The sequence below is a fragment of the Cimex lectularius genome, unplaced genomic scaffold (assembly GCF_000648675.2).
Source record: "Cimex lectularius strain Harlan isolate CLEC.00 unplaced genomic scaffold, Clec_2.1 scaffold102, whole genome shotgun sequence".
Lineage (NCBI taxonomy): Eukaryota > Metazoa > Arthropoda > Insecta > Hemiptera > Cimicidae > Cimex > Cimex lectularius.
In genome coordinates, this window is record NW_019394228.1 from 1,733,079 (window position 1) to 1,877,257 (window position 144,179).

Genomic DNA, 144,179 nt, shown 5'->3' on the forward strand with positions numbered 1-144,179 from the left:
CTTTTTTGAAAAACTTAAGTTTGCCTATTTTAGAAATATTTATGATTATTTTGCCCTAATGTTTACTTTAAAATAAGGCGAAAGCTTGGCAGTAACTATTGAATTTGTTTTTTCATCAAGACCGTGATCCAGAGTAGAAAAGTGGTCGATACATCTAACACTTGAAATTATAAGATAAGGAAAAATATTTTAAAAAACAAAAAGAACGATTCTTTTCAATTAAATTTGAAGGAAGACGGTGTAGAAACAGTTGATTATGATTTTTTACGAGCCCACTACAGTAAAATGGTATGTAGACCGGCTCTGATCACCCTGGTCCGTCGATTATCGCTAGTTTTTCCTTTAAAACACGTTTCTTGAGTTCATACCCTTACATTTTACAAGATTAATAAAAATGACACGATTTACTAAATAACGCACAGATTTACTAAAACTGCTAAAATGCGACTGATTCAAAACCAAAGACAGTTGGGAGATTTAGGCGATAGCAGAGGATTAAGTATATATAAGTAAATAGTATAGCTAATGACCTCATCAATTCATAATAATAATTCTACTTAATTTTTTTATATATGCATAGTAATTTCAATCAAAATTTTTAAAACCCTGTTTATTTATTTTGACCTGTCTATCATCGCTGGGTTTTTTCGGTATTTCGCCATCTCAGAGGTTGATTTTTGTTTTAAAAATTATACTAGCCTGCTTTTGATAGCCTGAACAATGCTTCTAAAACATTTTACCTTAATTATATATACACAATTCCGACCTCCTGGTCCGTCAATCCTCTCCTGTTGCCTATCAGACTAGTTTCGGCGGATTTTCGTAGTTAAAAATTATACAAGCTTTCATAAGGAAGCCACGCTTAACCATCTCTTTCCCAATGTTGCCTCAGAGCAACACCAAATTTAAAAAATTTGCTTAAGCTTAGCTAATCCCATGAGGAGACCGCAGAAATTATTTTACGTTTTTGTACTGTGTCTGTAGGTGTGTCTGTGTACAAATCTTTATAGGTGCAGATTCTTGCAGCTATGAGAGGAAAAGCAGCAAGCAAGTTCCAACACTAAGACAAGTCTATGGAGGTTGATTAACAACCTACAGCTGGCCAGTGAGTTATAAAAAAAGAAAAATAGAGAAGCATAGTAGATCTACTCAGTTCGAGTACAAAAGGACTTGTTACCACCTATTTTATCCCTATCCCCCGTTCTATCTATAGCACACCGGTTAGTCCTAGTGTGGTTACGTTGTACATCCCAAAACACTTCTTAAGCGGGCAAATGTAGCACCACAGTTTGTTAGTGTGTGTTTTATATTTATATAATTTGCCCGAATAGTGTTGGTTTATACCAATCTTCTTCAGATGCCTATTCAGTCTGCACTGTCTTCTTAAGAATCCTGTCAGGATTCGTAAACAAGATTAGGTTCAAATAAAATATACCCAGCCGTAAAAATAACTTAATGAAAGATTTGCGACATTTAGCATTATTTATAGTTAGATCAGTCTTTTGCCATTGATCCGAGAGGGATGTGTAATCACCAGAGGGCAATGCTTCGTTTACCGAGTTTTATATGACCGGTTATGAATTCAACGGACTTCCAGACGTAATAAAATTCCTAATTTGAGGTTACGGAGAAGGGGAACAAGGTCTTTCTCGGTTGCAAGAATGAGCCATTCCAAAGAAGAAGTTAAAGAGGTTCATTTCACAAGGTAATTGGTTTCAAATCAGTACTGTGTTCCTTCTTCGGCTCTTCTTCCCATTATAACATTTTTATAACAGCTCTGGGAACATTTTCAAAACCAATTTTGAACGCCGATCGGAAGGACTAACGGTTGGTAAATGGCCAGTTCAAATTTGATACCCACGGACAATTGTAATTGGGTTTTAGTTGGAATAGAATGACAGGCTAGGTCTCGTTTTAACAAATAGTGATCAAATATGATTGCAAGTTCGTGAAAGTGCATACACCGGATACAATCGAGTTGATTTATTAAAGTGCTTAACTATAAGCTAGTGTCAATTACGTTTGCAAAAGCAAGAATCGTTGCTTTATTTAATGACTTCATGTGACTTTCAATGTTGGGTCCATGTATAAATTAAATAATGGTATAGAAATATAAAAAAACGATAGTTTTTTTTTTATTGATTTACCACTTATTTGAATGATAAGAATATTGCAGTTTCACCTCCAATTTTAATCCACAAACAAACAAAATCAAGTAACAATATTATAATTATATTAACCCTTGTGTAATAGATATGTGTTGATAGTTCTCTCGCTCACACGCACCCGTACACACACATAGAACAATTTGAAAAATATTCTCATTATTTTTTACTTAATTAATTTTTTTAATAAGATATTTGATTTTTATAAAAAATTGGTTGGTTGAGTAATAAACATTTATATCGTAAAAATATTATGCTTTTTCTTGGGCCGGGAAACTATTATCAATAAAGCCTTCTTGTTCAGCGTCAAATTTTCTAAAAAATGACACCGCAGATTAGCGACTTAAAAGGCTGAGTAAATATGCATTTCCAAATTTCGCCATTTTTTCGTGCAAAAAACAAATGGCCGGTTTTTTAAATATTTTTTTCATTTAATTTTTTTTGGGAGTGTAATCCATATGCTGACAAACAAAACGAAAAATAAAATAAAATAGATGTTCCACTATACAGCATGGGGTCCGCCGAGCTTTGTCTATTTATTATTTATCCCATCTTAATTTTTCAGTAATAAATAAATAACAAGTAACAATTTCTACATAGTTTTCTGATTCTAGTATGCACATCCACTGGGCTTTTTTGCCATTTTCAGTAGTTAGTCTGTGCGTTATTTGGTCCCTCTGTCCTTATGGATATTTATTTTTTTTAATACATTACAGAACAAAGAGGATTAATCAGGATAATCGGAATCGACAAAACTGCAGGTTCATCACCCTGCAGACCTCAAGGAGAAAACTTATAATATATTTTAATAATAATAATATTAATCTTAGTATATATGAATTAAATTTCATGAAATTCGAATTAAAAAAAGTTTCTATTGTAGATTAACATTGGTAATATTTCCAGTATGCTTCAAATACTTTGTAGTAACAGTATTAATAAACTATTGCACGGTTCGTTGATATATGTTAGTTCGTACTTGTTTTAATTACTAGTTAAAACCTTTCAATTAATTAAGGTTTTTTAGTTGAGATAAAAAAGTCAGTGTCACGAGCGGAATTTGAACACACCCCTTCGGCTAGATACATCGCTGCTCTACCACTTGAGCTATCGTGACTTCGATCCACACGGACACAGCAGCGGCGTATCTAGCCGAAGGTCGTGGGTTAGAATCCCGCTCGTGACACTGACTTTTTTATCACAACTAAAAAACCTTAATTAATTGAAAGATATTAATTGGTCAAGCGGACCACGAAAACTAGTGAATTTAACTAGTTAAAACATTTGATGAAAGGAAGATAAACTTAAACCAAGAGCTTATTTTAATTAGATGTTTCAGTAATGGTTTCCCGGACTTGTGGTGCAGATTGTAATGACAATGCCCTATTGGGACACTGGTATCCCATGTCAATTACTGAGACAGAAGATCTGTTGATCTTGCAGGTTTAACAATAACGTCAGAGTATCTGATGCCAACATTTTCAGGGAATATTGATAATCCCAGTTTGATCCGGCTGATATAACTCGTAGGTGAAAAATGAGAGGCGGCCACTTCTTTGTGAAGTGTAAAAGTAAACAAGTGTTTTTTTTTCATTAAGGTAAAAGAGCTCATTAGCTGAGACAAATGGTTAGCGAGTGGTAGTTGTGTACCTGGAGAATCGTCTATCGGAGATGTGCGGGAAAGGAAGACGGATGGTCGCCGGGGTGGTCCACAGTGAAATACATCACAGGAATTCGGACATTAAACATATTCGGGGATCGTCTATTTATGTACAACCCTTTCTTGTTCCACGTCCCACATTTCCTCTCATTAATTCCAATCCTAATTTATGGATTTCATCGGCGAATATTTAAACCCGGGCTGAGAGGCCGTCCGTCCAGTCGGGCACAGATTCCATGATTTAATGAAACTGTAAACATATAATATAATCTTTTAAAATTTCTTAATTTTAATCCTGTATGTCGAGGATGAGAGTTGAGGTTTATCGTTGTATTCAGTTGTTACATAGTTGAGCCGTACAGAAAGAATCAACTATAGAAAAAAATCCATCTACAACGTTGACTTTGGATTAAGAGGAGTCGTCGATACTTAATGGTATTAATAAAATCTAACAACAGGGAGCATCGTGGAGGCTGGGAGGAGGCTGGACTGTTAGCCCAAACCGATATTTACTGTTTCGTCGCGCTGTTTATTATTCGCCTCTGAAATATGGTCGGTCCGTCGGCCGGATCTCCAACATCAAAAGGCCACTTTAACTTTACACGGGGGATATCGTAAAAAGGCGAGTTATCACCCTTTTAAAGAGTTTATCCGTTCGAGAAACGGCGCACGCCCATGCACTGACGTTTTAACTGGTTTAACAAATGTTTGTTCTTCACTGTGATGTATTGTTTTACAAATGGGCTCTTTAGATGTCCACATGTAATTTTTCCTGACATTTTCCCCGCAATTGTACATAAATTGGGAAAGTGTTAGTCCCAATAGTCTTCCAAAAGATAGAAAACTGCAAAAACATCCTATCTCTATCTCTTTTAGGGTTTAGTCAACCGACTCCGCTAGTTTCAATGAAAAAACACAAGTAATTGGAAACGAAAAAACCCTGTAATTTGATCGTTTTACCCTGACCAACTTATCTTAGATTGCTTGTAATGTATTTCTTTAAAAAAATACTATTGTATTCTGCATAAGAATTATATATCTCACAAATTGTTCTAACTGTACAAAATTCCGGGCAATACAATAACACCCGCAGGACAAGAGGTGTCAGGGCCATCTTCGTTTGTGGCGACGTCGAGGGTTATTGGGATGGGTAGAAGTGGATACATCGGATGGCTTGAGCAGTAGGGTTAGGATTGGATTGTAACTTGGGGAAGCGGGAACGGATCAATTCTTTGACGTTAAATATTAATGTTAAGGTCATTGTGGATAGTGAGGTTGGAGACATAGTAAGGAGTTAGGAGAATTCTTCTGAGCACTTTTGTTTTGAAAGTTTGGATTCGATGGATACACCACAGTTCGGCTCCATATGTCCAAATAAGTCAAAGTAATGTTTTCATTTTAATGTGTCGGTCCTGTATGTTGTCCGAAATGTCTATTTAGTTCTTGTCGATCGTGTGAGGATTGTATGTCAGTCTACTGTCAAAGTATAGCCCTTAGTATTTTACTTGTGTAAATGTCGGTGGTTGTTTATTATTAACATATAGACATGGGCATGGTTGTTTGTTTAGCGTGAACCTATTTTCGGTACGTTTGTTCTAGTTCAGTTTCATTTTCCACGTTTTGCACTCTTCTTCAATGAGCTCAAGATGCTCCTGGATATTGGAGGTAGCTTGGGTAGGATTGGAGTTGGGAGGTAAACTCGGAATCTCGTCCGCGTATCGGAGTTATGAGTTATCGGTAGATCAGCAGTATAAATTGCATAGAGGATGGGACCAAGGGTGCTCCCTTGTAAGACACCGGCCTGGATCGTTCTGAGTTCTGAAAACTGGTGCCCCGTGTCACTTTGAAGAAACGGTCGGTAATAATAAGGAGTGGGTAGGAACTCCTGTAATGTATTAATAAAATTAAAAAAAAGTAATATTCATATTGAGCGTATAAATGGTACATAATTGACAAAATAACGCACAGTTCCACCAATGAAAAAGCAAAAAAATACAAAAAACAGCGAGTATAGGCAAACCAGAATGATCGAAACGACATCGAATTTTTTTTTGTTTATTTTTGCTTATTGGTTGTAATTTTGTTTTCCTTAAAAATAGAGAAGTGATACAAATTAACTAAAGAACGGAAAAATGCGCCATAACACAGAAATAACTAACACTAAATATAATATTTACTAATCGCTTTATACATTTGTATTCTTTGTACACTTTTTTATTGAGCAGTAATGACTGCCCACCTTGAAACAATTTACATAGAAAAAAGGTAATTTGTTTATATTAGTTTAATTAAAGTTATCTTCCCTGGTCCGCCTTCCTTCGCTGGAGGTATGGAATGAGACAGGTTTCGAGCACGACGTCCTCTTCGGTAAAAAGTAAAAAAGAAGTGAGGTGTTAGAATAGAATATTTGTATACTTCGTTGTAAATCTTTTCGTTTCTGAATTTCCCGATGGTTTTTGTCTTGTGGCATTTTTTTTTAAATTTAATATATTTATTACAATCTGTAACCTTATTTACATGTCACAGTTAGTGCTTTTGTTTTCTTTAAGCCTTAAGCTTATACCCCAGTTTGTTCCTTTGGGATATTTTGTGCCAAGAGCTTCGGCGAAGCAATTATGTGATCGGGATCCGCTACAGCCGTTTCATCGGCATGGTTTAGGATGAAGTTGAGTTGAAGTGATATCTGCTATGTACAGGAGTTAAAGGATCGGTCCTAGTTCGCAGCCCAGAGTTTCGCCCGCTCTCAGAGAAAAAGAGACGAAGTAAGCCGATCTTAAGAAGAATCGTTCGGTTCGGTACTCACAAAAATACAGAGACTTGCGTGCATCGGTATAACGGGAGCAATGAGAACATGTCACACAGTTGGTTTGGAAAAAAATACTGGGATTAATCCCCCTACACCTCATGATAATGAGGACATCACAGAAAACTATTATTAGTATACTTAAAGTGAAACCTCCAACCGAATAGACTGAATAAAACTAAAATGGAGAGACATCAACAAAGTAATAAAGGATCATCCAATACTCAAGGTTCAATAGACGACATGAACAGGATGTTTGAATTTAATCAAAACTTCCAAATAAACCTAAGTACCAAAAAAGAATGGGAACGAGAGGAAAACATCTCCTTTAAGAATGGCAGAACATAGGCGTAGGAGTATTGGGTCCTCGAGCCAAATAGTCAGAACTCATGGGAAAACACACCAATATCTTCCAAGCTGAAGTCTACGCAATCGAGAGATGTACTTAATTCAACTTGACTAAAGGGTACAAAAACAAGAACATAGCTATCTTGTCTGATAGCCTAGCAGCCATCAAAGCACTAAGCTGAAATATCATTAATTGAAAGATGGTGTTGAACTGCAAAACCAAATTAAACTTATTAGGTTTGCAGAACAAAGTCAGCCTCTGCTGGGTCTTAGGACATATGGGAGTAGAAGGCAATGAGAAAGCGGACACCTTTGCAAGGAAAGAAGCTGCTCTACCGCTGATAGGACCCGAACCCTTCTGTGGCATAGGAACTCACACTATGAAAACCTCAGACAGAACGACAAAAAAAATGGAACAATGGAATTCACTCATTGGACACAAACAATCCAAGAACCTCCTAACAAATTTCGGAAGGAAAGAATTGATAGAATGTATCAAAGGAAGCAGGAAAAAACTGCGAATCCTAACGGGATTCTTAACAGGACACTGCAAGCTAAATGGACATTTAAAAAAGATTGGACTAATCCAAGACGGCACATGCAGATTCTGCAAAGAGGCAGAGGAGACACCAGCACCTATTAACAAACTGTGGTGTTACACTTGCCCGCAGGAGGAAGTGCTTTGGGATGTACAATGTAACTGTAAAAGAGATTCAATTCAACCTCTGAAACCGGGCCTAATAATCAAGTTCCTTGATGAAATATGACTCACTGTGTGCTTTAGGCACAGAACGGGGGATAAAACCTCTTTAAGGGCGCAGTATATTACACCCGACCAATACATCTACATCTACATCTAGGTAGGAGCGGAGGATTAGATAGAGGGTTTAGAAGGATGCTTTATTTTTACAGGTGTCCATCATGCCTCACGCGGATCAACGCTTGTGACACGTCAAAAAAGGCCCGTACCTAGTATTATATGCGCTCGAGGGACGAGGATATGAGGTCCACAACGCGAAACACTTGTTGGGTCGCATATGCCATAATACAAGACAACGTACAGCACAATAGGCAGACAAGAAACAAGACAACAGTAGTAGTTGGCCGGTGTTATTTTATCAGTCGGTCTTTTTTTAACTTTTCCAGCGGATCACGGAAAGCGTCCGGTGAGATGATCTGAACGTTCAAGCTATAGGTTCATTACCATGCAGTATTCAAGAAGAAATCTTATGAAATTCATTGTAGAGATGATCTGAACAGATTTATTTGTTTTTTTTATCATCTTCACCAGCTAAAAGAAAACGTTCTTAATTAAGTTGTTGATAGTTTCAATTAAATATTAATTATCAGGTTGTTAATAGGAGTCGTTTTGGCTCAACACCTCAAGGTGTTAAAAGTTTATATCGTTATCTCTGCGTCCCATCTTTTCACTTTTCAGGTATTTTCACGTTTTGAAATCGGTCAATGAAACTCACAAAGCGAAACGAGCTTCGGGAAAGGCTGGGGATAGGCCATGCGGTAATAGCCGAGATAGCCGGCCGAAGAGAGGACTCCATTACAGTTTGTGTCTGTCGGGTCCGCTCTAATTATTGCCAAAGGCCTAATAGACCGAAGGGCCCATTGTTTCCCACAACTGATTTATAGTTGCTACGTCCCTACGTTTTGATATGGGTCTCGACAACTACCTTTTAGACCGCACAAGACATTTTCTTCTTTCTTCTCCTTTTTTTTTTTCTTTAAATCGTTTTTTTACCCGGCTCTCCTCTCTTTCCCGGTTGGCATAGGCCGATTTGGTCCTCGATGCTATAGAAGGTAAATGCTTACAACACCTTCAATACCTTTATTTATTTCAAAGTCAAGTGTTATCAGTCAGTAGTATAACTCGGAACTATATTTTGCCAAGAAGAATTAAGTGAGGTCAACTTAAGATAGGAAAAATGGTAATTATTTCACTCCTATAACGTGTTATTAATTCCACAATAGAGCTTTTAAGTTGTTATGGAACAAAAACAGACTTTGGTCACCAGGACTCCAGAAAAACCCGCATTATTAATTATTGCAATAATAATAAAGTTTTCATTGAAGATTATTAACATATGAATAAATTATCAACAGAATAATTTAAACACAACTTACAAGATTATGTTAATAACATTGTACGTAACAAGAACATTTACCCCTCATAAATACTAAAATAAACCAATTTCTTTCCAAGCTTATCGTCTATGTAATTGTTTATTTTAGCATTTATGAGGGGTAAATGTTCTTGTTATGTACAATGTTATTAACATAATCTTTTAAGTTGTGTTTAAATTATTTTAATGATTATTTATTTGTTAAAAGATTTATTGATTATTTATCCATATGTTAATTATTTAGCTAATAATAAGCTGCTTATTTTTGTATTTAAATGTATCTATCAATTTATTTAATTATTAAATTTATAGTTATTCAGATATCGTGAGATGCGGTCGGGTGTGATGTAGGTTTCGGAATTAAATTATTAAATTTATATCATCTCATTATATCAGCTCGAAATTTAGACATGAACAACAACAAGCGAATGTAATTTTGAAAAAGAAAAATTGACTTGTATTGTCATGAGCGGAGAAGTCACTTAGTAGTGACAATCCGAAGTAGATAAACCAAAGGTAAAAAGTTGTCATTCGCTATCACTCGAGTTAAGATCACGAGGCCATCGCGTTTCATTCGGCGGTATGGAATATCGGAATGTGTAGTAGAGGAAAGTTGGGTTACTAAGGGGACCTGTGTGTCAGGAGAAGAATTTGTTGTAACTTGATTTCATGGTGTAGGAAATATAAGGGATGTTTAGGTCATCGTGAAGGGTATTGGACGTACAGACAAGAGCATTTGTAATACAACGAAGGGTTTTGAACTGGAAGGATGGATTCGATAGGAGTTGGTTACTTTGCCTGAGCCCCATATTTCCAGTAAGTCCATGTCGGTTTAATTCATGTGATGTCGATTAGCCTTTTACTTTTAAGGGATGATTTCGATCGTTTAAAAGTCGAGAAAGAAGTTTGTATTGTCTATCGATACTTGTCGATTAAATCTAGTATGTGGATGCAAACTCCTACAAGCTAAACATTATAAGATAGTTAAAAGAACGAAGCCATTTAAACTAGAGTAGTTAATAATTTTTTGAATAGTGATATGTAAATATTACTGTACCAGTGGGTTTCATTTTCAAGAATATACAGTTTTTTTGTAATTTTGATTTCAAGCGTCTGTGGCAATAGTTGAAAACAGAAACTTACGCGAAAATAAATAATACATAAATGAAATTCTGTTTAAACTTGTCAGGAAACTATTGTTTAGATGTATGATGGTAATTAAGTATATTTAGTTATATATTTATTAAAAAATCAATTAGATCAGTGAAATCTTAAATTACCTTCAATTCACCATGTTCAAACCAAAATCCTCGCCCTTCATTGAAAATTTGATACTGAAAATGTTGTTTATGCAATTAATTATGCTGATCTATTATTTTTCGGCTGAAATTGAGTAAGGATAGACTTAAGCATATACGTATATGCATTCTAGTGGTACTCAGTGGGATCAATACCACTTTGACAGTTGATTATTCAAAACTTTTGGTAAGACATAAAAGTGCAAGCTTACGATAGTAGGAAATCCGGTTAATAAGGAATAATACTGATCAACAGAGTGTATGGACCTTAGATGACCATTTTGTAACGTTGTAGCTCCGTGACAATAACTTTTTCATGTCAACCAAGACCTTACATAAAAAGAATAATTAATTGAAATAAGTCATTTGGACCACTAAACATAAATGGATTGCTGTAAACGTTACCTCACTGACCGGTACTTCGGAGTCATTGAAGGGTCGTCGTCTTCCCCAAACCACTTTCTACTTGCTGGTGTACCGCAGGGCAGTGTTCGGGCGCCCGTACTGTACCAAGGGTACACAGCAGACCTCCCGTCCTTAAACCACCACCCTAACCTTTGCAGACGATACAGCGATACTTTCAAGCAATTCTGATCCATTCATTTCCACTCGAAACCTTCAAGAACACCTCACACTATTGGAATCATGGTGTAAAAAAAAAAAGATTAAAATTCAACCCAGAAAATTCCACTCACATAACCTTCACTCTCCGAAAAAAGATCCCTCCTCCAGTCTACCACTCTACTCTATCAAATACACCTCCCAACTGCGGGCAAGTTGCGGTACCTAGGACTATATATTGAGAAACGTCTGACGTCGAATCCTCACACACGACTGAAATGACAAGAAGTTATGAAACGTTACAGAGCACTTTCACTCTTCTTGACAAACGTTCCTACCTATCTTAAACAAAAGACTACTTTGTAACACCCTAGTGAAGCCGATATGGACTTATGGACTGGAAGTGTGAGATTCAGCCAAACAATCCAAATATCGTACGCACCCAAAGAGCCCAATCCATAATCTTCAGAAAAATCCTTATGCTCCCTTTTATTTGTCCTACGATACGACCCATATAGCCCTAAATATTCCTTTTGTCCAAGATGCAATGTGGACCGTTGCCGAAAATTTTACACAAACCTCCCAACCACTATAAATCCTCAAATTCAAATCCTCTCATACCGACGAATTCCTTCCAACCCTCCGACTAAAAAGACGATGGCCACGGGATCTTCTGTCCAGTGACAACAATTAAATACATAATACTTAGTAGTGCTACCAGAGGGTAGTTTCTCCACTCTTGTTTATTTATTTACTTATTCATATACTGTTACTAGATACCAAAATGAAGGTAGTTGTAATATACAATAAAAAAAGGGTTTTAAACGTTTTTTATTTATTAATGTTTATGTACTGATGAATGATTTCTGTAGCTACTAGATGTGTTATCTGAAAATTGGTATCGACAAGAGGCTAGGGGGTGGTTGTCACAAGTATTTATGAGCAAGGTTCTTTAATAGACCACGTCTGTCTAAAATCCATTACTTGTCCGTCATAGAAACAATCAACGAGACCATTTCCCTGAAGGCCAAGCAAACGAGATGGGGAAAAATTGAATATTTTATTGTTGTAAGTGGAAGGGGGCTGATAGGAAGAAGAAGAAGATGAAGAAGAAGAGTAGGGAGGAAGGCCTTCGTGGGAGGCAGTGTGTTTGTTTTAGAGGCTGGCTGTGGGTGGTCTTCTTACCTCGGCCCAATGATAACCCCAAGGCAACCGAATTGGAAATACGTCTCACTCTCCTCGGCTCTCTCTCTTTATCTTTCAGGTCTGATATTCCCATCTTCTATTCCAGCACTGCCACCCACACACGGGCACTCACTCTCCTTAAGTCACGTTACTCTCTGCCAGTCACACCCCCCGCGAGAGAGAGCTTATCTCCCTCCTCGACACTCCCTTCCCACATCCCTCGTGGTTCTCTCTCTATTTCTTTCCATATCTTTTAGACTTTTCTTCCTTTTGGCCCTTGCGAGACGAGCCGGCGACCTCTCCTATAATCAGCTCCTCGTTAGCCTCCACATCTTCGACGTTCGCTCCCACAGTTCTCCCCTACCTACCTCGTCATGCTTCCCACAGTCTCTAACACTGCGTTCAATCGTTAACTTAGATACATCGTGATAAAAAAAAGAAAACTCAATAGTTTTTTTTAGGTTTTATTTGAAAACTTAATTATTAAATATGCAGTCATGGGTTTATCGATTATCGACTGGAAATTTTACCATCATTCCTCTGCAAATTATCTGCATGTTAACCCATTTTTGACGACAAACTGAATAGTTTCTATAAAAATCTTACATAAATCGCTATTGTACCTATTAATTCAAAAACAATACAGGTTCAATACAAATTTTGCATATAATAAAACAATTTGAAAACGGTGAGAAGAGTTTTAATTATGCATTAACCTTGTTCGTCATAAATTTAAATAAGAACTAAAATAATAGGGTGATTCTTAAAAAACCGACCGATTTCATTTTCTTGGAAATTATAATCCCCTATAGGCTTTATTTTGTTTTCAAACCAATTAGATTAGATACCTCATTAATCCGTATACTATAGGAAATAAATATGTACAGTAATGAATTTTTCTTGCATTTAGTTTTGTTTTAGAGTTTGGTTGAACAAGTTGATGTTAAAATTTGACATTTTGGTAATATTACGCTATTATTAAAAACGTCCGTTTTCCGCCGACGAAACAACACCTCTGGTGAGGCAAAGAGAGGATGCTCTGTCCGAACGGGCGGTGTGCAGATGGTTCAAGAAATTTAAATCCGGTGACATCAGGCTAGAGAAGAAAGAGGGTACTGGACGAAAATCATCATTCAATAAGGAAGCTCTCTGCGAGTCTTTGTTGAGGAAGACCCAACGAAAAGTCTTGAGGATTGGCAATAGAGCTTGAAGCTTCCCAATCTACCATAAATCGTGGATTGCATAACTTGGGGGAAATGAATCGCTCATTAAGAACGGTACCTCATGAGTTGACCATTGAGCAGCCACGACGCCGAGTTTTATCAACATCTTTCGAAAAACTCAAATACCCTTCGGTTCATTAAAAGAATATTTGTGATGAAAAGTGTATACACGGTAACTGGCGCTAAGTGTCAAAATTTCAGGTGTTTCTACTCACAATATGCAACAAAAAACTTCCTATAAACCCCTATCCAAATCTCAACGGTAAAGAAGTAATTTCAAGATTTTTTTTTTCGATGTTGATTGGGATTCGGGTTGTGTTTTTCAAACATACAATGTTTTTATATCAACGCCCAAGCTTTCGACTAGTTTTATTGCCTTCTTCAGGGGATAGATACAAAGTCATAACTGAAACACATTACACATTTCACGATATGTATATATATATATATATAAACTATATACATATATAATAAATAAAAACCTCTTCTTAATAGCCTCTTACATATATATGCATTTTTTAAAACCAGTAACAATTACTTAACAATTAGTATTCTTTAGGTACATAAATATCACAGGCGTTTGACTAGAATTTTTTTTAAAATTTTTCGACTTTGGTCCTCTTGCTAATATCTTCAGAATTACTGACTGTAAAAAAAATCTGGTTGGTACCACCTGAATGAACGTTAAATTTGCTGTTAACAAACCTATTTACATTGCAGAATGGATGAAAAAATTCTGACGAAAAATTCAGAAAAAACATAATGTTGAAATTTGGATTTTTTTTCAACAAATTGCAAATCTTTGGGCCTTCCAGAAGCGCAATACAAAAAAGGTAACTATACCGCTGGAAGCTAACTGAAATAAGAACTTTTGAGGGGATTTGCAACGCTCCAGGAGTTTGTAGTTATTAACAGTTACCAATTCAACATTTTAAAAAAATTCCAAATTTCAACATTTTTGTTTTTTCTGGATTGTTCGTGCAGAATTTTTTCATCAATTCTGCAATGTAAATAGATTTCATTACAGAAAATTTAACTTCTCTGATTTCGTGGTCCGCTTGACCAATTAATACATTACAATTAATTAAGGTTTTTAGTTAAGATGAAAAAAAGTCAATGGCACGAGCGGGATTCGAACCCACGATCTTAGGCTAGATACGCCGCTGCTCTACCACTTGAGCTATCGTGATGTCCGAGTGGATCGAGGTCACGATAGCTCAAGTGGTAGAGCAGCGGCGTATCTAGCCGAAGATTGTGGGTACGAATCCCGCTCGTGCCTTTGACTTTTTTCTATCTCAACTAAAAACCTTAATTAATTAGAAAATTTAACGTTCATTCTGAAGTTTATAAGCAATTTAGTGGGCCTAAGTCGAAAAATTAAAAAAAAACAAAAAAAAAACAAACCTGAAATTACTTCTTTACCATTGAGATTTGGACAGGGGTTTATAGGAAGATTTTTGTTGCATTGGTGAGTAGAAACATCTCAAATTTTCGACATTTATCGCAGTCACCCTGTATATTGGAGAAACCCACCAAGAAACTAGCTAGATTGCAATCAGCTTGTTCTACCAGTCGCTAAACAAAAGAAATTCGAAAAAAGGCTCTGTATTTTGAAATTGCGAGGACATAATTCATTATGAGTTTATTCTAGCAGGTCGTACCATGATTCAAAACGCTACTGTGAGCAGTTACAAAAAATGTATAATGTTTTTGACCCAGCGTAACCCAGGATTAGTAAATAAAAATCGAGTTTTCCTTCAACAAGATAACACCCGAACCACGCACTTCTCTTTAAACGAAACAAAAAATTACGGAATCGGATGGAATCGAGCTTTCTCCTGCTTATAGTCCAGACTTAGCACCTTCCGACTACTATCTGTTCTGGTCCATGGCTCATTATCTTCGAGGGAAAGTTTTTAATTTTTTGGATAAGGTTCAAAATGGAGCAGATTCTTCCTTTCAAAACACAAAGAGTGCTATTGTGAGGGAATTCTGGCCTCGAGATGGCAACTAACCATAGAACACAATATTATAAAATGTGAATAATTAAAAAAATTGTTTCAAAATAAAATTATCTAGATTATTAAAATTATTAAAACAATTTTAAATTAGCAAGAAAAACGATCATTTTTAATGGCTCAACCTATTAATATCGGAGATGAGCAGGCAAGAATGCCTGGAGTTCTGGACAGTGCTTTCGGTAAAAAAATCTGCGTGGGGCACTGTTGAAGATTATGCGGCCTAGATCTTCGAGATAACGACAAATAAGGCAAATTGTCAGAGATTGCCTTCATGCCCTAAAATGCCCACAAAACTCTTGCCAAGCGTGCTTTTTTTTTTTTTTTTTCACGGACACTCAACTTTCAAGGTGGAATAAGCCTGCTCGGTTATTTAATAATATTTGCGCGCTTCGAAAGTTAATTGGTTATTATTTTTGGAATCGGAGCGAAATCTGATAATAGGATCTAGGGAGTTCGATTTATGCTGCTAAATCATCACGTACAGTTATGTTTAACCGCATATATGTATTTTTTTTTATAGAAAATTTTCAGAAAGATTTTATTATAACATTTATATGCAATTATAAGGTGATTTGATGTTAACAACTCAGTTTAAAAAAAATAAATAAATAAATAAACCCGCAAGAGTTTGAAATAATGAAACAGGTGGTTGAATCATGATTTAAATAGTTACCAATTGTTGTACTGTATCTTGTCATATAAGAGAAAGTGCATATACAGGGTGTTCGGCTACTCGTGTTTCAAACTTTGCCAGTAGATTCAACATTCAAAATGGAACCAAAAACTCATAACTAACTACGTTCCGAATCTCAACATTTTCAGATTTATTTCATTTTTTTTTAAGATTTCACGACCTTGCTTCAAATAAACAATGATAACTCCAAAACTAAAAGGTATTGGACAAATTCGTTGATACCGTTGAAAACCACGTTAAATTTCCTATAAGATGTGATCAATTCTAACGTTTGTGAAATAAGCGTTTTAGAAGGAAGACTTAAAAAAATTTTTTTGTCAAAATTGAAAAACAGTATGATAATTTTAAACTACTATTTCCAAACCTAGAGACCAAATTTCAATAAACGTACACCATTTAATATCCTTTTTAGTGGTGTTTTTTAAATTACTTTTCCGAAGATGAAGAAATTGATGAAGGAAAGAAAAAACCGTAGTTTGATGGATTGGCAAGGTGAAAATATTTTTAAAAAAATGTCGACCTTACCAATCCGTCAGCACGGATTTTTCCTTTCCTCCATCAATTTATTCATCTTTGAAAAAAGAAATTACACCACTAAAAACGATATTAAATGGAGTACGTTTTCTGAAATTTGCTCGTCTCTAGGTTTGGAAATAGTAGTTTAGAATCACCATAGAATGTTTTTCCACTTTGAATTTTTTTTCAAAATTCTGGCCATTAAAACGCTTATTTCACCAACGGAAAAGTTTATTATTTATCAAATCTTGTTGGAAATTTAACGTAGTTTTTAGTGGTATCAACCTGCTCAAAACCTTTTAGTTTTAGTGTTATCATTGTTTATTTGAAGCAAAGCCGTGAAATCTTAAAAAATTATAAACAGTGGAATAACTTGCTGAGATTCGAACATAGTTAATTACAGACTTTTTGGTTCCATTTTGAATGTAGAATCTATTGGCAAAGTTTGTAACACGAGTAGCCGAACACCCTGCGTAAAGCCTTATCAGTTCTGAGCAAAACTATTTCTCCATGCGCCCTATAATCTAAAAGGTTAATATTATTAAAAATTCTTTTCAATTAATTAATCTTTAATTAAGGTTTTGGTGGGGTTGAGATGGGAAGTTGGTGTCCGAGTGGATCGAAGTCTCGATAGATACAGTGTGTGACACTGACTTTTTTATCTGAACCAAAACCTTAATTAAAGATTAATTAATTGAAAAGAATTTATTGGATCAATCGGACCACGAAATCTAATAGGTTTTTAAGAAAAATGTATGCATTATTTGAGATACTATTTCACTAATGTAACTTAAAAAACATTAAAAAAACTTTAATAAAAATAATTATTCAAAAAATGTTATAGAAAGAATTATAAGACAACAAAGAAAAAAAACTTTTTAATACTAAAGAAGATAAAGAAAAAACAAAAGATTGAACAAGATGAAGTAACTCAATATGCAGGGCGACTTTATGTAGGTCTCGCTGAAAATAATAATAAAAATTTGCAAAAAAGAAGAAATGTTAAAATGTTTTACTATTTATTTAAATCAGTGATGTATACAATAATAATGTATACAATTTATTACATCGCATAAAAGACCCTACAGGAACAATAAAAAATAGCAAAATAGTTTATACGTTAAAATGCACCTGTAAAAAACAAAAATATAGGGAAAACAATTCAATTTTTATACAAAAGGCTAAACAATCCATTTTGAATGTAGAATCTACTGGCAAAGTTTATAACACGAGTAGCCGAACACCCTGTATAACAAAAATAAATTTATAATTTTTTTTTGTAGTTCACCGTTATGTGACATGCGTGCTTGGGGGAGAGAATGCCTGCTAGAGCTTTTATTGCTGGAGGCTGGGAAAAGGTGGAGGAAAATGGCGGTTTGGTGGGGCTGAAATCGGTCCACCTCCCTCCAATGGGGCCTAAGCATCTTCGGTATTGAATGGTATTTCACTTGACAAAAGCGGCGAATAAATTCCTTCCTTCTTCGACCTCTCTTTTATCATTGGACAAGGCGATGCAGACGTCCTGGGGACCTCAAAGAAGCTCGGCTTTATTGAACAAAAATAAACCAACCCGCAATTATTTGGCAGAGGAAATGGACGAAGCTTCTAAATATGGAGACCACAGACATAGATGTAAATGAAAATAAGTTCAGCTTTGACTAAACAAGGTAGTACAAAAGCAGAAAATTGCTCCGTTGAGAAGTTTTGCATAAATTATTTTGAAATTTCTATCCGTTCATATGAAGGAGAAAGATTATGTGAATTTGGAAAAATAATGATCGGTTGTAGGGTGCCAATCCAACAAATAATTATTTATTGTTTGATACCTATCACCCTTGGTCTGCCAATACTCTCTGATTTTTATTGGAAGATGGGAAACAAGCCAACAAATATCAAAGATGATAGGCAGACCAAGAGATACTCAACTATCAAACAATAGATTTATTTAGTTTTCGTTATTAGAAGTATCGCCCACCTTTTTACATAAGAACACTCTGGATCAATGTCTTGCAGAAGAATGCAAAGTTAGTTACTACTAATAGCTTTAGACCTATTTCAAGGTCATCATCAGGGCAAAACAACCTTAAAAGTGTTTACAGATTAATCTCATGTTTTCTTGAAGATTCATTCCCAACACTGCTAAGGATTCTAACTATAGGTCTTAGACTTAGGACTATAGTAGGTTTTAGCAAAATATTTTCTTTATCGTGCCAACGTTTCGATCTTTATTGAAATCATCTTCAGGGCTCAATGTGTTTTTTTACCGTGTAGATGTATCATTCTTGTCTGTCGTGTTGAGAGTGCCCAATTTCTGTATCGTGCCAACGTTTCGATCTTTATTGAAATCATCTTCAGGATCTTCTTCTTCTTTCAAAAAATCGTCAAGTAACAGCCACTAAACACCACACACTTCTTTATATCCTTTAGGTCGTTCATACATTTTAGGGGAAATCAAGTTGTGGATTTTTAATCTTAAGCTTTCACTCTTGTCAGCCAGTTTCTACAAGTTTGTCGACCAAGTTTTTCTTTTCTAAACCTAGTGTGGGGATCGTTTTTAATTTCCTTATAAATCTTGTCAATCTTTTTGGGTTAGCATTTTTTCATTGTACTCTCTTTATGCATTAGGCATTTCTGTTTCCCTTGTCTGCTTCCACTTATCAGGTTTCACGATGTTCATTTAAAAATTGTTTGATTTTCCCAATCAAGCCAATTATTTTCATGTCTTGACTATTTTTCAAAAAGGAAATACCGTTTCTGATTATGTTAGTAACTTCAGCTCTAATCACATCTTGCAATCTACTATTATCGACCCCATTGATCACCTCCAAATCAGTAATAGTTCAAATACAGTAAGGTTATGTTCATTTTATGGTAAATTGAAGTATCTCAAAAACGTCTTTATCAATTACAACATTAGTTTTATTCACTAAATTGACCTCTTTGTAACTATGGGCGAAAGATTTCTTTTTAACCGATATAAGACAAGCGAATTTCCGTTCTAACTTTATATTATTCTTACAGAACGCTTTCTCAGAATTGTTGCTGATGTTTTATAACTTTTTTAACAATTGCATACGACAAACTACTTTCACTTTAGCTATTACGTATTCAGTTTTACGAACAAAATTTTCAAGTTTCCCAGTGCACTTTTTTTAAAATTTCCTTTCCTGTTGGAACAGATCTTGGTCGAATCACTAGGTAACCCGTTGAAGGGAAAAATTGTTTTCAGTATTAGAAGTAATTTTTTCACATACGAACTCACTGGATGTACGATGCTATTTCTTCCTCCTCATTGCATAACCTACAAATGGGGTCGTCATTGAATATACCCATGTTTTGTAGTTGTTTTCGCAGATGGCAGTGGCCAGTATGTAGTCTTTTCTGAGTTTAGCCCTCTCTAATTGTAGCAGTGAGTTTGCCAATCTTGGTGAGGGTTGTTTTAGCATAAGTTTACTGGGTGTAGCACCTCTAGAATTTATCCACTTCTCCTGCTATCTTTTTCGGATCCATTCTGTGATATAGGAGTCTTTGCTTATTTTTGTTATCCCATGAATTCGTTCAGGTTCCATATATGGTCTTGCGGATTCCTCTGGCCAGTAAATCTGCCAAAAATTTCCTCGTACCCAAGATACTATCAGGTTTCCCCAGGTTTTGAAGATATTCTATGCAGTCACTGGTTTCGATGTGGTTTTTTTGCATGCTAATGCTTTAATAGTTGCTTGGCTACCCGATCTTATGAGGATTATTTGTCAATGAAACATCATTTAATATTATCGAACGCTTAAACGTTGATGGCAAGTATTTCAGCTTGAAAGCTCGTTGTGTACTTCCCTAATGAGTTTAATTGCTTTTGGGCTCGTACAGAAAACGCCTGATCAAGTTCCTTAATTTGTTTTGGAGTCATCTGCATGCCATATCATAGTATCTGAATTCCTCTTCTCTTTTGAAGTCTGTTGAGATCATAGCATGTTGTATACAATATTGTTGAGATACAATTAATTGCTGTGTGCCAGAAGTGTTTATTTCCCATCCAATTTGATTATTTTTGGAGCCTAAATGTGCTTTTCCTAGCTTCTCCTTGTATATATATTTCCAATAGAGTTTGGTTTAGCAGTGTTATAGTACAATTGACGGAGTTGTCCATTGCCCCTGTGATCCAAAGGCTGTGCTGTTGTTGCAATTTGACCTGGGACGTATAATCGCTGACAGAAAAACCATTTCTACGAACAAAATACATACTTAAATCTTCCATTAAATGAAAAAAAAATTTAAATAATTAATATTTAAATTTTAATGCTTTAGCCAATGTAAGTTTACGTAAGATAACCTGTGGATATTTGTTAGCATGGAGTTAATAGTGTCATTTCCAGATGTATAAAATATTTCCTTTTGACATAAGTCGTTTTGGTTCATTCAATTGTATGATTCGGACAGTAAGCTGATCAATCCCAGACGTCGTACTCAGCCGTATTATTCCATCTTGCATTCCTGGAAACCTCTTCTACTCCAATTTACAAAACAAAATCAAGTGCGTAAAGAAGTTATCCGTGATGCTAGTTCATCTTTTTAATTCGTAATTGTCTCTTTGAAAAAATGTATAGTAAGAAAAAACTATATGGATGTAAAATTACTATGTATGTCAATATTTTTGTTACTTTTCTACCCGCATACCCAGAAAGTACTGTAGTAATAAACAATTCATATCGTATTATGAATTCATGAATGTTTATTTATCATATTATGTTTAGTAAAACGTTAATTTTTGAGCTATTGTGGAATATTTCATGAATCAGTCTTCTGTACACCCACAAATTTCTTTCGGCCTAAATGTTATGTTTAACTTTTAAAAGTTAATGTGATGCACTGTAAGTGATATATTATTAACAATAGAATAAATAAAAGTTTTCAATAAAGTATAAGACTAGTATGGTACATATACCATCTAAGGTGAAATTAAGTAAAATGATACAATCTTAAAAATATTAATCATTTTATGTAAGGTTTGGATTGAAATGAAAAAATTAGTGTCACGAGCGGGATTCGAACCCACGACCTCTCAATACGCCGTTGCTCTGACCACTTGAGTGACTTCGATCCACTCGGACACCAAGTGGTTAGAGCAGCGGCGTATTGAGGTCGAATCCCGCTCGTAACACAAACTTTTTCATTTCGACCAAAACCTTACACAAAAAGATCTCCCTCTCTGCAGCTACATATCTACGTATCCATCTATCTATCTACATCATTAATCTATCAATCACTCTCCCCCTATCTATTTATCTACGATCTATTCCTATCTATCTATGTATTGATCTCTCTCACCCACCCACTTCCTCACTCACGCCCTCACTCTCTCTCTCTCCCTCCCTCTCTGTCTCTCTCTCTCTCTCTCTCTCTCTCTCTCTCTCTCTCTCTCTCACTTTACACTAATGGTAAATAGAGTTTTGTTATGGAATAATAGAGTTAGGTTATTAGATTCTAATGGTATAAAATAATAGTAATCATAATTCAACAGGGACAAACAAAATTACCATAATCGTTAACTAACTTGTACAGGTTATGTACATATACTTTATATGTCAATGTTATAAGTTATACTTTAAACAAGACTGCAGCTTAGATGAAATAGACGAATTACTTTCATTATAGGGCGAAGAGCTGCACACCTTTCCTGACCTTAGCGTTACATAGCACAAGTCTTAGACCTTCCACCAGAGGGTGTATAATTTAGTTTATGTATCTTCCTACCTGACACTCTCTTTTTTTCCCTCTCTTTCTCTTCTCTCCCTCTCCCTCTATATATCTACGTATCCTCTATCTATCTACATCATCAATCTATTAACCTCTCACCCCCTGTCTATTTATCTTCCATCTATCCCTATCTATCTATGTATTGATCTCTCTCACTAACTCGCGCTCTCTCTCTCTCTCTCTCTCTCTCTCTCTCTCTCNCTCTCCCTCTCCCTCTCTCTCTCATAATCCACGTTCAAGCCTCAGACCAAAAATTACAAAGCAAAAAGAACCTAAATTAATTATACGGGGGATTTGACCCAAAATTAAATGTCCGTGTGTCAACAGCATATGACTTATTAGTCTTCTACGATTCAGATCCCCTGATGGCCGCTGCCGATGAATTTTTTTAAAATTTAACATTTGTTTACCGAGGATCATGATAGTAACATTTTTTGATTGACATTAAATTGTACATATTGCAAGTGCAGTACTATAAGATTACCTACAACCTTTGGTGGCTTTTCAATGAATGATCTTTAATCTTGCAAAATTTCCTCTCTTCTTCCTGAAGATTTTATTATATTTTTTTATTTTGTAATAACATAATATTTCAGCAGGAATTTTTTCAAAGTAATCGTAACGAGCGGCTGAAAAGCGGTTTTATAAAAAAGAAGAGGTTTGAAAATAATGGCGAGCTGATCGGCGAGATTGGTTAATTCCCCCGAGAACATTGTGCATGAGTCTTTAAAGGGTTGCGTGGTGATTGAAGAAGATGTCGGCTTTGATAACGATCAGTGAGGCCTAAAGATCCTATCTCCAAAGAACAGTAGACAATTACTTTTTCAACGTCACAACCCCCGAGTAAATCTTCCCTGGTTGACCCTAGGGGATCTCGTACCTGGAGGAAAAAACAAAAAAAAAACCGTTTACTTATTATTTCAAAGGCCGAGTTGAACTCGTAACTTTCCGATCGTTTATTCTAATGACGTATTATTGCTTGTAATCGGACTCGCTCTTGTCATACAAAGCGCTTAATTAACATACCTCGCGTATCGTACATCTCATCTTCGTGCTCGACAGGAAACTGACAATGTGCCCGGCCTTTTTACTGTGCCGTTCAAGCTTTTATCTGATTCGGCTCATAATCGATCCATTATTTTCCATTTAGTTACTCTTTTTCATATCGGAAAATTTAAGGACGACATAAATCCTAGAATTGTTTATCATGAAGGCTGTCTTTTCACAAACGACCACATTTTCAGCAATGTTGGTCCGCTAACAGATGATCTTATTTTGACTTGATCACTGTTTCGTTCTTTTCTCTATGGTTTTTACGTTCTAGGATTAAAAGACAGTACATCACTGAAGATAGAATGAATATGAAACGTAAAAACAAGCAGTGTCAACAAAGTTACGAATATTTCTTAGGTCAATCGTACAATGGAGTCAGAAGATCAATTTTAAAATTTTAAAGACAAAAAATCAATATTTCAGCAGTTCCGAAAATGGAATTGATAAAATCGTACCAAACTGTAGAGGAACTGATGGATGCCAGTAGACAACATAACTATAAATATGTCCTTATTATTTAGCTGGTTCAACGTTTTAAACAATCCATTATATTTAATGGTCTATTTACCAAATTACTTCTTTCAATTAATTAATCTTTTTGTGTAAGGTTTTGGTCGAAATGAAAAAGTTTGTGTTACGAGCGGGATTCGAACCTCAATACGCCGCTGCTCTAACCACCTGAGCTATCGTGGCTTAGATTTAAACGATGGAGGTTAATTGATTCTTTAGCAAGATGATCGATTTAGAATAATAATTAATCGTTTGCGGCAACAAAAAATAGAAATATTTTTAGGAAAACTTATGTGAGGAAATGATTTTTTAAATATTTTAAAATTAATTAATTTTTAGTTTTAGGACAGTAAACTACATTGGTCATCGCCACCTTCTCTTTCTTCGCTTTACTTTTCTTTTCTTATCTTTCTCGCGTTTTAAACCGACTAATTTCTTTTACTGATTCTCCAGCGAAGTTATGTTTTATGATATAACGGCAACCAATTTTTTCTTCTCTTTGTACTTTTGATAGCCGCTCTGAATCTCAGGGCTTTATCATTTGTGTATAAAATAACGCAAATACACAGAAACATGATAGTCTAATTAGCAAACCAGAGTACTATATCCCTCGGGGTATTGGGGGATAGGCCCCTCCATTCGCGCTAATAAATTATAGTCACACTTAGACTTCAATCGTACTACCGTAAAATACTCGATATCCCGCGGGGTAATTTCGGGCTAAGACCTACCATTCACGCTAATAAATTACATTCACCCTACCCCAGAGCAATCGATATTCCTTGGTGTAATTGGGGATAAGCTTTCCCATTCACGCTAATATATTACATTCATCCACCAAAATTCTTTCACACAAACCCATATTAGGATAATCCTCGTGATAGACGGGAGATAAGCCTCCCCATAATGATTGTTAAAAAAAGGTAATTTATCAAATTGGTGTTCACCAAATTTCCATATTTTACAAACCATCTAGCAGTTTTACAAAAGATGTTATTTCTTGATGTACAATCACCCAAGATTTATCTATCTATCTATTTAAATATCTATTAATCTCTTTCTCTATCTGTTTATTTATTTATTATTATTTAATAAATAAATAAACCGTTTAACCTTCTATTGCAGAGAGAGGGAGAACGAAAGATAGATAGACAGATAGAGATAGATAGATAGAGATAGATAGATAGATAGAGAGATAGATAGATAGATAGTAGATAGATAGATATATAGATAGATAGATATATAGATAGATAGATAGATAGATAGATAGATAGATAGATNACATATAGATAAAATATAGATTGGTAGACGGATAGATGGATAGTTATATAGATAAAATATAGATTGGTAGAGGGATAGATAGGTACACATAGAGAGCGAGAGAGAGAGAGAGAGAAAGAGAAAGACGGATATAGATTGATTATTGATAGATCTGAAATATTGGTAGGAAGATCAGCAACGCCATCCATGTAGGTGATTTTCACGCCTTCATGAAAAGTCCATAATCTGTGCTATAAAAAGCCATACAATACATCAGAATGGAATTTCAGTTTGCTTGGTTTGCTAAAACTAAGTGATCATTTTGATAAAATTCGATTAAATATAATGGATGTGTCAAGACTAAAAAAATTGGTGGTGCTGTGTCTACTAAGGGATGTACGATTTTGATCAGTTTATTCCGGGTCCGCGTTTTCTCCCGGTTTGTGGTTTGAACTGTTCCTCATTGAAGACGACGTGAAGATATTCAGTAACATCTAAACTTCATTTTGTGTTTCTTGAATTTGTAAAAATTTAGTTATAAAAAGCTAATGAGAAAATTTTTCAAAGGGTTTGGAACTGAATTTGATATAATTTTAGACAATTAGTCCCAGCAATAAATATCTTAAGTAATACATACACAGTTCTGTAGAGAGTTATCCTGAAAATTTTTAATTTATTTTTGTGTGTCTAGTTTAGATTTTTTCAAGCAAAAAATACATTTTTAGCAAATAAGAAGGAAGTTTTCTTGTGATCATTATTAGAATAAGATGCTGCTTAGAGCCTACTTCATTATAATAGTTATAGAAAATAAGGAATCTTTTTTTTTTTAAGCTTTGCTTATTGACGAGATTGTTTAAACAGCAAGTTTTCTTGTCAATTACTATTATATATTTATTTCCCTTAAGGTGAGAATTTTTGTTTATTGCGGGGGGTCTTGTTTTTTTTGTTTCTATTTTAAAACTAGCAATTGTCAAAAGGATTGGAGGCTGAATATGGAGGACGACAGGTGTGGTTGTTCCCGTCTGACTCAGCATATCTACCACTTGTGCTCCTTCTGTCCAAAATCCTCTTTAGCGTGAAGACATGTCAAAATAAGAATGCCTATCTTTTAACTTTTCGTGGAATTATGTTTCAAAACGGTAGAACTAGCCAGAAGCTAATTGGGTCGATCCTGCGATCATTCTCAGAAAACTATCTTTAATAATCGATCTTGGTTGATAAAGTGAGATTATTCCTTTATTCAGACTCTTTGTTTCTAACATTTGTTAGAAAAAATAAATTATATGCATGACGGTAAAACAAAGCGGTGTGAAGATTTGTGGCCGCTGTTTACAACTTTTTACAACTAGTAAACCAACATGCTTTCCTATAGAAGTTTCTGCTTAGAGGCCAGTAAATAAATATTAACCTCTTAAGAGGGAAGGGAACGGAAAAAAACTGTTTGGCTAGAAGAGCTTCCAGCATACACCATGCACCTGGATTGGGTGCAACTGCCGTTCCAAGTGAAAAAGTTATCGCCTTCATCTCTTCAACAAAAGCACCCTGGAGACGTCCAGTTTCTGCCATTGTAAAACTAAACACTGTAAAACTGAAATTGTTTTTGATATAATTTGCCAAAGACCTTTTTCTGATTTCATCGTTTGCTAATCTATCTAAAATTTCTCAATCTCAAAATATTCAATTTGAAAAAGGTTTAAAACAATATAATCTACAGTAAAAAGAAATAAGTTTTTTCATGAATGTTCAAGGCGTGCGCAAATTCAAAGGGTGGTCAAATCATAATTACAACACTCTAAAAAGGCCAAAGATAATTAGTTACTGTTAATATCCCAACAAAAACTACAGCTACTACTAAAACCACTACCACCACTACTACTACTTTTTCCTATTTATTTAAACAAAAATATAACTTATTTCCGTCTCTGCCGGTGTTCGTATCCTGTAGTGCGGGCAAGACTACTACAACCTACTTCGTCAGCAGATCAGGTCCATTCGTACAATCCCATCGGTTTTCCATGGTCCGTGGAGTTTGGTGACTGGATGGGAGGCTAAAAAAGCTGCGCTACCGATCCATATGGCTGTAGGCAATGGACAGGGACGACCTCAAGTCAGTAAGGGTGTGAGGAACAATCTCGACATGTTCTTAATACCGAGGTCCCTGAGCGACTTTTCAATTATCCTCTAATTGACCTAACGAATATTGCTACTTCTACTTCCGCCATCACTACGGCTACTATTTTCCTTATTAAGTACTGCAACCACCACCACTAAATCAGGTCCATTTGTACAATCCCATCGGTTTTCCAGGGTCCGTTAAGTTAGGTGACTGAATGGGTGGCTAAAATAGCTGCGCTACTCATCCATATTGGCTGCAGGTAATGGACAGGGATGACCTCAAGTCTGTAAGGGAGTGAGGAGCAACCTCGGCAAGTCCCTGAGCGACTTTTTCAAACATCCTCTAATAGGCCTATCGAATATTGCTCTTCTTCTATCACTACCGCTACTATTTATACTATTATGTACTTTGAATATAGATATAATATAATAATACCTTTGAAATAGACCAGACATGATTAGTTATTACTAATACTGCTGCAAATTCTATTATTTCTACAACCACCACCACTATCCCTACTACTACCATTGTTAGTACTTCAACCTATAAATAAATTCCAGGCCCTGAAGATGATCTCAATAAAGGTCGAAACGTTGGCTACTTGTTACCACTACTACTTCCAGTGTTCATTTATTAATTAGACTCTTTGTCAGAATGTTATTTATAATCACTGTTAAATAATCCACTTTTCAGTGTTCAAATCCAACAAAAAAAGAAACCTGAAATACATATTTCAAAAATTTTGTTTGAATGTTTTCAGATCTAAATAAGATTTATGTCCCTAGGTGTTCAATTTGGTTGTTTTGGTTATTAAGGAAATTTGTACCTTGTACATAAGACAATTTAATCGTTCAATTAATGAATTTTTCAAGGCAAAGGTCTGGGTTTCAATGATTTAGAGTAAGAAGGAGCTCAAGTTATCTGGCTCAATTAATAAAAATAATGTCGCTGATAATAACGGGTTGGAACATGTCAAGAATGACTGACCGGATTTAGTTGAAGCGCTTACCGCTCTTTTAAAATTAATGTTCCTCGACGAAATTACAGGTTTGAGATATGCGGTGGAATAAAAGGGAAGTCAGGGCAGTAATTAATTAGTGCAATTGAAAGTTTTACCTGCTATAAATCCATAAATTAGAAATAGGAAAATACATAGTCCTAATCGCCCTGTACGTCTTCCAACAACTGAACGTTGAACATTTTCCATTTTTCTAATACTGTTAAATAACCCATGATTAATTAACTTTAATTTATTATTGAACTGAAGAAATGAATATTGTTATCAAATATTTTGTATTAATAGGAAGCCGGAATGTTTTTGATTTAAAATATAAAATTGAGAGAAATTGTTTCAAAACAGTACTCTTTATTGTTTAAACATAATTTTTCTAATTTAATTTTTATAAACACGTTTCTTAAAGTCTTTATTAAAATAATAAGCCAGTTAAAAAATAAAATTATTTTAGTTTGTGTTTTTTAACATGTTTAAATTAAAACTCATAATCTGGTTTGGTATAAAGTTCAGATTCGTCACTCCTACTATTTGATAACATCAGAGTATAAAACATTAAAAAAATATGATTGTTTATTTATATTTTGACAGAAGTTTTATCAATACTGATCCCGGCCGGTTTATCACTACTTGGATACCATTATCGCCGGTTCTTCATTACCAGAGATGATCAGTATTGATCAAACAAGTGTCAATAATTTGTTTTTCATTTATATCTGATTTTTACTTTTAAAAAAAGTTCATTTTGAAGTTTGTCGGAATTGATGTATGATTGTACAGTTTTTATTATGAATTTTTTATACGTATTGGTACACGTCATGATAGACAATATTATTTTTTAAATTGAAATAAAATTTGTAAATTCTGTTTGTTTTTTAAATATTAAGTATATTAGTTTTGCAAGATCTCTTAAGATTCTTTCAATGTTCAATGTGGAACACAACTTATGAAAAACATGCATTTTTATGGACAATTTATTATTGGGAAGACATCGTTTTGTTGCGGTATGGCCAGTTTCTCGACTACAAAAATATTGTTCTTGTCAAAAACGGTACCCTGTAATTTTCATTTGCTAATTTTTGTTTTAAACTATAAAAGCTAAATTTTTGAATGACTATTGAATAAAACAAGAAAGTACAACGAGTAAAATTATATAAATGTTTATTTTTAACATGTGCCGGTTTTGGGTTTTCATAAACATCTTTAAAAATATACTAGCTCATAGGTAAATATAGCCTCTTATCAGCAAGTAAAATAACAATAAATGTTTCTATCCAAATAAATAATTTGAAAATAATATATATATATTTTAATAAAAATGGAGTTTTTTTCGATACTTAAAGACATTTCAAGACTAAATTATACATACTTTACACTACTATATTTTACAACGTTTAAACAATGTTCGTTTTGCTTAAATAATAAATATATTTAACAAAATTTTTGTATTAACATATTTACACTTTTTATCACTCTGGTAAATTAGACAAACAGATATTTTAAAACATTTACTTATGTATTTCTAAGAAAAACAATTATAAAGAAAAGCCCGTATTCCACAAGACTTTTCGGTTAAAAAATAAATATGGTAAAAAGGTCTAACAATTAAATTCAAATTAACAGATCGTTTAAAAATTTAAAAACAAGCACAATATTAACAACTTTTTTTTAAAGCGAAAATGCTGTATATGTTAGGATGTGTTCAAAATCGGAATACAGATCTATTTAAAGTCAACTGGATTGAATTATACAATTATTGTATGCTTAATGCTTATTTTAATTGAAACTCGATCTTCCCTTTTAATTACGTAAAGCTATGACTTTAATACTACTCGTTCTATGGAAAAGAACAAAATCCTAATATCGAGCGCAACTAAAACACCATCCGACTCTAGACGATATATCACTTCCAATCGATGACTGTACAATGGAATAAATACAAAACAAATGCCCTAAAAATCACGTTTGCAACATTACCTCCAACGTATTCTAGGTACTAGATTAATACTATGACTGTTTGGGTAACGTTACCCAGAATGAATTATCATTTCCATAAGCGTTCGTCACGACGTCATTGTAACTATCTACACTATACACTATTTACAAAAATATACAGCTTTACAATATCACAAGGTTTTGGAGTAGAGTTCATCTGCACCCGCAGCCGACGACGGCCATGTCTTGGTAATTTTTCAGTACCACTTTTTCTTCGTCCAGATAGAGCATGGAAATGGACGAGAGCTGAGTCGGAACGCAGCAGGCTTTTGGCACCCTTGCGGGGCTGACACTATTAACTAAAGTCTGTACAATGGCGTGGTTGGTGGAGTTGAGGTGGTCCGCGAGGGGGAACGGGCAGTCGCCGTGGCAGTAGTACGCTTCGTAGCCGGGCGGTGCCACGATCCAGTCGTCCCATCCGACGTCTTTGAAATTGACGTAAAGTGAATGCCGACGGCATATGTCCCTCCCGTCCTTTCTCCTGTGCTTCTTCCCTGGAGGGGCCCTCTTCTTCCTCGACAGCATCTCTTCCAGCGATTTGACTTTGTTCTTCCCGTCGTCCAGATAGAGGAGGAGGGAGTGCTCTTTCAAGGACCGTTTCGTCCTTGCGACCAGTTTGGGCGAAGAGAGCTGGACGATGAGGCCGTGATTGTGACCGGTCTCTTCGGCCCATCGCTCTGCAGCAGGAAGCACGTCCAGGACGACAGCTCCGTCCTCGGTCACCTCCTTCGAGTCAACCAGCCTCAAAAGTGGCTTGCTCTTCCCTTTCACCCCGGGTCGTATAATGTCGTGGACCGCGACTCTCCCTGCCGAACCGTCCACCCAGACTTTGAGCTCGGCCGCCGTCACCCTCTCTTCTGCCGGCACGTCGCTTACGTTGAAATGAAGACGGAACCTATCGTTCCTCTTACTCGTCTCTTGACCTGGAAACAAAACAGATATACCAAATCTGAGTTAATGAATATAAACGTTATTTTATATAAGCTGCAACCGGTGAAAGCATTCGGTCCTTAACGACCTATGACCGGACGTGGGCGATTTGCAAAAACAATTCCAACACGGTAAAGCCCAGATCGTGTAAGCAATCTCCAGAATGGGAAGGACAGGTGTGCCAGTGTAATAAAGATGTCCTTGTGTAATTCACGCATATCGCATGATTTAGCACATTTTCCACCCAATGTTATTCAGTAAATAAATCTAAAAGAATCTGTGAAAATTCTACTCAAAAATGGATGGTATATTTTATCTGTTTAATATTATAATATGTTAATTTATTTTTTAAATTGTATTCAGCTCTTTATAGCCAGTTTTTGGTTCTAATTAAATGCCAATGTTAAAATGGCGTAAATAAAAGTAACAGGTACTGTATTGTACGTGCTATTTTCAAAAACGCAAAAGTAATGATGTTGTTATTCATTAGAGTAAATGTATTGATATCGGTTTCAGTCAAGAATAGATTAATTATAAAATCGTAATCTTCCTATTATCAAAGGCGCAAAACCTATTTATATATCAATCCAGTTATTTGCGGTTCTTCTCCTTGAGCAGATTATTTAATCTTTTTGCAGAAGATTCAGTATAAAACAGTCATAATTCTCACTAGTCGTAGTTTATATAATTTTGATGTATGTTTGAAAGTGAATTAATGAAACTTCGGCTTTACTGTTGGAAAATATACAATTATGGAGTAATTTGATAGTTTTTACCTGTATGAACGAAACTACGGACGGTATTCGCCGATCGGGTCATTCGGCCGGGTAAAGGAAGATTAGATGTATCTATGTCGAGTCCGGTCTGCTCTCTGTACATCTGCAGCATGGCTTCTGGTATGACCGGAGGTTTGTCTCTGTTGATCCTGGGCTTGTGGTTCAATCCCAGCAACCTGAGCAGGTTGGATTCAAGAGCCGTTTTGTCGAGGTTCGCCTGAGTAGATTGAAACACTCCCAACAGGCCCAACACCATCACCAAACCCACCATGTTCGATCACGCTCCTGAAACAGCAAAAAATACGATTAGCGAGAACTTTCGCAGCAGGAAGGGCGGCTGAGGTCGAGAAGGGTCATCCTCGGGTTTCGTACTAAGTGGAAACACGAGACTTGGAATAAAGTGAACACCTAAGAATGCGGGCGTCGAATTCTGAAGAAGCCACATCCGTGGAGGGAGCGGCGAAGGAAAAAAGAGTAACACTTAGCGTTATCAGGGGCTATAACTCTGCTGGGAGAAAGCCCCGACGAGCGTTCACCTCAGTTGGTCAAACAGCCACTAATGAACCCAAAGGTCCTCTCTCATAAATAACCCTAGGATACTCCCACAATAACCTCCTGTCATACAGTATTAATTCTTCTTCTTAAGACTTTTCTAAAGGGGCTTCAAACTTTTATTTCTATGCAAATTGGGGAATCGTAGTGTTCAGCTCTATTATAGAAGGGCGACGGATACACGACCGAGTTCAAATTCGTGCCTGAATGAGAAACAAGAAAAAAAGACATTGATCGACCCCTTAAAAACCGGAACGCTTTAATCGATAAACCTAATTACGCTCCGACTCATTGAACAGCACAACGCTGTGTTGGTACGATATGACCAGTATGACCAAATCAACTATGCTCCTTTGTCAAAACTTAATCATAATTGCAAAATTGATTACTGATGCCTTTTAGCCCAAAAACAACTTAAATTCTCCGGCTAAATTGATTCAGAAATGAAATTTTAGGCCAAAAGGAAAAATGAAAGCAGTAGAAAATATAGCTTGTAGAAATGTGTGATGTTTAGTGACCTACGTCACACCAGACCACACCTCACGATCTCCAAATAATCATATGGCTTGTAGTTTCATCACTGAAGATAACGAGAAGCTGACACGCGACCAAGCAGCGCGGAAAGGCTCACCAAAATATCGAAAACTGCCAAACTAAATGTTCGTCACCCCGCAGGCCGTAAGAAAACATCTCTCAATTTATTTAAAAAAATACATTTTTTTTTTGCAATAGTTACAATTAATGAAAATCAAGTCTATTATGCCTTGCCCTGTGGTCTATATCTACTAAAAAAAACCCCTCTTTGAAATCTGTAATGTATAAACTTCCTCAATTAATGGTCAGTATGATTTTTTTTTTTAAATCGTAAAATGGCAATATTATCCATGTTGACTCCCCCCCCCCTTGGAAAGTTTAAATGGAAAGGCACTATTGACGTACAACAGTTGACCCGGTCGGCGGATGAAAGTTTTTGCCAACGGGTACGTTTATTAATTATTAAGCACCAGTCCTGTTATCCAGTGTACCACCTTTCAATACCCTGAACTCGATTAGGCCCACGGACAAAGTCGACCCTCTCGACCTGCATCCTAAATCTAATTAAAGGAAGGAAAATAAACAAGCCAGGCTTCTAAATATGAGGCCGTTATCCCTATAATTAATTAATTAGGTGATATTAATAAGAAATCCTTTGCATACTGTGCAAAGAGAAAATTGTGTAAGGAATTACAATTATTAAACATGATTGTTCAATTAATCTCTGGAAACTATCAGTAATTAAATAAATTAATAAAAATAATAATCATATCACAATAAAAATAACGCAAACCGATCATATTTAACTAGTATTTATAATTAAAATAAACCAAATTAAAAAACATTTACGCGATTATTATTAAGTTGATCAACCCCTTGATGACTGTTGATGTTTTTAAACGATAAAACTATTTAAAATAGCAACTGAATTTTCAGAATGTAAACATTCCATTTAATTCATTAATTTTAATCCTAAAACGGATCAGAGTATGTTTACATTTATGATTTTTTTTTCATAGCGTTCAATGTCCCTATATGTGTGGAGCATATAACCTTCAGGCTAATTGATGCGCACAAACATCATTATGTGGATGATTCTGCGAGGTGCAGTGTCTTTCTTTTATAAACGGGTCGTTCAATATATTAAACAAAGCCAAGAGAGAAAAAAAATTCCCCTGTTGATCCGGTTTTGAGGATCATTTAAAGACTTCTGCCTTGACACAAAATCAAAGCGCAATTACAAGACTGCAAAGAGGAATCAAACACAGTGACGTCTGTATGTCTGAACTTTTTAAGCAGTAATGCTTCTTATGAAAGCAAATCCCTTAATAAACACAAGATTGTGAGGCTTGTGGCTTCTCACAAGTCTGCGAGATGATGAACTTGCAATTTGGTCGTTTCTGTGAAATAGACGATATAATAACTCTCAAACAGAGACACAGTGAAGATGAGGAGCTGAAACGCACCTTACAGAATATATCAGCTAGGATATGTTGATTAAAAATGATCGGAAACGGCAAACTGAAGAATCTTTATAAGAAAATTGCAATTATTACCTTTAAAATTAAAATTTGTATTTATAAAATACACACTTCAAACTTATTTTTATAATTAACTTGTTACACTTAGCAGTAGAAGCAGCCTTTGAACTTTAGTTTACTTTATATGTATATAAATAATTAAATGTATTATATAAAAATGTTTAAATAAACTTAAACTATTTTTCCTGATAAGTTAAAATGTCTTCATAGAAATGGTTTGGCTTCAAGACTTTGATTGACATTGATAATGCTAATCAAATTTTCAAAAATTTAAAAATGTATGGTTTTTTGTTTTGTTGTATAAATATAATTAAAATTGATAAAAATAGGAGTTTTTAATTGAGATAAAATTTGAAAAATTTTCTATTATATCTGCCAATTTCAGTCAGACTCACCGATATGTGATGCAAGTAGGTGGGAAATATTGGGATATCCACTAGACACAACCCGTTCTTCGAGCGTACAGGATTCGCGTCTTTAAGTTAATACACTTGCTTAATCCAACAAGCTAAATTTATAAGATCCCCGAGGGGGAAAAAATGTTTTGAACAGTCGACTGTAGTGGTCGAGGAGGGGGTGGGGGCGCCGCGCAGTCTGTCCTAAACCCGAGAGTGGGATATAACCTTGGCACTAGCTCCTTTCCCGAAGGAATGCCAACCGGTTCCAAGCAATTCCTCCTTACGCAGCAGCGAAACGTTGCAAAACCGAAAAATCGATAAAATTGATTATCGCCGACCTTTGCCCCGGCGATCCTCCCCCCGCTGACCCGGAAAACTGCAAGCCTGCGAGAGAAAAAAATCCATCTGTGGGATCGATGGCTTACCTGATGTGTACGGATGCAGCAGGAGGAACTCATGAGTAACATAAGTGCTATACCAGGCGTGAGACTGATTGATTGGTGCAATGTTGGTGTACGGATGGTTGAATGCCGACTGAGCAGGTGTATCCACCCCACCTAAACTACACGTGCCCTATCCCTCGCCCCTCTCCAAGTCCACAATGAGGTATTTACCTGTTGCCAAAATCTTCACTCCCCCTTAGTTCGCTACCCTCTACTTCGAAAGCTCATTAGGTCCGCACCTCGTAGCGTCTTCACTCCCCTTTTACCTCACTGATCCTCAGATTAAAGATGAATTAAAACTTACCATTTGGCTCACTCGAGTCGAATTTCATCCCTTGTAGCCTCCACTGGACAAGTATTATAACGTTGACACTTCCTTGACCCCAAAGGGGTGAAGTTCTTTCGAATGTAACATTTTTGAGAGTTCGACTTCATTGCCCTGCTGGTTGCATGACTGTCTGACGTGACATCCATCTTAAATTTTTAATTGTATGTACAGATTGAATGGAGACCATGTCTTTATTGCATCAACATCAGATTGAATTTGAGTACAAGTTCGTTTTGAGTTATTCATAGGCTAAATACTTCTTTACTGCTTCTTTGGAAGGTCTGTTTCCTTGATTTTTCCCCCCAACTGATACTTGACGTAAGTTGCCTAATACTGTTGTAAGTGCCATGTACTGGTGGGTAAAAGAATTAACGAGATTTCTGCATTGCGGAGACTGTTGTACTTTAGTTTTAACTAACAGTTTTACAGTTATGAATAATTTGTTTTTTGATTAGCGTGCTTCAAGAAATTTAAATTATTTAGAGCGTACACGTTTTTAAGGAAATAATAAAATCATAAACTATACTAATGATGCATTATACAATCTTGTTATTTCATAATAAGCCTATTCATTTTCTTAAATATGCAGAGGGTAAATATTTTAAAAAATTAATAATTAATTAAAGCTTTTGTTTATCTGGGAATATACAAACGTTCCTAATTAGGCAGAGAATCGTCCATTTACAGTAAAACAATTTATAATTTTTCGCCTTTTATGACTTCCTCCGGCATGTCCCCCTGGGTTAAAATGTTGTAAATCAAAAGAAATTTTAGAGGTCGTAATTTTATTAATAAAATGGAGGAAGTGTCTAGACGAGGGAGGATGAAGGGCTTAATTAGGTGTCTCAATTAACTTTTAACTCTGGACAAGTGTATGAGGTCAAATAGAACAAGACATCTGCCCACACCCACGCCGATTCGCCTTCCTCCAATTGTCCGCTATGATTCTCGCTGATATTACCTAATTCCAGAATTTTTTCTCCTAAAGCTTGAAGGTTTTTTTGTATCGACTCCGAACAAAAATTTTGTATGCTTTTTTTGTAATATTTAACATTTGGACCCAAAATAATCAAAAAGAAACCTACAGGCATTTTGTTAAAAATCATTGTCATCATTCATCAAGTTTAATATTTATAACAAGGAATAGCATAATTAAGTGTAAATTCCAAATCATCACCATATAAATGATGTACAGAATTAATTATTTTCCACTTAACCACTCAAATTTATTTGTTTCTAAGATTTTCTAAGATTCTTTCAATTCTCATAAGTTTATTTTTATATTAAAATATTATCATTTACTACTCTGGTGTAACGTCTAAGAGAAAAAGTAACTTATTAAGAGTAAGTTCGACCCTTCCCCGAAGAATATCGAGTATTTTCAAGAAATGAAAGTGACAAAACTTTTATGTTTGTATCGTATGTCGAGTTTATGTTAATTTATTTGAATGAATGTAAGTTATTAACGTGAAAGGTTGCTGAGGTAGTACTCGATATTCCTAGTGTTTGTGTGGGTCTGTGTTCTGCTTGTGTTATATTTATGTTAATTTATTGGAATGAATGTAATTTACTAGCGTGAAAGGGAAAGGTCGTTTATACCAGTACCTAGGAATATCAAGTACTCTGGGGTGAGTGCGAAGTCTGGAGAGTAAAAGTAATTTATTAGAGAGAATGTACTGTATTCGGCCCTTCCCCAAAGAACATCGAGTACTCTGAAGGAATGAATGTGACCAAACTTACGTGTTTGTATCGTATGTGGTATTTATGTTAATTTATTTGAACGAATGTAATTTATTAACGTGAAAGGAAAGGGTTGCTTAACTCATCCCCGAAGAATATCGAGTAATCTTGGGTGAGTGTGTGACGCCTAAGAGTAAAAGTAACTTATTAGCGAGAATGGAGTCGGTTCGACCGACTGAGGATTATCGAGACTCTGAAGTAGTGAATGTGACCAAACTTTTATGTTTGTATCATATGTCGAGTATATGCTAATTTATTTGAATGAATGTAATTGATTAACGTGAAAGTAAAGGATTGCTTAACACCGCCCCGAGTAATATCGAATACTCTGTGGGTGAGTGTTTGACGTCCAAGAGTAAAAGTAACTTATTAGCGATAATGGAGTGCGTTCAACCGCGCCTCAAGGAATATCGAATACTCTGGGGGCGTGAATGTGACAACTGAAATGTTTATGCTGGTGTATAAGTACGTATTAACCCCTAAAAAACCACTGACGCAGCAAACATACATTAACATAGAGTCGGTCAAATTATTATTATCATATTATTTTACTTACAGGTTTTCAAAGACTAGCATAAACAACTAAAATTGTACAGTAAAATACTCAGTGTTCATAAACTATTACACAAGGAAACGATTGGTGATTATCAGGATGAAGGCTCGTACAAAATAAACAATTTCCAATATCACAGGATATATTGCGTTCGAATGTAGATTTTAGAAAAAAAATCTTAAATAGAGATGAAAAGACTATAAATTAAATTATAAGAGAAATAGTGACATTTTTATTCTCTTTTCATCTTGATACAGGACAATAAATTGTTTTATGCAAGAGTGATATCACCTTTTTTCAGCGGATTTCATTTCTCTTTCTGATTATATTTATTGCTTGGATATTCATTCCGAGAAATTCTCAAGTGCACTCAATATGCACTGAGCCATGTGATTTATTGATGTGTAATATATAATAATTAAATTAAAACTACTGGTTTCAACATTACTCAGTAAAATCTAATTATAATTTAGATCGAGATAACGAATTATTCTTAATTTATTTTAAAAACGACATAAACTCGTATGGATTTTTCTTACAACAAAAAAGGTTTTCGCATTTAGAAATGTGCCAAATTTGGTGAAAAATGATAACTTTCTTTCTTCTTAAAAGATAATAGTGATTTATTTAATAATAATGTACGTTGGCTACTTCTGATTATGAAGAATAGAAATTCTCACATTAGATTGAAAAACTGATCTTTTTTTTTTTAAGACGAAAATTTGGACGATTTGAATGATTCGATGTTGAACCGATAGGGTCATACACACAAAGATAAAATTTAGTTAATTAATAACAACTTCATTTTATATTAGATTGTAGTAATTAACCGTTTTTAAGGGGAGCTGGCCCTTTTATCTCATCAATTGATAAATTGTTTGAAATAAATCAATGTTTCTTGTGGACTCTATGCTATTCTTCTTTACTGAACTCGGCTGATAATAAGCATAAAAATTACATATTTCTATACTACATTGAAAATAACCATCTACATATCAAAAGCGTGGGCAATTAGGAAAAATAAAAAGGAGCAGATTTTTTTCTTTGCTTCCGTTTAGCAGATAACTCGTTAGGGAATAATAATATAATTAATGGAATTAATGCTAAGTGTTCTTGATATTTTGACTTCGCGCTTTCGTTCTTCGCTCTGCTAATTATAAAATGAGGTTTATTCCTGTGCATTTTGCTTTTTAAGCAGCTAATCCTTAAACAAAAATATAGAAATTTTAGAAGCTCTACTTAAATCATAGATGTATAGACCATTTTTCTAATCACGAATACTCCGGACCAACGTATGGTCTTAATGAAAAAGCAAACTATACTACTCGTTACTACCAAGCCCTCTACCTATTTTAAATTCATCATCAGGGCAAAACAATCTTAAATATGTCTATAAATTGGCATAATTATGTTTTTCACAGGCCATTTCTTTGAAGACCGACTTAGTCCCAACATTGCCAAGGACTTTAACAGTCGGTATTATTTAGGGGTAAGTTTACCTTATATATTTTTGTATCTATTCAGTATTTTCTCGTGATCGGTTTTCATATCTATTTCTTTTGACCACTTAATATTTCGTATCGACTCCAAAAATCGCAAGAAAGATGATCCGATTTTGAAAACGAATCCCATTCTGTAGATTTTGACCTACGGCTCCGCAAAATTATTACAGCATCCCAATTCATACTAACCCTAACATTTTTAGATTTGTATATTTTTTCGGCATCCCTAGTATCCCTAAAAGCATAAATAACTGCCTGACACGATGTTAATCACTATTTAAACATTTGTCTTATAATTTAATAAGAAATCAGCTAAATAAATATTGCCATAATAATTATAATTTTATACTTTCAGATGTATACATTGGCAAGGACTGTAACAATTTGAATGACTGAGTCGGTCTTCAAAGAAACTGTCTGTGAAAAACTTAATTATGTCAATTTAAGGCATATTTAAAATTGTTTTGCCCTGATGATGACCTTAAAATAGGTAGAAAGCTTGGCAGTAACAACCGAATATTCGTATGCTGACCTTAGCGATTATTCAGCTACAGGTATACAAGTGAGAATAATATACATTTTTTTGCCTTCTCTAGTGTACATCTAGCCATAGAAAAGTTTGTACAACAGTTATGGTATTTTTTGTTTAAATCGCGAGATTTCTCTTCTGCGATGAACCTGAAATTTGGACGTAGATAAATTCTTGTCTGCCTACTCTTGCTGAGTTGGTCTGTCCGATGCTTTCGGCATTGTGTCAGACACATTAGGTTCCCGTATGTACTCGTTAACCGTTAAAAGGACATGTGGTCTTTAAGGTCCGCACCTAGACGTTTTGATTGTCAAGATGATCGACGAAGCACCTCTGTCTGGACTGGTTGCTCGTTACAATCGTAGGTTTGGTGTAGAAGACTTCCCGCTACCGAAGGACCAAGACGAACTTCCTCTCCGCTTGTCCTCTCCGAGTGGATGGACCTGCATTAAGCACCAAATCGTGTTTCAGCGAAAACCTATAAAGCTGAAATGCTTCAACCGGCTTCCTACTGTACTCCCTAGATAGAGAAGGTAATTATATTTCCTGAGTGTCGGGGCTCCTCTAGCACCAGAACTTTCGGATCGTTCCGGCGGTTTTGTTTAAAGTAGAATTTCTAAACACCCTCTAGAGGAACTCTGCCCCCTCGTGAAGGTAGACGGTAATGGCTTACTCTAAGTATTTGCCAGGAGTCTCACCATTTAGCCACTACGAATCCTTACTCATGTACCGCGCTACTGGGCTTGGACTTGGAACATTGCGCAACCTCGTAGTACAGTTGTTTATACACCCTCCGCCATCTTTGCAGAAGGGATCTGGTACCTAACCCATCTGTGCTACTGATCGAGCACCCGCCATCCCCCTGTAGACTCAAAAGCCAACACGTGAATACAGCTTGTGCTTTAGCCTCTCAAGGCTTCTCCATTATTTTGTGCCTCGAAACCCCTCTTGCATCCAAGGGTTGGGAGAGGGAATTATCGCGACCATAGGACCTGGATTGAGAAAGGGAACTGCACACACCTTTTCAGGTTCACCCCGCGCCCCGGACACATATACCACCCATCGTCACTTTCTTAGACATATGTTTCCCATTGGGGTCGCAATGTCGTTAGGGAATGAGGTTCTTTAACGTGTGCACCTGGCATATATGCCTTATCACATGTTTAGTTTCTCAAGATAGGAGCGACTCACTTCCGCTCGCGGTAGATAGTGTAAACGGTATGTTCGGTATAGAAGCCTCCAAATCCACAGACTAATTAGACATGCCGACTTCTCCCGCTTGCCCCGTCCGAAGGAAAACATAGTGTACTCAACCGTGTGACGCGCATAAATGGTTACCCTAAGGACTGAAATGCATCAGCCCCACCGTCTCAGACACAGACACACTGAAGCCGAGGTATAACCCACCGAGTATGGGAAGACAACAACTTTTTCAAAAAGATCTACACGTATTGCCCTTGGTGTGTCTGCGTCTGAGATAATGCCGAAACGCGTCTGACATTTTTAGTTTAGTTCATAAAACCCATAACAGTAAAAACAAAACATTGATAAGTTGAGAAACCGTAATAATCAGGAATTATACTGAGCCAATTTCCATAAAAAGAGGCTTGTAACCATACGAATTTGGAGAGATTAGATTTACATCGTGTTTTAGGCCATGCCATATCCTTAAAAGCATAGAGTAATTGTTATTTGAATATTATTATCATAAATTTCTTTGGGAAAAGGAAAAAATAACCCGTCCTATTCCATCGATACAAGCAAAAGTATGTTTTTTCTCCGTTGTCATTTCGGTCTTTCAGGCTTTTGAGCAAAGTGTGAAACCGGCCAGAGGGCGAAATTTATAGTCGCTGTTAGGAGATAAGCCATTGGGATCAGTCCATGTACTCCGACTCACGCATGTCAAACCGCACACGTTTAGGAAAGCATTAACTGCACGCAGTTATCGATGGGATAAATAAAAATGTCCAAAAGAAAAGGATGATAGGAGGACGAGGAGAGGGAATGCCGTCCGGCGAGACATGCTGTCTACCCGTGAGCTCACCACTCCTCCGCCTCCCGCCTCAGCAAATATCTAAGCAATCCCGTCCCAGCCGACAAGTTCATAAACAAAGCTTAGCATCCCAGCACCCCTTTTTCTATTTTTTCCTATGTAAATTTGATGTTGAGCCAACATTTAGAACATTTGGACCTTGTATTGTTCTCTTTTTTTGTACATTTTCGCGTTCTGTTTAACTTTCTTGTTTCTTTTTTTGTGCATTAATAATTTTGACTTAAATACATGCATCATTTAAATTTTTCTCTATCCTTATATTTTTCCAACCGACAGAAAAACTTCTCTCTTTTAGAGAGTCATTAAGATTTGGGACAAAATGTGCCCTATTCCTGTACTGTTTTTAACAATTTTTTTTTTATAAAATAGTTTAGTATTTCGGCCATAAGATAGCTGCACTAATTTGAGGTAGGAAAGGAAATCTAGGTAGTGATCGCTGCTGGAAAACGACCCTAGGTAGGGCGAACGGTCGAGAAAACCACTTTTCGTCAAAGCCATGTCCGCCTGTGAATGAAATTTTTAAGATCCATCCCTAAATGTTTTCATTCATTTTGTTATTTTTATTACTTTAAGAAAAATATGAAATTGAAAAACTCGAAAACTGCAAAATCACCTATATAACGTTTTTTTTTTGTTTTTTTTGTTTTTTTTTATATTGTTGATTGATACTCATGAAATTAGTGCCAAATAGGTCCAAATTTCTGTAGAAAATAGGCAGGCAACCGCAACTTCTAAATAAAATTGTTTTAGTGTATATAAAGAAAGGCTTTATATCTCTTAAAAGTCCTTTCAATTTTGTGTCATAAATAAAACCTACAAAATGCCCGATACAGTTTAATCCTGATTTCACTAAATCGAGTTTCTTTGTGAATTATGTTATGTAGTCTAGGAACATTTCATTATTATTTTCAGAATGTTTTTATGTTATTTCTCGAAATGGCTCACGTGAACTTTAGGAAGTCATATGTTTTTTACTTAATGACTATGTAATTCGGTACTAAGATTGGAATAAACAAAAAAATTATTCGGAGAATAAAGAGAATTTTTTTAATGTGCATTTATCCAAATACTCAGGTGTAACCTTTGATACATTTACCGAAGTCGAAATTGACAAGGATAAAGGCGACAAATGAGTGTGTCACATCCGGAGAGTAAAAGTAAATTATTAGCGAGAATGGAGTGGGTTCGACCACGCCCCGAGGAACATCGAGTACTCTGGGGGAGTGAATGTGACAAGACTTCTATGCTTTGACTGGGTGTGATGTTTAGGTTAATTTATTGGAGTGAATGTAATTTATTAGCTAGCAAGAAAGGAGTTATTTAACCCCAACTCGAGGAATATCGAGTACTCTGGGGGTGAGTATGTGACGTCTGGAGAGTAAAAGTAAGTTTGTATCGTATGTCGAGTTTATGTTAATTTATTTGAACGAATGAAATTTATTAACGTGAAAGTAAAGGATTGCTTAGCTCCTACCCGAGGAATATCGGAACTCTGGGGTGAGTATGACATCAAAGAGTAAAAGTAACTTGTTGGCGAGAATGGAGTGGGTTCGACCACGCCCCGAGGAACATCGAGTACTCTGGGGGAGGGAATGTGACAACTGCACTGTTACGGTGATGTATATGTACTTATTAACCAAAAATAAAACCACGGAGAGACGTCTGGGAAGTAAAAGTAAGTTAATAGCGGGAAAGGAGTGGGTTCGACCCCGCTCCGAGGAATATCGATGAATGAATGTGACCAGATTTCTATGTTGGTGGTATTGTATGTTTGTATCTATGCTGTAGTTGAATTTTAGGATATTGACGTAGCACACATATAAAAGCAGAAAGTAACAGATCGAGATACTGAAATAGCTGCACTTTAAAGCAAAATACGCGTGAAAAACCAGAAAAGAAAGAAAACATTCAGAGGGTCACGATGACCTCAGCTATTTGCCAGCTCATAAACCGCGCATATAAAAAAGGACACAGCTGACAGCATAACGTATAGACCAATGCCTGAAGATGTCCTGAAACCTGTCTGAAGTACAAACCAGCAATAGTAGGCAATACAGAATGATCAGAGTGGATCATTTTACATTTAATTCTTTACATATATTCAAATTAATGTACATAAATTTTCGTCAGTCGGGTCTCGAACCCATGATCTTCGGATCCGATGTTCTACCACGTGTTACCGCGACTTCGATACTTTAGCGACAAACTTTTCATTTCTATTTTCGTTTATTCTAATTTGTAGGCATACCGCGGCTTCATATAGAATAATTCTTTAAATCAATAGTATGTATTTTTAGATCAGTAACATTTTAGGTGTGGTAACCAAACAGTATTTTTACGTGTGTTAGTTTTGTTGAGTTTAGAGTTTAGTTTGATTGTCCACTTGCCGGGTGGGTTCATTAGTGTGTCGGTGTCAGAATGTTACGTCCAAGGATATTCGTGAACGTCCCTCCCTGGGAATGACTAGCCCGTTATAAAAGAAATCAAGAGATCTCTGAGCAAACACATTCAAGAGGCTCCCATTGACTCCGGAAACAGCAGCTGTCAGAAAGTCGAGTGCGCTGCCAAACACTCGTAGACAATCCAACAGGATACCGGTTTACAAACAAATAAAGCTCGCCGGATCCCATTGTCGAAGCCGAATCTCTCGCAGTGCCGGCGGTGGTCTAATAATGGAGGTCGAGTGGTCTAAGTAAGAGGGTAGTCGGCCGATTAGAGGGTGCGACCAAAGGGACCACCGCTTCACATCCATTCCAGGTAATGTTTCTATTTTCCAGCCTCATTGAAACTCTGCCGCTCTAATGACCGGGGACGGGCAAATGCTGGGGACGGACCGCCCTGTACTCTCGAAACGGACCTGGTTCGTCATCCGATTTGTGAGAAAGCCAACGAGGTACCGGGAAAGGGAGGAAAATGTGCTTCGTAATAATAACAGGCTTTTTTTCCTGCTCTTCCTGATTTATCTGAGTGGGGTGTCGCGTAGTTCACCTTTTATTTTGAATAAGTGACACAAAAAAATAGAATAATCCTAATATGCAATAAAAACAACATTAGGGTGCAAATTCGACGCAAAGATCGGGGTTCAATGAAACTTTATCTCCCCTACACTACTATTTATATTAATGCCAAATATTATTTTTACTTCTAATCTACATAAATCACAAACAGGCTAATACTAATGACTGATATTTCATTGAAGATTGAATAATAAGAAAGAATCGAATAATAGTAACTCCTGGGAGCCATGAAATGCATCTGCATTAATAAGTAAATAGAAGGATTGAAGCAATTCATGATTTCTTTATCAGATAATATAAAAGTAATTGGTGAAGGCGGTGAGTCAGCTGAAAACTTCGAAGAATCAAGTTCTCGGTCTTGAACTTGTCCTGCTTGTTACTTTAAAGCTCACTTCAAGTCCCCTAATGTAATAGTGTTCCGATTCGCTCTCTGCCATCTGCACCCTCAGAAACCTCTTCACGAATAATCCTAGAGATATTCTTCTTACGATAGCATACAAATTTAAAAATCAGTCCATGTGCTTCTTCGTATCCCGGGCCATAGTGGCATAATCCGGAATGAAGAAACTGACCGCGCAGCAAAGAGAGCTATGACAAAAGCACATAAAATAATGGAAGTGCCTTACGAAGATTTTAATTCATTTATTAAAAAATTTATATGGTCACAATGAGAAATTGAGTGGCAGAGAGTGAAGACAAACTTCGGGAAATTAAGGGTTCTGTAAAAGAATGGGACACATCGTTACGAAAACCCAGGAAAGAAGAAACAACTTTGGCTAGGCTAAGGATAGGGCATTGTCGATTGACGCATGGTCACTTAATGTCCCGAGAGCCTGCTCCAGTGTTGATTGCGGAGAAATAATCACTGTTAAATATATTTTAATAACATGCAAAAAATGCACAGACCTAAGAAATAGGTTCAAACTCGCAAATATGTAATTTAAAAACAATACTAGGTGACAACATTAGTTAGATCGAGAACCTATTTGGCTTCCTCTATGAATCCTGTCTAATAAACAAAATATAACTTGAAATATAACAATTGGAAACCGGAAGTCGCCAGGTACCTGGCTCCCATGTTTTGCGGCTAACAACATATTTCAAAGCAGTCATGGCCCTTGGTGGTGTTTTGCCTTAAAAAAAGCTCACTTGTCTTTTTTAAACGAAAGTTTGATTTCCTGGGGCCTGGGGTGGTAAACTTGAATTTTTGTTTGGCCGTTTCCGATCACTTTTTTCACTGTTTTTGTTCTGTCTGATACCATGGGCCATTTTCAGTGGTTGGTCTGTGTTATTTAGTCAATCGTGGACTTTTGCAAGGAGATTCCACCAGTGAAGTCAGCGAAAAGACTAAATGCTTCTGACGGTGACGACAGGCAGACAAAAATGGTCATAAACGACCAAACTACAAATTAAAATTTATTTAAGAAGACATAAGAAAGTAGCACTTTGAGGGAATTAAAAAAAAAGAAAAAACTAATTTTGCAAAACATTCTCGGGCCAATATGGATTGTGTTTTTCGGTTTCACCAATAAAACCATCTTCAACGATCATCCTGGTCTGCCTATCCTAAACAATATGCAACATTGTGCAGCAGGGAGACCCTTTGTCACCAGGCTTAAACTTGGTGCTGGAGGAATTTTTAAGGATATGAAATGTGAACGTTATTGAATAAAATAAAAGGCAAGAAATTAAACTCCGATTTACTGATGTCTTACAATGAAGCTGTACGAGGTGCAGAGCTGAAAAAAAGACCAAACTAATGACAAACTCCTGTTCGTCGGGAGAATGTTAAAGGGCCAAAAAATGGAATGGGTAAACGAAAACACGCCTTGGTCAAAAAACTGCCAATATTTAAGGTACCATACACTAATAGTCTGAGAGTACTATAAGGTAGTTGAATGGACAAAATGGTAACATGACTTGCGTCCAGAAAAGGAATGAGCGCAATGTACATAGGCGTGAATGTATTTACTTGTGCGAATGTATTATAGAAGTTAGTTAATTTTAGCCTAGATTATAGTTTGCACGTTGGAGGCTGAAAGGACCTAGCTGTCGAACCCCGTTGGTTGGGAAGATCTCCTGGGCATCTGGTTTAAGGGAGATATTATCGTCCCAGCCGCATAACGGGGTAGGTGAACTATCCGTAGGTGTAGGCCCTAGATCATCACAACGGGGAGTGACAACTCTTCGGGGTGAAAGTCCAATTAGGAAAAACGGCATGAGTCCGGGTTAACTAGCTGTGTTTGGGAGTCAGTCGGATTTTAGCTTTTCACCTTTCCAATGGTCTATTTTCCTTTAGTATTCCTGTCCAATCAAACTGATTCAATTTTATTGTTTCTAAATTCTCAACTGTAAATGCTGAAACCGAACAGAAACATGGTTGGAACTCATGCAACTCCCAGGGTTAACGTTAACGTTAAAAAGCTATGAAAGACCATATAAACCAAGAGTTTTTCAGTTCGTGTCTCACGCTTGTTAAACTTATCATCTTTTGATCATCAGTTAACAATTTGAACAATTTTGTCACTGTGTTTTAACAGGAGGCTCTTAATCGAGACTGATGAGTCAGTATAATTTACGTTATGGGGGCTGCCTTGTTAATATCGTAATAACTTGTTTACTCGAGCGGTTTCACAATTTTTCGTCGAAAGCCCAACAAAAAGAAAATAATTCGATAAATACGCCTAAACTTGACACGAAATCGGCAAAATTTGACAAATAGTAATCAATTTCGTGTTGAATAAATTATATCAGTAATAACAAATTATTCTTAACGTATATTATTATCTCGGATCTTTTTCCCAGAATCAATTTTCTGATATGAGGGAGGTGTTGACATAAATTAAGCGAAATGTTTATTCCCGACTGGCAGGAATTGCTGTGAGCTGCAAACCTTTAACATTTGACCCCGGTCTAATCTCTTTGGAAATTTCTCGTTCGCCTTACTGATATTTAGCATTGTGGACTATAGTTGAAAGATAATTTGTTCAAGAATGGACAAAAGAAGTTTTTTTTCTTTAATACTACTAAAGATTAAAATCTTTCGTGTTGATTTTTTCCTCTATTAGAGGTCTCTTTATCAATCTAAAATGTCGAGCAGAATGTTTCCATAATAAATTAGATTCGAGTTACGTTATTCGAGCTGATATTTATTATGAAAGAGAAGATATACGACCGATAGGACGGTGATTTCTCAAATCCCCGCGACTCTTCATTGTTGCACTGTGAGTTATATTAATTTTTATTATGTAATAAGTGGATTATAATAGCAAGTAGATAGATTTACCAAAATATTATTAAACTTTTAAACTAATAATAATTACTATTTAATTAAGGTTTTGGTTGAGATAAAAAAAGTCAGTGTCACGAGTGGTATTCGGCTAAATACGCCGCTGCTCTACCACTTGAGCTATCGTGACTTCTTAGACGAAGGTCGTGGGTTCGAATCTCAACTTACTGTGAGTAGGAACTATCTTTTTTTAAAAAGGATTGAACACCGCACTCACTCCACCATTCATCATTTCTAAAAAAGGACTGACTTTTTTATCTCAACCGGAACCTTAATTAAAGATTAATTAATTGAAAAGAATTTATTTGGTCAATCGGACCACGAAACCTAATAGATGTAATAAGCAAAATGAAGTATACTTCACTAAAGCTCTCCGTGGCCATTTCATTTGTCGCCGAGAATCAAATAGATTACACGACATTTGAAAAATGGTAAAAAGGAGGGAAAATTCAAAAGGTGGGATTGAGATGGGAAGTTAGTGTCCGAGTGGATCGAAGTCACGATAGCTCAAGTGGTAGAGCAGCGGCATATTTAGCCGAAGGTCGAGGGTTCGAATCCCGCTCGTGACACTGACTTTTTTATCTCAACCAAAATCTTAATTAATTAATGATTAATTAATTGAAGATAATTTATTTGGGCAATCGGACCTAATAGATTAAACTTTTAACAGACACTTACTTCAAGACTGTAAAGAAAACAGTACATAACACATAACAGTAATGTATATACACAATGTAGTTTTGCGGTTTTAATTACTTTTTATTTTATATCGTACTCTTCACAAATGCGTTTCTTCCCACAGTTGCAGCACTAACACATGCCATGATAAACCAGCCAATGCCGTCACTCAATGTGAAGGATTAAGGTGACATTCCTCGGGATAGGAATGTGTAGAGAGGCTATAGCAGTAGGGTTAGGATGGAAAGGTTAGAAATTAGGAGGTTAGACAAAAGCAATGTTGAGGTCGTTTTAGATATGAGGTTAGTGACGTAGTTAAGAGCAATTTGATTGGAAGGAATGGACGAGCTGGATGTTGGCTTAGCAGTACCTTACAATTCTATGTCCAAAGTGGTCGTAGTAATCTTGGTAAGTTCACCGTTCAACCTAGAACTTTGTAATTGTCCACGTCTTCTGTTTAGTTGTCTTTTGATCTTTGTATGGTTGTGATTCCATGTCAGTTTGATGTCTAGGTACATCTTGAATGGAAGTCGGTAATTCTTTATTGTTGAAGTATAGTGGATGGCAAGACTGTTTTTCAGTGTGAACATCGGGTAAATTTTTCTTCATTCAATCTTGTCCTACAGTTTTTGCACCAGATAAGATCAACGTGTTCTTGGGCGTAGCTTGGGTAGGATTCGAGCAAGCAGACAAAATCGTGATATCTTAGGGGATGGTGGTATTGGGGTGTGCAGATAGGTAAGATAGATTATATAAAGGATAGGACCAAGAACGCTCCCTTGAGGGACGCCGGCTTGTAACGGTTTGATTTCCGAGAACTCGTTGCCGCACTTCACGCACATAAGATTGTTTTACCTGATGAAGGATTTGTTTCATTTAGATGGTCATTTAGTTCAAAAAATTTGTTCAATTTAGGAAAGTGTTTTTTAACTCTCGTTTTATTTTTTCTGCCTTTTTTTCTTATATAGGGAAATTTAATATCGCAATCATTACAATTAAGTTTGTAAACCCCGCTTTTTGCCAAGTTGTCAACCTTGTTTTTAGGTATTGAGAGGATATTTCTAAGTGAACACTTAACTCTAAAACTTTCTCGTTTAAGAATTGTACCTACTTTTTTTAATGGTGCCCATTGAATGGCAAGCAATGAAAACATAAAGATTAATTTTTGGTGGGTTGGCTCAGTCCGATTATTCCTTCTTTTGAAGTTAAATTTTTAATCCATTATATTTGGTGGCCTGATTGAACTGAACCACTTGAGCTATCGTGACTTCGATCCACTCGGACACCAAAAAATGAAAAAAAAGGAGGGAAAATTCGAAAAGTTGTAGGTTGAGATGGGGAGTTGGTGTCCGAGTGGAAGTTACGATGTCTCAAGTGATTAGAGCAGCGGCGTGTTGAGCCGAAGGTCGTGGGTTCGAATCCCGCTCGTGACACTAGCTTTTTCATTTCAACTAAGACCTTACATAAAAAGATTAATTAATTGAAACAAGTTAATTGTTTAGTTATTTTTACTAGCAACCTATTCTGATATCCAGTGTTTTTAGATAAGGATTTAATTGTTTTTTCTATGTGCCAAATGAATCCAGCAGCTTTTTGGATCCATGGGCGAAAACAATTTGCTGGTATCATTGTGTCTGTAGTTTTCCATGGTCTATTTTATTTAGGTTATTTACTTGATCAATTTGACTCGTATTTTGAATAACTAGAAAAAAAAATAATCCAGTCATTTATATTCAAAGACAATAATTATAAAATAAAAGATAAAACTCAATAGGTCGTCAATTATTCACAGGCCAAAACTCCAAGAAGCAAACACAATAGAAAATAATTTATAACAAGCATAAATATAAACCACATTTATATGACAACAACACGGAGATAAAGGGTGGAAACGTCGTGGTGCATAAAACATGAATCGGTCTGCTGTATAAAGGGGGTTTTATAAGATATTTACAATCCTCGTGTAACTGTGCCAAAGTCTAGTTGTAAAAACAGGCATAGATCAAATCGGTGTCGAATAAATATTCGACGTGTAATCAAACTTTGAACGTAGGAGTGAAACAAGAGACGTCGAAAGGAGGTCCTCGGTGATAACTTCATAGCGATTTAGTGTCTTTTTTGTGTCTCCGTCTCGAATCGTTCAGTCTTCGCCTTTTATTACAGAACGATCCCGTCTTAACGACCCTATTAAGGGTTGTTTTTAAAAATATAAACATTATTTCCATATTTAATTGTTTCCTGATTCTAGCCATGTGTGTTTTTGTAAAATAACCGTACAAAACGGTTTAACTTTTGTTGTAAATTAGATACGGACGAATTTTCATAGGTGCTAAGTTGAACGAAAAATCTCTGGAAAATTGTCGGAAAGACTAGCCGACGAGACGCATCCGGTTATGAAATCCCTACAACTAGCACCCTATGACAGTAATGATGAATGAAGAAAGGAAAACAGTGCACAGCTACTCGTCCAAACCCTCATGAGTACTCACAATGGGGGAGGGAAATAATTAAACCACCGAAAAATATACTTGGATATTTCCCGAAAATCGTTACTTTTTTGTGGCCTAGATAGTCGGCCAATTGCAAGGGCACGAGAATTTATCACTTAATAAATATCATATACTTTGTAGAGGACTAATATAAATATTCATGTAAATAAAATAAGGATTCCATAAATTAAATACTGTACTGATAAATAATGCAATTTGAGAAATATAAATAAATAAATATCATTAAATACCCTTATGTAAATTTAACAGAATACAAAGATATCCGAGCACCTCTAGCTTTTGCACCACTTTATACATTCAGATTGCATCTTCTAAAGAAGTCTTAAATGTAGGCATATACATCTGTATTATTTTCGAGCAGCAGCGAGTTTAAATTAACTGCCCTCTTTATGTTTTTTTTTGTTTATAATTTTCAGAAACTTCAATAAGCGCTCGAGGCTCTCAAGATCACACGATGCGCTGTTTGGAGACGATTTGGACTTAATCTTGTATAAATATGCTCCACATGGCCGGTCCTAAGACGCGTTATTGAAGAGGAAAAGGGCCTCTCCTTCCTTTCTGAAAACAAGGTTTCTTTTGTCGTAGGGAATAAAGCATGGTAATATTTTCCCAAATTATCAGTTTGGAAGAACAATCATTACTTGCCAAACAGATATAACTGAAAAACTGGAAAATACTACAATGTTCCTGGGGAAATAGGGGGTTGCTCAAATGTACGGACCTTCTGCACAGACGGCTCTAAATCCAAGAAAGGGGTTGGAGCTGGATTCATGATCACTAATAAAATAGAGCGGAAAATAAAACTGCCCGATTGTTCAACCATCTGACGAAGCCGTCGCGATTCTGGAGGCCATCAAATGTATAGAAGAGAATAGATCCGAAAATAGTGGTCAGACAGCCTAAGTGTAATAACGGCACTTGGAAACGCCAAAATTCCTACGGATCCCTCAATACTGACGATCAAGTTACCTCTTTTCAGAGGTCAGAAGACACAAAAGTATGCTTGATTTAGGTCAATCGAAGTAATAACAAATTTAATAATGCGGTCGATACACTGGCCAAGACTGCTGTGCGGGATGGAAATTTGATCGTTTAGGCATTTGATGCAACTAAGCCATATATGGCTTTTTGTAGCTTCTTGGCTTGCATTTCTATAAAGCTTTTTGGTTTATAGACGGAAGCTATGTTCTTTTGCAAATACAAATATACAAACGTTGCAAATACAAACGTTTGCAATTTGATCGCTTTTGGAGGCTTACTATAGGCAAAAATGATTAAGAAATCACATGTAGGATAAAGGGAACTTTGCACTGATCCAACCTAATATTAACTGCCTAAGAAGTCGCCTCTTGGCTGAGAGATGCATGGCAACGCCGCTGGAAAACGTCGTCCAAAGGAAGGCATATGTATCGGCTCTTCGACAACATAGAGAGACGCTTGGGCATGACTTTTATGAAGACGGTTCATTACATGTCCCAATTGTTATCGGGGCATGGGGACTTCTCAGCCAATCTCCATGGATTTGGACTGAAAGACAGTCCATTGTGCGAGTGCGGCATGCGAGACGGTCGAGCATGTGGCCTTAGTATGCGAAAAGTACACAGTCATGGATGAATCCAATGTTGATGAGGCTAGCATGGACTCCTTACGCCCCGTCATATCCAGCCGTGCTAGGTACTTGGCTACCGGAAAAATGTGGAAAGCCATCATGAAGCAAAAAGGATGGCCTAACATAAGCCAGTGTCTTTGCACTGTGATGTTTATGATAAGAGAAAGAAAGAAAAATAAAGCCTATTCCTCCTCCTCTTAAAATCCAGAGTGAGCCGCCTCCGCGAGGCCCATCCTGGACGCAGTGACATACTGTGACTAAGAGCTTGCCAGGTGGAGTGAGATGCAACCGTCTAATTGACAAAAGAAAGAACATAGCTTACGTCTATAAACCAAAAAGCTTTATAGAAATGCAAGCCAAGAAGCTACAAAAAGCCAGATATGGCTTAGTTGCGGCAAAAACAAAAGGCGCAGACGGTTAATATTAATTGCCAGATATCAACCGAATAATTAGACTATGTTTTGGCCATAATTGTCTCCCGGTACATCTTTTGAGACTTGGTGTTGTGGGGACCGCCATTTGTTCATGTGACAGCATATCCACGACGGATGCATACCATGTGATATTGGCGCGCCCCAAAACCATGGTTGGTAGTGGACATCTGTATTCTGTCCTCATTAAAAGCAGAATAAAACTACCTACCAGGGTATGTCAGAAAAATAAAACAGGGTATGTCTAATTATCCGCGAAATAGAGCAAGACCAAATAAGGCGTTATACAACATAATAATCAGAAATTATGTACAAATGTAATAAAATATTAATCCATTTTTTAGATAAAAGAATAATTAATTGAAGTAATAAAATCCCCCTGGCACGTGGCTCTGGTCAAGTCCGAGACATGGCCAATGTGTAAGTACAAGGCCAAAAGAAAAAGAAAAGTTGAATACATATATAATTGTTATTAAATCTTTGTACGTTTTCCTTTTTAAAAGACAACACTAGAAAAATAAAACCTCAACGAGATCATACTTTGTTACTGAAATCTTCATTAGAGCTATTACTATGTAAACAAATTAAAGAAAAAAATCCCTGAAAGCAAATTAGAAAACAATGATCCAACCAATAATTATTTTTAATTCAAACAAAAATAAAATTTCAAGCAGATCATACTTTGTTACTGAAATCTTCATTAGTGCTATTACTAAGTAAACAAACTAAAGAAAAAAAATACTGAGGGCAAATTAGAAAACAACGATTCAAACAATATTTATTTTTAATTCAAACGATACAGACGAGAAAGCACGAACCATCTCTGTCCGACCAGCAGATGGGGTAAGATAAATGAAAAATAATGTAAAAGAAAAATGGGAAAATCGATGGGTGCAGTTTTCTGCCACATTACGTCTGATAAAGATTGGCATTTAGAGATTCAAAACTTGGACCACGGTGGCCGGGAGGATAAGAGTCGTGCTTAGGTCATACTAGGCTTACACCCAGACACGAGCTGACAGGAATGAGACCTCGTCGGTGCCCATTATGTACTGGAAGATTAAGCGTTGAGCATATTTTACAACGCAGAAAACTAGAAGCTTGCAGGATGAGCTTACGAGGTCACTGATGAACTATTCTATAGGGATTAATGTTTCAATAACTAAGAGTTTTCAAATGTATATCTGTGTTTTGTGTTATATATTGGTGCGTAGGTAAATTATTGCCGAGAATGGGGATTATTTCCCACCCCAAGGAATATCGAGTACTCTGGAGGAGTGAGAGTGACCAGACTTCTGTTGTTATAGGAGCTGACAGGATTGACGTCGAATATCCAGTGACAATCCGAGGTTCGAAAGGTTAGCAAGCTAAGAAAACAGGAGACAAAATATGAAAGTCAGGTTCAAAGATGCTTGAAAGAAAAGAAGAATTTTTCGTTTAAAGCGCGGATAGTCGGCGATGACCACTTGATGTTTGTCGGCCCATAATACGTACATACAAGAACACAGACAAAAAATAAAACACGTGGTATCTCATGTAACATTTTTATGCTTGCATGTTTATTATTTAATAGAGCGATCTCCTCTGACGTATTAAGTACGCAGTATAACAGGTCTTTATTGCTAATAACAGAGCCGTACTAGAGAAAACCTATGCTTATGAACATCATATGATTTACGATTATGTACAAAAGATTAAACTCGACTTACATGTCGTAGTTTAATTGCACGTCTTGTCTTGAGTAAATCTCAAGAGATCATATTGAATCATGACATTGTTGACATGATCGTTGAAAATATGATTTTATATTTCTGCCTTATTAAAATTCCTGTTATCTAGAAAATTATTTTTTTATTAAAATTAATCGTTGTTCATTTAGGTTTTATGTGCGGTTCTGATATTTAACATAAAAATTAATCACAGGTTGGTTTTTTAAAGCAGTTAAATTGAAATAATAGTTTGCGCGTTGTACTGGTAAAAATAGCTACTTGAGTTTAATTACATGGTAATATAATGACACAGTTTCAATGAACTCTCGGTCAAATATCGTTTTAGTTATTGATTATTGACGCAAAACCTGACGGTGGGGAATTGTATTTGAAAAAGAAGCTTTTAGCCTGACACACGTGTATTTAGACTAACTGTAATTACAGTAATAATCCACACTTGAATCTTCTCATGGACGGCTATTATCTACCGCATCGGGATCATGATTGAATAATGGATGGAGGCAAACAGGAAGGAAAGAAAAAAAACAATAACGATGGCAAACGATAAATCAAATATCGGCTGGACAATTTTGACGATTCAGATAACCTTTGAGTAAAAATACCCGAGCCGTAGGTTGCCTCGTACAATAGGGACAGTTCTCATGTTAATGACTCGCAAAATAATTCAAAATATTTTTTTTTGTAAGTGTGTGACGTCAAACACAAGCAACCTCGGTTTTTAGGAAATTATCTTTTTAAAAGAGCAAATTTTATCTTTTTTCTATCTCTCTCGCTCTCTCTTTCCCACTAGCAAAGATTAGGTCAAAAGTCATTGGATCGCCCTCTAATATCTTGAGATTTATTTGAATTATTTATACAGCCTAAATTAATTTGTTTTTACATTAGAGAAAGGATTAGATAATTTTTAGCTAGAACGTTTTTAACCTTCAGATGGAATTACTTGATGAATGAACTTTCTTAATAAGTAAACTACAAAACCCATAAAAAGGTTATGTGTTTATTAAGCATACTTTCCACCTATAAAAAAATATTAATATATGGCTGGTAGTAGTCCTTTCAAAAGTGATCATCTCGGATTTGTTTTGTTATTGCTGTTCCAACCTGAATGTTCGTCTTTAACTTAAAACTTTTTGTTTCTTATAATTAACGTTTTATGAAAATTTGATATTATAAGACCCCTACAAAACCTATAAAAAGGTTATGTGCTTTTTTCCCCTCAAATTAAAAAGCATTTAGCAGGTTCGAGTTTGTCCAAAAGTGATCATCTCTGATTTGTTCGTTATCGCTGTTCCAACCTGAACGCTATAATTTCAACATTAACATAAAATATTTTGTATCCTATGATTAACCTATTAAGAAAAATTTGATACTATAAGGATACTACAACACCCATAATAAGGACGTTTGCTTATTTTTTCTATAAAAAAATTGCTCGTTATCGCTGTTCCAACCTGGGCGCTATAACTTCAATTTTAACTTGAAAATATTTTGTGTCTTATAATTAAGGTTTTATGAAAGTTTTATATTATTAGAAATATTATTATTATATATATTATTGAACCTTTTATGAAAATTTGGTATTATAGAAATACTACAGCACACAAAAGAGGTTTGTGTTTATTTTAGCATACTTTTTCCTATAAAAAAAGTGTTGCAGGTTCGAGTTCGTTCAAAAAGTTATCATCTCTGATTTGTAATCGCTGTTCCAACCTGGACGAACTTACTACAACACCCGAAATAACTAAAATGTTAACTTAAAAATATTTTGTATCTTATAATTAACGTTTTATGAAAGCTTTATATTATTAGAACACTACAACACCCGTCAAAAAGTTATGTGTTTATTTAAGCATACTTTTGCTAATGAAGCTACATGCTAACAATGATCAACTTTGTCTTGCTTGTTTCATGACTTGCTGTTCCAACCCAAACCCGATAACTTCAACTTTAACTTAAAACATTTTATTTCTTATAATTAACGTTTTATGAAAATTTGTTATTATAAGAACTCTACAACACCCATAAAAAAGTTGTGTGTTTATTTAAGCATACTTTTTGCGAATAAATTCAAAAAAATTGTTACATTGCAGGCACGAGTTCTCTAATTTGCTTGTTATCGCTATTTCAATCTGGACGATATCACTTCACCTTTAACTTAAAACATTTTGTACATTATAATTAATTAATAGAAAACATGAACGTACGATTATCGTGGTTTATATGGAAATGACATGTAATGTATTTTTCCCCATCGAATACCACCCTAGCCATCCAACTGTATTCGTATAATTACCTCGAAAATGGGACTAACTGCTATCTTTTGTAGACGGATACAGTTATGTACCTAGAATTAGAAATCGGCTCTGTTCTGAATTTCAATTGACCTGTGAGTCACACCGACTTCCGTATTACAACAATCTGGCAGCTTTCAGAACTAGATTCCCTCCGATTCACAAGCAGAGCCAAGTCCAAATGACCCAATAATGAAGTTTTTAACTACTTTTTTTTTTCAAATCGGCATATCAACAAAATTTTAGATAAATGTCTGGATTTGGCACATCCGCTAATTTTTATCAAATGTTTTTAAAACGAAAATCTCTGATGTGATTGTAACATAGATGGAATATGGGTTTTATCAGATCTTAGTGATGACCGTGTTTTTACTGATAGCATACTCGACCTAAGAAAGTCTTCAGATTCCGGTCTCTTCTAAATGACAATGTCTTACACGTGGAAGTCGCAGGCGATCAGTTGGCAAAAAGCCCGCAATTCGCCGTTTCACCCCGGCCCTCGGACTTTCCGCCGATGTTCCAGGGCGGAGGGTGTTATTTGCGACGAGAAGACGTCTTCCCGTGGAATGTGGGTAAGGAACGGCTCGCTGTTATATAATATTGTCGGCTAATTAGCGAGAGGTTAGGGCGGGGAATTGGGTGGCTTCGTAAAACCTGTTCTTCTGGAATCTGGAGCCGCTGCTCCATTCTCCTTCCATTGCAACTCGCCTTCCCTCTCTCATTGTCATCGCTGTCCCGGAGCAGTGGTTCCATCAGATATTTGAGCTGTCGATTAAAATTAGGTTGGAAGCAGTCAGCTCGTGTTTGTCGAATTACAAGATTTACATGGAGGTCAATCTGACCAGGGATGATCGATTTCAACCAAACTCTGGTCAATTATACACCTGTATAATGGTGTAAATGTAATGGCCAATTAACAAGAGTGTAATTAGTGGCGGATTGTTTCCACTTAAGGAACATGAAAAATTCAACCAAATTGACCAGTGACATCTAAAATGTAGCGTCTAGGGAAACACTGAATCTTAAAAATATGGATTTCCAGTTCAAATCCCAAAAGCAATAATTCTAGACGTACGGTAAAAAAGACAATCAAACCAATAAACCTTAACAATTCGAACAACCGTGTAGAATACTTATTTAAACAATTTACCAAACAGTTAATTTAGAAGATTCCGGTTTGATCAAATAAGTCAACACTTTCTTGTTAGAACAGATTTTGATCGAAAAATTGTTTTCAGTATTAGAAGTATCGACTACTTTTCACTTACGAACTCTCTGGATCATGGTGTCTTAAAGAAAAAAGCAAAGTTAGTTACTACCGCCAAGCTTTTGACCTATTTTAAGGTCATCAGGGCAAAACAACCTTAGATAAATAAAATGACATATACGCACATATCAACATTGAGGATGGCGAAATCTGAACAGTTATCATCAAGTAAACAGTAGGGCCAACCAAATTAGAATAATGAGAAGCAGTGAGGATGAGGATGAGGATTTTTTTACAGAATGTAGCTAGCTTGTGCAAATGGTAATAAAAAATCAAATAATTCGTTATTAATCAACAGTTTGAACAATCCATTATATTTAGTGGTCTGATTGACCAAATTACTTCTTTCGATTAAGCAACTTTTTTATTTAAGGTTTAGGTTGAAATGAAAAAGTTAGTGTCACGAGCGGGATTCGGACCCACCTCAATACGCCGCTACTCTTAACACTTGAGCTATCGTGACTTAAGTGGTTAGAGCAGCGGCGTATTAAGCCGAAGGTCGTGGGTTCGAATCCTGCTCGTGACACTAACTTTTTCATTTCAACCAAAACCTTACATAAAAAAGTTGGTTAATTGAAAGTTTGTATACTGCTAAAACATTTTATGATAAACTAATGAGTTTGTTAGTGAAGTCCTGACAGTTGTACAATTATCGTAACTGCAAAACTAAGAACAAAAATTGATTTTATTTATCTCATTTATATTTTTTTTTAAATTGGCAAAGTATTACAACTGCCTTCAAATATGTTACATGTAGCAATGAAAAAGGAAATGTATACAAAATTAAAAACGAGAATGGAAAAAATACTCAGTACTCCAATGATACTAAAATGTTGTCTGTTAATAAATAAAATTAAATAATTTTTCTGATCTGTAAGTGTAATTCAACACTTTTTTTGTTAAAAAAGGCAATTTTCCTTAAGCGTTCATTTGTTAAATTTAAGTTGTCGGCAGTGAACTGTTTGACCCTCTGATCCAGTCCTATATTTTTAGTCCCAAACGAAAACTTGACCCAGATAGGGAATTACAGCTTTCTAGCATTCTTTCCTCGGCTCACGGCGTATAATTGAACGCCATTAAGGGCCGAGAATGAGAACGGGAATTGAAAAAAGAAGTTTGACCAATGTTGCAAAAGGGCTGGCCTATCCCCTCTGGTCGTTGCATCCGAGAGAAAGGCTGATGAGAGCACAATGACATTGTACTCCGAGGGAACAGCTTCCTATTGTTATTTAGGTAAAGGCAACAAAGAGAATGGGTAAACATAGCGAAATGCACCTGAACCCTGGACAGTATTGTGCACGGTTGACATCCTCCAAGAACAATGCGAACCGATTTCTTCGACTGTACGGTCCAAATGGAAAATCTACTCTAAGGATTATCATTGGTAGTTGTTAAAAGCTCTCAAAGAGAAAAATTATTTTAAGAAGTTTTTCCTCTTTCGAATCAGTGTGAACATAGAACAATTACATACCTAATTTTAAAACTGGGCAGTATTTAATAATCGTCGTTTTGATAAAAATTAATCTTTATTAAATAGCTAATAACCTATTATGGGGAAATAGTGAGATTGTAAGGTATTAAAACTCGATAGTTAAAAAAACCAGTATAAGTTACTGGTCCGCCTGTCCTTGCTATTGATCCATTGTTTTGACTACAGAGGACGTCCGTAAAGGCACAGTTCTTTTAATGCATAAATATTTATTTTATAATTTTTATACAGGGTGTTTTTTTATATGGCCCGGCTGAATTTCCCTTGATCAGATAATTTTATCGAAAAATCAAAATATATATTTAATATTTTTAAATATAGTTTTAAATTATCCTATATCTTTTCGTTTTTTCCTTTTACGGGCTGGAGAATAACATGTAGGCTTCTTCAACAATAAAATCTCTTTTTCTAAGTGTTTTTATTTTTATCAAATCGATTTCGGTGGCTTCCCCTCTTTAGGCTTAATCTCTAAAATTACAAATTAATGTAGGTTTTAATAGCGAAATTTTTATATTCGATTTATTATTAACTTGGTTTATTTGCTGACAAGCATCAACCTAGTAGGTTCCCTACTTGTTACAGATCGTGTTTACTTATTATTAATTACAGTTTTGTTTTGTTTATATTTATGTTTATGTTCTTAAAATTATTTTTGTACATTGTTAATATGTTTTTATACTGTTGACAAATTTTGTTTTTATCTTGTTAAATGTTGATATTATTGTTATCTATATTGAGGTAATGTTTTCCAATTCTAATAATTTTACATTATTGTTTTCTCTCCCTAGTATTTTTTACATCCTTAAAATGTATATGATGTCCTGAATTTGTGATGTGTAGACTTAAACCTGTGTTGTCTTTCTAATTTTTTACATCTTGTTTGCGTTTGTTTAGCCTTTTGTATAAAAATTGCGTTGTTTTCCCTATATTTTTGTTTTTTTAACGTATAAACTATTTTGCAGTTTTTTTTATTGTTCCTATAGGGTGTTTTATGGGAGGTAATAACTGTATACATTTTCAATTCATTTCAGATTTGAATAAATAGTAAAACATTTAAATATTTCTTCTTTTTTGCAAATTTTTACTATTTTTTTCAGTGAAACCTTCTAAATAATGTCACCCTGCATATTGAGTAACTTCATCTTGTTCAATCTTTTATTTTTTTCTTTTTCTTATTTAGTATTAAAAAAGTTTTTTTGTTTGTTATCTTATAAGTTACATATATGAAAAGGTAAAATAATTATACATTTTTTCTACTGTATTTTTAATAATATTAATATTTTGGATTATTGGGGGCATGGAGAAATAGTTTTGCTCAGAAATTATAGGTTTTTGTACAGGGTGTCCGGCTACGAGAGTAACAAACAGTTGATGCCAGTAAATTTTACATTCAAAACGGAACCAAAAACTTCTAAGAAACTATGGTCCGAATCTCAACAGTTTCGGACTTATTACACTTTTTTTGATTTTTTAAGATTTCACGGCCTTGCTTCAAATAAATAATGATATCACCAAAACTAAAAGGTTTTGGACAGACGCATTGATACCACTGAAAACTATGTTATATTTCCAACAAGATTCGATAAATAATAAACTTGTAAACGTTGGTGAAATAAACGTTTTAGTAGCCAGAACTTTGAAAAATAATTTTTATTTCAAAATTGAAAAACTTACTACGGTGATTCTAAACTATTTATTTCCAAACCTAGAGACCAGCAAATTTCAGAAAATGTACTCCACTTAATATTCTTTTTAGTGGTGTAATTGTTTTTGTATTTACATTTTGCCAAGATAAAGAAATTGATGAAGGAAAGGAAAAAATCGTAGTTGACGGCATGATAAAGTGGAAAGATTAATAACAATAAAAAAATAAAAAACTTAAGAAAATTTTAATTGAATGGACGTTTTGAATCATAAAAATCTATTATTTCGGGGAATAATAATACAATAATCCTATAATCAAAGTTGCACTCGTGTTGGAAAATAGATAAATACTTGCACTATTTCGGTTTGTTAATTATTTTTTAATCTTCCCACCTTACCAATCCGTCAATCAGTTTTTCCATTCCTTCATTAATTTCTTTGTCTTTGAAAAAAGCAATTACACCACTAAAAAGGATATTAAATGGTGTACGTTTTCTGAAATTTGCTGGTCTCTAGGTTTGGAAATAGTAGTTTAAAATTACCATACTAATTTTTTCAATTTTGAAATGAAAAACATTTTACAAAGTTCTGGGTATTAAAACGCTTATTTCACCAACGTTTACAAGTTTATTATTTGTCGTATCTTGTTGGAAATTTAACGTAGTTTTCAGTGGTTTCAACGGATTTGTCCAAAACATTTTAGTTTTGGAGTTACCATTGTTTAATTGAAGCAAGCAAAAATCAGAAAAAAGGGAGTAACTCTGAAACTGTTGTGATTAGGACCATAAATAATTAGGACTTTTGGGTTCCATTTTGAATGCAGAATTTAATGGCAAATTTTGTAACACGATTAGAAAAATACTCTGCACAGATGAATTGTGATTTTATTTTTAAATTTTTACTGTTTTTTTAAAATTAAATACCTACTTCAGAGCCAGTACGACTTTTCAAATTTTAAATGAGAACTATTTTATCCACCGTTTTAAAGAGTTTTTTTATTTGCATAACTATACTGATTAAAGCGCACGTTCCTGAAACCTATGATTTTTATGAAATTTTCACCAATTGAACAGTTGTTATAAAGTATTCGTAAAAGTGTGAGCTGGATTGTTTAAAGTTGAGAATACCTCAAGATAAAAGTGTATCGTGCTAATAAACTAGATTTAAATTCAAGTGAGTCAACTAGGTGAGAAAAACAGGTAGATGTAAATTAATTTAAAATTCTTGACACTAAATAACTTTATGGACGTAAAAGCTTAATATCATTAGTGTTGGATTTGTTAGGTTGAAAAAAAGTTCTTTTGGCCTCGTAAGGAAAGCTTGAGTAAACGGATGAGTTAATCGTCATTTTAAATAAATAATTTTTTCTACCACCAAGGATAAAGGTTTACACCTCAAAATTAACTTCAGCAGAAAACAATCAATTTTGCGAATCAGCAGACATCTACAATTTTCGAACAAGGTGCGTCCGGATCGAGAAATTGTTTCAAATCTCGACTGAATAAAATACCGCCGAGATAAGTAGATAAAAGGGTTAAAAAACATGAATATCGAAACAGGCTTCGAAGAACGGAAACGTAACATATCCGCCGACTCTGACAACGCTTATCACGAGTGATACTCTCCTTTTGACTTCCATGAAAATGGGGAAATATGCTGATCGGATCATAGCCGGCCGATCTCTCTAAATCTCGATGAAGATGGTCTTTGACCCCATGCCCTCATGGATAATTTCAGTTTCCCAAATAGGAGAAAGATTTTTGCTCAGATACGTTATTTCGACAAAATTCTCTTATTAATTTTCATAAGAAGCATTAAACTCAAGAAAAGGGGTAAAACAAGAAAATTGACATTGGTAGCAATGATTATTCGGAGATCGTGAGATGCGGTCTGGTGTGAGGTAGGATTTAAAAAAACGTTTTCTTTATCGTGCCAACGTTTCAATCTTTATTGAGATCATCTTCAGGGCCTGGGATTTATAAACTTGGATTAAATTTTAAAAATACTTGTAGGATGTGGAAAAAATGAATTTATACAATGCTAAAATATTTAGCTAAAAAAATGAATTTATATATAAAATTAATTTTATATAATAATACAATGCTAGAAACTTTTAGATTTAAAAAAATTGAATTTATACAATGCCATTATTAGCGTTGTATAATTTTATTATCTAAAATTTTCTAGCTTTGTATAAATTCATTTTTTTAATCTAAAAATGTGTCTAGCATTATATAAATTCATTTGTTTAAATCTAAAAAATTTTCTAGCATTGTATAAATTAATTTTTTTTAATATAAAATTTTCTAGCATTGTATCAATTCATTTTTTCCACGTCCTACATGTATTTGTATAATTTAAACAATGTTTATAAATCCCAGGCCCTGAAGATGATCTCAATAAAGATCGAAACGTTGGCACGATGAAGAAAATGTTTTTCTAAAACCTACGTCACACCAGACCTCATCTCACGATCTCCGAATAATCATTGACTAACGGTCACTAAACACCACACATTAGTAGCAATAATAATAAAAAAATTTATGTTTAGTATTTAAATAAGGTACCATTTTTAAACTATCTGTGAAGATATTAAAATTCCAAGAAATAGAACATTGTAAAATCATTGAAACATTTCTTTCTACCACAAGTTTTATTGTTTGAACGTAATATCAAAATTCGAAGTCACGATAGTTCAAGTGGTTAGACCAGCGGCGTATTGAGCCAAAGGTCGTGTGTTCGAATCCCGCTCGTGACACACCTTTTTCATCTCAACCAAGACCTTACATAAAAAGAATAATTAATATAGTTAATGGATTAAGATTAAAAGTTCAATGAAGAATTTAGCCTCTTAGTTGTTAGACCTTTATCATGGTTCGCCTATTCTCGCTTTGTTTGGGTGCAATGTTGCATTCCACTTCAATGGGTACTTTATCTCATTCGAAACAAGCGTTTTCCTGAATGAATACTGATAGTACTAAAAGAGAGAAGTTTATATTTCCAGTTACATTTAGAAAGAAAGGCCGATATTTAAGGAGCTAGACGTGATGAAATGGTTTGTTTAGAAAATAAACAATAATGTTCATTCATAAATTTGTTCTTAAGTCAAACATTTGAATAAGGTATTGTTGTTTCAAATAGATAACTTACGTTTTATCAAGAAGTGGGCCGACGTAAATCCGTTGGTGTTGGACGACTGGGGATTTCTCAACATCTCAACATCCCAACGGGATAGTCACCGGTCGGATGACTGATTCAAAATCCTTCGTGTGTCAGACCTGACGGCGAGGGGAAAAAGAAACGGAATAGCGTCAAATTGACTGAGTCAAACTGTCTGGCACTAACGGTCCATTGACTCATTCATTACTCATTACTCAACTCGCACCCTGGAATAAATATATTTGGAAGAGTGATCCTTGTTGAAGAAACAACGGGTGATTCAACCGGTGGACGGATTATTCACCTTGTTGAAAACATTCTGAGCCGCAGGGTGAAAAAAGTCGAATATACATAAATAAACAAAAACAGAGAAGTTGGTGTTTTGGGATTAAAGGAAACATGTCAGTGATCTTACAGTAAAAGAGATAATCCATAACTGAAAATACTTAAATACTCTTGATTAAAATAAAACAACCTAAAACCAATTAAAAGAAATCTTACCTTATTTATTTCAGTGTATGTTTTCATTTTTACGTGAAAACACGTTAAAATTTATGTTTTCTGGATTGTAGATCTTACTCAAAATTTGTAAGTTTTCTCTTTTTTTATGGTAGTTTAGGATTTTTAGACATGTTTCTTGGACTTCAAACTTTCCATGCCGATATTGCATTGTTTATCTAACAAACTAGCCAATTTAAAAAAATCTTAGCTAATTTGTTTCATTGTTCATTTTCATTTTTACGTAAAAACACTAAAATTTACGCCAAATTTGTTTTTTGGACTGTAGATTTTACTCAAAATTTGTAAGTTTTTCATTTTTTTTACTGTAGTTTAGGATTGTTAGAAACGTTTCATGGACTTCAAACTTTCCACCCTAATATTGCATTGTTTCTTTAACTTAGAACTTTAAACTGACTTTGTTCGTATCAAATATTACTCAAGAAACGGAAAAAAATTAATGTCGTGTTATAATTTAGGTCGATTATTTCAATTTACGAGCACATGGATTCCATGAACTGTCAATTTTTCAAAATAACACATTGATTCATTCATGGATCTCAACATAATAAAACAATATAAGGCAACAAAATTATATGTGATTATAAATTAAACGATTCCAGATTTATTTTTTTCTATTTCTAAGTTCCAAATTTGATAAAGAAATTTTTTCAAAAGAATACTTGATTTAGGTTTTCCTGGATATATTTTTGATTAGATAGCAAGGTTTAGAACACCGAGTTTGTATAATTCGTACGATGCTATCAGACTTACACCTATCATCACCATGTGCTCGAGGATAGAATTTCTTTACAATTAAAAAGAAGATAAAGCCGATGTTTGTTCTTGTTATTAATTGTTTTATTGTGATGAAAATCCTGAACCAGAGTAAAATGTAACATATCTTAAATGGAATGTTAATGTAAATTTTCTTTATAGATAATTGTACCGGGAAAGGACGAGCGGTTTTGATAACTTTCCAAAACGATTTCCTGCTTGTTAATTCAGCAGGTTGGTTTAAACATAAACGGCTTTGGTCAAAAGCTTTCGCTGTCAAGTTTAAGCCGGGACTGCGAATGTGAAAAAGTTAACTGTAGATTCTGCATCGGTCAACATATGATAAACAAAACCCACTGGGCTTTTATCAGAGTTATACGGGTCCCGAAATTCTGACAGAGACAAGTCTAACATTAACGAAATTATCATTACTCATAGTTCGTCAGAAAAATTACAGTTAAAGTTCAAAAAGCATGATAACCTACGTTTTGCTTAGCTCGAGGTAATTTAATCGGAAAAGCAGAGATATTTAATTGTACTTCAGCGACAGCAGTTATTGTAGGAACACGGGGAGAAAGTCTATTACATTAAGTAGTAAGTTAATTACACACTAAAATATTAAATCTGATTTTATTGATAAAAATCGTTTATTCAGTGAAAATATGAATATAACAAAATCTGACATTAAATTTAATATAAAATTATTCACATGATTAAACTCGAACGATGGATCAGGGTTTTTTTCAATTAATTACAGTTTTGATCCGATAAGCTTTCATTTTTTAACTTTTTTTTTTAAATTGTTACATTTTTGATTTTATAATTCCTTTTGTTAAAAAGGAAGATTATTTGGCATATTAGAGATAACGATATTGTTATCTCACCTTGCTTTTAACTTATTGTTTTATTTTATTTTATACATTTTTAAATAAAAAAACAAACTAATTTAAATTTTAAAAACCGAACTTTTCCAATCACTCAATAAAAAGATACTATAAGTCAATTAAAATTGTATGTCCAATAATTGAACATGAAATCCATCCAATACATATAAGTAATCAATTTAATTATTAATTATTTTTTTAGCAAACTGAAGAAGATTGAATCAACGTTCGAAAGCTTATAGAATTACAACAGTAATTAATTTTTAAAAACCGCACCCCCAATTGGAGTAGATGGACATCAAATCCACAAATACATATGATTAAATATAACTCAACTATATTTATTATTAAACTTTACGATTAAACTTCAAATATATGCAATGAATTGAACCGAATCTTATTAATATTATTTATATAAATATGCAGTAGTTTATACTATAAAACTTGTCAATTGTTTTAATTAATCAATTGTTAAGAAAGTGAGATTCTTCTTCTGTGAACCCTTCTATACGGAACGTGAATAAAAGATGAACAGAGAACTAACCATCCCCAAACTTCATTTCATCTCAATGTTCGTCAAAAGTGTCAAATTTAATTTTTTTTAAACTTTAAAATGGTTTCATTTATAAATTTATCAGGTTTTAAATTAACAATACCATATATTCAATTTAACAGAATCAAACTAATACTAATATAAAAATTTATATAATTTTTTCTATGTATTACAGTTCAATTTTTTCCCCCAAGAAATCAATTTCATATGATTATTCTTGTCGGATTATATATATAAAAAAAGAGCGAAGATAGGCGGACCCACAGACGATTAATTTCAATCAAAGAAATTTATTTATAATTTCAGTCAACAGGTTAAAAATTATTATGGCCAAAGCCAGTGGATTGGATCAAAAAATTTTGTATTATTGCGAGTACATTAAAAAATAAATAAATAAACCTTAGGTTGTATGTACCATCAGTTCATGTTGTTCAGTTTCGTTTTAATCTAACGAAAGTACATTTATTTAAAAATTAAGAAAGATTATTTTTGACAATGTAGACCTATTTAATATTTTAAAAATCAATAGAATAAAAAATCCAAGATCTTAAGTTCTGTAAGTTCCTGATGTTCTGTTACTCTTTGTAAAACTGTCTCTCTTGTGACGTCGAGAAATTATACCATGAAATTATTTATAAATATTAATAAAACATACTTAGCCAAGAGAATTAAATTAAAAATAAATTTTTTAAATTGTGATATTGTTTGTGTGCCTTATTGAACTTGGTAAGACGTTTTTGAACTCCTCTCAACTCCTATAACAATTTGGTAATTTTTAAATCCGTTTTTCTATTTATTCTAACGAAAGTCGGACCCCCTCAATCAAACCTGTTGTTAATTGTTTCAATTTTTGCGCGAAATTACTTATTTAGAAGGGTTTAATTTGAGTGTTGTTTATTTGAGTTAGACACGTAATAATTTTTTGCGAAAGCAAATTAAAAACACTGGCAATTATTTATAAGCTTACCGGTTTTTAAAATTGATTGTACGAAACGTTCAAATAAATCCGTTGAATTGTATCGAAAGTTTTGTCTTTGCACTGGTGGAAACTTAGAAGAACAGCGAAGTTCGGAGGATCCATAGGCAATGCTCTTTAATAATACTTGATAATTGTTTCAATTTTACAAGAAACTTATTATTTAGAAGGGTTCAATTGAATTTATTCAGTTAGACAATATTGTCTGCGAAAATGAATGATAAAAAAATAGCGGATTACATCCTTCCTTACTAGGATTACATTCAATAATATAAATACACAAATATATTTATTGAATTGAACCTGAAAGTTGTTATTGTTGTATATAAAAATATTTTTTATTTACTTTTTCTCTGAGCTTGTCTATACGAGTACGAGATATGAATAGCGAAGGTGGACGGATCCAAAAGTGAATAATTTCAAAGGGTTGTCAACTATTTTAATTTTGAACAAAACTTTTTAACGGGGTATACAAATTTTTTTTTTAAATTTGATCATTTGTGCAAATCATCATACATTTCACTCAATTTCAAAATGGTTTCTAATGCTTCGAACGCAAGGCGCATGTTCTCTTTTTCAAAAGTTCACGAGTCATTTCACCCAAAGAAGATTTATTGTTTTTATCTTTAGGTGGTAGAAAGAGAAAAGATAAAATATATTTTCACACCGATTTGGCAGTTTTTGGAGGATTTTTTTTTAAAAAGAGGAATGCAAATATTTTATTCCTCGACGGCACCGTTTACAGGTGTCAACGTGGAAAGGTTAGGGGCCCCGGGGTGGTGTTGATACAATGATATATGGTGTCGTGAGGGAGTCCTTCATATAACGGGTGCCGGGGGTGAGCTCTTCACTTTTATGGGGGTGCTAAGTGAAGGTAGGCGCCATGGTTCGACGTCACCACCAACCCTACTCTTCCCCGTGCTTCCTACCTACCGCAACTTTTCAACGTTCATCCTCATCGGACAATTTCGAGGTGGAATTATTCGGCTTTTTTTGAGGTTGTTTCATCACCGGCAGTTTCCAGTTCTTCTCGGTCCGAGTGAAAGTTGTCCTACGCCCACGCGCCCGCTTTTGTAAGTTCTGGGAAACTGGAGACTGCCCGTGCGAATATCTTGGAAGAGGTAAGAGTCGAAATGTTGAAAACAAGCCTAAGTCATAAGTGAACATATGCCCAAGCTTTTTAGCATGTCGACTTTTCCAGTAACATTAGTACGATAACTTTCGACTAGTAATCATACCTCAAGATCAAGGAGCAAGTAGATTCCTTAATTTTTGACTGTTTGGTACATGTGAGGCTTTTTAGTCAAAACCATAACTATCACATGTTTTCTTATTCCAATATTGCTTATTTAACTTAAAGACAGAATAAACAAAATACAACATTTTCAATCAATCGCACGAAAGCAAGACAGTGGATCAAATAGAGTCGTACATTTAGAAGAATTTTATTATATATTTTTTTTATTGCCAAGTAACTTACAGTACAATCTTTTGTCTATATAACTAACAGAAAACAGCTTAATAAGTCGCTACAAAGGATTAAAGTATTGGAAGCGTTTACGACGGGTTGAGTACGCTTCTGTCGAACTTCTTGTCAAATATGGCCAAAAAATGTTCAGTTTTTGTATTTAAATTTTTCCAAATCGCGGGTGTTCGTTGACCAGACGTCACTTTGCATACTATTTGCGTTTTTTATTCCAAATAGGTCTCGGGAAATTCAGTTTGTTGGTGGTTTTTAATAGAAACAGGGGTAAATACATTTACCAGCGTAACCCTGACAATTTTTAAAATATCGGGACATAATACAAATTGTTTCGTGTAAATATTTAAAATCCGTGTAAAAATCCGTCGATATTAAAGATTTTATTATGCTGTTGATTTATTTGTTCACCCAAGGAATTACTCTACTTACATGATGAGTAGGTTTTTTTTATTTTTTAGGATGAATTATTAATATTTTTGTATATAAATAGTTTCGTCAATTATTGTTGCTGACACAAAGGTAAAGGTGGTTGATATTAAAAATAATTATTTATGGCACGAGGCGTATGGAGAAATTTGAGACTGCTGTACGACTTTCTCCAAGTAGGAAAAGTTCATAAAAATTCATATCGTTATAATTTTCTTTTATTGCCAGTAGAATATTTAAAAAAAATCTTTTTAGATTAAGAATGAAAATGTCACCTGTGGGTCTTCCTTTGATTGGAACATTAGAGAAGCGCCTTCCTGGCATGCCTGAATCGCAGAGGTCACGTGGCAGGAAACAAAATGGTGCCGGTGATGTCTATCCGCGGTAGGCGTCTAATTGTTCACTTGAGACATGTTCACTGAAATGCACTGGAACACTGAACACTTCACAGACAGTCTGGAGTCTGGCCACTGGTGGCTCACTTTGACATTTCCTTCGCTGCTGGTCCCCCACTCGACCACTTCTTCCCCCATCACTCCTCGGCGCTCACACGCTCTCCATCTATCTTTATTGATTCACAATCAGCCTTGGTCCCTCCGGTTGTGCAATAGACGAGATTTGTTTCGGAGACCATATCTTGATTAAAGCCGCCGATCTGTAACAAAGGGGAAACGATTTTGACAGGGAGGACAACGGAGGACATGACGGGTCCGGAATTCGGTGGAGAAATTTTCGCTTTTCCTGCCTCATGGGCACAATTTACCACCGTCGTAAATTCTAGATATCTATCTCCTTCGACTATTACCTGCCCATTAGAGCCCATGTTTGGAAAAAGGAAATCATTAAAAAAGCGAATATGGCGAGTTTCAAATAAAACCAAAGTTTATCTGTTTGTATACCTACATTTATAATCTTATACTCTGTATGGTTTAAAAACTCAAATTTATTAAAACAATTTCATTCAAAACACCTTATTATAACTAAAAAAAGATATTAAATAAAAATACGTTCAATAATATTATAAATCCAAGTGATTCAACTTCGGTACCATCACTGGTTCTATACTATAGTTGAACATTAATGTAAAAAATGTATTATTGTCCTTTAATTTTAATTAAATCTACTTAATTTACATTAAACTGAAAATGTTTAAATTTGAATATTTTCCAATTCATTTCACCAGGTCCTAAGTTTGGGCAATTACTATACTAAGGTGACTGGCGATAAGGGTTGAAAATTTCACGAGGTGTTTCTACTCACCATATGCAATAAAACACTTCACCCTGTCCAAATATTCAACGGGAAAGAAGTAATTTCGGGTTTTGGGTTTTTTAAATTTTTTGACTTAAGTCCACTAAATTGCTTATAAACTTCAGAATAACTTTCTGTAGAAAAATCTGGTTTGTGCCACCTGTATGAACAAAATTCTGCATGAAAAATTAAGAAAAACAAAAATGTTGAAATTTAGAATTTTTTTAAAATGTTAGATTGGTAACTGTTAATAACTACAAAGTCCTCGAGCTTTGCAAATTCCCTCAAAAGTTCTCCATTCAACTAGCTCCCAGCTGTATACCCACTTTTATGTATTGCGCTTCTTGAAGGCCCAAAAATTTTGAATTTTGTTGAAAAAAACTAGTGTCGATGAAAGGGGCAACAATAGTAATAGTTTCAATTCATTCTTCTCCCAGCAAATTCTATTCTTATGTCAATATTTATTATTTATACCCAATCGGTATGATTTGTAAAGTAACGATTTTTTTTTGTGAACCATTCATCATAAATAAAGTTGATAGTCCCCATGAGGATAAATTCATTTTAGGAAGGAGAGCGAGAGTGAGTGAGTGACGAAGGGAGAGAAAAAAAAAGACAGACAACAAGAAGAAATACAAGTTAGTTATATTTATTTATGTACAAATAAGTAGACATGGATACAACAGAATATTCCAGATACGGTAACAGACCGGCAGACAAGTGTCAAATAAACAGATATATAGGCAAACAGAGAGGGAGTGAGAAAGAGTCAAAGAGGGATGGAAGAGAGAGAGAGAGAGAGAGAGAGAGAGAGAGAGAAAGAGAAAATAAAAAGAGTGTGTGTGCGAAACAATGTTGAAAGAGAAACCCATAGATAAACAGATAGAAAGACATAGATTGATCTTATTATATAGATACATAAATAGGTATAGATAGATAGGTACATAGAAGATAAAGAAGAGAGAGAGAGAGAGAATGAGAGAAAAGTTTAAACCTCTTTATTTTAGTCTATTTTATCTATTTATATCTATATATTGTATAAAGTAAAAACGTAAGAACGAAATATGACCACCTGAACGTGCCGCTTTTATTTTTATTTATGTTTTTTAAGTAAGTATCCGTAAGTTCGTTGGAAACTTGGTTTTATTGAGATCCCAGGCCATTAAAATAATTATGTTTAACCTTCTGTAGAGCCCTGAGGCTTAATAAAAATCCGAAGGCTTGGCAAAAAAAGATGCCACTACTTCATTTTGTACAGCATATCTGATCCCAATCATCAATTTTAATGGTTCGACCTGGTCGATAATTCTCTGTGTGATATTTATTTCTGTCTGTACTACTATATATCTAGAGAACAAGCAGGCACACGGACAAGTTATAGGTGCTAGTTGTTGATACAAACAAAACGACNTAGACAATGAATTTAAGTTATTGTGTGTTGCAGAGATTAGATAAACGAAATCTATAGTAATTACACACATACGTAAGTATATGTGATTATTATTGATGCAAAACTGATGGTCGAACAAACATGCCTTTTTGGTTAGTTTTTATCTAAATTAAGTACAAATTCTGATCCTTTCTACGATACTGGAATAAAATTGTAATTCAGAGTAATGAATGATACAATCGGCGTATTTCTAATAATTGTAATAATATTTTTTTAATAAAATAAAACTTATTCCCATTTAAAGTACAAATACTCGAATAATTTCAAACTCGGTCGAGACCTTTTGGAATCGCTTCGGCGAAGCCTTCGGGAGAACTGGGATGGCACTGGAACGGTTGTCTACTCGGGATCTTTCCGGCCGAACTCGTCTAGGACGATCTCTCTTAGCCAAGTCGTCTACTCCGCCATACCTTTACCGAGCTAAGTTCTTGGAACTTGTATAGAAGTTTTCGCCTTGTCTTCCCAGACGGGTCAGTCTAAGACCGGTCGCTCCTACCGCATTTTATGAGATTTGGAATGAAGCGTTCCTGCTGTCCTTTACAGGTTCTACGTGCTGAGGACAGGACGTCCCAAACTCCCGACTGACCACCGCGAACCACCCCCTGGACTAAAAATCAATACAATAACATTGTTCAAACAAAGTGAGTTGGACGATGGAAGACATGGTCGATCGGTGGCCGTTGGATGGTTCGAATCGTTGCTTAATATTTGGTTCAACACTTTTCTCGATGTGACCCGCTTAACTTAAGGTTGTCATTCCTTGGCTTCATATAGAGAACGTGTAGGAATGCCCCCCGTACCCGATTTATAATTGCGCTTGAGCAGCGCAGCCACCATCTTTGTTTCCCTGTTCTGATTTTTGGAGAATTCAGGATTTTCTTTATTTTTGTGTTTGTTGAGACTGAATGTATTTATTAGTGTGAATGGTGTGAGAGGGATGGAATGTTGCGACACCCCGTCTACACTGAATACATTTTTTCTTATTTAAAAACTTATCACTCAGGGTGTTGGAGTACTCGATAATCCTCCATCACTTTTTACACATATTATACAACTAACCTAATTGAGGGTTATTTATATAAGTTCTATATAAATAACTATAAATTATTTTAAACTATAAATTTATATAAGTTCTCGGCCCACTTACCAGAAACATTTACGCAAATAAATACATTTACACTTAGGTACAAAAAACTATCAGTAATAAACAGTAAAAAAGCCCTTTTCTTCTAAAAATCGGAACAGAGTATTCAGATAACCAATGCCTTGCTCAACACAGTTCTCATATCGGGTGGCCTTCCTACACGCTCCCTATATGTAGCTAGCCAAGGAATGGTTCAATTAAATAGGACACATCGAGCAACCTTTCTCTATATGCTGGGCACACAAAGCATTTAGAAATGCCAAAATGAATATTATTTACTTTAGAGAAAAGTGGAATAAACGTTTCATTTTATAAAATTGTCTTATTTATGAACTACTTACTAATGCGTGTTAACTTTTAAAATAAGTAAATTACTCGTGATAATAAAATATGTTTGAATTATATGCTTTTGACTTGTTTGAGGAAACTGAAATAAAGTATTCATGCGTATTACCACAAGTTTCAAGTCTGACATCCAAAAGTTCTTTTTCACCATGTCGCTTAAACTGAATTAAATAAATTTTCCAATCCAGTTACACGCCGAAACTTTTCCCCGTTCTGAGGTTATACCAATTGGCGAAATGGCCTGACTCATACCCAGTGATATACTGATGGGACAGAGTAGAAAGAGCGAAGCCTAGGGTATATATCAAAATTAGATGCGAAGATCCCTCCGTTATGCGAGGACGGGGGAGAATGTTTATGCTGTCGTTATCGATAACAACATCAAGGGGACAATTGCCGAGACGTAGACATGCCCATAAAACCACTCATGAGGAATGTGTTTTGGTTTCGAGGGGTCAGATTTTACAATTCATCACTCTGACTGTAAGGGGAGGGTGAACAAAGTGAAATTGTATAGATTCATTAAATCAAGTGTTTCACACAGTAAAGATAAATTTAAACTCTTCTGAAACACAATTTAAATTTCTATCCTGTTTTTTCTGTCAAATATTTCAAAAACTAGATAAGCATTATTCTAAGAATGTCACTTCCTGGTTGGTTTAAACATCTAATCTGAAAAATCTGTCTTTTTTTGTAAGAAAAAGAAAACCAAATTGAAAGACTTATCAAGCCGGATTCAAAATCTTGAATGATAGGAGATGGTGCATGAATCAGCCATATCTCGGGCTTTGATTTTGCCAAGTCTAAGATTTTGATAGCATTGATCCGTTAAAATTAGTTGTAACGATAAGATTTTACGTTGATTTAAATCCACTTTTTATTTAAGGAAAGCCATTACGATGTCTATTATGACCATCAACACAAAGGTTCCATTAATTAACAATTATTTAATCGTATTTTCTTTAATACAGTATTTACTTAAGGTAAAAATATTGAGCAAGCACATGAAAATTAAAATAAAATGAATATCTAAATTAATAAAAACATTCCACTTGTCTTCTTAAACTTCTGCAGCCAGATCTTGTTTAATATTGTAATTTTATTTAAAAACATGGAAAGATTATTTTTGACAATGTAGGTCTATTTAATATTTTAAAAAATTAATAGAAAAAAAATCCACGATCCTAAGTTCTGTACGTTCCGATGTTCTGTTACTCTTTGTAAAACTGACTCTCTTGTGACAACGATAAATTACCTCATGAAATTATTGATAAATTAAAAAAAAACATACTTAGCCAATAGAATTAAATTAAAAATAAATTTTTTAAATAAAATTATATTGTTTGTGTTCGGGCTTTATTGAACTTGGTAAGGACTTTTTGAACCCCCCTGAACTCCTCAACCTTTGGCAGTTTTTAAATCCGTTTTTTATTTTTAATATTTGTATTAAATAGTTATAGGTATTTTACTCCAGATGATGATGATGATGGATTCAAGAAAATGAGGATTTTTGTTCCGCAAGCAAGCCTTATGGCTTATAGTACTTAAATACTTCCTTAGTTCATTGCCATCGACTTGATCCTTCTCCTGCGAAGACAAGGTCATTGATTGCCATTGCATCGATTTCTTTCCAAGGTTTTCCTTTATATTCCTCGTATCGTCTGTGTGGGCTGATGTTGTTGCAGCGGGAGTCGGTAGACTCGGTAGGGAGCTAAGGGAGTCGTGCAACTTTCAGTGAGAGTGCTTTTGGTGTGATAGTGCTGTTGGCTTGCTCAATTAGTGTGAGTCGAAACCTTGTCGACGAGTCTGAAATAAGCAGGTTGAGCCTCTGCTTGTTTTCAGGACTGCTCCAAGCTAATTGGCTGCGGCGCGGAAGTCGAGATTATTATTGAAGCAGTGGTGACATCACAGATCGTATGGTAGGCCGTTTCTTCCTCCTCGGCAATGGTAATGAGGATACTAGGAAGTAATTTGTGCTTCCCAGGCACTGCAGCCTTCTAGCTTATTCTACCTTCCTAGTTCCCTAGTTCAGTGCAATATCCTTCTTCTTAGAAGTATCAAGTATTGATGTCGCTGCTACAATTTCATGCCCTAGTTTTTTTTTTTTTTTTTTTTTATGTTAGGTTAAATCTCTATTGAGCCGTTGCTTCGCATTCAAAGATATGGGTGGCTGTTTCCTCCTCCTCATTGCATAATCTGCCCATGTTGAGTAGATGCTTTCTCAGATGCCAGTGACGGATTGTCTTATCTCTCTTCTCTCTAATTGTAGCATTGAATTTGCCAGTCTTGGTGAGGTTTTTTCTTAAACCATAATCTTACTGCGTCTAGCACCCCTTAGTTTATCCACTTCTCCGTTTTTATGTGTGATGAAGGATTCTGGGTTTGTTTTTGTTATCCCAGGAGTAGGTACAGGTCTTATATATGGTCTTGGATATCCTACTCCGGCCAGTCTGCCTTTTTGTTACCCAAAGTTCTCTTTGGTCCTGATTTACTCCAGAAGAAAGGTTGATAATTTTCCTACGGTAAAATATTAGGTAAAGTTTATAATCTTGTTTTTTTTTAAATGTTGCCTTAACTAGTTTTGGAAATCTTCCAACATTGCTATTTCACCGAATTAAAACAGAAATCTTTGGCTGTTTCAAAGTAAAGATTGGCGGAGCGGCGATCAAAGAAAACAGAGCAAACATTTCGTTTTGTTAATGCCCCGGTTAAGGAATATACACCTGAAATAGACTCGGTCCTCTCAAGCCTCAACACAAGTGATTTTTTTTCGTGTTTAACGAGAAGAGGAGATAAATTATCTCGGGAGTGTAAAACAAACCCCGGAAAACCGTTGAAGGCTTACAGGCCCGTCTGGAAATAGCTCCAATCTGCAACTTCGAGGAATAAGTGCGTTTGAATAAAAATACCTTGGTTACATTGTGGTGCTTGTGATGATTGCGGTGTATTTACAGTCTACTTCGCCGTTTTTTGGCGCATTGCGTCGGTACAACGGAAAGCGAAACTATTCTAATTGTAATCGTTGAAAGGAAGAAGTTGCAGTTTCGGCCAATTCCGTGCAAAGCAATCTTCTAATTTAACCGTTCCTTGACTGCATGCTCATCTATTAGTACGGACAAATTTCGAAATTAAAACTGATCAACAAAGGAAATTCAATGGCACGCGAACATATAAATGATTTTCCTCTTTTCATTTCATTTTCTTTAACAAACACCGAAGACCGGAGGACCAGAAATGTGGATAACGCCAAACGAAGGTTCATCAATCCACAGAACTTTGGAATGAATCTCTCAATCTTATATATATAAATTTTAATTAATTTAATTTAGTAATTTTAATTACTATCGGCCTTTTACATAGAAAGTACGAACGTACACGTTTTTTACATTTCAATCTTATTATTAAGATCTTTCTATCTACCCCTATAAATATATCTATGGTTCTTTTACGCTATCCCTTTCTTTCCTATTTGCGCTTCTTTTTTCTCTTTTTCTTTCATTTTTCTGCCTTTTCTTTACTTTCGTTCCTTCTTGGATTTTGCCTGTCGTTAGTAACACGTTTTCTTATCTGACTGTCCGTCTCACTCGCTCCTCTCTCTCTAATTATCTATCTATCTTTCGATCTCTTCTGCGTTCTCGTTATGTTCATGCCTTACTTCTTCACAGCTTTCTCATCTTTTTCTTTCTCTCTCTTTTTTCCTTCTTGTATTGTACCCTTAGTGTGTAACTCTTTTTCTCCTCTGATTGTCGGTCTCTCTCTCCCTCTTTCTCCTCTCTCTCTCTCTCTCTCTCTCTCTCTCTCTCTCTCTCTCTCTCTCTCTCTCTCCATCTCCAATTTTTTCCACTTGTTCCTATTTTGTTTCCCCGTTGCAATTTGTATGCATGTCTGGTTGTTTGAATATACACCCATGTGTTTATTTCTGTCTACTTGTTGTCTGACGTTTGATTTCTTTAAATGTTGGTCTTTTCTCTCCCTCCCTTCCGCTCTCTCTCACTCTCTCTTTCTCTCTCTCTCTCTCTCTCTCTCACTCTCTCTCTCTCTCACTCTCTCTCTCCCCCTCCCCCTCCCCTCTCTCCCGACTTTCTTTAACTTGCTTAAGTACATATTATTTTTCTAGTTGATATTGATCGACCTCCGTAGTTTAAATTGATGTATTGGATCTTCTTGAGGTCATTTTTGACCTCAAGAAGATCCAATACATCAATTTACATATTATTTTTGTTCCATGATATTTACTTTTCTAAAAACTTGAATGGTTTATTAAATAGATTTTATTTCGAAATTTTAACCGGAACCTAAACTCATTATCTAATTCTTTCTAATTTGAGCATATTAATCTATTTAATTCCACACACATTAACATCCATATGTCTAAATAATTAACAAATCTATTCAGCTTTTTACCTGTTGAAATAAATAGATTTAACGAAGTCAACGTTTATGTTCAAAATGTCTGTTTTTTGCTTCTTTTTTTCTTGAAACGAAAGTATCTTTCGAGCAGTGTCTTACAAGTAGGCTGGGACAGGGCTCCGTCCAAACAAGCTCGGAATTGATTTGTGTTGAACGCTTTAAATATAATCGGATTTGAACTGTTGCTTTGTTTGTCACGCAGTTGTCCGTTCTTGTTTGGTTCTTGGTTACTTTCCCCTGTGATCCCCGTTTACAAATACTTCCAAGAAGTTGATTTGAGAAATTGGAACCGTTCCAGAAACGGAATGTGTAGTTAAGAGCCACCCTTAAACCTTTCTACTCAAGCTCTGGAATGGCCATAACTTATAAACAACTTTTAAAAACGGAAAAATTATCCATTTTACAAGAGATATTTTGTTTTATGAAAAAGAAACGATCTTGAAAATAAATTGGAATTATATGAAAAGAAATATTATAAAGTTGTTATAAAAGTCATAAAAATTCGCCTACTGAAAATTTGTACGATAAAAACCATAGAATAAAGTCCTTAATGAAATAATACAAAAACCACACACTAAATATAATATGCTACTGAGGAGGTAACAATAAGAAGTAAAAATGAAATGAAAAACACACGGGCAGGTGCCCTTATGCAGAAAAAGGTTGCTCGATTTATGCTACATAATTACCCATACGTATATATGGAGCCGTAGCGTGGGCCGATAAAGCAGAACAAGTAACTAAAAGAAAAGAACCCACAATAATACAGACACTTGCGAGCATCTGCATAACGGGAGCAATGAAAACATGTCCCACAATTAGCATGGAAAAAATATTGGGATTAATCCCCCTACACCACATGGTAATGAGGGCAGCACAGAAAGTAATAACAAAGAGAAACCTCCAACAGGCATAAAACTAAAATGGAGGGACAACAACGAAATAATGAAAGACCATCCGATAGTCATGGCTCCAAGAGACAACATGCACAGGATGTTTGAATTTAATCAAAATTTCCAAACAAACCTAAGTACCAAAACAGAATGGAAACGAGAGGAAAACACCTCCTTTAAGAACGGTTCTTCCTTTTGGTACACAGATGGATCTAGAACAAAAGAACATTGGAACAATCCAAGACGGCACATGCAGATTCTACGAAGAGGTAGAGGAGACAACCAACACACTATTAACAAAATGTCGTGCCAATGTTGCGCGCAGGAGGAAGTGTTTTGGGATGAACAATATGGCCATAGAAGAGATTAAACCTTTGAAATAATCCAGTTACTTGTTGAAATAGGACTCACCTTCGACAGGCAGAGAACGGGGGATACAATAGCTCTTAAGGGGCGCAGTATATTACACCCCGACCAATACATCTACAACTACATCTACTATACATAATAAAAGCTTGTCATGACTTGGCCCCTTATAGAGTGCTTGTAGGCATGCCACCGAATATAAGAATGGTTCTCGGACACAGTAGCCTGTTTCTTAGTCCGATGCGTGTTTTAGTGTATATAGATATGTTTTTGTTTGAATGAGTGTATTTATTAGTGTGAGTTATTGCGTTATATTGTGTGTCCATCGCCCCTCCAGCTTGTGGCTAGGGTCAGAATATTCGTAAAACTACCCCATCAATCCTAAATTAGACTAGAATAGTAACACTGTTTTTTCGATGAAGGAATATCGAGTACTCTTCAGACTAACCAGATTCATAATTATGTATGCCACATTAAAAAAAAACACTTGTCATGCCTTGGCCCCTTATAGAGCGCGTGTAGGAATGCCGCCGAATTTAAGACTGGTTCTCGGGTACAGTAGCGAGTTTAAGAGTCCAGTGCGTATTTTATTGTATATAGATTTTTTTTTTTTAATGGGTGTATTTATTAGTGTGTGTTGAAGGGTGATATATATAGTGTTACCATCGCCCCTCCAGTTTGTGTCTAGGGCCAGAATATTTATAAAAGTACCCCATCAACCCTAAATTAGACCAGATTATTAACACTGTTTAAATCGATGAAGAAATATCGCGTACTCATCAGACTAATCAGATTCATAATGATATATGTCATAAAGCTTGTCAGGCCTAGGCCCTTATAGAGTGGTGTAGGCATGCCGCCGAATTTGACTGGTTCTCGAGCAGAGTAGCGAGTTTCTGAGTCCGGTGGGATTTTTTTAATGTATATAGATATGTTTTTTGTGTTTTGCTTGAATGAGTGTATTTATTAGAGTGAGTATTGAAGGGCGATATATAGCGTTACCAGCGCCCCTCCAACTAGGGTCAGAATATTTATAAAAGTACCCCGTCAATCCTAATTTAGATTAGATTATTAACATTGTTTAGATCGATGAAGGATTATAGAGTACTCCTCAGACCAATCAAACCCATAATGAAAAATATAACAAAAATATCCAAATTCTTACGGTTCTGCTTATTAACATTTGTTTGTATGAAAATAACAAAAATAAAAGCTATGTAAAAGCAAAAATATTTCGATTAGATTTCTCTATGATGGTTTTTTTTAAACCGGCAATTATTTTTCAATTTTCATTCCTATAGTTGTGGGGGGGTTTACAATTTATTTAGAAACTTTCCCTGGAATGCCGTACAAAGTAGAGGTAAAAGGTTTATATTATACCAAGAATTCAGCTTTTTCCTATTTGTTAATGCCAATTCCTGACCATTTTTTCTAGATAAAAACCTGTATACAAGTTCCTACACTGCCGGAAGAGTAGAACGTTTATGTTGCTTGTGTTAATTTTAATTCAGTAGTGAATCTCAGGACGGCAAACTCGGGCCGGTGGTTAAGAGAAATTTATGTTAAGCGATCGTCCTTGGACAAGCTCGCATATCGTGTGTGTGTTTCAAATTACTCTCAAAACATGCACTATTACGATTCAGATCACATTCAACACTGTCTGTGCAAAAAACAATAAGAGCGACGCTCTGGACCCATATCGGCCTGGGAAATTGAACGAGGCTATTGGAACATTTTTAGATAAAACTAATGCGATCAACTCTCCTTATTAATATATTACAATTAATTAAGGTTTTTAGTTGAGATAAAAAAGTCAATGGCACGAGCGGGATTCGAACCCACGATCTTCGGCTAGATACGCCGCTGCTCTACCACTTGAGCTATCGTGACCTTTTATCTCAACTAAAAACCTTAATTAATTGTAATATATTAATTGGTCAAGCGGACCACGAAATTAGTGAATTGTCCTTATTAATGTTTTTTTTCTTTTTTTATACGGGTCGTGGATGGGCTGACTATTCTCGCTGTATTCGACTAGCACAGGTACGCATCTTTAAGATCAAACACAGCGAGACTATACAGACCGAATGGATTGTTATAAAATTTCGCTTTTTTTGTTCTTTTGGCCAATCTAATGTACAAAAGAACGAAAACCAACATTCGGTAGGAATGAAATCTTCTTTTTTTTTTTTTTTCAAAATTCGAATAAATAACTCATCAAACAAGTTAATAATTTAAAGTAATAGCTTTATTTTGATATCAAACTGATTTCAATAAGACAAAGTAAATTTGAAAAATATTTCAATTGTTTAATGGAACGTACCAAGTCCAATTCAAATTTCCAATGTGTGCACAAGAAATCCGAAATATTGACATGGAGGAAACATAACATCATAATTCATTATGATCTAGTTGGATGATAATGTACTGGAATTTTTCAAAAGCATCACTAGAAAGCTCAGAACCGTACCATTAAAGTCAAATTGGCCTATTTGAAATTAAATTAGAAGCCCAATAATTGTCTGACTTGGAGTAAAAAATATTAAGATACTGAAAAACAAAAGACAAAAATTTTAAAAGGGACCGGAGAAACCATTCTATACCGTACAAACAATAAATCTATTAGTTATTATAAAGTAGAAAAATAAAGATTCGCGCTAATTAAGCATGACAAATTAATCATTAAAGAAAAATAGACAAATTGAGTTGAGTAATATTGGGTTGGCAAGAAAGTAATTTCGGTTTTTTTTAGTGTGAATTTTTTTTAAATAATTTGAAGTACATTACAACTATCTTCAAGTAGGTAGTAACAGTGGTCAAGGTAATATATACAAAAGTAAAACCAAGAATGGAGAATACACCCATTGTTGTTACTCCAATGTGACTGAATTTTTTCTGTTTAATTGATACTTGTGTCATTGTCACTTTCACTGTCATCACCATCACTTCCTAGGAGATCTCGTTGCCATTGTCTCTTCAGTAGGCGGGTAGGGTTTGTGCTGATTTACGGTAGTTGTGAGGTTTTTATGAAATTTTAATTTCATCTTGAACGAAAGGGATAGTAAATCTTTATGTTTTCGGTTCGGTACATAAAATGGAGCATCTAGTATTTTTCGTAGTATTAAGGACTGCGCTGTTTGAATACGGTGGATGTTTGAATGTTTGGCTGAACCCCACACTTCTAGTCCGTAAGTCCATACCGGCTTAATTATGGTGTTGTAAAGCAGGCTTTTATTTTTGAGAGGTAAATTCGAACGTTTGTCAAGAAGTCGTGCAAGAGCTCTATATCGTGTCATAACGTCCTGACGTTTCAGTCGTGTGTGAGGATTCCACGTCAAGGGTTTATGGATGTACAGTCCGACGCAACGCACCTTGTCCGCAGTTATAAGGGGAATATTATTTAAGAAAACAGCGGGTAGATCTTTTTACGGAGAGTAACGTAATGTTGGGGGATTTGTCTGTGTTAAATTTTATCCTTTTCCTTCTACACCAAGACTCTAGTAATACGAAGTGTTGTTGTAGGTTTCGACTGGAAATGACGTTCGGAGTTGCTAGAGATAATTGCCATGACGTCTTGAATGATTTTCAATTGATGTATGTGATACATTTAACTGTTTTGCAATCCCTTATGTGCATCTTGCAATATAACTATTCGATTCATCGAGTCATCATCAACCTCAGAAGTTTTCAAGAAACTCATCCTCTTGGTCACCAACTCTCCATCTCAACCTACAACCGTTCGAATTTTACCTCTTTTTGCCGTTTTCCAATTCGAACGGTTGTAGGTTAAGATGGAGGTAGGAGAGGATCGAAGTCACCATAGCTCAAGTGGTAGCGCAGCGGCGTATTTAGCCGAAGGTCGTTGGTTCGAATCCCGCTCGTGACACTGACTTTTTTATCTTAACCAAGACCTTAGAAAGAATAATTAATTGATCTAAATAACATAAATAATAGCAAACCAATTAAAACCATTTAAAACGCGTAGGTCATAGGATTTGAAATTGAAGAATAACCCCGACTAACAATAAGCCATGTGAGGTTGACTGACACCAAGGCCTTTTATGCTTCCGGCTCGTTGAGAAAGTTAACTCAATAAACAGAGCTTTTTTTGTTTTTATGTACACTGAGAGTAAATGTATTTAATAGCGTGATCTGTAGTGTGAAAGGTTTTTTGATGGAATCGACCCACAATTTATCTGAGCTTATATATAAAACAAATAAGGATTATTTTCAGTAAAATTTATGTTATAGGGTATGAATTTATGCGTAACATTTTACAATCTATGCAGAACAATATTGAGACAAAACTTTAAAAAAAATTAATTTAGTTTAATTAATTGAACTTTATGTAAGGTATTGGTTGAAATGAAAAAGCTAATGTCACGAGCGGGATTCGAACCCACGACCTTCGGCTCAATACACCGCTGCTCTAACCACTTGAGCTATCCTGACTTCGATCCACTCGGACACCAACTCTCCATCGAGAATCGAATCCTGATTACACGACATTTGAAAACTCGCAAAAAGGAGGGAAAATTCGAAAGATGGGGAATTGGTGTACGAGTGGATCGACGTCACGAAAGCTCAAGTGGTTAGAGGAGTGGCGTGTTGAGTCGAAAGTCGTGGGTTCGAATCTCGTTCGTTACAGTAGCTTTTTCATTTCAACCAATACCTTACGTAAAGTTCAATTAATTGAAAGAAATTATTTGGTCAATCGGACCACGAAATATATATTTATTTAATGTTTAAAGTCTGGAATCGTGCAGAAATTGTCGTTTTCCTCATTAGGATACTTTATTTGTTTTAAAGAGATAGATCCTACTCAGGTGGTCTGAAAGCGTGACCGGATCTGATGGCTTACTCTTAATTATAACCATTAGTTTCAAGAAGACTATTGGTTAATGGGGTGGACTAAGTCTTTAACAAGTTTACCGAAGGGAGAAGTGAGTCACTACTACCTGTTTCTTACCTTCTTCGTCTATTTTTACCCTATCTAATAGCCGTTCCTCGTGTGGCTTGTCTTATTTGAACACGGTTGTCCGACTCGGTCCTTACGAGACACTTTTCAACGTGGAACCGCTCGCTATTATGGCAAAAAGGGAGGAAAGAGGGAAAATGTAACAAATAATTCTCGAGAAAAAGGTATCCGAGATACCTGGGGCTTCTGTTTGGGATCATTTCCTCCTCAGGACCAAAGAGGTTTGGCTGAAAGTAAAGTAAATAGAAATAAGAAATCTATTTGTTACCATTTCACAGCGAGGCGTAATTTTTTTCATAAAGCTTTCAAATATTACACATTGCAAACATTTCCCCAAGAATTTTTCAAACCAAAATTATAAATAAATTTAACAAAATGAATGCAGTCAAAGCTGAACTCTTGATCCCTAAACCTCTTAATCATAGGATACAACATAAACAGCATTGAGGGCGTTGCGCTGGCATAGAAATGAACAAACGTCATGGGGGAAGAGTATGCACTTGCGCCGTGATTACTCAAAGCGTATTTACTCGATTTGACATAAATCTCAATTGAACACATCAAAAATTTCTTCGCGAATTCTTTATTTTAATATTTTTTCGGAATCGTATAGAATGTATCGAGATCTAGTTAATTCTAGTGACCTCGAATGCCATGACGTCAATAAATTCTATAGGAACGGTGTATGTAAACTTTTAAATTATTGACTAATGGAATGTCTTGACAAATCGATCAATAACAAATGAGCTTTAATCTAAATAACTTTTTTATTTATTTATTTGATACTTTGGATGATCAAAAGTGTTGAAGCCTTGTTACAAGAGTGATTTTGTCTTATCGTCCTAGATTTCCAGAATAAAACAAAAAAATTCAAAATTTTCCAACAGTTTTTGTACATACCAGCAGGTGAACTGTGAAGTCATATTTTTTGCTATTTGAAGAAAAGACCATAAACCTCAAATATAGGGGCCAAATTATGCAATGGCGTTTTTTACTCTCTTGTGTCCATACCTCTCCAACCTACGGTTACATATTTGACAGATTGTGAAAATTTATTTAGAAATCGTGAGATGCGGTCTGGTGTGATGTAGGCAACATTTCGATCTTTATTGAGATCATCTTCAGGGCTCAATAAAGATCGAAACGTTGGCAAAATAAAGAAAATATTTTTCTGAAACCTACATCACACCAGACCGCATCTCACGATTTCTAAATAAATATCGATTAACGGTGACTAATCACCACACACAGATTGTGAAAAATTTAATTGCCATTACAACATATCAAAGTGCTGTTCCGACATGATATTAGTCATGCATGTGAGACCACAAGAGCATCTGCTTGACCATCTTGTCATTTACATTGGAAGTAAAAGTGGGTTTACAGTCCATTATTACCTCAAGATATTTGACCTAGGACAACATCTTCAATTTGGATTGAAAATTTCTTATACAGAAAAATATTAACCTGTTCGATAATATATCTTCAAAAAGGAAGAGTTTACATTATTTGGGTGAGTATTTTGTTAATATATGCAAGGAACAGGATGGGTCTAAAGATAGAGCCTTGAGGAACACTAGCAACAATGTTGTACAGTTTGGAAAGAGGTAATCGAAAGAACATTCGAAATTGTCAGGATAAGAGAGAGTGGTCTATTTTTATCTTTTGGTGAGGGATGTTATATGCCTACAGACTATATAATCATGCCAATCAGTGTTGACACTTTTATAAAGATCCAAAGGCTGTCGTTGAATCATCTACAACTCTGGATAGCTGGATTTATTTACTCTGGTTAAGAAAGGATGTACTCGCTCAAATCTGTACATAAACGCGTGTACAGAATTGATCCTGTTAAGTTGCAGTCCACCGGCAATCCCAGCCTTTGTAAATTACACTAAATTATCAGCAGACATCGAGAATCATCCACCTCGGGTGTTGGCAGTCCGGGTTCAGACCTCCGTCTTATCCGATGTTGGGCTCCAAGGGCAACCAAACAGGTCATTTCAGCTTCCAATCACTTCTGAAATCCAAGCCCATTCACACTCTCACTTGTTCTTAAATATATTTTTTCTTATTTAGACACCATTCATTCCGAATGGTGGTGTACTTGATATTCCTTCAACTCCCTTCGAAACTATTGTGTAAGTAACCTAATTGACGGTCGATGGGTGCTCAATATTCCGCCGTCGGCCCACTCACATTCAAGTTAATAAATTCATTCACTGTTAACACACGCTAGGGACACATACTTTATACAATAAAACAACCCTCTTTCTTCCAAGAATCGGAACAGGAGACCCTTATACTCGCTGCCAAAACTATTTACATATACATTATATTACACACGAGCAACAACCTTTCTTTGCGACAAGTAGGTGGACTTTGGCTCAAAAGTGCCTGTGCCAACCTTGCATGGCTTAATCTTAACCGTCAGGACGACCCTTATACGAGTCAGGTCCTCCGAGGGCCACCTATCGACAGCGCTCTTGATTCGTGAGACTTTCTCTGCCGGATACTCTGGTATTTTCTATTAATCATGTTTTTTATTGCTTTTTTTGGCGACAGACGGGAATTTCCCTTTTACACCTCCCTTGGATCCGATCAATCTCTGAAATTAACCACAAACTTACAGTGAACAATGAAAAGCTGCATGACGTTTTTAATATTCAATGACATTTATGTATCCATCATTGTCGTTTATTTTAAGAACATGTATTCCAGAGGTAAAAGTAACTTTTTATAAAATCCATTATATTTCGTGTTCCGATTTATCAAATAAGTTCTTTTTATTAATTAATCTTCATGTAAGGTATTGGTTGAAATGAAAAACCTTGTGCCACGAGCGGGATTCGAACCCACGACCTTCGGCTAAATACGCCGCTGTTCCAACCACTTGAGCTATCGTGATTTCGATCCTTTCGAATTTTCCTCCTTTTTGCCATTTAAAAAAAGGAGGAAAAATTCGAAAGGTAGGTTGAGAGAAGGAGTTGGTGGTGTCCGAGTGGATCGAAGTCAGGATAGCTCAAATGGTTAGAGCAGTGGCGTATTTAGCCGAAGGTCGTGGGTTCGAATCCTGCTCGTGACAATTAACTTTTTCATCTCAACCAAGACCTTACATAAAGCTTTTTATAAAATCTTATTAAAATTTTTTCATTCAATTAAGGGAGCATATGTTGAAAAATTAGCTTTAAATATCCATTAGACTTTAATGGTGATAATAAAACAAACCAGAGTTGTATTATAAATAAGAGGCAATATACACCTTTCCCTGACAGGTAGTTAACCTAGTTGTTCCATATTTATTACAAATCCTTCCTAATCGTCATAACGGTCTTGTTAGGAGCTTAAACGATTAAATAAAGATACGAAAATATTGTCGTTTTCTGAAGAAAAGTTGGGGGGGGGGGCGCCTTGGCCGAAAAACTAGGTAGGTAATAAGTGAAAGCTCCGACAATAGAAAAGTACTCGAGCTGAGTGGTGCGACCGGGTTTTTCAATTCTGTTCGAAATACTCGGCATTCCAAGATAATTTACAGCTTTTACCGAATAACCGCACACGGGAGCCCACTGACAAGTGTGGGAGTCAACTTCAAATCCGAAGCCCGAAGCCGGCGGCTTATTCCTTTTTACTCCGGGGCCCTCCTCAAACACTTGACACTCCTTAAGAGTATCTGTTTGTTTTTCTTGAGAGAGTATTAGATCGTTCCCTAAGCGTGAGAAAACACTTGGTGCCCTAATATTTTCTCACTGGAATTTACATGCAGCACAAACCATTTAAAAATTTTCGTATATTCGAAAAATGTAAATTTATAGAAAAAAATGTGTTATGTATAATAAGATTATACACAGACCGGCACAAATTCCGCTCACTTATAACTTGATTTGTATATATTTTTATATATTAATCAAAGTTTAACGTTTTTTAATTTTAAATAATTGAGTGTTTGAGGTTGAAGTTATCGACCTGCAGCAATTAATGTTATGAGTTGGATCTTCAGGAGATCAAATGACGGATGAAATAAACAGCTTCCGGGTTCAACCTAGCTTTCTGCGACTTATATTGCCATCCTTGGGGCATCCCCAAGAAAATGAATTTTTGAACTCTCCGTCGCCTCCAATTGGATGGTTACCTAACTCCAACTGCAGACGACGGGGATCGCCCTCGTTTTTATCCCGTGTACATATTATAAAGTTTTAAATGTTTTAATCGAATTTTCGGGTTAAATTTTAATGTTAACTAGTCTGTGATCCCACAAAACCATTACCTGATTAAAGTTTTATTTAAAGTAGTAATGTAAGCATAAGTAGTTGGACCGGTCGTTCCTTTTTAGATTTTTTGATGGATGCCTCATCTCTTGTGGTTCAACACCTTACTCAACATGTGCAATCTTAACCTATATGGTGTATGTAGATTCATTTTTCTTGGGGATGCCCTGAGGATGGTGATATAAGTCGCAGAGAGCTCGGTTGAACCCGGAAGCTGTTCTTTTTCTTCTTCTTTTTATTTCACCCTTCAGTTGACATCCCGAAGATCCAACTCGTAACATTAATTAAATCTTTGTCTAAAAAAATTTAAAAAAACGTAAATTGTTAAGGAAAATGAAAAATTAAAAACAATTGAAAAATAGACGGACAGATAAAATTTGTTTTATATTTTTAATTAACATTTCAATATCGCGTATTTCCGCCTCTTGCTTTAATTCATCTCTAAACGCCTTGGCATACTTTCTACCAGGCTGGAAATGTCTCTTTGCTGGAGGTTAGCCCATTCTTCACGAAGAGTCCTTTTAAGATCGTGATGGACGTGCTCTTATTCGTCTTTTGAGGTTATCCCATAAATGTTCGATGGGGTTCAAGCCTGGATAATGGAATGTCCAGGCTATGACCATGATGTTATGCTGTTGAAGGTTTGTACAATGCGGGCGGCATGTGGACGGGCATTACCGTGCATTAGAATAGGATCGTCGCTGATTTCATCGAGGATAGGCATTACTTTCCAAAATTTCATCCACTTAGCGAGTAGCCCTCAAAGACCCTCCACGAACAACAGCCAACTCTGTGCGACTCTCCATCGAAATTCTTGCCTCCCCATCACTGAGCGTTAAAAAGTTCGGCTCTGGGAAAAATTACAGGCTTCGTACTTTGATCCTCTGTCCTCGGCAGATTTTTCGGCACCTGCTAAGACTAAACAGACAGAAACCCGTCAGTAAACATAACAGCATTCCAATTGGTTTTCTCTTCTAGACGCTGCACCATATTCTCCTGAGTTGCCGTGCTGTTGCTGCTGGTCTTCTCAAAGGGGCATCCGAGACCAACTTCCCACAAACGATTCCTAATCTTGATAAAGGCAAAACATCTTGTACTTCATTTAGGATCTGGCGGGCACTATGGAAAGGTCTCCTATTGGCACTTCCAGTATCTCGGAATCGGGCTAAAACCGGGAGACCACGCTATGAGAAACGCCAACTGCCTCTGCGATACCCACTTGTCGGTGACCTCTAAGACTCATTATCACAATAATATTGTGGTTCAAGATGATTCCATGGTTAAAGAAAATACAACTGGATTAAAAACGTAGAAATGTCGATAAAAGGTTTTAATTTACAAAATGAGTAATGTTCACGTTTACCATTCTTAAGTAAATCTATAATTAAAAATGAGGATTCACAGTTGTTTGTTTTCTGATAGATAGGTAAATAGAGATAGATAGATAGAGAGAGGATGAGAGAAAGAGCGAGAGAGCGAGAGAGAGAGAGAGAGAGAGAGAGAGAGAGACCCATGTACATAAAAATAAAATTGTAAGATGATCACGTGCCGTATAATTATTTGTGGGAAACCATTTAATTTACAGTTAAATGAAAATTATTATTTCCGCATAGGCCAAGGTCCATTATACAGATAATTATACCAATGCTTCCTCAATGGATATCAGAGTTGGGTGTCTGGTCCTAATTTTATGAGTAAATTAATATTTTCATTGTTTAGTTGGTTCTTTTATTTAAGTAACACGCTTGGTCGATGACCATGTTTTTTCACAGCTAATAACTATTAACCATATTCATTTTGGGTTCAGTAGGTCATATAACAGAGCGACTATCATACTTGACGGTTCCTGATTCGAATGGAAACGTTTTCAACTCTAGGCCGCCTTGGACCATTAGTCCCAAGACTCGAAATTGAGAGGTGGTCGAAAGAATTTGTTTTACCAGTTTTTCTGAAAGGGAGCGACGGTCGGTTTTCCTAGGTCTCGGCGCCAGTCTAGGCGGCCAGGTGACAAATATGCGCTGAGGATCGGATTTGCCCGGTATCCGTGTCATCCCTATCCTGAGGGAAGGGATCATCTGAGGATGTCCTATGTTAATATCACCGAAGGCGTGGTTCCTCCGACTCCTCCTCCTTCCTCTACCTCGGAGCTAACCAATCCGGGGGGCATCGCACGCCTCCCCCTTTGTGAAGGGGTGTTCCCATCGGGCCCTTACTTACATTACTTACCCGAAAACATCTCCACCGCAGGTCTGGAATTCCATAGGACCTCCCAAAAAGAATACTTCCACGGATCTCCATTCATTCCCAGGCCCGACGAGTTTACCGCTGTTAAAACTTTTAACGTTTCCCTTTATAATTTAGTCCTCTTTGTATGGCTTTCTAATAAAACGTCTCGTTTCTCAAATTCTTCTCTTCTTCAGTTCACTTCGGTCTGTACAAGGTAAAAAATTGTCCATATGGTACACTTAGAGATGGAATTTCAAAAAGTCCGTTCTTGGCGGTTATCCATGTAGCCTCCTATCCATAGGACTGCACTGTAGAAATTTCAGCCTTTTAGATGCAGTGGTTTGGTCTGTGCATTGTCTCCGCCAGTCAAGGAACTGTTTATATGTATAGATAGGGATAGAAATTCAAAAAATCATTTTTCAGCATGTATCCTTGTCGTTATAGGGGTGTACTGTGGAAATTTCAGCCCTTTAGAGCCAGGAGTTTGTTCTGTGCGTTTTCTCCCACAGTCAAGGAACTGTTTTATACGTATAGATAGGGATGGAATTTCAAAAAATCATTTTTCAGCATCTGTCCTTGTCGGTATAGGGGTGTACTGTGGAAATTTCATTCCTTCAGATCCAGGGGTTTGCTCTGTGCGTTTTCTCCGACAGTCAAAAAATTGTTCTGGGTGTTTAGATAGGGATAGAATTTAAAAAAATCATTCTCAGCATCTATCCGTGTTATTATAGGACTGCAATATGGAAATTTCAGCTTTTAGATCCAGGAGTTTGGTCTGTGCGCTGTCCCCCCCGGCAGTCAAGGAACTGTTTTATATGTTTAGATAGGGATGGAATTTCAAAAAATCATTTCTTAGCGGCTACACATGTCGTTATAGGACTGTACTGTGGAAATTTCAGCCCTTTAGATTCAAGGGTTTCGACTGTGCTTTGTCTCCGCCAGTCAAGGAACTGTTTTATATGTATAGATAGAGATAGAATTTCAAAAACTCAATTCTCATCATCTGTCCTTGTCGTTATAGGGCTGCAATATGGAAATTTCAGCCTTTTAGATGCAGGGGTTTGGTCTGTGCATTTTCTCCGACAGTCAAGGACCTGTTTTATATGTATAGATAGGGATGGAATTTCAAAAAATCCTTTCTTAGCGGCTATATATGTCATTATAGGAATACACAAATAAGAGTGCATACTGTGGAGGAGGAACTCCACATTGAAACTATTATTTTTTTACTTTATTCCATTTAGTTTTTAACTATAATTAAAATAAAGTTAGTTATTTGATGTTTTTTATAGCATATAACCTATTATTTTCAAAACAGCGGGACTATTTATTACTGAAAGCCGTTTTAACATTTTTGAGGTTAATGATAGTCAATTTGGTCTATGACGTGTAGGACAATTATGACTTTTTATTATATAAAAGTTCAACAGCACACAAATAAACCAATGGGATTAGGGAAGGGTGGCAAAAGGAACTTCAAAGTCTATCAAACCTTCGATAAATCAAACAGTTCATCAGTGATGTTGGACTGTCATAATTTCCGATGATGATGTTCAAGGGAGCAATTTACTCGCTTATCCAAGTCGAATCGTGGGGTTTATAATTCGACTCTCTTTTAAAACAAGGGTCGGAAGACGAGGGGGAGATTCACCAATTATCTAGCCTGCGGTGAAGTAGATGACGCAAACCTTAATCATGACTTACCATCCTTTCAAAATGCACACAACAAAGGCCGAAGAAGAAAGAAGAAAATTAATCGCCATTACCTATTTGGCTTAGCGGGGCGATTACTCACGTCCGAGCATAAATGTACGATTTATAACATCTCAGACATGTTGAAACATCAATTTCAAATATTTCGGCTTTGATTGCATAACGTACCAGTTAGACATTTCACTGTTCTTAGATCATTTAATTTTTTAACGTTTCATGGTTTTCTATGAAATTCTTTTGATAAGAACCAAATACAAAAGTGATAATGTACAGTGAACAGATCACAGTATAGAACAGTGTGATCCCATCTTGGGGTCTATAAAGAGATGAACCAAGAGATCGTTTACCCAATCCCGCTAATGAATATTGCGAGAAAGCATAAAGCATATCCAGATCAACACAGCGAGAATAAACAGATCAAAGTATTCAGAAACGACCGAACTTCAAGTATACAAAAGTTGTATACACCATGTTAGACATTTTTCCCTCTAGGGTCTATTTAAATCCCCCGAAATTGTACTACTCTCAAGTTAATATTTTCCGGGGTGTCTCTTGGCTTGATTCCATAGGCATTAGTGCTGTACCGTTCCCCGGGTAACATTTTGTATATAAATCTTAAAAGAGATCTCTATTTTTCATAACAGAAAGTTTTGTCTCAATTTATCCCATTTTTTAAAGGTGGTAATTAAATGGAGCATTGTCCAGTAAAGGTCCATTATCCTTAATTGGTTGCTGAGAGAGAGAGAGAGATTTGTTCACGATAAAGCTGTTGAAGAACTTTTTTGGTTTTTATGAAATTTGTGGATTGTCATTCTTATCTCCGTCTATTTCTTCGGTTTCAAGCGTTGGCTACCACCAGGGTTGTTTCTATTTGTTATTTGTCAGCAGTTTTTTTTGCTTTAATTCCCTTGTATTCTATACCAAAGAGTGACCTGTTTGGCAGTTACCTCTGGCAGCCTATCAAGGGGGTAGAGTTAAGGAACAGAAGTTCACCTCGGAGTTTGAAGAGCCGGAGGAAATCCCTCAGTTTTAGTGTACTTCCAAATTTCCCATTCGTCAAGCAGAACACATCGAGATTGCGGTCAAACTTCTTGTACAAAAGAAACCTTTCTGTTGTCAACGTTCGCTCCGAAAACCTCATGCTATTGCTAGACCTTATTTTGGAAGGAATGCACTCGAATTATGCCACCAGAAATGTTCTCTCGAAATAATCGGAAAGAAGAATGATATCTCTATGACAAGGAATTGCAGTGCTCATACCATATTTATTATCTCCTAAGCTGTAATTTTAGTGAAGCCGTGACTAGGGAAATTTAGGGTTTTGCATACATATTTAAAAACTCCTTCGCTAAATTAGGACAAGTATGCATGGCTCCTCTAATGAAAGGACGTACCAATCTTTTTAATTCTTGATAGCCAAACTGCCATTAAAGCATTAGCATGTAAAGAATCACATTAAAATTAGTCAGTGAATGCATCCAAAATCTCCAAAACCTGAGGAAACACAACAACCTTATCTTGGTGCCAGGGCGCAGAGGAATTTCGAGTTACGAGAAAGCAGAATGGCCAGAGGACTAGACTAGACTACTAGACCATACATAGGCCCCGAATCTATACGTGGGATAACAAAAACTAACATCGAATCCTCTATCGCAGAATAGATCCCAACAAAACAAAAGGAGAAGTGGATAAACTCTAGCGGCGCTAGGCACAGTAAACCTATGATGAAACAACCCTCACCAAGACTGGCAAAATCACTGCTGCCACTTGAGAGGGTCACTGGCATCCGAGAAAATATCTACACAACATGGGCATATACAACTCTTGATCCCATCTGCAGATTATGTAATGAGGAGGAGGAAACAGCCCCTCATATAATCTTCGAATGGGAATGGGGGATTCAACCTAACATAGGAAAAAACTTAGGGAATGAAATTGTAGCACCGACAATCAATGACCTGATACTTCTAAAAAGAAGGATTGAGTCTATCCCACTGAACTAAGGAACTAGGAAGGTACAATAAGCTAGAAGGCTGCAGTGCCTGGGGAGCACAAATCCGGCTTCATAGTATCCCATAGTTCCCTTATCAATATACCCATAGTTTTTTTTGCTATCAGGACTTGTTTGTAGATCTTACCAACTGGATGTTTATGGTGGTAGTGCGATTGATACAATATCTGGGTAGTGGGTACAAAGGTATAGATTGTTTGAATGGAGGAGCAAATAAGATGCCTTGAGGAACTCCAACTCTGGTAGAATAAATAGAGGATTTGGAAAAGAGATGAGGTAGTGGATGGGATGCCCTTTGTTTTACCTTATTCAATTTTGAGATTTTACAAGAACGACTATACTAAAAAGCAAAAACAAACTTTGTTCATATGGTTAATTTTTTATCTAAACCAAGGGCAATGATGCTGTATCCTTTTATAATACAATTCTTAAACCTTGTTATTTTTAATAATTTTCCCGTATTGTTTGCAAAAGATTTATAAGCTGTTTATTAATAATTATGAAGTGCTAGCAATTATAATCGACCAATCGTAATGGACCTGTTAGGGAAGAGATTCCAAGGGGAGCGACTGCCGCTTCCTGGAGAGCCAAGGACGGCAGACCGCTCTCTGACCACGGATCTGGATCTCCAGAGCTATATTTGCTGTGCAATTAATAAAACCAATTTCGTAATGGCTGTTGTGCAAATTCAATCTTTTTCTACATTGGAGGTGGGAGTAAATTACTGCCTCAAATTGCACAAAGATTTAATTACACCCGACGCCTTTTTTTATTCCGAGACCTTTTGAATTACGGCTTTTGAATATATTTTACCAGCTGTAGAGGAAGTTTTGATCAAGAGGTTTTTATATTCTAGTTTCATAATAAAATTGTTAATTTTATACTAGATTGCAAACAAGTTTACACTTATGTCTATTATTTTTTTTTACCCAGCTGGATTTATTATAATCGGTTCTTATATAATCCTTAACAAGAACTCCCAAACAAAAATACTTATTATTTATACTTTATGTTTAAATACATATACAAAATTTAAAATTTGGAAACATGCATAACAAAGGACGAAGACGTTCTTCATCGTTTAAAACGTTCTGAGGGAATCTAGGACATAAACTTAAATAACTAAAATTTCTCTTCTAAGTATTTACAACAAGTATTTATAATTAGTATTTACAAAATGAATATTTACTTTCTTCAAAAATTACATGACGACGTACCGTAATAATAAAACATAATAGAATGATGAAAACTGAAATATTACTTACAAATATTATATTACTTATTTATGATTACCCATAATAACTTACAATGAAATAAACCAAAATAAAGCGAATGGAAATAATAAAGCACATTATATTCTAAAAGAAGTAATAGTAAAAAAAGAATAATAAATGTTAATTAAGGGGGTTAGGCCAATAAAAAAAGACCAGGTGTTTTTCAGTTTTTGCTTCTGAAAATCACATTTCTGGGCAAATAGTTACAAGTACCTCAGGTTCTAGTTAACCCATAAAACTGTGCTATTTTTCGTATTGGTTTACATCTCATGGTGCTCCTTTTACTAGAAAAAAATGTTAAAATTTAAAAGAGCAATTTTTTGGAGCAAAGTAATGAAATTAACAAAAATCTTTTTTTTAACTGCATCAAAATTAACGCGTTATAACAATGTAATAAAATTGTGAAAAATGTGGAGAAATTTGAGCCAGGAATTGTTGAGATATTGGTACTGAAAGGAACACGCTTTTCCAATAAGGATAAAGACATGCAGTGACCTACTTCCTTTTTGTACATCCCTGTTTTCTTATGATGATTAGGCTGTTCCACCATAATTTTGAGTTGATCTCGTAGGTTCCTATAGCTTTTGGAACTGCCTGGCTGTCTGATAGTAAAAATCTGACGGGTTTGCAGAACGAGTTTTACTTTTGAAATCAGGAGAATATGGTCCTGAGTTTGGAAATACATTTCAACTATTTTATAACCTGATGTTTTCGATAGTACAAAATGGTCAAGCTAAACTTTTTTTTTCTTTTTTCTAATGCAGCTGGGGAGTGGCTTCTTTTCCTTAGGGACATGGTAAAAATTAAGTCGTTCTAAGCTTTAAAAAATAATGCATGACCAGTAGTGCCCGTGTGCCGGTTCAACATGAGTTCGCCAACTCGCAGACCAAACCCCATCATCTACTTTAAAAAATAAGCTTGGCTCGTTTTGTTCGTCAAATAAAGATCTCACATTGATGACAATTGGTTTCGACTGAACGGGCTTAGAATAAGAAAGAAGATATATATGCATAAAAATAGTTATTAATTTATTTAAAAAAATTATGAAAATCTTTATAAAACAGAAATTTTCTTAAAATATCCCTATATACACTTCCCATAAAAAAAATTTAAAAAAAAAATTAAATTTAAAAATAAATTAAAATAAAAAATAAAAAATGGTCAACTTTGGAAATGCGTATTTTCTCAGCCTTTTAAATCACAGACCTGCGCTAGGATTCACTTTTTAGACATTTTTAAGCTGAACTAGATGGCTCTTATAAATGTTTTCTTAGCTTCAGCCATTCATTAGTAAATACAACAATTCTGTGGCGTGTCAATTTTTGCACTTTTTACTTCAAATTGGTCTGTGGGGCCGGGAAATCGTCCTGGTGCGACGCCCTTTAGCAATCGATTGGAAATTTTAATAAGCATTGAATTGGTCACCATCCACTTATCCCGATTTCTCAACCGTTTTCAAGTTATTTGCGATTTTTGGGCTAAAAACGTGGTCTAATGGAAAAAAACCGATCACTCTCTCTCCCGATTTTACCAAAGAACCAAAGAAAGAAAAAGTAAGAACTGTCGCTTTCCTGTTCACTTAAAAAAAAAAAGTTCTCGGAGCAAAAGTTGGAGAGCCTAAAATTTTTGAAAACACGATACTTCAAAATTTATGCATTCTTGAAAATTAAGAGGGAAAGTGACTGATTTTTCCACGATCACGTAAAAAACCACGTTTTTTATCTATAAATTTCGAATAACTCCAAAACGATTGAAAAAATCAGGTAAAGTGGAAGGTAGTCAACTGAAAGCTTATTAAAACTTCCTATCGATTGCTAAAGGGTGTCGCTCGAGGACAATTTCCTGGCCCCACAGATCAATTTGAAGTAGAAAGTGCAAAAATTGACACGTTACAGAATTTTTGAATTTACTAATGAATGGCTGAAGCTAAAAAAAATTAAGAAAGCTTGAGCTAGTTGAGCTTAAAAGTTTCTAAAAAAATCCTAGCGCAGGTCGATGATTTAAAAGGCATTTCCAAAGTTGCCCATTTTTTCGTACGAAAACCGTTTTGTTATTTTTTATTTTACTTAGTATTATTTTTTTTAAATTTATTTATTTATTTTTGATGGGCAATGTATTTAAGAAAATTATTGTTTTATAAAGATTTTTCATACATTTTTTTAATGAATTAATAACTATTTTTACATAGCTTGTGCATAGGAAAACCAAATGTTATCATTGTATGATCTTTATTTGACGAACAAAACAGTCAAGCTTATTTTTTAAAGCTTAGAACTACACACTTTTTACCATGATGTCCCTAAGGAAAAGCAACGACTCTCCAGCTGCATTAGAAAACGGTTAGCTTGACCATTTTGTACTATCAAAAACATCAGCGGTTATAAAATAGTTAAAATGTATTTCCAAACTCATTCCCATATTCTCCTGATTTCAAAAGTAAAACTTGTTCTGCATACCCGCCAAATTTTTACTATCAGACAGCCAGGCAGTTTCAAAAGCTATACGAACCTACGAGATCAACTCAAAATTATGCTGAAACAGCCTAAACATCATATGAAAACAGGGGCGTACAAATAGCAAGTAGGTCACTGCATGTCTTTATCCTTATTGGAAAGGCGAGATCCTTTCAGTACCAACATCTCAACAACTCCTGGTTCAAATTTCTCCATATTTTTCATAAGTTTATTACATTCCTATAACGCGTTAATAAAGATTTTGTCCCAAAGTAAAAAAAAAAATAATAAAACGTCATTTCTTTGCTTTCAAAATTTTCTCTTTTAAATGTTGACTTTTTTATTTACAGCCCCTAAGAATTTTTATCATGCAGGTAAAAGGTGCACCAAGAGATGCAAACCAATACGAAAAATAGCTCAGTTCTATGGGTTAACTAGAACCTGAGGAACTATGTGCTGAAAAACGTGATATTCCAAAGCAAAAACTGAAAAACACCTGACCATTATTTTTTGGCCTAACTCCCCCTTATTAAAATTTATTATTCATTTTTTTACTATTGCTTCCGTATAGGGAGCTACTCCAAGACGATTTCAGGTCTCCACAGCTCAATTCGTAAAGAGCGCAAAAATTAACATGTTCCCGAATTTTTGAATTTAGTGATGAATGACTGAAGCTAGGAAATCATTTAAAAATGCCATTTTGTTTGGCGTAAAACTTTCTAAAAATGAGACCTAGCACAGGTCTGGGAGTTGAAAAGCTGAGAAAATATTTATTTCCAAATTTGGCCATTTTTAGATTTTTAGATAGGCAGTGTATATACATTAGATATCATGTAATTATTAATGGACAGTTCTATATAATTACCTTTATGTTTAAAATCAATAAAATAGAGAAACAGATTGATATAAGATAACTATAAAATCATCTTTTTGTTCTTAGAAAGTTAATCATCTGCAGGACTTATCTTGGCTAATCCAAAAAGGCTTTCAGTAGAATATTTTTTTCTTCGAGATATTAAAAATAACGCCTCGGAATGCGAATAACGTGTGAGCGGAGAGGGTGCAAAAAAAGAAAAGAAAGAGTGCAATTTGAATAATTTCTCGTTTCAAGGCGATTATAAGGCTAAATTTACTTGGCCTGTTATGCAAATGTGGGCTATTAATAATTCAGAAATTCTCGTCGGGATTTATTGTACGATGTTCTCCTTTTAACCTGCTCCCTTGTCATCTGTTGGAGATTAAAAATTAAGTTTCAAACGTCCAAATTTGAACCGAATTTTAATTGAACAGTAATAATATCAATTAACTGTTTTAAAGTTTTATAATTCTAAAAGAATATATTTATTTTCCACAATAACTAGGTTTAAGGATAAAGAGTCGACTTAAAGCGTAAACACAATATTAATAACTTGTTGTTTACTTAAATAGAGTGCTAATCCTTTTACAATCTTTAGATTAAAAATAAATTCAATTCAATTTCATCCTGCCCAGAGCAAACTTGTCGAGAGAGTTAATTGGTTTTAAATTGTTGATGAAACAACATATTCGAATAAGAAATTAATTATTATTTTTTCTTAAAAGCATTCGAGGCGATCTCGCTCGGGCAGACGCTTTGGCGACGGACGCGAAGTCTCACAGCATGTGGCTTGACAAGCCTGGTCTGAAGTTTATCATAACTCACCCCGTGCGAACAAGGCTTTACCCCAACAAGCCTTGGGTGTACCATTCACGAAAGCCCGAATGGTTTAGGGCCATCTAGGGACTCGAAGGCAGTCGAGCGCAGTACTGCTCTTGCCGCACTACGGAACTGTCATTTAACGGCTTCCTCGATAGTCAACTCAAACGGTCAGTAATGTAAGAGTGAGATCCGGCAGCATGCCTACACGCTCTCTATTTGGAGCCAGGGCATGACACGCCTCTATAATGTGGGACACATCGAGCAACCCGTCTCCATAAGGGGCACCTGCGCGAGCTTTGGCCCGTGTGTCAATCGTGTATGGCCAATCCTCAATCTGATGAGGACGGCGTTATTAAGAGCAGAACTAGATGTTAGTTAAATTTTAACCTTGTCATTAAATGATTTCGACGGTGTTTTATAAAATTTTTTTTTAAACTATCATAATTAAATATTTTTAATGAAAACCCACGGATTTCTGATTTTACTTTATATTTGTTATTAGAACAACATTTGGCCAACTCAGTCGGGACAAAATTAGACGCAGAAGAGTAAGATAACGTCGCCGCAATCTTCCTGTCGTCAAAATTTTTTCCATTGAGTAATGAAAAAACTGGCTTATCAAAATAGGAAGAATGACTTATCAAATTATTAAAAATTAATAATGTTCACTGAACACATTCATATATGATGGTTTGATGCACATGACAAAACGGAAATGGACGATTAAATCTTCTGGTTGAGATCTAGAGGGTTACACTTCGTTTCCGATTATTTAGGTCTTCCTTCCTCCGTATTTAGTGGTTGGGTTATCCGTGCCTTACCCTGCTTATAGCCCCGACACAGACCAAAACATTGGCGTTGGTGAAAAATCAAACCGATTAAATCTCAAGACTCTATAGTTATAGACCACATCGTAAAATATTTCCTTGTTCTAAATATTCAATCAGACAATTTGTTTTAATGTGTAGAATATTGGAATTCGAGAGTTTTATGGCGGCGACATCTTCCTATTTCGAGGAATTATAGGATTTTGAAGTCTGTATGGATAATATGGTTGGATTCCAAATAGGCAGTTTTCCGTGTAAATGTGTCATTCTTGTCTGTCGTGTTGAGAGTGCCCAATACAAAGCTGAGCGACACGACAGACAAGCATGACACAGAAGACAAACACTTTGAGCCCTGAAGATGATCTCACTAAAGATCGAAACGTTGGTATAATAAAGAAAATGTTTTCCTAAAACCTACGTCACACCAGATCGCACCTCACGATCTCCAAATAATTATACATTTACTTGATTTAATCATTAAAAATAGAAACGGGGATTAAAAATTAAAGTGATTAAAAGAAAATATATAAACCAACATAATAGTGGTGCATAATTATTATAAGTTATTACCGACATTCTTTTATTGTTAGTGGACTACGATGTAAACATTGATCTGTACAGATCTATCGCATTTTTTTTATAATTTTGATATAAAAAACAAACTTTCTAATCGAAAATTACTATAAAAAAACGATTTAAAAACTAAAGTGATTAAAAGAAAGCATATAAACCAACATAATAGTGGTGCATAATTATTATAAGTTATTACAGCCATTCATTTATTGTTAGTGGAATACAATGAAAACACTGATCTGAATAGATCTATCGCATTTTTTTATTAGTTTGATATAAAAAACAAACTTTTTAATCGAACATTGCTATAAAAAACCGATTCGAAATCTCCTAGAGAAAAGTCAGAGCAAAAATAGCCTAGAATCTGTGATTTTCATTACATTTACTTGATTTAATCATTAAAAATAGAAACATGGATTAAAAATTAAAGGATTAAAAGAAAATATATAATCCAACAATAGTGTGTGCATAATTATTATAAGTTATTACAGGCATTCATTTATTGTTAGTGGAATACGATGTAAACACTGAACTGTATAGATTTATCGCATTTTTTTACTATTTTGATATAAAAAACATACTTTTTAATCGAAAATTGCAATAAAAAAGGAGATACGAAATTTCCTAGATAAAAGTCAAAGAAAAAGGTCGCGTAGAACTTGTGATGCCATGAGGTCTACGCCTGGTCCTCAAACTCGTTATCCTTGGTTTGCATTGCTTTCGGATTTGTCATCGCATTAGCAAGCAAATCTCTTGAAAGCGGAATCCGAGTGTTGCATATTTTATCCGGCACTCGGACGGATCGGGGCCGTGATTTGCAGTCACGATCCGTCCTAAAATATCGAGAGATTCAAAAGGCCCGTCGAAAGTCGGCAACTGCTCTCGCCATGTCATTTTACAATCTAGTGATATGCTGCAACTTCGGAGGTTTAAAGCTCAATCGTTCCCTTGTCCGATGAGCCGAATCTTTACTTGCGTAATCGGTTCTCACATCTTTTAACACTTAACACCTGTTGATAGGTAGTCTAAGATTAGTCCATTTACTTTAACAAACAGTGAGGAAGCAAGGTCCGTCTGCCCTCGCTGCTTGGCGAAATAAAAAAACGAAATGACCAAAACCTAATCGGTAACGAAGAAACTAGCCCGGCTAAATTTCTCTTAAATCAATGACTAAAAAAATATGTGTTTAATTTTTTTCTAGTTTCAAATTTTTATCTTTTTTTTGGAGAAAAATTATACAGGGTACCTCAGGCCCAGTTCAACTTTAAAATTTCAAATACGACCCTATACATCCTGACACATCATTTTAAAGGATTCTTTGCGCTGAAAACAATGGTGCAATCGGATTTTAAATTTATGGAAACAGAAACCGGCTGCGTAATTTCGACGAGGAGCTGAATATTTTACTGTATCCATTATATTTAGTGGTCTGATTGACAAAATTAATTCTTTCAGTTAATCTTTTTATGTAAGGTCTTGGTTGAAATGAAAAAGTTAGTGTCACGAGCGGGATGCGAACCCACGACCTTCGGCTCAATACGGTGCTCGTACCACTTGGAAGTCACGATAGCTCAAGTGGAATCCCGCTCGTGACGCTAACTTTTTCATTTCAACCAAGACCGGTCCAACTCTGATACTAACTTCCCTTTTTGCCATTTTTCAAATGTCGTGTAATCGGATTGGATTCTCGGCGACAAATGAATTAGTGTCCGAGTGGATCGAGGTCATGATAGCTCAACTGGTAGAGCAGCGGCGTATCTAGCCCGAAGATCGTGGGTTCGAATCCCGCTCGTGCCATTGACTTTTTATCTCAACTAAAAACCTTAATTAATTGTAATATATTAATTGGTCAAGTGGACAACGAAATTAGTGAATTTAATGAATTAAACTGAAGTATACTTCACTAAAGCTCTCCGCGGCCATNCCGCATCTCACGATATCTGAATAACTATCAAAATTACTGTATGTTCGCGAAAATCCGAAATTTTGGAAGGGTTTTAGGTTTTTCAAAAAATAAAATGAGAGATATACTCCGGACCTAGAATTTTAAGCCGTATCGCTCTCATCTTGTCCAGGGACTTTGAGACTCTGATTGTGACAGACGTCGTAATTGCCTTGCACAAATATCGATTTCCGAGGCTGAAGAAAAGTTCTTCCATCCATCCTACAGACTTATTTTCACCTCTAATGGCATCCTAAACCGTTGAAATTTTCGAACTTGGGCATCAGAAAATCCGAAAATTTCGTACTTTTGTCATCATCAGGTAGCTCGTATTACCAACGTTTGATGTGGACTTCTCGTAAATAAATTAATTGGGCCTTATTTCTCTGAAAATAATTTAAATGGTCCTCAGTTCCTCAATTTTTTGAGGGAGGTTGAACCAACACTATTAGATGATGTTCCTCTTCAACAACGACAAAGACTGATTCTTCAATTGAGGATTCTCCACAAACAATTCTTTGCAAGTGAGACGTTATTTGAATCGTCACTTCGAGGTTAGGTGGATAGGACCTCATGGCCCAATTTAACTCCACTTGACTATTTTCTGATGGGCCATTTAAAATTCAGTGTCTATGCCAATCCAGCAACCTCATTTGAAGATCTGCGGGAAAGGATAGAAAAATCCTTGTCAATCCACCACCCCTGACTCTATCGCTCTGAGGACCGGTTAAGACAGTTTAAAAAGGGCAAATCTTTGCATCTTTACTCAAGGCAGTTCGAACATGAAATTTGATTATAAATAGCGAATTACTGTTTTTTCGTAAGCTTATTGCTAGAACATTTTTTGACCAATTTAAAATCCGATTGTACCATTGTTTTCAGCGTAAAAAGTCCTTTAAAATGATGTGTCAGGATGTATAGGGTCGTATTTGACATTTTAAAGTTAAACTGGGCCTGAGGTACCCTGTATAATTTTTCTCCAAAAAAGGTAAAAATTTGAAACTATAATAAAAATTATTGAACATATATTTTTTTTATAGCGTCATTGGTTCAAGAGAAATTCAGCCTGGTCATCTAAAAGGACACCCTGTATATCATCTTATTCGGTTGATTGCTTTGGCATAGCCTAGACGTTTTTGAAAACAACCAATTAAAATAATAAATGTAATAATAATGTAAATAATATTAAAATAATAAGGCAACCGGCATGAAAGAAGTTTTATAGCATGTTTGGGGTCTTTTGGCCTTTTAGATCACTACAGATCTGAAACCAGTTCTGTTCATATTAAACATGCAGGTAGAAATTATACTTATGCCTATGCGGGATATTTTTTTTTAGATTTTTAATTAATGTACAGTCAAATTTGGGTAAACATGATAATTTCAAGGTTTCTTCTGTACGCGAGGTGATGTACAAAGATCAAAGCAGTTCCACAACCTTTCTTGTTTCCATGTCTTGCTTAGAATTTTTCAAATCCCTTCTGTCCCACCCCTCAACCCCAACGTAACATAATCAACAATAAATTATTCTTTTTATGTAAAATCTTGGTTAAGATGAAAAAGTCAGTGTCACGAGCGGGGTTCGAACCCGCGAGCTTCGGCTAAATCCGCCGCTGCTCTACCACTTGAGCTATCGTGCCTTCGATCCAGTCGTTACATAAAATAGAGTATCTAGTATTTTTCTTAATATTAAGCACTGGGCTGTTCGAATGAAGAGGAAGTTGGAATATTTGGCTGAACCTCACATTTCCAGTCCGTAACTCCATACCGGCTTAACTATGGTGTTGTAAAGCAGGCTTTTATTTTTGAGAGGTAAATTAGAACATTGTCGTGTCATAACCTCCTGACCTTTCAGCCGTGTGTGAGGATTCCACATCAGGCGTTTATGGATGTACAGTCCAAGGTACCACACCTTGTCCGCAGTTGGTAGAGGAATAATCTAATATTAAAATACAAAAAGATACGGATTATAAATTGCACAGTATTGTTTGTATACAAAATCGAAACGGCACATCTTATTTTCAATTCATTGCTTTATTTGTACATTTGGAGCAAACTATAGAGGTGTTGATTTGCAAAAGCCAGTTTTAGTATCAAATCATATAAGCCTGTAAGATTACATTTATGGTGGTATTTAATATTTATTGTAATTTTAGTTTTTCCTTTTCTAAAAAACGCGAATAGCTTTGCATCTATTTGCATATTAATATAAATCTATATTTGCTTAGTGGTTGACCATATTAATTAATTAATTTTAATGCTAAATTTTTCTTAAAGATTTAAAAAAAGCACTTTCGTTTGTCATTATTCTAGAGTTAGGACTTTTAAAAACGAAATTAATATAATCTGACAATTTAATACATATAATTTATTTGACACTTTAATAAAATATGTTTAATTATGAAAAAGGGAGACTTTACAAAGACTAATTGAATTGGATTTATTGAAATTTTAGTTTTAAGTTTTTTCCTTTTCATAAAAACGCGACTAAAAACTCGTAGCTCTCTGCATATTAATGTTAATACTAAATTTACCCAAAGATTAAAAAAAAAATTCATTTGTCATTATACTTGAATTAGGGCCTCAAAAACTAAATTTATATAATCTGACAATTTAATATGTATCATTTATTTGAATACATTAATAGAATATACTGAATTATGAAAAAGCCAGACTTCACGAAAATTTTAATCAACATGAATTTAAATTAACGCAGCGATGAAGATAAGCCTTACTTGAAACGAGTGAAAATAAAATACCGACAGTAATTATTACGATATTGACTAATATTGACAAAAAGCACCGAAATGTTTGAAGATCGGAATATCACGAGGTCCGACAAATAAAAATAATTGACTTTTCGCATTTTAACAGGTGCACCGTTGAAAAATATTTGCCGTAAATTTAAGTAGTAAATTTCAGTGAAATTTGTAGATTGACAAAACCTTCACATAGTTGGCTAAAAATCTAAACGAGTTATTTTCAATATCGCCCCCATTGGGGGGGTAGGCCGCACGTTGGGAAATACTGGTCTAAAATGATTCCTTTTTTGAAAATAAAATCGCTTTAATATAAATTCATCAATATTAAGAGACCTACAGGGATAAAAGGGAATTCGACGGGTAAACTAATTGTAGCTAGTCGGTTTTCCACGAGCATCGAAGAGGAATTTCTAAATAGATGCCGTGACTTAAAAGCGTGGCAAGGTTGATGCTCAAAAAAGAGAGATTGAGGGAGAGAAGGGCTATGTCTCCTGTTTCCTGAAAATCGAAAATACTGGTAAAGCAAACCTGGGAGGGGGGCACTTAGGGGTGGGCTACCTGAATGGACGGATGCCATTAGGTTCATTCATAAACCTGTTTGCGCAGGTATTATTTACAAGTAGGGTGGCTTTTAACACGGTCTTCAGATCTTGCTGATAACTTTGGGAGTGGTGCTCCGTTTCCGCTCTGTAGTGTTTCTCGGCCAAGAATTCCGTTCCCACACCCCCCTTTCTTGTTCCTTGACATTCCTCGGGGGCTAATTACTTGACACAGGTATTCACTCGGCCCTCCACTTAGCCAGCTTCTACCCACAACTTCATATCCCCCGACATATTTCAAGTCTCATTTTTTACACGAGGCGCTCCCCAAAAAGTGTGGTTCGGGCTCCTTGATAACGAAAAAGAACCATGTGACACTTCTTGTTTAAAAGGATCTAACATCATTGGGCCAACTCTTATCTTAACGCCAGTAAATCGGGAGATTCAAAAAAGTGGTGGATTCCTCGGCTCACCTTTCAAGAACTTTTTCCACAGTGAATTCCCACCACCCAGGAGAGAAACAGTAAAAGTTTAAGAAACCTGAGAAATGAGGAATAGGTCATTTCATAATAATACATATACATATAGATATGTCACACTGACCAAAGGATAGATAAGGCAGGAAAATGAATAAATGGTCCCAGTAGTGAATTCATTGAAATACTGGTCTCTAAACAGCACACAAAAATGAATAAACTTCAACTTTATCATCTCTAATTCCTCAAGGAGAAACCGTCCAACAATGACGTACGTCATATTCTAACCTATATTAAATAATTTCATACATCTAGATAGCAATATTGTAAATATGGTAGAAGTGTCCCACCTAATTGAAAGGGGCAATTCTTTGGCTCTATATAGAGAGCGCGTAGGAATGCCACCAGTTATGAGAATTTCACTGCAGCAGAGATCTAGGGACAATTCCTTGGCTCTATGTAGAGAGCGCGTAGGAATGCCACCAGATATGAGAATTGCACTGCGGCAAAGATCTAGGGGCAATTCCGTGGCTCTATATAGAGAGCGCGTAGGAATGCCACCAGATATGGAAATTGCACTGCGGCAGAGATCTTGGTTCCCTGTTCTGATTCTGAGGAAAGATGGTTGTTTATTGTAAACAGTATTGATAGTTTCGTGTCCCTAGCGTGTGTTAAGAGTTAATGTATTTATTAGCGTGAATGTATATTGTGAAAAGGTCGATGGCGGAATGTTGAGTAGTGATCAAACCTCAATTTGATCAGTTATATAATAATTATTTTTTTATAAAACAAATTTAATAGATTTAAATGATAATGTGAGAATATCGAATAATCCTGACTGATTGAAGTAATGACCGATTTTTCAGCTTTACCTTCAGCCTTAGAAAGACGTGGGCGTGAGGTTGACAAATTGCTTACTTAGTTCTAAGTTAGGGTAAACTTCGCGAAGCGCGGACGTGTCCACTAGATGACCAAGGAAGTATATTGTCCTTTAACGGTAAGTTTGACTTTCCATCATCATGGGGGTTTATGTAAATAGGAAAGAAAGCATTTAAAAATGAGTGAGAGTGTGAATAGGTCTGGATTACGTTAGGGGCTGAAATGACCTAGCTGTTGACGGCATACAATACTCGCAGCACCACCTGAGCGGGTGGATGGATAAGACCGAGGTCTGACCCCGGTCTGCTAACACCCGGGGTGGGTTATACTCCACCTTCGAGATTCCTCATTGAAGATGATGGAGGACAAACTCGATAAATAACCCAATCTTGCAAGCAGCATCATTTTAAAAGCCAAACTACGGGTTCAACACACCGCAGTATTCTCCCAGTAACTAATATAAATTAAAAGGTAAAAATCGATAAATGGGCTCAAACGAAGGTTCGATTTTCTTCGTGTTCCCGCTCAGTCACATCGCTTCCGCATTGTTTACACAGACACACTGAAGATGTTGAGATGCCGAAATGCATCTGACTTACCAACCCAGCAAGAATTGTTAGACCAAAATGAACAGTTACGACCCAATTTCCAACAGCCCACTTCCATAAAATTGCTAAATCGAAAAGATTAGATCAATTTACATCATGTTTTAAGTCATGCCTATATTTGTACTTTGGTCATTTCGGAACAATTTTAATCTGCCCATTCTCACTGTTTTGGGCTATCAGAGACGTTAAGGCTTCTCGTTATCTTCAGTGGTGGGACTGGCAAACCAACAGGTTCTTCACTCCACAGACGCCAAGAGAATTTCACTGTTCTGATCATTTACCTTTTCTCTGCACATTATCACATTTGTGTCTGATTCTAAACACAATAATTTTATAGAAAACCATGAAAGCTAAAAAAAAAGTAAATATCTGATTCAATAAGCATTTCGGCATTTAGCTATCTTCAGTGTGTCCATCACACATTAAATGTTCGTATTAAGGAGACATGTGAACCAAAATATTATATTTACATTGTAATTTTGTACTATACTAACAAATCTTTCCGACTTTATGACATATACACATGTATATTTAGTTTCAGGGACTTAAGCTGTTAAGTATGAATATACCCTATTGCCGGAGAGTAATTCTCCTTTAAATAGATAATGGAATGTCAGGAGTGAAATGAGATGGAAGTTGATGGTCAGATTCCTAGAATACGATCCTATTACATTAGATTCGATTAATGACCAAATGACACAGTGCTCGGACCGACAATGGCCTATTGTCAGACAGTTCCATTTATTGTTATGAATTATTGCTTTTTCATTGAGAACCTTTTGAAACAATGGGGGAGTTTGTCGGGTGGCCGAAGAAGCCGCCTTTTGTCCCGATGGGAAAAAACCCGGTTTGAAAACAATCGGGTGATGGGCAGTAGTGGCAGTGGCAACATTGTCATCTCTCTCTCTCCTTCTTTCTCTCCTCTTACTTATGTCTCACAATACACTCCATCATAATTTACGAGGGCGATTGTGGCCGGGTCGCATTGTCTACACAGGCGGAACTCGAACTCGTAATTGGTTTATAAGGCGAGCTATGTAAAAAGTCGAATTCCGATCGTCGGACAAATAAATATACTGGACCTCGGCCTGCTTAGGTACCACCGTTACTTCTTTATTAATCCTCATTAATATTCCTCGAAGTTAAGATGATGCCCTGTCATAATATTTTTATGAGGGCGACGTGTTATCTTCTTACTGGTCTTTCTCTACCCGGTTCTCTTCTTTCATTAAAACACCATTCTACTCATCTCTTCCTCAAAAACGCTCACCCTTTTAATCCAATTGCCTTCAATGGATAATAACTACCGACACCAAGTCTGCTAATCGGCTTTCGTCCTCCCTACATAATTACATCAACTTAGTTTTATTTGAACTCGAGAACAAATAAGAGAAGGATAACAGCTTAATGCAAATTAATAACCTCTATCTAAAACAATATTCAACGACAACAAGCGAATTTCTACTAATCATATTTTACTTTTATGTTTCCTTATTTGGAGTTATGTTTTATCGTTTTATGCTTCATGTAATAACAAACTCACACGGTCACCTGCTTTTGGCCACAGCATTATGCAGAAAAAGGTTGCTCGATGTGTCCCACATAATAGAGGCGTGTGATGCCCTGGCTCTATATAGAGAGCGTGTAAGCATGCCGCCGGTTCTCGGACAAGGTAGCGAGTTTCAGGGTCCGCTGTTTCGCTTTTTAGGAGAATTGTGAATTTTTTAGTGTATATAATCGTCAAAATATGTCAAAATGTTTTGTGTTTCTGTGTTTTCTACAAGTGAGTGTACTTATTAGAGTGAATGGGGACGGGCTAATGGTGGAATAGCATCCACATCGCCCCCAATTATATTAGTTTGTTTTTGTATGCATTAAGGAATATAGAGTATAACCATGTACCAAATAGAATGAATGCAATGTATATAGGTGTGAATGTATTTATTTGCGTGAATGCGTATTGAATGTGTGCTGTAATATTTCGCATGCGCTCGGAGCTGAAATGACCAAGCTGTCGGATGCAAAAGAAATCAATCCTAATCTTGAAGATCAATATCCATGGATTAACCACTGCGATAATTCACAGTTTTGACAGGCCCATTATTGAAGATGGCAAAATTACATACCAAGGAGGAGAGGTAGAACCAATAACGGAAACCACTAAATTACAGACAATTGTACAGCTTAAAAAATCTCCTTCTTTCATCTGAAATTTATATGTAGATGTAAGTTTTTAAAATTTTATGAAAACATGGCCTTTTAATTTTACACCGCCTATGTTATTGTTAAACTAAGTATGGTTCCTAAGGTATTTTTCACGTAGAAACAGCTGGTCCTATTAGAAGTTTAATAGGTTGGGGCTTATAATCTTTCAACTATTTTTCAAATGTACTGTTCTATTGTTTTAGACATTTTGAAAGTCTTTCCCATTCTAAAAAGAATAATACATATCAAAAACTCAAACAAGTTTAGATTCGTTCTGAAGATGTTAAGTTAGTTCAAATTTATCATGTAACTGGTTGTGGTTGTTTATTGGTAGGTTTACAAAAAATCAATACACATTAATTTCGAAATTTTCTTCTTTTTTAACCAGTTACACGATAAATAATCGAGTAAAAATTGTCTCCAGAAATTCCAAAAATTTTAGATTCGTTCTGGAGATATTGAAGTTTCCTCTTCGGAGCTCAAAAGTTTCAATTTATCGTGTAACTGTTTGTTTTTGTTTAATGATAAGTTTAAAAAGTCAGTCCAAATTAAATTGTAAATTTTCTCTTTTTTTAAACTAGTAATACGTTAAATAAAAATTATCGAATAAAAATTGATACCAGTTGACTCAGTTCTGGAATTGTTTTATTTCAGAGCACTAAAATTTCAATTTTTCTTGTAACTGTTTGTTCTTTACTGTTAGGTTTTAAAGAATCAACACCATTAAATTTTCTCATTTTTTAGCCAGTTACACGATAAAATGAAATTGATACCAGTAACTCAAGAATTCTTATATTTGTTCTGGAGATGAAGTTTACTCCAGAACTCGATACTTTCAATGAAAGAACATTTCAATGTCTCCAGAACAAATCGATGAATTTCAATTTCATTTGTTATTATTTTAGAATAGAAAGAACATTCAAAACGTATCAAAAATAGGGCATTTCATATGAAAAGATATGATCATCAGGCCAGTTTACTTATTAAAATACCAGCACATTCTACGTGGAAAATTACCTTTTGGACCATACTTAGTTTTACAATAAGCTTAAAAGTAAAAACCATGAATTTTATAAAAATTCATTTGGTGTTGTTTATACCATTTTGTATCTATCCACAAATGACGCACGGTGTTGTAATTGACACGATTGACGAAATAAAGCAGAAACCCTTCACTGAAGATGGCGAAATGCCGTACGCGCCTACAACCCAGCTAGGATGGGCAGAGCGATCCGTAACGACTTCTTTACGCTGTAGTTCAAATGAATATAACCGTAACCGAGACATCTGACAACATAAGCCATTTGGTACCCAAAGAGGAAATACGAAATGTAAACAAACGAAGGAATTGATTGACTGATGATAGTCAAACTTCACATCCTCCGGGCGAGCAGTTACATAAAACCGACGTCACGTTCCGACTTATTTGCATATCGACACATTAATCTTCTTTACATTAAGAATTACACGGAGGAATGTGTTTACCAGAATGAGATTTATGTAATTCGTAAAATAACAATTAAAAAAAAAGACATAGGAGTGGCATTTTTGTTTTCACAGGATGGAAAATTTCTTCATCACGAATAATATGCAAGTTGTTTACTGAAAGGTAAAGAAAATGTTTACCGAAGGACTGGATTTGCCTGTTGTCTGCAATGTGGAACGGAATTTAATGTAAAAAAATTATATTGATTAATATTCACTATATTTGCATTCTTATTTTTTTTTAAATTTAAATTTACTTGTTACCTAAACCTTATCGTATACTATACAAATATGTATCACACAACACTAGCACTAATGCCAGCACTGCACCGATAGAACACATGCTTTGAGGAGCCAGTCAGCTGACATTCAATGTGTATGATTAGGTGTCAAGGAGGTCCCAAACCCACCGTCGGTTGAGGCGAAGTTGCGGGTTGTCATGGGAATGAGTGGAGAGGGCTCGAGCAGTATGGTGAGGATGGTTCGAAAGGTTGGTGTGGAATGTTTGGAATCTGGACCGGATCATTCATTGACAAAAGGAATGATGAAGTTAGTGACACAATAAGGTGATTTGATTTTGTCTAAGGATTTTCGATTGGAAGGACTGGATGCGCCAGATATTGGATGGCTTGGCAGTACCCCACAGTTCCACTCCGTATGTCCATATTGGTCTTAGTAAAGTCTTGTACAGTGTTAGCTTTGTCTTAATTGTCAAAGTCGATTTGGGTCTTAGAAGTCTTCGTGGTAGTCCAAGTCAAAGTTTTTTTTAAAGTCTTGTATTGTTTTCCATGTCAGTCTGCTGTCGAGATATAGTTCCAGGTACAATGAAGGCAAGTCTGTTTTTTCAGCGTAAATGTACACAAAGTGCATTTTTCAGTTTAGTCTTGTCTTCCATTTTTTACACCAGTCTTCGATAAGCTCAAGGCGTCCCTTGACGTTGGAGGTAGCTCGGACAGTATTCGAGTTATAGCATAGGATTGAGGCATCGTCCGCGTAGGTGGTGATAATAGCGTCAGGATGTATTGGTAGGCCAACAGTATAAATGATGTAAAGGGTAGGACCAAGGATACTCCCTTGCGGTACACCGGCCTGTATCTGTTTGATAGAGAACTCATTACCGCACCTCACTCTGAATCAGCGATCAGTTAAATGGGATTTCAATAAAAGGTAATAATGAGATGTCTCAAATTTGAAGGCAAATAAACCAGTCCTGATAGGATTGATATGCTCGTTTTACTAATTTTCTTCCATGCTAATTTTATCCAATGAAATTATTTTGATTATTACTTATCGAACTAAACACAAATTTAACCTCTCTGAAAAAAAAGTTACGATGAACGAATATAAGGTTATTTCATGATAGTAGAATTTTCTCAAATTTGAAGGCTGATGGAATTGTTATGCTTTTCTGTAAATTAACTATATTAAATATATTTTATTATATATTTATTGCACTGAACAAATCTAACCTCTGTAGAAGAATTTACAATGAACCGTTTTGTGGTTATTTAATGTTACTGCAGTTTTCTCAAAGTTCAATTGAAATAGACAAGTTCTGACAGCATTGTTTTTTAAATAAAAAGTTTTAATTTTTTGTAATTGTTTTCTATTAGATCCGTTCGGATGTATATTTTTTAAGCTAAACACGTCGCTCGCGTAGGTGGTGATAATAGCGACAGGATGTACTGGTAGGTCAGTAGTATAAATGATATAATAGGACCAAGGATACTCCCTTGCGGTACGCCGGCCTGTACCGCACCTCACCCTGAAACAGCGATCAATTAGGTACGATTTCAATAAAAGGTAATAATGAGAGGGTAGCATGCGCTTATCAAAAATAAAAAAACTACCATTAAAATCTTTAAACTGATAGCATAAATACTTATACCTTATTTCTACTTTACTAAATTACTTATTTTCTGATTAAAAATATCATTCTTACAGTATGATTGGTGTAGTAAAAGAATAAGTTATCATTCAAAACAGTAAGGTTACAGGGCAATTCCTACTTTCTCAAATGATGAGGACCAAAGGTAGATGAAAGGATAGGACCAAGGTAGCCGGCCTGTATCTGTTTGACTTTCGAAAACTCATTATCGCACCTCACCCTGAAACAGCGATCAGTTAGGTACGATTTCAATAAAAGGTAATAAGTATTAATTATTAATTAAGTACATCAAGTTCAAACAAGTTTTTCTCAATGAATGTTAACAATCGGTTCAAACTTTCAGAAAATTGATTGGTACGAAAGGTTTTTTTTCTTCTAATTAGACTTGTATAAGTAGGTGATTTTTTTTTAAAGATAAGTCAGAAATTGAAACAATAAATTTGTCATTTACTTTATCTTTTATCAAATCCAGTCGAAAATTAAAGTCTCACATATCGTTTATGACAAAAAAAAATCAACGTTAATTAGAGTAATTAAAAGCTAAAGTCGTAAAATTTTTTAGTTTTATTTTTCTTGGATATGGATATTTCTTGGTTTTATTCCAGATTCGTAAGTTTTATTGATTTTTTTATAATTTATAAGGACATGAAAGGTTCTTTTTTTCTTGGGGTGTTTTAAGGAATAAAATGGATAAGTTAACGACCTAATGAATATATTTGGCTCAAATTTATTTCACTTTTTTTAAATTATTAAATTCTCAAACGCCTGGCTCAAGGAGTTAAGGATTTGAAATAATCAATTAAAGAATAAGAACGTTGATTGTGACCGAGACAAAGAAAAGAATCCAGCGAGCGCCCCTCCCACATACCAGAGCTATCTAACCACTCCAAAATACACTTTTTCAACAGATTCTTAACTGGGAGTCGTCATTTATCTTTCGGGACCATTTACGGGTCCGAGTCGAAATGCAGAAAACGAAGAATGTAATCTTATTTCTTCGCCTGTCAACGGCTTTTTCGGCGGGGGTCCGCGGATAATTTTCTTCCCGGTAAAGAGGCCACCCAGTTTTGAAAATATCCAAAGGAGCGGGAGTGCCGTCAAATTACTAGATGTAAAATCATCGTTCCTGTCAACTTCGGAGAACGATAAAACCGCCTTTATACGAGCCGTTTTTCAGCGGTGTTTTTGATCGGAGGGGGCGGCTTGAAAAAGGGACAAAAACAACAACGCGTGTGAGTTTCGCCAACCGGGACGGCGTTGTCCTTTTTAATTTGGAGGTGATTAGAAGGCGGCCGGAGGAAGATGACTTGGTATTTCCTGGAGTTGAGTGGAAGACCACCGACAGAGGAGGACTTCCGCCCTAACAAGGGCCCTCCGCGCCGAAGCCATTAACGTGACAAGTGGTACGTTCCAAGGGGAAAAAATCACGGCAATTGTCTCTACTGATTTCCCAGGCTTCGAAAATGGCCAATTATGCTTACAACACTTTCTATCCAAGTCCATTATGCGGGGGTCCATCCAACTGACAATACCCAGGGATAAATTGATTTAAAACTATCTGGGCTGGAGAAATTACTAATATCTCTTCAAAAAATGGCGCAAGATATCATTAAATGAATGCAAGAATATTTTTCATCTTATAAGAGAAGAAGACTCCTGGGATCACCGATTTTAATTCAACTCTTTGGTGATACTAGCTCGAAAAATATTATACACCTGACCTGATTCTCTAAGAGCCGAAAATTAAAACGAATTTTTTTTCTGCCTTTGTGGTGCATGTGTTTCAAGGTTATTATATATATTATCAATCGATTTGTTTTGATTCGTAGTATGCAAGATCGAAGTAAAATCACGGAGGTTAGGGTCCGTATTTGCCAAGGTAGTGGGGTTGGGTTCGAATCCCGGCATACCCCTTGGAATTTCTAATCTTATAGGTGTTTTTTAATAATATGGCAATTTGTGAGACAAATTTTTTGGTTTTTGTTAAAAAAAATATTCCATGTAGTATATGGCACGAGCGGGATTCGAACCCGCGATCTTCGGCTAGATACGCCGCTGCTCTACCACTTGAGCTATCGTGACCTCGATCCACTCGGATACTAACTTCCCATCTCAACCCCAACTTTTGAATTTTTCCTCCTTTTTGCCATTTTTCAATAATTGGTCAAGCGGGGTCAAATTCAATTAGTGAATTTGTACGAAATTTGTATCTAGAGATGCAACAAACAAGTGATACTTTTTATGCTGATTAAAATAATTAACATTAGGAAAAAAATCATATACATATATGCTACATATATAATATCAAAAATTAAAATGGCGTGAACGCTGGAAAGGCTTTTTTGGAAGGTTTTTTAAAATCAATTCATAACTTATTTAAACTTTTATTTTGACGTTTCGGGAATTTACACCCATCATCAACATCTACATTTTTTGAATACATAAGTATAAGAAACGATATTACTATTTTACAACATTTATTTTAAAAAAATCATAAAAAATTTAATAATTAAAATAATCATTAATCAGTAAAAAAATCATATACATACATACATAAAATCAAAAATTAAATTGGTGTGAAGTCCGGAAAGGCTTTTTGTAATATCAATTCACAACTTATTCAAACCTTTATTTGGACGTTTCGGAATTTTCACCCATCATCAAAATCTAAATTTTTTAAAAACAATATCACATAGGAGATTCGTACTTTACATCATTTATAATAAGACACCTTTTTTTTAATTATTCAATTTTTATGACATTTTTTTAAATTAAAAAAAGTTTAAATAAGTAATAAATTCACTTTTAAACACCCACAGGGAATTTTTTTAATATAAATAAACGTTTAATATAAATTTATCGTTTTTAATTTTTGATTTCTGTTTAAAAAAATATTACATGTGATTTTTTTAAAAGTAAATTCATTACTTATTTAAACCTTTATTTGGATGTTTCGGGAATTTACACCCATCATCAGATCTACTTTTTAAAATACGTAATTCTAACAAAAAATATTAGTATTTTACATTTTATTTTTTAAAAATTAATAAAAAATGTCATAAAAAATTTAATAATTAAAAAAAGTAAGTGTATAAGTACAAGAAAGGATATTATTATGCATTTATGTTATAAAATTATGTAGAACACTAATATCATTTGTGATATTGATTCTTTTTTAAAATGTAGATGGTGTAAATGGTGTAAATTCTCGAAACATCGATATAATGGTTTAAATAAGTAATGAATTTACTTTTAAAAAAAAACCACACTAAGACTTTTACCCACACTTACTTTTTAAAACAGAATTCAAATAATTTTTCAGCAAAATTGTAATGTTGTTTGATCAATTAAATGGGAATAACAGTAAATTTTGCACTTTAATAAATAATAAAACGGATTAATTAAACAAAACAAATTTTTCAAAATATCGACAGCTTTTGGTAGTACACAATTTTTTTACTCCTGCTTGGTAAATAGGCCGTCCTTGACGAAGACAAGTCCTGGAAGGCCGATATCTTTCATATTCATCATTTAATTTTTTTTTACAAACAGGATCACAAATGAGGAAGAGTTTCGGCGTTCAAACATAAACAAAAAGCTTGTTGTTGTTTTCAAACTCTCTCAATTTATGAAAACCAATCAGAACTGATGATATTTTTAGCTTTAAACATTTCAAATTAGTCAATCTTTTTGTCATTTTTAATTAGTTGACTTTTACTGTGTAGATTTCTAAACATAGCTTTATATCTGATCATATTGGTCTGTCTGTTTACACTGTTTTTTTTTCAACCAGTTTTCGACCTTTCGCTTTAGTGATTATTTATCACTAAAGAAAAAGCCACCAGATTTTGGGACTGTAAAGTCTTAGGTCTAGGCACCACCATTTTGTACAGACAATATTTATGCTTTAAATTACAAAGTGGCTTTTATAAAGCATTTAAATTTTTATTAGAATGTGCGTTTTTCATGGTATGTTTAGGGTAAGGTCAATTAGACAGGGAGGTCAACTCTCAGTAGGTGTATTCAGGTAGCAGTGACAGGACTATATAGCGATACGATTGGGTTAGGTGGTTCATCCAGTTTGGACCATTTTGAAATATATATCAGGCAAATTTAAAACAATTTGATCTGTCTGGTTACCCTGGTTGTTTTGGCCGGTCAGATTCACGCTACTTTCAGCAATGAGGCAGACAAAAACGATCGTAATCCTAAAATACTCTTTCATGATAATTAAATAATGCCGCCAACTATGGCAAGTTCTGCTTCAAAAATATTAATTAATCAGCTGATTGAAGTCTCACAAAGAGTAATTTTATAATCGGAGGCGAAGATCACAGACTCGTTCTTAACAGATTTACTGATTTATCTGAAATCTGATCATGAACCTATATTCACGCATGTGTGGAGAGTTGAGTTCTGGCAGTCCATTGGCAATTCCAACTTTTGTAATAAATTACCGGTAAGGCTCGCACACATTCGAGTTTTGGCAGTCCAAGGTCAGGCCTATATACTAACCTAAAGCCAGAAACATACTTACCCGATGCTACGCCATGCGACGCTACCCGATGCTAACCGACGCAAATCAAACTCCGATTTTCCATAAGGTTGCATTACCCCCGTGCACATCTACCCGATGCTACCCGACGCAAATCCAAACTCCGATTTTCCATAAGGTTGCATTACCCCCGTGCACATCTACTCGATGCTATGCCACGCTAACCTACCCGACGCTCTGCGATCCCCACTGTCCAGATTTTCGTCGGGTCGCATCGAGTACAGTCGAAGACAAAAGAACCGGACGCTCATATTTTTATTCAAACTACATGTATGATTGTCGTTATATTAATTACAACAAACTTATTTTAATATAAACCAAATTAACTGTGATTAAAAATTAATTCGTTTTTATTTAAAAAATTAATTTTAATAGTTTGGTAGAAAATTAATCAAAACACCGGAATACGATTTTTTGATATAATGAATTTAACTAACAATTTATTGTACTCGCTTCGGCGATACATAATATACTAAAATTGGAACAATTTATTACACGGTTTTGCTCATAAAATTTAATTAACAATTTATTTCATAGTTTTGCTCGTAAAATGAAATTTTGTCGTTATATTAATTACAACATGTTATTTTAATGTAAACCAAATTAAACGAGATAAAAAATGCATAAGTTTTTATAAACATTGTTTAATTATGATGGTTAGGAGTAACTTTATTTAAAACAATTAAGTTTAACAAACAATTTATTAGATGGTTGTGCTCATAAAATTTAACTAACAATTTGTTACAATGTTTTGCTCAAAATAGTGCATTAAGAACAAAAGATGCGTTGCGATTGTGATAGTGATTATTGTGATAAACGCTGAGGACTGTACGCGACGTGTGCTTGTGTCGGATAGATGTGCACACCCCACCAAAACGTGGCAAGGCGTCGGGTAGCATCGGGTAAGTGGGTTCCTGGCTTAACTGGTGGTCGATAGGGTACACATATATTCCTCCATCTGCATTCTGCTCTACGCATTTACGCTAATATACAAGCACTGTTAACACACGCTAGGGACACAAAACGTTCTGTATTATGAACAATAGTTGTTAGAACAATTGTTTCCGACAAAAATCGCAACAGGGAACTTTCTTCGCGCAAGACTAGCTACCGTGCTCAAGCACGATTCTTTTATCGCGTGGTATTCCTACACGCTCTCTATATGGAAGGAAGGAATTTTACCATTTACCTAGGTGGGACACATCGAGCACCTCTACGCCAGAAACGAACGGGGCTTTGGCTCAAAAGTGTCCGTGGGTCAACCTCGCATGGCATATTCTTAATCGGGCGAGGATGATCTCTCTTCTAGTTAGATCCTCCGAGCGCCACTGATACAGCTCAGTGATGCTGCCATTTTTTTATGTTTTCATTGTATTTTTAGCGTCTGATGGCTGGATCGCGCCGGTTGGCACGTGGCTCATCATATAGCAGTATTGTACATAATATTTCATGATTTTTTACAAAATGCCAACAGTATGTAATATGATTATTCAGAGATCGTGAGATGCGGTCTGGTGTGACGTAGGTTTTGGAAAAACATTTTTCTTTATCGTGCCAAAGATTTTTATTGAGATTATCTTCAGGGCTCAAAGTGTTTGTTTTCTGCGTAATTGAGTTATTCTTGTGTGTGGTATTGAGACTATTGACACTTTGAGCCCTGAAGATGATCTCAATAAAGATCGAAACGTTGGCACGATAAAGAAAATGTTTTTCTTAAACCTACGTCACACCGGACCGCATCTCACCATCTCCGAATAATCATTGACTAACGGTCACTAACCACTAATTAAAGGTCACTAATTAAAGTAGGTAATCAGATAAAAGTCACGAAATACGGCAATTAACTGCTTAAAAAAATATGCATAATTGTACTGGCTGGGTGATACCAGGGTTACAAATAGAATTAGCATTTTCATCATCATCATTAGTGACGCGTAAAGATAACAGATGTATTTTTTACGTCGAGAGAAACCGCGGTTATTCGTGGTACTTTATGGTAAACCCCTATCAACCGTGTATATGAAATCAAAGTAGATGACCTGAATCACTGTTTAAGAAATCAATCATTATTTAGCTGTTAGTACTGATTTTTGGATAACAATGGGCTGTAGTGTTTAATAGTGACGTTGATGGATGAAATGCATAGCCAATTTATTGGGCTGATTTAGTTTTACATGTTTTACATGTTTTAGAGTAAGTGGATTGGTTTTGAAGGAAACACTCGTTGAAATCGTTCATGAATGTGAGGAGTCCACCACGTTTCGAGTCGAAAAAAGAGAGAGCAAGGCTAAATATGACAGAGTTTTGTGGTGACGACCGGTCGAACAGGTATGTAAAATGTGTGTTATTAAACAATGTGAGGACATGTCGGAGATGGCCCTAGGGTGTTCATTGATTAGGGTCGCTGACAAAAACAGTGTAGTTCTCTCAATTACTTTCAGGAATTCAGAAACCAGAGGAATAAATTTCATTGGCCGTATAATTTGTCGCCGGTCGTATCCATTAGCGGTGGGACGGAGCTGGTGATATAGTTATTAGCCGGATAATGCAGCGCCGGCCGAAGGTAGGGGTGTTATCACAGTGGATCATTAATGGGGGAGGACCACACAGATGGTGGGGAGTACCACTTAACCGTTTTCATCAATCTACATCTTGACCATTTACACAGTGCCGACAACAGGTGGCGGTACTTCCTCATTTTGGCTTCGATCCTCCCTTTAACTTGAGTGGCTCTAGTTGACCCTTGCCTAACAATCCGTGACCAATCATTCCGCTCGTTATCCGTCTCATCTCGGCTTTACCGAAACCCGCCGCCCTTCCAGATTGTTTATTCCTTTACTGGGAACCGTTTGGAGAAAGCATCACTTAACTCCTGTTGACAGGTCTCCCCTCGATCAGGGATCCTTCCTTCTTTTATCTCACAATCCCTACCGCAGTGCCTCAACTCCTAACTTATCCAGTTAGCTCTTCTTAATTCACGTATTTTCCTTTATATTTATCAATTTAATTTATATTTGACAATTTTTGTCAATTACAAGAGCATGTATAGCGTATTCATTTATAATAATTAAGCAAAACTTGCAAAGTCAAACTACCTCCTATGGACACTTCATCTCAACCCTGACTAATCTATCATATACATCTCTAATAATTAGAATTAAAAGAAAAGAAAATTCCAAGCAACTTACATAACTCAAATAAAGTATATTTCATTGTTTAATTTTATTATGATTAAAACTAAAAGGAGCTTTTAAAAAACCCAGCTTCAATGTTCAACGCACGTTGGAGACGACGAGATGTCTAACCCGTCTTTTTATTGTGTCCCATAAATTTTCTATGAGATTCATGTCAGGAGAACATACTCGAGATCTCCTGTATTAATACGAAATTGCCCCCGATAAATAGGGAATGGGATCACAGAAGAAATTCCTCAATGTAACTTAGTGCAGTGTATTGTGTACGGTAAAAGTGATGATCTGTTCGGTACGGGCTTGGACGTTGATTCCTCCCCATTCCATGACTGACTGTCTTTGAAAAGGTTGTGACTCACGCGTGGCACATGGAGCAAAGGTCCACATGGTCTAGGTCATCTGATTATCAAAAATCATACTGGCACTCTGTGATGCGTGACGTTTAGAGACTAGGCTATTCTCACAAGCCTTCTGATGACTGTTATGACAGAACACTTCCACATTAAGGACCGATTGGAAATGAATTTCAAGGAAGCCGTTAGATGATAAGAGCACTAAAATGATTGTTTCTAGCCGTCGAACATCGCGGAAGACCGCTACCTTCTCTTCGATTTGATTTAAACTTGAATTTCAATTTGACAGTATTGGCAAAACATCCGCCTTACCTATTTTATCTCATCTACTGCTACCATCTCATGATCTACTATATCAACCTGAAGTCCTTCCTCTCGGTTCAGTAAATTAAACTGTAAATGGAAACCGATTTTTTACCCACCACGCCAATCAAAGCTGGCGTTACACAAGGATGTATCATAGGTCCAATCCTCTACAGTCTACACCATCTACACTGCTGACATACCTACCAAACACACATTTCACAACCTGTGCGGACGACACCGCCACTAACAACCCAACATCTGAAAGACATTATTGACTGGTGCACTCGGTGAGGAAGGAGTTCAGGCTAACATTCTATAAGGGTAGTATCCAGGGTGGCTTACGGCCAGAAAATCATTCGAGAAAGGGCATTGATTGATGCTTGGAAGATTGATGAGCTTGCGAGGATTCGTTTTTGCATATTAATGCTTCTTGTAAAGGATATGGTCTGTTTTAGATCTCACTCTTACATCTACTATCTCAACCTGAAGTCCTTCCCCTCGGTTCGATAATTTAAAGTGTAAATCGGCACCAATTTTTTACACATCACGCCAATCAAAGCTGGCGTTACACAAGGACGTATCGTCCAATTCTCTACACCATCTACACTGCTGACATACCTACCAAACGAACAACAAATGCGGTGCGGTGAGTGGTGAACAGGTGCGCTCGGTGGAGAAGGAGGTTTCTGGTTAACATTCGGTACGGGCAGTATTCAGGGCGGTTGACGGCCAGACATTTTTTTGGAGAAGCGGCGTTGATTGATGCTAAGAAGATTGATATACTTGCGAGGAAGTGCTTTTTGCGCATTAACGTTCTTGTAAAGGATATATACCTTCTTCAGAGTATTTTAGGGCTTGCCACATACATTACGGTTTGGAGTTGACTATCAAGGAAGCCGTTAGATGACGGTTCCGCAGTGCGGTAAAAGCAGAGCAACGCAGTCGATCACTCAATCGAGAATTCCAGTGGCCCTAAATCGCTGTAGGCCATCGTGTATGGTAGAAGCACATTCAGGACTTGTGTTACGTCCGTCGTTGATCAAAGCCCGGGTGAGGGATGGTTAGGGCGTGCGTCGGTGGCCGCAACGGTTTAGGCGTTGACACGGCGCTCATTAATGTAAGGTAAAGGTGCCGGGTTCGAATCCAGCAGCCCTGCATTCGAATCCGACACACTTACAAATGGGGTTTTTTTTTAAACACCGGCACCCCGAGGTGCTTAAAATGCTGTTGCGAACCCTCGTGAAAAAAAATATAACAAGCATCTTGATACATCTTTATAACGAGGATCTTGCAAGCTGAGTTGGAAAAAAAGCAAAAAAAACGATAAAGTTTCACCCTCCCCCCAAAAAAAAACTGATCCGAATCCACCCTGTATAAAATGTAACACTTTAGCTAACTATATTTAGAAAAGACTAATGAAGAAAGTTGTTTTTATATATTAATAAAAAATTGACTACTTTTTTCTAGAATAAATTTAACAAAACTTCTCGACGAAAAACGACTTTTCTATAATTTAAATTTGCCTCAAAGCCGAGAAACACCCAAACAGTAAAATTGTATTCCTGTCCAAAGAAAAACACTATTAAATTAACTATCTCACATACAAAACGTGTACCAAAATTGGTGTAAAAGTTTTAAAATCAATGTCTCTCTATTCTGAAGAGCTTTTATAAAAATCAATTAGCAGTAAAAAGGAAACAATAAAGGTTTTAGAAGAATGTCTTAAAGAAAACAATTAACTTTTGTCATTAATTTAGTCTGTTTCTAAAGCGGCGCTTCTGAGCCTTAAAAATTTATCATTATCCTCTCTGATCGTAAAAGGATTTTCAATTGGGCAATATGTTCGAAATTGGCAGTTGGGCAATGATCCGAGCCGGGTATAATTACACACTTGTACAAACACATATACCCCTGGCAGTTGTCATACGTTTCAAGAAGTGGTAATAGACCGTCGGGTCAGAAATGTTTTTGGGAGGAAAAGAAGGAATAATGTATGTTGGTTTTAACCTGTCGCTTTGCTTTTAAAAGCCTAGTGTTTTACTGAAATAAAACGACAGTTAATTGATCACTGGTTTTGTTTATCTCAGGGGGGTTGGGGTTGACGTGACATATTAGCCAGGTGGGGAATCGATCCGAGTGACTCATTTCTTTAACACCGATCCATTCCTTTTACGATTAACATCAAATATTCGTTTTTTTTTAAGTCGTAAAATATCAAAACTTATTACTTGTAATAATGTATAAATAATTTTGTGTGTTACGGGTTGAAACATTTACTATTAAGACTATTTTTGAAGCTCTCAATGCAGCACAAACACGAACTATTCACATAATATTTGTTTAAAACAATTAACTCTGATTACAAACTGATTAGACAGATCCGATGTTAAACACTTTTCAACAATAATCAATCGGCCAGGGTAGAAAAAAACGAACACACCGAACGATCGAGGACATACACCGACAAGGGAGAGAAAGAACGTGTGAGCGTGTGGGAGAGAAAAGAAGAAGAAGTGAGATTGATAAAAGGAGAGAAAGAGAAAAGGAGAGAGAGTGTGGCGAAACAGTTGTTGAAAGAGAAATCCATAGATAAACAGATAGAAAGACAATAGATTGATCTTATTATATAGATACATAAGTAGGTTGAGATAGATAGGTAGATAGATAGAAGATAGGGAAGAAAGTGAAATGACAGAAGTGATAGATAAATAGATATATAGTAGTAGAGACAGAAATAAATATCACACAGAGAATTATCGACCAGGTCGAACCATTAAAATTGATGATTGGGATCAGATATGCTGTACAAAATGAAGTAGTGGCATCTTTTTTTGCCAAGCCTTCGGATTTTTAATAAGCCTCAGGGCTCTACAGAAGGTTAAACATAATTATTTTAATGGCCTGGGCTCTCAATAAAACCAAGTTTGCAACGAACTTACGGATACTTACTTAAAAAACATAAATAAAAATAAAAGCGGCACGTTCAGGTGATCATATTTCGTTCTTACGTTTTTACTTTATACAATATATAGATATAAATAGATAAAATAGACTAAAATAAAGAGGTTTAAACTTTTCTCTCATTCTCTCTCTCTCTCTTCTTTATCTTCTATGTACCTATCTATCTATACCTATTTATGTATCTATATAATAAGATCAATCTATGTCTTTCTATCTGTTTATCTATGGGTTTCTCTTTCAACATTGTTTCGCACACACACTCTTTTTATTTTCTCTTTCTCCTCTCTCTCTCTCTCTCTCTCTCTCTCTCTCTCTCTCCTTTTCTCTCCTTCTCTCTCTCTCTCTCTCTCTCTCTCCTTTTATCTCTCTCGCTTCTTCTCCTTTTCTCTCCTTCTCTCTCTCTCTCTCTCTCTCTCTCTCTCTCTCTCTCTCTCTCTCTCTCTTTCTTTTTCTCCACAAAAGTAAGAATGTTTGAATGACATTTTGTATCATAAAAGAAAAGAGCGATAAGGAAGTATCACATGCCGTTTATAGATAACGAATTATGAACGTTGGATTTGCGATAAATAAATAATAATAAATAAGCTGTTTAATATCAAGGTTTTACCTGTTTAAGATTAAGGTTGATGTTTAAGATCAACCATTCACAGTGAAATGAATTTAGTTAATTACTTTTTTTAAAGTCCGGAATTGATTTATAAAACGGGACGATCAAGATTTTGGAAATAAGTCCGGGGAAAGAAAGGCGGAACTGTCACCGAAAATCGGGCGGTCATTTAGACTTTTTTTCCAACTTGATCACATACTTAATATCATATAAATTGTTTGAATAAAAGTTCATAACAAGCTGAACATTGGCAACAAGTGCAAAAATGTTTCGCAGATTTATCTAATTTAATCTTCCTGTCACAGACTGTTTTGTTATTTATTAGTTGACTATTGATTATGATGGTAATTATTTGATTAGGGTTCATTTAGTTCAAATGTCCAAATATTTTTTTTTTAATTTTGAAGAATGTCTATTTTGATTTACATTTTATTTAGTCAAGTCATATCTCCTGTGCCATATTCAATTAAATATGAATTGATTTGTTAGTTAAATAAAAATTTCATTCCTCTAATTTCAGCAAATTCATATGAGTTGAATGCAAGATGTAATAACAAAGAAATTTCAATGCTGTTACAATGAAAAAAGATTTTTTATCATAGAAATGAAGGTTAAAAGTACTGTGGTGATCAAAAACACAACAAAGATAGTAAAAAATATAATAAAAAAATTGAAATTCCTATCGCAAAAATGTCTAAATTATATTATCCAATTAGTTAATCTCCATATCTCTATTTATAAACTAGGTTAATTGTTAAGAAATGTTTATTTGAACTCTTTCGTTGTAATCAGTAGTTAAAACCTTCTTTCTATAAATAAACTGAAGGGGAGAAATTCTCTCAGTTGCCAACTGAAGATGATGGAAAGAAAATATTTTCTAGTGTGAATCGTATAAAAATCAAGATCGTTTAAGAGAAAATAAACCAAACAGGCGGTTTAACAACTTATTTTTATTTTATTTTGCCCGTCTTAATCTTTTATTTAGGCCCTTTGAATGATTAAATGCAGTTTTATTCTATTTTCAGTGCTTGGGCTTTAAAATTACATGGAATATGTAACAAAATTATGAGGAGCTACAGATGTTTAAAGGTATACAAAATTAATTTAAAAATTTTTGATTGGACGATTTTAGTTGTAAGGCATTGGGGGGAAGTAATAGTTTTTGTAGGTACCACCGAGGCAAAAGGGAGGCTGATTAATTTGCCAAATTCGACCAGGCCACCTATCCGAAACACATTTTTATTCATATAAAAATAATAAAAATCAACATACAATGGGTTACGAATAAGTCTTCGATTCAATGGCATTCAAGGCGTAAAAGATAATCAAAGCACCACGGAGAAATATTAAACCTAGAATTTATTAACACAGGAATGAGGACAGTAGGCTCCAGAGGAATTATAGACTCGAAGCAGCGATATTGCCGAAGAAGGAAAGCAGACAAAAATAATCGATAATGACCAGGTTTTGATTAATTGTTATCTATTATATCTTATAATATTTATTTAACAAAACAATTTCAATAATTTGTTTATTTGGAGGTCTTGAGATGCGGTCTGGTGTGACGTAGGTTTTAGTAAAACATTTTCTTTATCGTGCCAACGTTTCGATCTTTATTGAGATCATCTCCAGTGCCTTGTGTTGTCTGCATTTCAACAAAAAAATTCTCTGATTGATTGCGATTTTCTTCTCATTGTTGGCCATGACCTTCACAATACTCTTTGCGGTTGAAATCGTATCGGCTATCAATCAGAGAACGTTTTTGTTAAAATGCAGACCACGCAAGGCCCTGAAGATGATCAATAAAGATCGAAACAATTAATTAAGGTTTTCATTTGAGATAAAAAAGTCAATGGCACGAGCGAGATTCGAACCCACGATCTTCGGCTAGATACGCCGCTGCTCCACCACTTGAGCCATCGTGACCTCGATCCACTCGGACACTAACTTCCCATCTCAACCTCTCCTTTTGAATTTTCGCTTTTGCCATTTTTCAAATGTAGTGTAATCGGATTGGATTCTCGGCGACAATTGAAATGGCCACGGAGAGCTTTAGTGAAGTATACTTTATTTTAAACTTATTAAATTCACTAGTTTCGTGTCCGCTTGACCAATTAATATCTTACAATTAATTAAGGTTTTCAGTTGAGATAAAAATCCTAGTTTAGAAAACTAGTGAATTTAATAAAGATCGAAACGTTGGCACGATAAAGAAAATGTTTTTCTAAAACTTACGTCATACCAGACCGCATCTCACGACCTCGAAATAATCATCAAGTAACGTCACTAAACACCTTACAACTTTCAATAACGATAGATTACAAAGTAGTTAAGGTGTGTTAGAACCGAATCATCTTATTGCTATGCTTTTGCTGATGATATAACGATAATCAGGGCGATCTTTATATCTGAACAATTGGTCCTTGATTATGATGATGTTGATGATGGAAGTCTAAGATGTATTATGTCCCCCAGAGCACTGCAGCCTTGTGGCTAATTGTACTGTTCTTCATTTCCTAGGTTATGTGTCCATTGAGCAGTTGGTTCACATTCGAAGATGGGTGGCTATTTCTCCCCCGTCGTTTCATAACATAAAACGGGTTCATCATTGAATAAACCTGTAATATGTTATGTAGGTTTTCTCAGACGTATATAGCTCTATCACTCCTATGATTTTAGCCATCTCTAACTGTATCAATAAGTTTGTCAGGTTTGGTGAGGGTTGTTTTAGCTTTTGTCTCTTTTGGACACATCCTGAGATGGAGGATTCTAAGTTTGTTTTTGTCATCCCAAGTATAGGTTCAGGACCTGTATATGACCTATATCCGGTATGCAGATTTCAATCTGTTTAGTTTGTCTGCTTTTTCGTTACCCGAAATTCCTTTGTATCCTGGATTGATATTGGATTTTCCCAGCCATTTTGGACGCATTTACTGATTAATTGTGACATGATCTTATGTGGAATTTTTGTCAACGAAACTCCTTTTAGGATTTTCTAAGGCATATGCGGTCTAAAAGACGAATGAGGACTTTATTATTACATTTGTTGATCGATAGTCTCCAAACGATTAATTAATTTTCTTTACTTTCAGCATTTTGCCATCCTCAGTGTGCAATGATAGTTTTAAAGTTAAATTTGATTTTTAGCATCCATGACTTTAAGTTACCAGTTACCTGGTACTCATTCATTCTCACTCTCTCTCTCTCTCTCTCTCTCTCTCTCTCTCTCTCCCCCACACATTCTCTCTCTCTCTCTCTCTCTCTCTCTCTCTCTCTCTCTCTCCCCCTCCACCTATCTATATATCTATTCATCTATCAACCCATTAGAAAAAAGGGCATACATACCAAAATAAGCGAAGGTTGAAACAAATGTGTCAGGTAAACAGGAAGAAAAAGAAAAAACAGATAGAAAGATGGAATATCAAAGGCAACACACCCCAGAAAAACCATCACGAACCACAAAAATACTAACATAAAAAGGGCGAAAAATGAACTTGAAAATTTAGAAATATAGATTCAAAATTCCAATAAAAACACTTTATCCATCTAAAGAGAAAAAGGGCCTACAATCACAAAGACTGATCGATAGACAAAATCCTGACTTAATCCAGCAACATTTTTTTTTAGCTTCGGACTTTATCACTTTATGTATTAGGACTTTGACTTGGGTAGGACTTGGGTTTTGGGTAAAAGAATGACATTTTCAGGAAGAGGTTTGAGTATAATTCTTGTACAGGGTTCTTTATAAATAACGATGATCTCAAATGTCCTGCAACTTTGGTATTTTATCTCTTCTTTCCGTTCAATTAAACCAATTATAAATAGAGACTGAAAAAAGTTAATTGAAATGCAATAAAAAGCCTGTATTTTTGTTCTCTTTTGCTTTCAATTAAACAATTATAGGAACTTGCTTAGTTAGGTAATAATTAATGGTTAATTCATTTGCGAGATTAGATTGGAGGATCGGCGATTTTTCTTCGCATAGTTCGTTGACATCAGAATGTCATTTCCCGGAGCAGGGCGATATCCGCGATAATCCACGATTAATGTAGGGCAGTTCTTGACATATGAATAGTCTGAGTTGATAGCACTTTGACCGTTGGGTCCGCGAGACAGTTACGACACAAACTGGACGTCGGGAGACGGCTGACTTTTTGGAAATCGTTGTGCAACTTCGTGTCAATAACCCTCATTCAATCCCCCTTGCCAGGGCCAAGTTTACACAGTTTCCGAGAGAACTGGCAGTGTAAACAAACTGACCCATATCACGAACAAATCGTATTAGCAGCTTCAACAACTTACCTCTATTTACATCCAACGGCTAAACATCTCGAGTTCACAAACACAAAGGTTTTTTCGACTTCTCTTCTTCCTACCGGGTCTCAATAGTTTTTTTCCACCTAACTAAACTACGCTCCCAGTCTCAACAATCCTTCCCGTGCACGTGAAAAAAATAAAAGGAGAAGAAATCTCGAAACGGATGTTTATTTGGGCTATTTGCGATAATGTGAGGCACTACTTTGTCCTACTTTGCAATTGATTATTTTTTGATTGTACAAACTTTAGAAACACCATAAATTATAACCCATTATAATTTAGTGGTCTGATTGACCAAATTATTTCTTTCAATTAATCAACCTTTTTATGGAAGTTTATGGTTGAAATGAAAAAGTTAGTGTCACGAGTGGGATTCGAACCCACAACCTTCGGCTCAATACGCCGCTGCTCTAAATAAACACTTGAGCTATCATGACTTCGATCCACTCGGACACCAAAAAAATGGCAAAAAGGAGGGAAAATTCGAAAGGTCGTAGGTTGAGATGGGAAGTTGGTGTCCGAGTGGATTGAAGTTACGATAGCTCAAGTGGTTATAGGAGTGGCGTATTGAGCCGAAGGTCGTGAGTTCGAATCCCGCTCGTGTCACTAACTTTTTCATCTCAACCAAAACCTTACATAAAAAGGTTGATTAATTGAATAAAGTGTAACTTTAATTTTTGATATTTAACTTTTCATCGACGGGTTTTTAAAAAATTGCCAGCCAGTTTTGAGAGTTTTGAGCGTAAAATTCACTTTTTTTCTTTCAAATCTAGCTAAATTTTTAATAAATACAAATTCATTGTCAATATTTTTACTTAATTAAATAAAATACATATAGGTTTTAAAGTTAAGGATAAAATTTTGGTATATAGAAGCCGAGCTATCACCACCATCATCCTGTATATGGTCTGTGGTATCAATATTAATACCGATCATTTTTGGTCAAATTACCGATGGTTTTTTAATCAAATTTGATCTGCCTATTCTCGCAGTTTTTGGTCTGTCAGATGTGTATCGATGGTATTATACCGATCATTTTTGGTCAAATTACCGATGATGTTTGGATCAAATTTGATCTGCCTATTCTCGCAGTTTTTGGTCTGTCAGATGTGTATCGACGGTATCAATATTAATACCGATCATTTTTGGTCAAATTACCTATGGTTTTTGGATCAAATTGATCTGACTATTCACGCAGTTTTTGGTCTGTCAGATGTGTATCGATGGTTCCAATGTCAATCCCGATCATTTTTGGTCGAATTATCGATGGTTTTTGGATCAAATTTGATCTGCCTATTCTCGCAGTTTTTCAGTTACACAGTGTTCAATCTCACAAATCTATTGGCTTATCATACTTTTCCTAGTTCTTTAGTTCAGTTAAACTCAACCCTTTTCTTAAGCAGTAGTAGGTCATTAGACAGTCTTTGCTACATTCCTTCCTATAGGTTTTTACTGTACCTATTGAATTGCTTAACATTGGAAGATTACATCAATAGCTGTTTCTTCCTCTTCATTGCATAACATACAAATTGGTTCATCATTGAATGTACCCATGTTACGTAGATATTTTCTCAGATGTATATAGTCCTATCACTCCTCTGAGTTTATCCTTCTCTAACTGCAGCAATAAGTCTGCATGTTTTGTTTATGTTTTTTTTAGTTTCCCGTCTAGCTGTCTACTCTAAAATTGATCCATTTTTCTTTTTGTATCCTCTTATTCGTACCCTAATTTATGTCTCCATTGACCAGTTCCTTTGGATCCGAAAATAAGTAACCGTTTCTTCTTCCTCATTGCATAACTTACAAATGGGGGCATGATCGAATACAGGCATGTGTTCAGATGCCAGTGACAAGTCAAACAAATAATGATATTACAATAAATATAAAAGACAAAAAAATTAAACATGGGTATGAAAGAATCCATTCCTCATCTTATCAGCATCATCCTAATTACATATTAACCTTTTAGTGCTCTCTCCTATGTATAAGCACGTCATCACCAAAAGCTCAGCAATAAAACGATTTACTTCTATCGTCCTCTGAACACTCTTTTTTTATGTAATATTATTTAAATTTTAATTATATTCAACTCGATTTATTCTACATTGACATTGGTTGTTCATTGACATGGAATTTTTTCATGTAAAAAAGTGTTTTAAAACTGCTATAACCATTCTATTTTATTGAACTTCAATGCTAAACAAGCTCTAGGTGATCTTCAACTTTGTAAGTCCTTTAATCAGGGATTTTCATCCTTTCTACCAAGACAGTAACAAACACTCATTTTTGATGTTTGTGTCTTGCTTTTCCTCTTGAACCTAACCTAACTCGAATAGATCTATCGATGTTTTGAAAAAATAAAATGGATTATTCATAAAGAAAAATTAAGCGAGTTGCTTTTTTTTTATAAAAGTACATCAACAAAATAGATTTTCAATAAAAACATAAACGTGCAGTAAAATTCGTCAGGCCCTCAAGGAAGAATGACTTACACCTAAAGTCAGTTTAGATCTATCGTTGCGTAACCGTTCAGTTTTCCCCCTCAAAGTTCCTGCAAAGGTTATCGTAAGAAAGAAAGTTAAGGAATATAAATTAATTACATAATAGTTCAAAAGGCGACGTTAAAACATCTCTTTGAATTATTTCCCTACATCTCTCAAGTTTATCAGAAATATGTGCGGTGTGCCAGTGAACGTGGAAAAGTGATGTCCACTTTTGCTTACAATGAATTCAAAATAAGTTCAATTACGGTTAATTAAACTTCACGTGTAGTTTGTTAGATAATGTAATAGAAATAATAGAAGAAAAGCAGATTGATTTTAGGGTTGATGCGCTGGGTCTGCGAGTCGGCGAACTCAGGCTGCACCGGCATTGGGTCACTTATTGGGTTCGTCTTCACTCGCTAGGTTTGAGTAGTTCAAGAAACCCTCCAATGAAGATGGACTATTATACGGCGTGAATTATCTTAAATTGGTTCATTCAAATTTAGCTTATTCGGTTCAAACATGCGAGTAAGCACAGATCATATGTGAATGCCGGTACCTAGTTGAATAAGCCTCGGGCTGTACCCACAATCACGTACTTTATTGCTTAATCTCGTTTCTTCGCGGAATAAACGACTCGTTAAAAACTTTGCTTAACAATTTCATAAATTCTATCGAAAACTAATATAAGATGGACGTGACTTTATTAAAAAAAGCTAGCGCGAATCGACGGCAATCAAATCAACCGATTAAAACCTGCTCGAGATGGAATTAATCCCGGCCTCGCCCGGTTCGAGAATGGTCCTTGGCTTTCGAAGTCTGGAATCGCGTTTATTGCCCTTATTTGTTTAGCTTTACTTAACACTTTAAAGCTTACTTAACGTATTAAAACTAAATGTGTGAAGTGAAGACCGGCCAGTGCAATTATTTGAATGAGGATCAGGTCAATGGTCATCAGAAAAAGAAAACACCAAAAATCTTTTTAAAAAGATAGTTCCTACTCACAGTATATTGTTTTTGATGATCCTGATTTCGAGCCTACAGCTCATCATCAGGTTGAAGGAGCTCTACAACCACGTCCCTCGACATAAATTGTAAGACTCTTTGAACTTTAGTTTTTAATTTTAAGGTGGGATCTTTTTTTATTCCTTTACACTCGTTATTAGTTAGAAATTTTTCAACTTTGGAAACGTAATTTTGATGTTCAATGATAAGAATACTATTTCCTTTATCGACTTTTAGAATAACGTTGTTGTTACTTTTAAACTTTTTATCACTAGATCTAATTGTACGTGGGATATTTAATTTTTTGACGTTTAGATTAACCAAGTTCTGTTTAATTACTTCAGCACATTTATATTTTGTGTTTATATTTATACTACAACAATCTATGATGAACCAGTATATCACGACAGCAGAATGACATGGAACTCACTCACAAAACTTTAAAAAAACAATTCACTACAAGTCTTGGACTACTACGAAGACTTATAAGACCCATATCGACTTTGCCAATTAAGACAAAGCTAACACTGCACAAGACTTTACTAAGACCAATATGGACACACGGAATGGAACTGTGGGTACTGCCAAGCAATCCAATATCCAGCGCATCCAGTCCTTCCAATCGAAAATCCTTAGACGAATTGTCTAATCACCTTATTACGTCACTAACCTCAACATTCCTTTTGTCGACGAACTGATCCAGTTCAGATTCCAAGCCTTCCACACCAACCTTTCCAACCATCCTAACCATGCTGCTCGAGCCCTCTCCACTCATTCCCATGACAACCCGCAACTTCGCCTCAACCGACGGTATCTTTGGGACCTCCTTGACACCTAATCATACACATTGAACGCCAACAATGACTGGCTCCTCAAAGCATGTGTTCTATCGGGGCAGCGCTGGCATTAGTGCTAGTGCTGTGTGATACATATTTGTATAATGGACGATAATGTATAGGTAACAAATAAATTTTTTAAAAAAATTTAAAACCAAGAAACGTTCCTATATATAGCTATTACGCAAAAACATAAAAAACTTTTTAAAAAAAATATATATATATAAATATAAAATTTAGATTAACCATGGAGTATGTAAGATCACAAAATCAACGGAAGAATTTTTTGGCGTGCCGTTAAAATTTTGTCAATGTTTTGGAAGATTTTTACAGAACAAATAATGGGAATTAGTTCTTTAAAAAACAGTTACTGAATTTCATTCCTTACATGTTCGACTTTAAGATTTTTGCAACACTTGGAGTTATTGCGGGTTTAGCATCGTCATAGAGGGTCATGTGTTAAAGGACAAAAGAAAAAATAGCCGACTTTTTCTATGAGCATTAATTTTTAATAATAATACTGTGGGAAACATGACAAACAGCTGATGATATCGTCGGTCCTCTGCGTTTTTACTTTTTTTAAGTCTTCCAGGCGTATTTTTTAAACTGCTTTGAGCTCCTCGATCTTTACTGATTCTCTTCTTTTACATGAAAACTATATCGATTTTCTAAAATGCGACCTTCTCATTTATACCTCAGGTTGTCAACTAAAAGAATAGATGAAAAACTTTCTATATATATACACATCACCGCTCTAAATTTAGAGGCCTGGTCACATTCACTCCTCCAGGGTACTTGATATTCCTCGGGGTGGGGTCAAGCGCACTCCATTCTCGCTAATAAATTACTTTTACTCTCTAGGCGTCACACTCACCCCAGAGTACTCGATGTTTCTCGCCAATAAATTACATACATTCTAATAAATAACATAAACAACACAAACACTTCATAAATTTAAAAAACCCTATACCCTGAGGTACCCGATCAGCGATCTGTGCCCGTTGACATGCCAAAAGAATACGCATAGGTCTGACCTGATATACCAAAATCTTGCCTACAAACGTCGATATTTCTACAATTGAAAATTTGTCATTTTATTTTTACACAACGGGCAACTACGCGGTCTGGCCAGAAGGTGAGTTATTAGTTATGGCCTATGCATAATCTTGTCATTATGGAATTTTTTTAATTTTTAAAAACAAACAAACTACTCAAGTATTATCTGAATATAATTAAAACCTGAAATAACTGTTTAGAAGAATTTATCTCGCTGAAAATTTATCTCTCTCTTTCTGAAACTTCGTCAGCAGAGATACAGTTGGGTAGGGATAAAAGAGGCAGCCACAAAGCCTCCTGCACCTCGACCTGAATAGATCTATTGTGCTCCCCAGTTATTTATAACTCACTGACCATCTTCAGGTTATTAATCAGCCTCCACCGCTTTGCCAGCGGCTCCTTAGTGTAGGATTTTGCTTGTGGTTGTTCTTATCCTAGTTGCAAGAACCTGCACCTGAACCTTCACAGAAACATAAAATGTGTTCTTCGGTCTCCTCCTCTTCCTGGCAGTATCTGCACAGTGTTTCTTCTGTTGTACTCCTATCCGGTGCATGTGCCTTCTTAAGTGGCATTGCCCTGTCAGGAATAGTGAGCCATCAATCAAAACCGTGTCGCCCTCGGGGCGGCATGGGGCGGCGGGTGCTTTATCAGAGGCACACGTGGGTTAGGGTACGAGATCCTGTCTGGATAACCATCTGTACTTCGGGGTAACAGAAATGTTCCAAGGTTCAGCCCCTGTTACACTCGTAGTTGGCCGTGGTGACACCCCTGGCGGGTTATCTGGAGAAGAGGCTGTCTTCTATCTGTGACCTTCGCACGAAACTTGCTTATGACCATCGTTATTCACCCGGCCTCACGGGATACGACGGATCGGACGGCAGGGTATAAACGTTGAGGACTCTATGCTTACGCTGACAGAGTCCTTCGAATGCGTGAGTAGTGGCGGATGGAAATGGGTAGTGAATCGGTTGCTCCTATTTGAGTATGCTTTGCACGCAGGTGTAGGCTGAGCTCGATTGGTGACTTTTACCGTAGGCAGTCTCCTCTAGTGAGGTGTTTAGTAATTCCACTTACGGAGCGGATCCGGTAGTTTCTACACTAGGCTGTATTTCGGCTTAGGTATCCCTTTGCGCGCGGCATACGGTTCGATGCTTAATGCGGACCCGACCCCTCGAAATGGGCAAGCGGGAGCGAGGTTGACTTGGCTCCTTGGGTCTGAGCTGCCTCTACGCCAATGCTGCGGCAGTAACACACTTCTGTCGTGTGCGGAGGTGCGTCAGCTCCCTTCTTGAGAATCCGTCCGATAAGGCCGGAAGGCTAGGTGAGGATATTAAAGATCCTTATTGTCCTTTTAAGGACGACCGAGTATACGGGAAAACAATGCCCTGTCAGGAGTCCAACCAGAATCCGGAACCCAATCCAGTAATTCTTTTGTAAGTTTTGCAGATGGTACTTCTATGATCTCTTCGCGTGCCTCATACCTGTGGTATTATTCCACGAGGTTTTGGACTCATGAAAGATCTGTTTTAAGATGTATCCTCTTTTAGGCTGCTAAGCCGCAGTAGGTCTCTGGGCCCAGAGCGTCCATGTTGACCCCTTTTTAACCAACAAGTTAACCTTTTCGTTGCGTCTATGCCCCAAATGTCCAGGGACCCATGCCAGGGTCAGGTCGTTAGTGTCACTGACTTCCGTCAAGGCCTCCATACAGTTCCAAACACTCTTTGCCTTCGCTTCGCATGAGGCTAGGGCCCTAAGTGCTGCCTGGCTGAGAAAATGGCTATCTTCCGGGAATGAATTCCTAGCCTTTTTATTTCTCTGGAGCATTGTTCAATCGCTATGATTTCAGACTGGAAAACTGTAGCACACTTACCTAGGTTTACCGTCAGTTCGGATGAACCCAAATATCCCGAAGACTCCAGCTCCCGTACCCTTGTCTTTTTTTAGCAGACAGATAGATACAGTAAAGGAATATTAATTTTAGCCCTCACGAGTTGCGTAATTATCGAATTGGTTTTATTTTCGGACCTGTTAACGATGAAATATCAAATCGAAAGTTGTTCCGCGATTTTTTGTGTTTTTGGCCAACCAGGGTCTCGTTGCATAACGAACAAGGTTAGATAAAAGAACGCGGGTCAAGGAGGGCGCCGAAGAGTCTCTTGTAGCTTTAGACGAGGTAAAGGTCAAACGGTGATGGCGGCACGCAGTCTCTCTCTCTCTTTCCTCTTTTCCTTTTTTTTCTTCTTCTCCTCCTTTAATATCTCATCTCTTCGCCACGTGGAGGTTTCGGACAATTGATACACGTGTCCGTCCGGAGGACCTATTGGACTATTGGACAAAATCAAATTTATGAAACGTTTTTATTATTGTGAAACTGCGACAATGGTTCGTGAGGGGAAAAAAGGTTCAAAAGGCTTTTCAAACCGGACCGGGCTTAAATAATGAATTTCGTAATATTTCAAACTTGAGAGGACGTTGATCCGTCCGCGAGGATACTTCCCTGAACGGTCCCTACTAAGTCAAGCAGGAGGATCTTAATATTTTATTAATTATTTAATATATTTTCTACAATTTTTTTAGCAAGTTTTATCCATAAAATATGTTAATTACATCAATCAAGGTCATGAACTGGAAAATTACAACAAACCACACATTATAAAATTAATAGATGAACAAATCATTTATGCCCATGCGTATCGGTCAGGTATAACAAAAAAAAGTTGCGTAATTATTGCTTCCATAAAAATTATTAGTGTAATTTGTTATCAGATAAATAAATTATATTTATGTGTCATATTAATATAACAGAGGGGCGTCAGTGGCCGCAACGGTTTAGGCATTAACACGGTGCTCATCACTGTAAGGTAAAGGTCCCAGGTTCGAATCCAGCGGCCCTGCATTCGAACCGTACATACTTACAAATGGGCTTTTTTTCAAAAACACCGGCACCCAGAGGGTTGAATGTGACTTCTGCTGTTGCGAACCCTCGTGAAAAAAAAAATATAACAAGTATCTTGGTACATCTTTATAACGGGGATCTTGCCTGACATCCCTAAGCTGAGTTTTGTTACTATTAATGACAAACATTTCTTTTGTCTGAAAAAAAAACACAATAATTTATTATCAGATAATCTAATCACACGAACGGAAAAACCTTGACAAATGATAATTATTAAGATGAAGTCTCATTTAAGAAAATGAGGTTATCAAAAAGATAATAGTGCATAAATTGTATTGCAACCGTGACGTCTGTTCTATTGAACCAAAATAATTATCTTCTTATTTTCAAAAAAATCTGAAGGAGCGAGCATTCATAAAAGATCATCATTAACACATTTTTCAACACGAAATATTAAAAATTTTATACAGTTCAATGAATATTTAGAAACTTTGTTGGCACTGTTTTTTTTTGTTTTGAAATTCCAGAGCAGTGATTCGGTTTTTGGAAAGAGACTCAATCCCGTATGTAATGGCAGTGTGGCCCCTAATGGCCCTGATAACATCTCGAGAAAGGGGCGAGGAGACAAAATAGTTGATAAAGGTCCAACTCCAATTAGCACCAATTACTTGGCAGTAAAAGTAAAGGGTGAGCAGGTATAATAGAGTCATCCCTTCATAGTTATATAAAAAATGGAAATCCGATAGTGTTGATGTGTTCGGCCATTAACCAAGTAGCTCTTCTCAGGACTTCTTCTAGGTTTTTTGTCGCCTGTTTTTACCAAGCCTAACATTTTTTTTCAACGATCAAACACTCTGAGTTAACCTAGCGTCACGCAAACTCTATTTTTTATTATCTACGATTTATCGCTTCGGAGTTTTTATACAGCTTATTTTTCACTAACCATACATTTTTTAAAGTCTAATTTACATCCATCCATCTTTTTAAACAGCCTTAAGTGATTTTTTTTTAAAGAAAATAAGTCTCAGGAAAATTCTCCTATAAAAGACCGTTCGGGTTTTTTTTTCAAACTTAAGGACATAATATTGAAATTTTTACCTTTATTATAATCTTATGAATATGGAATATGCGTTCTGTAAAATCTACGGCAAACGCCGTCTAGAAACAGAATGAATCTCAAAATGAAGGACTGGTTCAGTGGACTAATGACTATAATCTCTTTGGGAGAAAATAAATTCCTCCCGGCTCGGGTATTTTACTCATAATGAGGCGAATTTCAATAGGAATTTCAATCTTTAAGCCGAGAATACCTTCGACAAGTAGGCCAACTGAAAATTGCGGATAATCTTTGCTATTTGCGATAATTTCAATATATATACAGGGTGAATTGCTACTCGTGCTACAAACTTCTCCAGTAGATTCTTCACCCTAAAATGAACAAAAAAGTTCATATTGTCCATGGTCCGATTCTCAACCATTTCAGAGTAATTTCGCTTTTTATCGATTTTGAAAGATATCACGTCCTGGCGTCGGAAAATCGTGATATCTTTTAATCTAAACATTTCTCTGAAAATCTAATAGCACCGTTGAAATTCCCGTTAATTTTTCAATAAGAAGATGACGGTGGCAAAATGTTTGGGCTAATTTTTTGTGTTTTATTTCAGCCAGAACTACAAAAAGAGTGGAAAATTGTGTAAATCGGAAAGTGTATAAAGTAATCCAGAGTTTCTAATTTTAGTCTCAGAAGGCAGCAAATTTGAGGAAAACTACCTGATTTAATAACGCTTCCAACGCACTCGTCATTTTCTTATTTAGTGGTTGTGAGACCAAGATGTTGATGACAAAAAGAGAAAAAATGGTGGTTCAAGGATTGCTAATGTTTGAGAGTGACTTGCTACTCGTGCTACAAACTTCACCAGTAGATTCTTGACCCTAAAATGAACAAAAAAGTTCATATTGACCATGGTCCGATTCTCAACCATTTCAGAGTAATTTCGCTTTTTATCGATTTTGAAAGATATCACGTCCTGGCGTCGGAAAATCGTGATATCTTTTAATCTAAACATTTCTCTTAAAATCTATAAGCACCGTTGAAATCCCCGTTAATTTTTCAATAAGAAGATGAAGGTGGCAAAACGTTTGGGTCTTTCTTCCTTGACCTTCTAGCTGTTTGTAAACTTCTTAAGCATTACATACTAAATGGGCATTAAATTAAATTAAAAAATTTCAATGGAATTATGATTTTGATTCTCTCTAAAAATTAACGGGGATTTCAACGGTGCTTATAGATTTTAAGAGAAATGTTTAGATTAAAAGATATCACGATTTTCCGACGCCAGGACGTGATATCTTTCAAAATCGATAAAAAGCGAAATTACTCTGAAATGGTTGAGAATCGGACCATGGACAATATGAACTTTTTTGTTCATTTTAGGGTGAAGAATCTACTGGAGAAGTTTGTAGCACGAGTAGCAATTCACCCTGTATAAGTCATATTTACTAGATGTACATGTTTGCTCGATATGGGGTTAAAATTAGAAGAATAATTTGAACATAAAACTTTGTAGACCAAGAGTCCACTAAGACTACCGATTATTGATTTATCTAAGCTCAAACCTACACATGCATGTATGTATGTACGTACAAAGTTGAACCCGTCATTTTTCACATTTCACCGGCAATTCCAGCCATTGTGGAACCTGTAGGCCTCGAGAATCACTCACCCCGTGTGTTGATAGTCCCGGGGTCACACCTCGGTCTTATCAGCCCAGCTACCAAGGCTGGACTCCGGGTGCTGCAAACATTTAGGTCAGCACCCAACACAGTTCCTAAATCCAAACCCATTCACACTTTCACACATTCTTATCATTCACTCGGGGTGTGAAGTACTCGGTATTCCTTCATCACCCACACGTGTTATATAACTAACCTATCTTGGGGGTAGATGGGTTATTCGACATTCCGCCATCGGCCCTCTAACACTTAGCGCTAATAATTATATTCACTCTCAATACACGCATGGTAAACAAAACTATCATTACTATATATAAAAGAGAATGTTAATGATTAAACTGAAAACTGTTGAATCGATTTCGATGAAACTGTCACACTTTCTTTGTATTAGTGCCGGGCGGGTTTAGATTGGTTTGGGATTTCAGGAATTTGTGGCGTCCATATTCACATCAGTTTTCTTAGCTGTCAGCTCTCCAGTCGGACGTTTCAGCCGGGATTTGAATTCGCTAACTGTCAATAGAGGCAAAATCTACGGTAACACTCTACAGAAAAATGATTGAATCGGTTATCGTCGCAAAACATATATACAATACGGTAGCCAAACTACAGAATTAGTTTCGCGGATGTAAAGATAGGAAGTATACAAACTTCACCGTTGTGTCTTTACTATAGGCAGCAATGGTTTAGGTATGAAAACAACTACCGTCATGTACCGTGACCGACGACCGTTCCACTAAACCAAACCATCAGATTGTTGGTGACTGAGGAAAGTGATAGGCTCAACTTTGCACATTTATATGCTTATGCACAAACTTCTTTGGATTTGAACTTTATCAATTAACAATCAGATACAGATCAAGATGAAGAAGTAAATTATCTTAGTTTCGTAAGTGTATTCTGTTCAATATTAATTGTAATTCAATTAATTTGAAAAATGGCAAAAAGGAGGGAAAATTCAAAAGGTGCGGTTGAGATGGGAAGTTGGTGTCAGTGTGGATCGAGGTCTCTCTAGTGGTAGAGCAGCGGCGTATCAAGCCGAAGATCGTGGGTTCGAATCCCGCTCGTGCCATTGACTTTTTATCTCAACTAAAAACCTTAATTAATTATAATTAATTATAACGATTTTGCTATCGCATGTTTAATGTTAGATTTTGACTCTTTGTTGTAGAATTGCATTTTCCTGTTGTTTAGAAAAACAATCATTGATATCAAACATTAATCTTTTCCTGCATGCCGAATACATAAGCAGGCTTTGGCCGACGGTTTATGGTTGCTCGGAGGTTGGGACGTCCTGGTCTTAACTAATCATATAAAAAAATCAGAGTCTGTATATAACTCCTAAA

The 144,179-nt window shown here is 35.7% G+C and overlaps 1 protein-coding gene across 4 annotated transcripts; it reads right to left on the reverse strand.

Annotated features, from left to right (window-relative positions):
• Positions 1 to 29,455: 29,455 nt before the first annotated feature.
• Positions 29,456 to 71,401, reverse strand: LOC106665529 (protein decapentaplegic). 4 transcript variants are annotated; one of them, XM_014392000.2, is made up of 3 exons: positions 71,172 to 71,401; positions 32,013 to 32,297; positions 29,456 to 31,229 (listed from the first exon to the last, which is right to left on the reverse strand). In XM_014392000.2, the coding sequence occupies exons 2-3, from the start codon at positions 32,281 to 32,283 to the stop codon at positions 30,460 to 30,462; spliced, it is 1,041 nt and encodes a 346-aa protein (XP_014247486.1). In that variant the 5' UTR covers positions 32,284 to 32,297; positions 71,172 to 71,401; the 3' UTR covers positions 29,456 to 30,459. The 4 variants fall into 4 exon arrangements, with proteins under 4 accessions (XP_014247486.1, XP_014247488.1, XP_014247490.1 ...); XM_014392002.2 differs by lacking the exon at positions 71,172 to 71,401 and adding an exon at positions 65,291 to 65,621; XM_014392004.2 differs by lacking the exon at positions 71,172 to 71,401 and adding an exon at positions 35,463 to 35,575.
• Positions 71,402 to 144,179: the final 72,778 nt, after the last annotated feature.

Coding starts and splice junctions, on each gene's coding strand:
- LOC106665529 (XM_014392000.2), bottom strand. CDS start 32,283: ATGGTGGGTTTGGTGATGGTGTTGGGCCTGTTGGGAGTGTTTCAATCT. Junction 31,230..32,012: donor CCGTAGTTTCGTTCATACAG/GTAAAAACTATC, acceptor TTTTGTTTCCAG/GTCAAGAGACGAGTAAGAGG.